Source organism: Lacerta agilis, chromosome 14 (genome assembly GCF_009819535.1).
Source record: "Lacerta agilis isolate rLacAgi1 chromosome 14, rLacAgi1.pri, whole genome shotgun sequence".
In the NCBI taxonomy this organism is placed as follows: domain Eukaryota; kingdom Metazoa; phylum Chordata; class Lepidosauria; order Squamata; family Lacertidae; genus Lacerta; species Lacerta agilis.
In genome coordinates, this window is record NC_046325.1 from 47,187,478 (window position 1) to 47,331,656 (window position 144,179).

A 144,179-nucleotide genomic window follows, 5' to 3' on the forward strand; every position below is an offset into this window, starting at 1 on the left:
TATCTCAACCAGGTGACATGAGAATCATCCCTCAGTCTGGTCCTGGGAAGCATAGCCCCAAGGAAGTGAACTGAGGGATCATCCACACTTCCGTTTGCCCTGATGCCTTCCCTCACTGAACTGGAACAAACAGCAACCAGATTTTCCATGGATTGCCATTTGTTCCAATTTAGTGCGAAAGAATGGGTTTTCCAAAGGAAACTGGCAGGAGAAAGGCAAAACAGCTTGGATCCATGCCTAGAATGAGGTGAGTAACTATATCTCCATTGTTGAAACAAAATAGAAAATTCTTTCCAGTAGCACCTTAGAGACCAACTGAGTTTGTTCTTGGTATGAGCTTTCGTGTGCATGCACACTTCTTCAGAGACCAACACAGCTACCCATCTGTAACTATATCTCCATTAGAAGACACCTGAAGGGAGTCCCATATTTGGAAGCTTTTTAATGTGTAATGTTTTATTATGTTTTTATATATGTTGGAACCCAGACTGATGGGGAAACCCAGACAGATGGGCAGGGTACAAATAAATAATAATAATAATAATAATAATAATAATAATAAGAAGAAGAAGAAGAAGAAGAAGAAGAAGAAGAAGAAGAAGAAGCATTAGCAGGGGACAAGTGGAAAACCACTTGGGCCTGTGCTTTCTAAGTGCGGATGAACCCCGAGTTGCGTTTCAATGCCAAAGTTCAGTTTAACCATATATCTCAAGAAACGTTTAGACTTCCTTTGAAGAACAATTATTCTTAACAATAAACTTAAAATGTTAAAGCTATTGGAAAAATGCTGGGGAGGTCATGTATAATAGTGTACAGATAACATTGATTTCAAGATTTGTTATCCTGTCATAAATGTACGATAACTACATAGTACGATGGGCCACATTTCTATGTTTAATGCTTGTGGAAATTGCTATGATGCCTCCAAGCCAAATGTGTGCGCTATAAATTTGTTTCGGTATTCCTCACCCATGTGAATGCTTGTGTGCATTCGCACACAGAGAAATGATTCCAAGGTGCAAGTCGTTCTGCAAAAAGGACTAATTATTCAATCCAGCACAACGTATTACATGATAAAAAAAAGTTCCAACACCTACAGCCTTTTCTGTGCATAATACAACTCTGGCTGTGAACATCATTTCAGCTCATAAAACACACGCTTAACCATTAGCTTGAGTAAAAAATACATGCCGATCAACATACATGATCAACCTTCGCTGTTTCCAAAACACCTGCAATTCTGTTAACTAAGAGCTGATTTTAAAAAAAAAAAACAACCCAGAAACCCCACATAAGAATGCAATACTCTTGAAGGGAATATAAAAACAAAATTGTGGAATCAGATTTACCATGACACAAACAGTGGTTTAAAATAATTTGATACATACTAAAAGGTATATAGTGTACTTATAGAATCACAACAAAATAGTTAAAGACAGCAATAGTATGAAAAGTAGAGAAAATATGAATGTTTTTAAATGTGCCTTCTGTATTCCTATTATGTCTGATAGACCCTTAAGAGTGCATACATGTCTAGTCAGAATAAAATATTCATTCTCAATGACCTATTCACTAGAAGCGTGTATGGCATTTCAATCCTTTGCACCCTTACCTGGGAGTAAGTATCATTACTTTTCATAGACATGTATAAAATTGCACTGCACGCTGCTTAGGGGGAAAGCAACAAAAAGCACCTTGTATTTTAACACCAAGTACACCTGTTTAGGCAGTTGTTACAGAGGAGTAAAGAAAATGTCCTGCATATTTAAAAAAGTGTTGTCCTACAAACCAGGGGTGAGGAACCTTCGGCCTGTGAGACAAATTTGGCACGCTAGGCCTCTCCATTTGGCCCACTGGCGTGACGTCAGATGAGGGCTTGTAGGAGTGGAGTTTGGTTGACGGCCTTTGCGGGTGCTGCCAACTGGCACTTCAATGTATCAAATCACATGATGGTGGTGGCAGGAGATGGACGGATGGGTGGCTCCACCCATCAGTCAAATTCAGCCTGCAAGCCCAGCCCTGCTAAAGATCTGGCCTGTGAAGCCAAAAAGTCTCCTCTGCTCTATAACTAAAATGGGTGGAAAATGAGGAGTTAAACCCAAAATAATGTGTTTTCAACAAAATATTGCATACAGTCATACCTCGGGTTGCGCTCACTGCGGATTGCGTTTGCTACAGGATACGAATGCACCGAACCCGGAAGTACTGAACAGGTTACTTCCGGGTTCGGCGCTTCGCGGATGCGCAGAAGCACCGAATCGCAACCCACGCGTGCGCAGATGCAGCGCTGCAGGTTATGGACGCTGGCAGGTTGCAAACGCGCCTCCCACACGGATCACGTTTGCAACCCGAGCGTCCGCTGTATATGAAAAAGTTTAACACCTCTATTGTGGATGAGGACTGTCTGGCTCTCCAGATGGCGTTGGACTCCATCTCCCATCAGCTTCGGACAGTGTGGTCAGGGATGGTGGGAGTTGTTGTCTAACAAGATCTGCAGGGCTAAGTGGTCCTCATCCCAAATCTAAACAAAACAAAATACTAGACTCAAAGAAGAAGAAGAGTTTGGATTTGATATCCCGCTTTTCACTACCCGAAGGAGTCTCAAAGCGGCTAACAATCTCCTTTCCCTTCTTCACCCCCAACAAACACTCTGTGAGGTGAGTGGGGCTGAGAGACTTCAAAGAAGTGTGACTAGCCCAAGGTCACCCAGCAGCTGCATGTGGAGGAGCGGAGACACGAACCCGGTTCCCCAGATTACGAGTCTACCGCTCTTAACCACTACACCACACTGGCTCTCAATACAATACAAATACTGGATTATTTTGAATCAACATAACATATTGAGCAAGTCGCAGAATTTCTTTTCACTACTGAAGAAACTTTATCTCGTAAAGGTGCAAGTGAAAACACTTTCTATTTGTTCGGTGAAGGAGGAGAAAAAGTCAGAAAGATGCCAATGAAGAAGGAGAAAAAGTCAGACAGATGCCATTCACACACATTTTTTTTCCTCAGTGTGGGAAAAGGGAACATAAAAAGAATGAAGGCAGAAAGGCAACGGGTTTCAGAGGTATGAAGATCATAGGAAGAGGCAAGCTGTGTCAGACGCGCTTGGTACGTGAAGGGAATGATGCACAACAATAAACTGTTGGGGGAGGGAAAACAAATAATATAATTAATGACTGAGCAAAATATTTTAGGCTGCAATCTTACCTGAAGTGAGTCCCATTAAGCTCAATGGGGCTTAGTTCTTAGTAGACATGTATAGGATTAAACATCCAACACATTCCTTTATGACTGCCGCCAGCATGAGTGAAATTAATGCAGTTTTTGTAAATGGAACTGAAACTGTTCTAACGTACAGATGGCCCACTTTGGTATTCTCAGTAGCCACCCTACTCTGTAGACCTCTGGTTTCGAAACTAAGACCACGGAACCCTATGCAGGGCTGAAATCACAGCCCTCAGATAAGAACTTTCAACTTGAATGGGAGAGAGAAATATTAACCTCAGGTCCCTGCAATAGGGAGTTATTTCAGAAACTGGGGTGGGTAATGAAATTCATTCCCAAGCTTGGGAGAGATCAGCAGTAAGGATGGTTCTTTACTAACTTAAAAAATATTGGCTGCCATCAACAGCAGAGAGATCCTTTCTCATCAGTCCAGCCACTTTTTCGTTTTCCCTCAGAATGACCTCGACACTAGGAACGCATAGATCAGTCTAGGTCTGGTCTCTATCACATTTGTGTGCATTCATTCATACATCTGTTCCATCCAGCTTCTGCATTTATTTGCCAATGTTTTAACAATTTGCACAAAATTTGTATTTGAATAATATTTAATCACAAAAATATAACTAAATATGTACACATTTCCAAACATATTTTATCCTGAAATACACCTCTTGGTAGAATCATTGAGGTGCATCACAAAATTTGGACAAGTTAAAAATGTGAAGGGTAAGCACATCTTCTGTAATGCTTCTGTTGTAAATTGCTTAGATTTTTAAAAATGAAGTTGTGGTAGACAAGTAAATGAAACAGTCTCCTTGATCCAACAGCTTCTAGGACAGTAGGCAAGGAAGCTTTTCAGAATTTGCTTGCCCTATATATTGTAAACCACCCTATCATCCTTGGATGAAGGGCAGCATAGAAATTTAATAAAGAAATAAAATAAATTCTAACCTGCAGAGTTTTCTGAAAGGTGCAGGCCACCCATGTCAGAATTCATAGAAATTAAATTCCTCAGGCACTGATACTGGACATAGTGTCGTTCTGGGGCAGTGTGGCAGGAATTAGGGGCTCCTATTTCCTCCCACAACACCCCAGAACACTACATCCAGAGCCGTTGTAGAGGAAATGAAATGGTGGCTTGGCTCCCAGTAGGAGCACTCTGCTGTTGTCATTGCCTGCAGCAGCATCAAAATACAGTTTTAAAAGTTAGAAAACATCACTGTTGTTACTAAATGTATGCCTCCCCACCGCCCTACCCAGTTTCTGAGATTGAATCCCCCTCTCAAATCACCACGTGCGAATCAAGCAGCAAATCTGGACTTGCAAATCTATGATTCTATGACATCTGGGAAGGTGGATTTCAATGCAATTTCGTACAATGCATTGCATTCAGCCACAGGGAAGTGAAGGATGTTTCTATTAAGCACTTAGTTCATGAACAGTGATAGCATTTTTTATTGCTCCCGCTATACAAAAAGCTCCCTGCATGTAGTAAAACAATGCATTAGATCAGGCATGACCAAACTTGGCCCTCCAGCTGTTTTGGGACTACAATTCCCATCATCCTTGACCACTGGTCCTGTTAGCTGGGGGTGATGGGAGTTGTAGTCCCAAAACAGCCGGAGGGCCAAGTTTGGCCATGCCTGCATTGGATGGTTGGGAATCTTTTGGGCTCGGGGCAGATTACCTCAGTGGAAAGCTATTGAAGGCTGCATTCCCAAAAACGGTCAGGGCCAGACATGCATACAATAATGCATGCAATTGCACACAACTCTTCCTATCTCCCTCTTATTCAGTGCCCTGGTTTATCAGCGGATCAGCATTCAGGGGAGGGTATTTTCATCCCCATTATGATGCTGGGCTCGGGATGCTTGCTGGGATGGGGACAAAAATCAGGCCCACTCTTCAGACGATCAGCATTCATCATCTGGAGAACAGGGACAGCACATTTCTATCTGGTGTGTGGTGGGCATGGCTGAGGAAGATGGCTGGATGTGGAGGACTGCCAGGCCACATTACGCCAGCAGCCTAGAAGTTCCCCATCCCTGCATTAGAGTGACATGTTTAGTATGAGTCCATCTGGTGAACCAAGAGCATATCACAGAGCATGCAAGCCTAAGGTCCACTCCCGATCTCACCCCGATGGCCAAGTACTATCTGAACAGGTTTATATTTCAAAACATTTCATGATGGCATAATATATTGTTATCTACACATATAAGCACCGCACAGAATTCAATGCAATCTTTTGACGACACTCCTACACACATTTGTGTTGAAGTAAGTTTCACTGATCTCAATTGGACTTACTGCTGAATAGATTATAGTATCGCAACCAGGAAAGTAATTCCCACACACAGTGGAAACTTACTCTCCAGTAAATATGTTCTGATGAGGATGTTAATTCATTAAAATTTCTGCAAACCATGCATGTAACAAATCATTCTTTTGAGGCCGACACAGAATGAGAGTTCAACCAATCTCAAAATAATATAATAGAGAAAAGCAGATTAATAACAGACAAAGACATCCATGGATCAGTAATGTTAGAAATGCACACAATGCATATATATGTATGCTTAGTGGTCCAAGAGGATAGATCATTTAAGGAGAATAAATAGGTGAAAGCACAAAATGGCAAGCAAGCACACTGCAACACCATAGGCTCCATTATAACAGAATTCAATAATGATCTATGTTCCACATAGTGGGAGAACAGCCATTATTTTGCGTTTCCAAATAAAAAATCTTTGGAAATGTGTCAATTTTGCTTTGGGATTTCCAAAGTAAGACACATGGTTGATGACCAGAAACAAAACAAAATCATGATAGGAAAGTTAAACTGAGCTTTGCAACACTGATTGAGCAGCAGTGGGTCTTGTCAGGACAGGGGCCAATCCTGATCTCCTTTTCCTCATATGCTGCCACTACCCCTAAGCCTGGTCTGAGGGGAAGACTGTTACCTTTACTAGAGATTTCTAGGTGAGCCAATACTTGCTCTTTACTCCCAGAAACCTCAGGCAGACAGTAGCCTCGGAAATAGGTCCCAATGAAATCAAGAACATTAACTAACCTGAGGCTACAATCCTATACTCACTTGCCGGGGAATAAATCAAGTAGACACACATAGGATTGCACTAATTGTTTTTCTGGAGTGGTGTCTGTATCTGTGTCAGAGAAAGAAAGGCTACTTAAAAGTATTTATTTATTTATTAAGGTATATACCCTGCTTGATTGCAAAACATCTCAAAGCAGTTTACAAAATAATAAAATGATAAAATCAAGAGAAATTCACAACCATACTTTTAAGTCATATTAAAATTATCTCATCTTTCTAAGCATCGGGGTAGGCTTGTCTAAACAGGAATGTTTTTAACAGACATCGAAAAGAGTACAGTGAAGATGCCTGCTTGATGTCAATAGGCAGGGAGTTCCAAAGTTCAGATGTTGCCACTCTAAACGATCAAGTTTTTACCAAGGCAGCATGGGTTTTATGTGGCACCTTTAACCAATCAAACTGGTCAAGTGGGCACACGTGGAGCAAGGACATCTCGTAAGGAAAACTGGTCCCAAGTTGTTATGGGCTTTATATACCAATGCAGTGGTACCTTGGTTCTCAAACTTAATTCGTTCTGGAAGTCCGGATGTCCAGAAGTCCGTTCCAAAAACAAAGCGTTCTAAAACCAAGGCACACTTTCCCATAGAAAGTAATGCAAAACGGATTAATCCGTTCCAGACTTTGAAAAACAACCCCTAAAACAGCAATTTAACCAGTGATCCATAAAATGAAAGCAATAATCAACGTACTGTACTATAAAATAAATAAGACAATATTGTAGATGATGAAAATTAAAATTAATTTTTTTCCTTGCTTGCTCTGATGATAGTCATTGTTTGGAGGGGAGACTTTTATCCATTTCCACAGTCACACAATCAATCAGCTGAACTGGGTTCCACACACTTACAAAAACAAAACCGAAAAAGCCTCAAAAACAAAAATGCAAAATACCGGTAAATAGGAAAACCAAAAGCCCCAAATACAGTGGTACAGTGGTACCCCATGTTCCGCACGCGATCCGTTATGGATCGCGCTACATAACATGGGCGTGCTTAACACAAACGCCCGGGAAAAAGAAAAAACCCAGAAGTTTGCGCATTTTTGCACTTCTGCGCATGCGCAAAGTGCGCAGAACGCTTCTGCACACTTGTGCGCATCGCGCACGCTCTGGGGAGGACTTCCGGGTCGCGGAGGTCCGTAAGTCGAACGTACACAACACGGAGCGTATGCAACTTGAGGTATGACTGTACCTTGGTTCTCGAAATTAATCCGTTCCGGAAGTCCGTTCGACTTCCGAAATGTTCGAAAACCAATGCGCAGCTTCTGATTGGTGCTGGTGCCCAGGAAACAACAGCTGACAGCCACATTGGATGTTCGGCTTCTGAAAAACGTTTGAAAGCCGGAACACTTAATTCTGGGTTTTTGGTGATTGGGAGCCAAGGCGTTTGAGAACCAAGGTACCACTGTAGTAACACCTTGAAATTGGCCCAGTAGGAAATTGACAACTAGTGCCAATGTGAGCACAGGTGTTACATGCTGACAAGGCCTCACTCCTGCCAGTAGTATTAAGACTGACAAAAGAAGAAAGCACCAAAATACATATAGAGTAGAGTAATAGTATGGGATTAAATGCAAACTGAATCAAACTTGTCCCCCATCCCTAACCTTTGTTGTTGTTGTTGTTCAGTCGTGTTCGACTCTTCGTGACCCCATGGACCAGAGCACGCCAGGCACGCCTATCCCTAACCTTAGCAAACAGTAGCTTTTCCTTGAACTTGCTCTCCGTATCTGGTTGGGTCCATTAGGCCACTGACTCTGGAACTTGGGTGTTAGGCTGGGGGAGAATCAGAGGTAGGCTCTTCAAACTCCCCACCCCCCTTAAGTGGCCTTGGATGGAAGGGCTCAGGTCCCAGTTTTGTTACTGTGACAGAAATGTGGCCCCCACCAGTGCTGTCTCAAGTCAGCCTTCCTTCTTGCCCTGTCAGCAGATGGGTAGTCAGTAATATGGGGGGGGGGGCTGTCCATGCAGTCCCAAACTGTCTGTAATAAAGAGGCAGGCTGCTTTAACCCAGACAATGGGTCTCTTTCCCCCTCCAATCTTGCTCCATCCCTGTCTGCAGATGCAAATACACTTATAAAACTTCTATTAAAAAAACAGTCAAAATTAACTGAAAAACTGTGAATTTTGTTCTTCATTATTACTTTTTTTAGCATTTAAAAATGCCGTCTCCCCTTCCCCCCCCCAACACATTTTTATACCTATTATAAGTCAGGTGCATTTGAAAAAGGCAGAGCTGTAGACTGCAAATACTAGACAGATACGAGAATAAATGTGGGCTATTTAATATTATAACTCAAAAAAGTATTTTTGTGGAAAATGGGCTACAATGTTCATTGAAAGCTATGTTGAAATGAGAGGAAACAACAAGAAAACCCAAAATAAATAAAAAACTTTATAAAAAAGAAACAAAAAAACAAATAATGGATTTCATTTTAGTATCCAAATGTATGAAGTAAGATCATGATTGTTATCAGTAAAGAGTTGACATTCTTGAAACAGATATATTAGTCAAATTAATATAATGCATTGTGCATTTTTTAAAAAGGAGACAAACTGGAGAGGAAAGCACATGTATGACTGGAAAGAGAACAGAGGAAAGTCTGGAAAAAGTCCCCGCCCCGGAAATAAAGAAAAAGAAATATGCAATTATTCAAACATACGTTTAGGTACCAGCTTGGGTGGGTCTGTAACATCGGCTTCACTGTACAATACGGTTGGATCCATAGTATCTCTGTCAGGAGGAGGGTATGGTGGGGGTGGGGGGATCACTAACTGGGGTGGGCCACGTGGGTTGCCTCTAGGAGGCTTTTGTGGCACATGCCGTCCATTACCTACAGGGGAATCAATTGGAATTTACTAGTTATTTTTATCATCAAGTCAGACGTCTACCTTCCTCCAAGGATGGTGGGGTGACAAATCCCCCCACATACTTTTTCTTGCAAATTAGCTGAGAGCAACAGGCCCAACAACACCAGTGAGCTGTTGGAGATTCATTCCCCGTGTCTGCAGTCATGGGATTGTTGTCTATCACATGACGGTGTATGTGTTTTCATTCCACAAAGTGGGAAGTGATGGAGACAGGATGTTTGAAGTGGGACTATTGTCCTTTGTTCTTTCTCTTTGCTGTCTGATGCTAGAGAGAGAGAGAGGCATGTTGCAGTGCTCCGTGTGTGTTTATATGTAAATAAAGTAGATTAGCCAAAATGCTGAGTTGCTGAGGTCTGTTTATGCATACTGCGAAGACTCTGCGAATCCCTGAGTGTGCTGATGCTTTTTGGCATTAGTTGCTGTGATGTTCAGGCAGAAGAAAGCTTTTGAAGCTCCCGAATGAACAACCAGGAGGGAGAGAACATGCCAGCCGGGCATGTGTCTCTGCCAGGGTCCTACACGAAAGTAGGAAGCTCCTGCTAACATGAGCTCCATGATTGAGAGGGGGTACTGGAATCAAGATCTCCTCAGGCTAAGCCTGACACTTTGCTCACTAAACCACATGACTGATTCTCTTTCATCCAACATGTTCTGTGCAGCGACATGCAATTATCAGGGTATTAATTCAAAAATTTCATTGTCACCAGTAAATATACAGAGGTTGAATGGGAATGGGTGGAACCCATAGGAGCCAACTCCTAGGGGCCAAGGTCCATTTGTCCCCCAAATAAAATATTTGAGGGGGCTGGAGACCCCCAAAGTTGATGGGCATTGCCATTGAAATGGTGTGTGTGTGTGTGCTGCATCCTGTGATTGATTGTGCAGGCCAGGGCTTACCTGGGCCCCCTCAATATATTATTCAAGATAGTACCCCTTGTGGGAACAGTAAGGTTATAACATCCAGAGAGATTAAAAATATGTACAATGTTCTAAAAATAGTCCTTCATAACAACATTATTTTTAGATATATAAACAAGCACATCAGTGATACCCAAGCTAATGGATTTCTATTGCTACTTAAAAATTGGAACACTAAATATGAGGTAATTTAGTGAAAATAAATATAGACATAAACCAAATGGTTTCTTCCAAAATGGGAGGCATATGTAATGTAAGCAATTAAGAGTGTTCATTTCTGCATGTACTGGTTGCTCTAGGGAACATGAGGCCATCAGATGGGATCTTAAATGCATCACAGAAGCTGTAACTTGATTTATTTAATGTACTGGTTGATTATTGCTGCTGTGTATGATCTCTCTCATGGGATTTAGCAATCCATCAAATGGCAGCTTGCTAAGGATGTGACTAAGTATAATACCAAATGATTGTGTAGAATTTTCAGCTGAACCAAATCCATTCAAAATTTTGAAAAGTATGCCTTTTTTGCCCTGGACTGATTTACAACTTATTATTTCTAGACATGGGACAATTTTGCCCATAATATCCAATATATACTCATGAAACAACAACCATTAAGTTGGGTTTTATTGTACTTGCACATATTCAATTTACACCACTTTTTCATAAGTAATCTCTGTAGCTAGATAAAGGTGGAGGAATGTTTTCTGAGTACCTAAGAAAGGAATGTTAAAAGCACCAGGAGAGTGCTGTTTAATATTCAACATTACAATGAAAACTGAAATATAACCAATTATTTAGCATACACTGTATGTTACACACTCTATCTGTCTGTCTATCTACTCCAGCAGAGTTCTTCAACCAATTCATAAAATATAGATTATCTCTTATTTCCAGACTTTCATTCTGTCATGTTAATAATTTTCCAATTACACTGTTTCTTGTCCAGGTGGGAATATGCTACTATTAGTACTAATATATCACACAACTTGCAGATCAGCATACAGCACATGCATCAGGTGCAATCATAACAAACGGTTCTTACCAACGGTGCTTTTCCTCTTGTCTTCCATTTCTTCTGTCCTGTTCTGGATTGGAGGAGTCGGTGGGGGAGGGGCACGCCGTTTTTTCTTCTGTAAATCATTTTGCGATTCGCTTGGGGACATCTGCCAAAGATGCAAGGGGAGGAAAACTGTACTAAGTATTTGAACTATTGCTTTCAGAGAACCATAATTATCTTCAACACTTTCAAGATGTGTGTGTGTGTGTGTGTGTTTCAAAGGGGCATTATGGGCCACAAAATGGCGTCTTGTAAATCTGCCAAAAATGTTGCCTGTTTTGGAAAAAAGGTATGTATTACAGCAAACAGAATAGCAGAGCTTCTTTTCCCCCCAATAACACAATCCACACTCCAAGTGTCTGCTGTCTCCTACCCTTTACAGAATGACCATGATAAAGACTTGGGGAGATTTCTTGGGGGACCCTAGTTGTGGGTGATTAAATCATCATGGACATGGTTAGCTGGGTGTGCAAAGGGTGTGCAGACCACATGGTGAGTTGCCTGCCTTGTGCAAAGGTTGTGGATGTTGCACGTTGTCTATGTAGCCTGGTGGGCAGTGCTGGGAATGTGTCAGTGGTGCCTATTTGGGTCAATAGAGAGCTATTTGCCACCAAATGTACACATTGCAGTTGTGCACTGCCATTCTAATAATGATGCCCATGCCTGCGGACACACATTTGTCACATCACATTCACACACTTAAATCACTTTAGAAGCATACACACATTTGTCACATCACATGCACACTTAAATCACCTTAGAAGCATACCTAGATATATGGCCTCAGTCCAGTATACCTGAAGGAGTATCTCCACCCCCATCGTTCAGCCCAGACATTGACATCCAGCTCCAAGGGCCTTCTGGCAGTTCCCTCCCTGCGAGAAGTGAGGTTACAGGGAACCAGGCAGAGGGCCTTCTCGGTAGTGGCGCCCGCCCTGTGGAACGCCCTCCCACCAGATGTCAAAGAGATAAAAAACTACCAGACTTTTAGAAGACATCTGAAGGCAGCCCTGTTTAGGGAAGCGTTTAATGTTTAATAGACTACTGTATTTTAATAATTTGTGGGAAGCCGCCCAGATGGGTGGGATATAAATAATAAAATTATTATTATTATTATTATTATTATTATTATTATTATTATTATTAATTTGCCATATATATATATGTACTAGTTTCTCAGTTTCTCAAGACCATTCACCCCCTTGTAAATTGGGAATTATTTCTTGAAACTTTGGGGGTATATTTCTTGCAGTGCAGATTTCTGACTGTTTTCCTGGGTACATGGGCTGCGATCCCAATAGCCCTTCCGTTCCAAGAAAGCAATTTCTCTACATGACAGATAAGGTGATGTCTGCCCTTAACAGCTGCAGTTTCCCAGCATTCTGGAGCTTGAGTGAACATGGGAAGCCTTTAAATGCAACATGTTAAACCAAAAGGGGTTTTGTGTGTGTGGTTACTTGAATGTAGTCCTTAGGTCTGGAGGTCATGGGTCTGGAGATCATTCTAGCTTACTGTGCACACACAGCTGGTGCAAGGATCATCGAGATGAAGCATGTGGAGCAGGGGCGTTCTTAGCCCCTTGGCTGCCTGGGGCGGGAAGCCAAGGGGCACCCCTGGGGGTGGGGGCATCACGGTGTGCGCATGCGTCATGACGTCATGACGCACGCAACGCCCTCCCCCGGGGGTGCCGCGCAGCAGCTTCGGGACAGTCCCGAAGCCGCCACTCGGCAGCGGCACCCCTTCGTGCCGCGGTTGCTTGTGCCTGCGTGAGCAGCCGCTGCACGAAGGGGTGCCCGGCGGCGGATTCGGGAGTCTCTGTGGGCTGCAAAGACTCCCGAATCCGCCGCCCAGGCTCCCTTGGCGGAGCGCAAGTCGGGGCAGGGAGAGGGACGGGCTAGCGAGGAGGGGCCCGCCCCTTGCCTCCATGCCGAGCTCCGCCACTTGAAGGGGGGGGCTATTTTTGGTGCTGCCGGTGCGGAGCCGCAGGGGCGGCCAGCAAGAGGGGTGACACCCCTCCTCGCTGGTGGCCCTGCAGCTCCACCCCGGCAGTGCCGAAAATAGCCTAAAAAGAAAGAATTTTTTTAAAAAAATTAAAATAAATAAAATAAAAGCCCAGGGGGCGGGGGCGTCCCCGATGTGTCACCCCCAGCAGGGGCGCTGCCCAGGGCCCCCCGCCCCCTCCCTTGCTACGCCACTGATGTGGAGTAGTTTGCAAAAGGGCTATGGAAATGCTATGCTATACTGCACGACAGAGTCTGCATACTTGTGTGTGACACCTCTAGGTAGAAGACTGAAAAGTCTAACTTATCTTATCAAGGTCACAAAGTCAAACCAGAAGTTTTTTTCCACATGACCATCACCTCCCTACAGCTTAACTCAATACTGTATGCAGAATGTAGTCTTGTTCCATTTCACACATGCAACTTAGTATATGACAAGTATACTATATAACTTAGTTCTGCATCATATATAGCCCAATGTAGGTGGTAGGAGATTTGCCTTCCTTAATTTGTTCTGCTCTTTTCTGTACATTTTCCTGTACAACCCCCAGGAATGGTGCTTTGCTCTCGAAATATTTCTTGCAACGTGCGCTTGTATTTTCGCCATATTCATGCTGGAGAGCCACCCATCCATCAGAGCAGACATTTACTGCTTAGCACCAGGCAGCTTCAAATGTTCACATCCCTCCCCCACTCTTTGCAACACTTAGTCCTGGGCTGAATGTGTCTGCCAGGAAATGATATTCATAAACAAATTCCCTATGTTCAATGACTAAAGTAGTTTTGATTTCCTCTCTCTTTTCACCCAAGGAAGTTACTTTGCAGCACCAAATATTTTCACATGCACTGAAATGCGTAGATTACACATGTCTGCGTACGTTTGTTTTGGCAAGGAAAAAAAATGTGGCTTCCTCCGTTTCCCTAAATAAAGTCCTTTTTGTCACCATCATTTAGAAAACAAGGAACAAACCTATGCAGAAACCTCCAAAACCCACTAGACTTTAATTTGGATTCAGGATTAAAATTTATTTCCAACAATGTTTGATGCTTTTGTGTAAAGAAAGGGAATAACTTTCAATTAACTTATTTCATTTATATCCTGCCTCTTTGTTTTTGGAACCGAAGGTGAGTTCCCAGGCACTTTTATCATTTAAAATAAATAAATTTTTATTAGAATTTTAAAAGAGAGCTACAAAGAATATTATCCAATATCTTTTTTTTATTCAAACTAAAGTGTTTTTTTGGGGGGACAGATCCAGTGGAAGAGAGAGAGAAGAAGAAGAAGAAGAAATAAAATAAAGAGAAAGAGGTAGAGATAGAGATAGAGAGACAGAAAAAGAATTAAAAAGGGGGGAAAAATAAAGTTAAGAAACTAAAGAACTTTAGACTTAGCCTGTCAGCTATATATACCGGTACGCATTATTCAACTCATCTACTCCAACATAACACCCAGCAAGACTACTTTCTATAAACCAACATGACCTTCAGCCTTCAAACCCAAATGTCATCATTTCATTTTCTTTTCCACACAAGAAGTCTATAACAGGTTTCCAATCTTTAGTAAGTGTTAACCATGACATGTGAATTTTGCCATCTCAGCCAAGTCCAAACCATTCCTCCATTGGCCAAGACCAAGTGTAGTAGCCAGACAGTCTCTTATCCAAGCACTGACTAGACCAAGAACAGCTCAGCTTCAGAAAAGCTTTTGCATGGTTCCCCTTCATCAGACACACACCCCAACAAGACGATGACAAAAATCTACCGACAGCATACAAATCAATATGGCTAACCTGACCAAAAACACTCACCCAGGAAACCAAAGACCACCACAGCCAATCACAAATGAACAATCACATCCTACACCAATCCATACCTCTCTCACCACCAAAGGAACATAAGTGAACAACAGAGAACCTGCACAAACAACGCTGACACCAAACCCTACATATATTAAGTAAAATAGAAACATCGTCACCCCACCCCACCCATCTCCCCATCCCGCTCACCTCTTCCCCCCCGTTCTTCCTAATGTCTCAACAAACGAAATTGACTTGTAAAAATGTTACATGGAAAAAAAATACGAGAGACATTGCACTACCTTTGTAAATCAAGAAAATCTTTAATAAAAAAAACTTTAAAAAAAATAAAGGGAAAGTGCTGCATTTAAAGAAAACCTTTTGCATCCTATGCCTTCAGACCAAGTCCTGGCACTGATAGATTCAACAGTGCAATGAGATCCAATGTAATGTTCGCACGAAAAGTGGGAGATTTGGCATTGTTCTGTAAGCTATTATTATTACACAAATGTAACAATAAAAAAACTGAATACAACAGGTAAACAATGCACAACACTTTTGCCCATGTAAGACACCCTTTGGATTTGGCCGCAAGAACAGGGTTCCTGCTCATGGAATGGCTGCTGTGCCAGGGGGCTGCCGCAACCAGATCACACCCCCTATGTTAGATTTCATTTGTCGTTATTTGCTAAGTTCTCCAAGGAGGTGAGTGTGTAAATTAATGAAACTTAATTCAATAAATGAGTATTACTATACTGATACACCCTAGATGCTCATGCATCCCTGTCAATTTGCAAGCACTTTTAAAATAGAGTATTAGGCACAGGTTTAGCAGCATGCTTCTTGAATAATGCAGGACATACAATGCAAAACTCAACAGCAGCATCCCTGTTAGATGCCCATCCAGCCTCTGCAAAAGTCCTGTTGCTTCAGTGGCAGCTAGTCTTCTTAAGGAGAAAAGCAGTATGTCAGCATCACAACAGCAACAGGGCACGTTTTTGCATTAGGAAACATTCTTGGAGTTCGAAGGGCAATTCACAGTTCAGTTTTTGGGACTCTGGTATAAACAGCACACCTGGATTTAAATGGCAAAACACACTGGTAACATTCATTAATTGTGAATGGTGCGTGCACATTTTAAGTTGGGTTTGGGAGAAAAGTATGTTCCTGCTAACACTTTTGTTGGTGAAAACCCCACCTTTTAAACATACGTGCCATTCACAATTGATGTGTGTTCTTCCATTTCAACTTAGGCACTTTTTGGGTGCATGTTCATGATGTTATCTCTTAATGATTTAACTTCTCCTCATCTCTAGGCATGACCATTTACTTCAGTTCTCTCCAAACCTACAGATGACAACTGATGGAGGGAAACCTCTGAAAGTCACCACAGAGCTCTTAAGTTTTTCAAAATCCTTTCTTTGTTCTTGAGAAGGCAGCTTATATCACCTTGTCTGGAACAGTCTGGGAAACCCTTACAAGGGATTCAATAACTTTTGTGTCTTCTGCTTGTCATACAATATTATCTGCTTTCAGAAAAGTGCAGGTCTTCTAAAATCTCATGATGGCCTACAGTTCTGACAAGCCTGGTGGACTTTGGTTTATTTACAGAACATTTCTATGCTGCCAAATTACAAAGCTGCACAGAACAGTATGTTCAGGTTCTGATCATCTTGCCAGCTCTGAATGAAGTGCTTGATGGGGACTGTATGTGGAGGTCAAACACTTGTATCTTGATCTCAGCCAGATGGTACTTTATGGTCTTATTCCCAAGAGAGATACCAAAGAGAGGTTTGATAAAAACACCTGACAGCCGCTCCATAAACTAACTACCATAAGTAACTGTACTATTGTAAAAGTCATAATACATTTCTGGCATTAGGGGGCAGGGGGGACTAAAATGGTTTTCTTACACGCATAGTGAATTCAAGGCAGTGACTTTGATGCTTTTGCCAACAGAAAAAATCTTAAATCTTTTTTGCATGAAAGTAAACATGTCTGAGAAAGGACGAACTTTTGTCTTTGCTACTGCCTTTTGCTTTTGAGTGGACATGCTATTGCCTAGGTACAAGTACACTAAAATCCCTCCTAAAAAAATCACAGAGGAAAAAACAGTCACATGCAAACCAAGGAAGGCCAAACACAGCTTCAAAATGAACCAGGAAGGACTTCCGGCGAGGTCGCCATCACGGGCGGTCGCTGGGTTGCCTCGGCAGCGAGGCGACCCAGTCCAGCCCGGGGGTTGGAGCCCTGCCACCGCTACGCGGGGCTCCGGTGAGGCGCGGGAAGAGCGTCCTGCGCCTCGGGCTCCCCGGCGGGCCCGCTAGGCTAAGCACCCTTCCCTCGTTCCCCCTGTAAAGGGGGAGTGGGGGTGAAGGGAGCGCGGAGCCGGGCCATTAGGGGAAATGCCCCAATCGGGCGGAAAAGCGGCGAGAAGTGGCCGTGACGAGCGACGACGTTCTCCCTGAGAGATGAAAGGAAAAGAAGCCCGGAGGTCGTGAGTACTTAATTGGATTAACTGCTGAGCTTAAAGACTTAACGACCCGGGAGGCTTTAGATAAAGGAAGTCTGCCTGTCTCCCTTCGGAGGCAAGAAAATAACGGATTGTGATACTGTTGCTACTGGATGGATACATTGTCAAGTTTTTTTTTATGAGTGAGACTTTATAGATCTCCCTTTGGGGAGGAAGAGGATGGAGAATATTCCATTTGAAAGTTTTGGTCTTTGCGCCCCGGTCTCAGAGAAAATGGCTGCGAAAACTCGGAACCGAAGTGGAAAATCACTGCTATATGACGGATAACATTGAAATAGAAACTGAAATTTGATACCTATGCCCGTCCTCACCATGTTGGGCTTTGTTTTTGAAATTGTTTTGAACTCTGGACTAACTGATGAAGAAAGGATTATTATACTGAAACTGGAACTGCTTAATCAGAAATTGAAGGTTTTGAGTGGGGATATGAAGAAAAATCTACTTCCCACAGAGGAGACCTTCCAGATATTCGATACTATGGAAGAAAGCCTTGGCAAAGAGCTGAAGGAGATTATTAAAAAATTGAGCGAGATGGCATGGCGATTCCCAGAAAAAGAAACGTCCTTCGGTGGTGGCAGCCCGAGGACGGCGAGGAATGTTATATCCAGCCCCCGAGGTGTGAGCTCGGGAGCGAAGGGCAAGAAATTAAGATATTTACAAATAGAAGAATGCAGCATTGAATGGGAGAAGCCAAGAGAAGATGAACAGTGTATCCTGATGCTCGATGCAAGGACTGTTGGGGACTGTGTCTGGTTCTGTGGACGTACAAGAAAAGAGGACAATTGGAGGAGTGGTTCCGGTGAAAGATGGAGAAGGACATTGGACAGAGGGGGGATAGGGTGAACTGTGTCAAGTATAGAATATTATTGCTTTGTTATGGTAATCTGAAATCGGAGGGTTAAGACATTAAGTTTTATTTTAATTTTTAACAAGAAAAGGGATATTTTGAATTTTTTGTTATTAGCAGCAGTTTAAGGGAAAGAAGAATATTTTAGATTTGATATAAGAATAATTTGTTAAGATTTAAAGAATTGTTATTAAGATTTATGTTTAAGGTTCGAACTTTTTTAAATGAATATAATTTTTTGAGAGATGATGTTATTAAAGTAGAATATGGATTTAAAACCGAAGGAGAGAAGGTAGGGGAAGTCAACTGTCAAGATTTGGAACTAGAACATTTTCTTAAGTGTGTAAACAAGAAGAATTGTATTTGTGTTTGTATTTGATTTATATATGTAGGTGTGGGTGTGGGTTTATGTCTTGTTATGAAAATGCCAATAAATTCTTATAAAAAAAATGAACCAGGAAGTCTCCATTATATTGTATGGAGAAAGGACTTCCTGGGTTATGTTGGTGCTGTTTTTGGTTCTTCTCCAATATGTGTATAACTCGGAATTCATGCACAGCACTCATAAGTGCTGTTTTTCTAGAAAAAGAGGTGCCAAAACTTACCGTGAACTCCTCCCTTGTTAGTGCCAGAGAGGTGCCAGAACTGAGTTCTGGTGAGCTCCCACTGAAAAAAGTCCTGGCACTCGTAAATCAGAGCTAAGACTTCACTTATTGGCTAAAACACTGAAAAGTGTTCATATCTCACAAAGCATTTGCTTCAGATGGTGTATGCCCATTTTGCTGCACAGCTTTCATTCTAAAAAAAGCTAGATACTTGATTATTTTCTTAATGAAAGCTCACAGCCTCTTACAGGTTCTGGGCCTCTTACAGCAGTACTTCTCTATTCCCTCTCCTGCTCCTATTCACTTGAGGAAGAAACATCTTTGATAAACTGAAGAAGAAAAAACAGCATAAAGAATTATCAGGGGAAGGGCTTGAATGAGTTGGAAAATATTATTTTAATATTTGCAACCATATAAATTGCCATTGGTGGTGCAACGATGATGAACCTCAGCATAGGCAGAAAGGATGTGTATGATTATGGATTAGACCTACAGAAAGAAGGCATCCATCCTAGAGAATTTAATGGTGTGTTAACCAGAACGTATCCTGAGCTGACACTCTTCAAATACACTCAGAAATCACTTCACAGTCGACAGGAGACAGAGAGGAGATAATGATAGCCATCTTCAAATATCTTAAGGGCTGTCACATGGAAGATGCAGCAAACTTGTTTTCTCCTGTTCTGGAGGGGAGGACCCAAACCAGTGGCTTCAAGTTAAAAGAAAAGAGATTCCGACTAAACATCAGTAAGAGTTGTTTGACAGTGGAACAGTCTCCCATGGGAGGTTGCGGACTCTCCTTCCTTGGAGGTTTTTAAGCAGAGGTTGGATAGCCATCTGTCATGGATGCTTTAGTTGAGATTCCTGCATTGCAGGAGGATGGACTAGATCCAGATGTTTTGGGACTACAACTCCCATCATCCCTAGCTAATAGGACCAGTGGTCAGGGATGATGGGAATTGTAGTCTCAAAACATCTGGAGGGCAAAATTTTCCTATGCCTGGACTAGATGACCCTTGGGGTGCTTTACAACTCTATATAATTCTATGACCACATGCTTAGCAGGAAAACGCTGACGGTTGTGAGCCTTGGTTTTACATATTTTGCTTTTTTTGTTCTGCTGTAACTTTTGACTTTGGATCAATGTTGTGAACACTTCACTGTCAGGGAACACTTTCCAGTGGAAATATTTTGTCAGCAAAAAGGATGGGCGGGTTAAGATTAGTTATCTCCTTGACACCTAAATCAGAAAACACGATCAGGAGGCTTGCGTTTGTTTTTGTCTTCCTTCAGAAAGGAAGGGAAGTTTCTTTTGATTGCAAGGCCTCGTGTGACATTTCATCTTAACCTTTCTCGCGTAACACATTTCCTTTGTTCCTTCAACGTTGAATGGCATCTCTTGTGCATCTAATACTCTCCTGTGAGTAAGAATAGGGGTTTTTTTCCTCCTTTCTGAGGCAGGATGCTGTGAATCAGTTTCTCCCATTTGGAGCAAGCTATGGCTCAGGATGCGCATTTCCTTCTGCAAAGTTTTCCAGTCTAGCTCCCATTTATTTTAAGCACCTTCAGGATAGTAAACCTGTCAGTTTCCACTGAAGAAGCAACATTGATGGCAGTGTAAAAATAATAATAATACGAACTGACATCTTGCAGTCAGTTGTAAAATGGGACTTATGAGTTCTTACTTGCTAATATACATAACGGAGGGACTGAGTGAGGCCACTGAAGAGAGGTTCACTAAGGAATTTGTTGCAGAGTAACACTTCAGGCACGTCTGTACTCTAAACCATTTGAAACTACTCCTAACTGTAATTTATTTGCTTTTATTCATTTATATACAAATTTCCAGCCTATGTGCTACTTAGGGTAGCTAACAATTAAAACCAACCATAATATTTTTTTAATTTTACTATAAAATAGTAAAAACACAGATAAGCTTTAGGTGCCAAAGCGGAATCAGATTTTTGCCATATGGTGAAACACCATAAGAGAAGGGACTGACCAATTCACTTGGGCCGAAGAATTTCAGAGTTTAGGTACTGTCACATAGAAGGCCCTGTCTCTAATCTCTACCATAGCTGAAACATGGAGAAGGGCCTCTCTGCCAGATCTTACGATATAGGCACCGTGCTATAGAAGGAGGTGGTCCATAAGTGCTGGTGCCGAAATTTAAAGCCCTGAACAGCCTTGGCCCTATATACCTGAAGGAGCGTCTCCACCCCCATCATTCAGCCCAGACACTGAGATCCAGCACCGAGGGCCTTCTGGTGGTTCCCTCACTGCAAGAAGCAAAGCTACAGGGAACCAGGCAGAGGGCCTTCTCGGTGGTGGTGCCCACCCTGTGGAATGCTCTCCTATTGGACGTCAAGGAGATGAGTAACTATATAACCTTTAGAAGACATCTGAAGGCAGCCCTGTATAGGGAAGCTTTTTAATGTGTAAGGTTTTATTATGTTTTTATGTTAGAAGCCGCCCAGAGTGGCTGGGGCAACCCAGTCAGATGGGCTGGGTACTAATACTACTACTACTAATACAGTAGCTTGAACCTAAGCCAATTAAGGCTTTAAAGGTCACCACAACAACTTTGAGCTGTGCCTTGAAACAAGTCCATAAGCAACGCAGCCCTTGAAGAGCAGGTGTAATATGACTTTCTACAACAAAAAATGAGAAGTATAGTTTTTGAAAAGAATGCTGGGACAGCTTTGTTAGTGATCCCTAGCTATCCTCTTCACAAAACTACCGTCTCACTGTTGCTTGGTTGACAATCAGAACGCAAACAGGTTTGAAGCTTGTTCAAATCTGTAGCCTAGACATGCTTGTGTGTGAGTTGTTTTACTGTAAGCTGCTCTGAGACTCATGCTTGAACAACAGCAAAGAAATAATATAAATCGCATCGATAAATCGAATCGAATGAATGAATATAAATCATAGAATCATAGAATTGTAGAGTTGGAAGGGACCACAGGAGTCTTCTAGCCTCAGCTTTCTATTTTGTAAAGAAAACTCACGTTTATCCATGTATAAAAGACACTTGCGCATAATAGAACCAAATTCATTGTCACAAAGGAAAGACAAGTCACAAGTGACAGCTGAAATTTACTGAATGTATATGAATACGTATAGAAGATGTTCCCTCTGCCAGTTGGGACTCTTCTGGTTTTGTCAAGGAAACAGAATGTGTTTCTTTATTAATCTAAAAAAGACAGCCTTAGCACAGTGGCTCATAGAATCCTATCCTCTCTAATTAATAGGAAAAGAGTGAAAGAAAGGAAAAACTCACTTCCAAATAAGTTCAATGGGACTGTATTTACGTCAAAGCATTACACTTTTATTTTATGTTTTAAGAAAAATCAAATCTCTACAGCACAGGTGGACAACCTGTGGCCCAGCAACCACAGGTGGCTCCCGATCTCATTGTATGCAGCCCCTCTGCTTCCTGAAACTGCTCTATTTTTACATGCCACCAGAGTTCCTTCCTTTCTCCTTCCCTTCCCTTCCTCTATGTATCCCTCCTAATTTTTTCTGGCATTTAAAAGTGTTTTTCCTCTTTCTATGGCTGGAATGTAGCCTGCTATATAAATGTAAGATTCACATAAGTTGCCCAACCCACTGTTTGCCATTGGCTTTGCCCATGAGGAAATACGGTCCTGAAGCGGCAGATGTTTTCCCAAACATCCAAGCACACCTTTGCTTTACTGCACTTTGCAGTTAGCGGTATTGTGTCTTTTTACAAACTGCAAGACTGGAGGAGCTCCTGCTGCTCCTTATGGAAATATTATGACTCACTGAAGGATCAAATTATTGTTAACATATTTTAGCCATAATGTATTTTTAAAATTATGGTATGTACATTGTATTTTAAAACATAATGCTACTGCACACTTAAAAGACTATAGCATAACCATAACTTGTATATGTACAGTAGTACCTCAGGTTACAAAATTAATTCGTTCCGGAAGTCCGTTCTTAACCCGAAACCGATCTTAACCTGAGGCGCGCTTTCACTAATGGCGCACAATTTCCATTCTCATCCTGGGGCAAAGTTCGCAACCTGAGGTACTACTTCCGGGTTAGCGGAGTTTGTAATCCAAAGCGTTTGTAACCCGAAGTATTTGTAACCCGAGGTACCACTGTACTGAGAAAGCAAATATATTGTGCGACTTGCTTCATTGTGTGATATTGACTCTACTGTGGTGGTCTGGAACTGAACGTACAGTATCTCTGAGGTATGCCTGAATACATCTATTAATTAAAGATATATTTCTTTAGTTAAAGCTATGGTTTAGTATAGTTTATAGTATGGTTTAGTATAGTTAAAGCTATGGTTCTCCCAGTAGTAATGTATGGAAGTGAGAGCTGGACCATAAAGAAGGCTGAGCGCCGAAGAATTGATGCTTTTGAATTATGGTGCTGGAGGAGACTCTTGATAGTCCCATGGACTGCAAAAAGATCAAACTTATCCATCCTTAAAGAAATCATCCCTGAGTGGTCACTGGAAGGAGAGATCCTGAAGTTGAGGTTCCAGTACTTTGGCCACCTCATGAGAAGAGAAGACTCCCTAGAAAAGACCCTGATGTTGGGAAAGATGGAGGGCACAAGGAGAAGGAGACGACAGAGGATGAGATGGTTGGACAGTGTTCTCAAAGCGACTAGCATGAGTTTGGCCAAACTGCGGGAGGCAGTGAAAGATAGGTGTGCCTGGCATGCTCTGGTCCATGGGGTCCTGAAGAGTCGGACATGACTGAACGACTGAACAACAACAAATATTTCTCTGTTAGCAGTTAACCAGTGAGATGGCTGGAATGGCTCCATCAATTCACCTGTGCAACTCCAGGCTCATAGGTGCCCTACCCCAGTCTTGTCCAGGTAAGCTGCAGCAACACGGAGCCTGGAGGGCAGCTCTGCAGTTCAACTCCACCCAACAGACTACCTCTGGTTATACTTGAAATGCATTAAGCACTTGGAATAGATTTTCAAATAAATAGTTATAACCTTTCTTTGATAACTGAGCTTATTTCAAAGTAAATGTGCGCACACTACTGCAGCCTCAGTCATGCCTAACTTTAGGATGATTAAGGGTCAAGATAAAGAGTTTCCTGATATGTGTACCGACCCTGTCAGAGAATATGTACAAAGCTTTATGAAGCCTATTATATTTTTCTTAAATTTCTATTCTGTATTTTTTTCTTGGCTCTTAAGAAAATGACTTCCACTGAGAAAGAATTTTCTGTCTCTCCCTTTTTAAAATATGAAATTCATTTTCCTTTTCCTATTAAAAAAAACCTGCAGTCTCGCTGAAAATAAACATGTTCTCCCATTGCAGGATATTCCTGTTAGTAACAGTTGTACACAAATAAACGTCTGTAAACAAACATCTTATCTTTTTATGGAAGGAAGTCAATTAATAAGGAACTGACGTTCTTCCTTGGGGATGGAATGCAAGTTCATCCCCATAAACTAAAGAAATAAATGAACACACTGGCATTTTCACAGACTGGATAACCTACACACCTTTAAGTTTTGTCTGTTGGTGTTTCCAAACAAACAGTACCCCTGTTGCTTCCTTCCTGTATAATGCAGCCTTTTCTTCCTTTCCCCCCGAGGGTTGATTTCCATGTTATGAGTTTCATTCAGGAGAGTTAGTCCAGAATTTATTCTGCTGTCTACATTAAGTCAAACAGGTAGGCCAAACCAGTTTCTGTGACTTAACTATACCTAAATACAAGCACCTCCAGTAATATTTTTGTCACAGAAGGAGCTTGCAAGTATACTCTCATAACTAAAAGCAAGGCAAATGTAGCTCCTGGTAGGGGAGGTGGGTAGAAAAATGCTCTGGCCTGTTTCGGGGGGGGGGGTAGTCTTAAGGAGTCTACAGCATTTAGCCTGACCTGTTGCATCCAGGCCTCAGCAATGAAAATTATTACAAAGAGAACTTCCTTTTCATAACTACATGCTCAGCTTTCATAACAATTCAGAGTTTCAGAAATACAAAAAACATCACAAAATCAGGCTAAAAGTATTGCTCAAATAGATTTTTGAACTTTTCTCATGGGCCAACAATAGAATCACATTGTTGTTAATTGCCCGCTTAGGATAACACTTCCTGTGTCTTATGAAATGGGTGCTAGTTCTTTGATATTTTTGCTTCAAAAATCTAACATGGATACCCCTCTGGAATTGTGACTGGTATAAACTATTTTTGGAATACAATTTACTTATCAGACACAATATTATAAAAACACTACTAGCTTTGATCATGCGACAATGCTCTGAAATTAACTTTATTTACGTCATTTCCCTAAGGATATTGTAATTTAGGGGCATTTAAGGGACGCGGGTGGCGCAAGGGACACGGGTGGTGTTGTGGGTTAAACCACAGAGCCTAGGGCTTGCCGATCAGAAGGTTGGCAGTTCCAATCCCTGCGATGGGGTGAGCTCCCGTTGCTCGGTCCCAGCTCCTGCCCACCTAGCAGTTCGAAAGCACGTCAAAGTGCAAGTAAATAAATAGGTACCGCTCCGACGGGAAGGTAAACGGTGTTTCCGTGTGCTGCTCTGGTTTGCCAGAAGCGGCTTAGTCATGCTGGCCACATGACCGGCTCCCTCGGCCAGTAAAGCGAGATGAGCGCCGCAACCCCAGAGTCGGACACAACTGGACCTCATAGTCAGGGGTCCCTTTACCTTTACCTTTAAAATACTTAACATGAAAGCAATGTCTTAAATTTTAAGAAGGTATGAGAAACTGGTACCCGGGTCTAATAAGAAACCTTACTTTTTTGGTTACAGGTAGGTAGCCGTGTTGGTCTGCCATAGTCAAAACAAAATAAGTGTGCATGCACATGAAAGCTCATACCAAGAACAAACTTAGTTGGTCTCTAAGGTGCTATTGTAAGGAATTTTTTTTTTGCTTACTTTTTGGGTTTGAAAAGTGACAATGCCTTCATGACACAATCTACTTGATGGCGGTCTTCCATTTGTGGAATGCCCTCTCCCTAGCGAGATGCATCTGACTCCCTCACTGTTGACATTCAGGAGAATTTTAAAAACACTCCTGTTTAACTCAGGCTTTTGATGGCATTCCTGTTTACCTAAGCATTTGATGGTTGAAAGTTCTGTTCCCGGAAACCCCGAGTTTGAGAGTAGGTGACTGCTTTTAAGACTTTTAATGTGTTTTTAGGAAATTGTTTTAACCTGTTCTTTAGAAGGTTGCTTTTAACTATTTTTAGCAGTTTTTATTGAATAATTTTAGAGTGTGGACATGTTTGCTGCCCAGGGCTCCTTTGGAGGAAGATGCAGGATATAAATTTTATCCAAGGATCTAACTCAACAATAAAAGGATCTGCTACCACTCTGCATCTCCTTCACCACCTATAATGTTTTCATGTAGCCTAGGAATATGTGTGTCACAGGAAAAGCATGGGAGACACACACACCCATAAAAGATCACAAGGTTCATTCAGATCTTCCTTTTCCTGTGAACCAGCTACTAAAAAATATGGACACAGGGGTTTGAATCTACCGTGGGAAGCCTAAATAACGTGCCATTTGGTCACTGTGTACTTCCCAGAGGAGGAAGGAACACAAAAGCATTCCAAGCCCAGGAGTTCCTTTCAGCATAGATATTTGACCATACTCCAGACATTTCTAATCTCAAGCATTTTCTAGGCCAGGCATAGGCAAACTCGGCCCTCCAGATGTTTTGGGACTACAACTCCCAGCATCCCTAGCTAACAGGACCAGCGGCCGGGGATGATGGGAGTTGTAGTCCCAAAACATCTGGAGGGCCGAGTTTGCCTATGCCTGTTCTAGGCTGAAGAATGATATGAAGACTAGCACTCGCTGCTCTAAATGCCCCTAGGCCAATGTTTGCAAACAGCTTCATTTATTTAAAACACTTATATACTTGCTCTTAATCCAATTCAGGGTCCAGGGTCCAGCAAGGTATACCAGTAGATTGTGCTGAGTTTTCATGATTCCGTTTGCACTTTGCTATACAGTCCTTACCTGACTCTGTGTTTTCTCTGGACTGCTCGTCTCCCCGCCTTGCACCTGAGGAATCACCACTGGGGGTGGAGGAGCTCTCCGCTTTTTCATTTCGGTGCTTCCAGTAATTCCCGAGATGTTCCCCAAAGACTGTGATGGACCCAAAGTAAAGGAACGTGAATCCAATGAAGAAGAATATGGGGCTGTTGCAACTCCCTGTAAGTAAATAAATTTACCACCTCATTAAAATCTCTTAAATATGACACTTCACAGTCAGTCCCTAAAATATATATCTTGGGAGAGGGGAAATGCCACCTCACACTAACCCATCTTGAATATTTTCCTCTTGTGTTTTTAGATGCATTAGATGTCGCTGCTAATACAATCTCCAGGAAGAGGGAAGTCACTTTGCCCACTTCCCTCACCTGCCTGGATCCCACCTCCTCCAAGGAAGGAGAGCAACAGGCCAAGGGGTGCTGTTTATGCGAGAGTGTGAGAGCTGGGCTGATGCTGGAAGCTGGATACACAGAGACATGTCTTGCTCTGTGCTGGACTTTGGGGCTCCCCTGGAAACCTGGTGGGAAAATCAAAGGCAGAAACTTTGTGCCTGAGCAGAATGGGGTGCTGTCCTGTGAAGGAGACAGGAGGAAGCTAATGGGAGCTGGTGGAGGCCTTTACAAAAACACAGCATTTACAGCTTCACTCCATCAGAGATGGGCCTTCATTGGTATGCTCTAAAAATGCCTCGCTATCATCTTACAGACATTAAAAATTCATGAAAAGTATGGATTCAGTCCCCGAGAACTCATCCACGTCCTTAAAAGGAGAAGGATAAATGTCTCTGAGCAAATACGTTAGAATTCTAAGAACAAAAATTTAATTCTAAATCATGCAAGAAGAACGTGTTTAATATTTAAAATGTAAACATGACATAAAAATGCATCTTGTGAATATCTTTGTTTTCTTCTTATATCCCATTCATACTAAATTTCCTTTCCTCATGACTGACACACAATGAAGAAAAGCTTGCTTTCCACAGTTAGACCCTGACCATTAGGTCCAGTCGTGTCCGACTCTGGGGTTGCGGTGCTCATCTCACGTTACTGGCCGAGGGAGCCGGCGTACAGCTTCCGGGTCATGTGGCCAGCATGACTAAGCCGCTTCTGGCGAACCAGAGCAGCGCGCAGAAACGACGTTTACCTTCCTGCCGGAGCGGTACCTATTTATCTACTTGCACTTTGACGTGCTTTCCAACTGCTAGGTGGGCAGGAGCTGGGACCGAGCAACGGGAGCTCACCCTGTCATGGGGATTCGAACTGCCGACCTTCTGATCAGCAAGTCCTAAGCACAGTGGTTTAAGCCACAGCGCCACCTTGGTCCACAGTTAACTAGCCACAAATCCCACAAGACAGGCCAGTGCAGATATAACACCCCAACCCTCTGACAATGATACAGACCAAGGCCACAATTAAGGCATGTGAAAAGTGGAGATGCAAAAAGTGAAAGTGGCAACATCGACTTCACTAGATAAAATGTGATATGAATGTCTACCCTTTAAAAACATGCGTAGTAGGATACAGAAATATTCAGGAGAGGGTTACCCTGATTGGACAGCTTTAAAGGGGAATCGAGCAAATTCATGGATGATACGGCTGTCTGTGACTGCGGCTTACAATGGCAGGATGATTTCCAGTATCAAGAGGAGTATGCTTCTGAATACCAGTGGAAGGGTCTCCCTCAGAAGGTGGTGGACTTTCCTTCACTGGAGGTTTTTAAGAAGAGGTTGGATGGCCATCTGTTGTGGATGCTGTAGTTGAGATTCCTGCACTGAAGGAGTTTGGACTAGATGACCTTTGGGGTCCCTTTCCAACCCTTCCAATTCAGTGAGTGCTACTGCACTCAAGTCTACAGGCATCTGGTTGACCACTGGGAGAACAGCATTCTGGACTATATATACTTTAGTCTCATCTAAGCAGGTACACTGGTAGTCTTGCGCTGAGAATCACGCACCATCGGAAAATATACAAGCCATAGTTTACTAACTCAGATGAAATAGCAAACTGTATCTTGCCACAAACTGGGATTGAAAATTGGTAATCTCTGCACACGAGGAGGAGGAAGTACAGTGGTACCTCTGGTTACGAACGGGATCTGTTCCGGAGCCCTGTTTGTAACCCGTGATGTGCGTAATCTGAAGCGCCGCGTCTGCACATGTGTGCGACACGATTCGGCGCTTCCGCACATGATGTCATTTGACGTGTCTGCGCATGCGTGAACCGCCAAACCCGAAGTAACGCGTTCCGTTATTTCTGGGTTCGGCGCGTTCGTAACCCGTGTTGTACACATCCTGAAGCATTCGTAACAAGAGGTACGACTGTATACAAGTCCAAATCTCATCTGAATGCAGTCTTTCTCTGGCAAACTGTTACGTTATCACAATTTCTGTTAGACAATTTGAACTCAGCTCAGACTCTCGACTAAACTTAGAAACAGACAAGACATGAAGTAGGAAATTCATTATTATTTTATTTTATTTTTAACATCAAAGTACCCAAGTGATGAGTTAGCAGTCTTTGTGCTCTAAACCTCTTGTACTTGAAAAAGGTCCTGATTTGGTTTTATTTAAATTTAGAATATTTAGACTATTACTCCTCTCCCATCCAAGGTTTGCTAATCTCTGTTGCCAGCTGCTCAAAATGTTTACATTTGAAGGACTCTATCTATATGCACTAAAAGAATCTCTACTCAGTATCTCATCTTAACAGATGCCAGACGGAAGGCAAAAAAAAATGTCTCCTTCTGGAAACTCTTGATTAATTGTCTTCAATGTGTTTTTAACCCCAGTTGGTCAAATATATTTCCATTAGGATTTTTAACAATGCAAACCACAGTTACTACAACCTGCAGGCTAGTTTCTAGTATTATCTGAAACTCTGTGGATCCAACATAAAAACCTGGAGTTGGAATTCAATTACACCAGAGTATGTCATTAGCAAACTGAGATTCTACTAAATTTTATTTGAACTGTGTAATGCATATATTAATTACAAAGCTGATGATCATCACCTCCCACTTTCACAGTTTGAATTTTAGGCATGCCTAAGGATTTGAGTGTGCCCAGTAGGATTTTTCCTATTTTTCTTTGACCATTTTAGGTTTTTAGCAAATCTTTGCCCTTGTCTACCATTCCTTTCCAAGCTTTTCTAACATTTTATACGTGACAATCCTGTGCCAAATTGTGTGTTCCTATGGAACTTGTTACCCCGACCCCAGTATTTCACAAACGTGAATTCATTGGGTAGGCAGCAGGGGCGTAGCAATGTGGTGGTGGGGCGCTCCCGGTTCCACCTCTCCCGGGGTGACAAGGCATGCGGTTTGCCAGTGCCACCACTCCAGCGCCATACGGATAGTGCCGGGATCCTCTGCTCGCAGCTGCACGGTGCATGTAGAGGATCCCGGCACCGTCCATACGGTGCTGGAGCGGTGCCGCCCGCAACCCGCTACGTAGCGCGCCTGCGTCGTTCGTCATGACGCCGCGCATGCGCACTATGTAGCGACGCTCCGGCCTCGGGTGCACATCATGTTTGCCGCTCCAGGTGCCCGAGCAGCTTCCTACACCTCTGGTAGGTGGGGTGGGTGTGTGTGTGGTACATCTGAGGGGGCAATAGAGGAGAGCCTCTTGACTCAAATGAGAAGAGTCCATGCCAACATATAGAGGACATAAATAAACAAACTTTGGAACACTGTTTTTTTAAAAATATATTTACCGTATATACGCGAGTATAAGCCGACGCAAATATAAGCCGAGGCACCTAATTTGACCACAAAAAACTGGGAAAACTTATTGACTTGCGCATAAGCCGAGGGTGGGAAATGCAGCAACTACTGGTAAATTTCAAAAATAAAAATAAATAAAATTACATTAATTGAGACATCAGTAGATTAAATGTTTTTGAATATTTATTTCAAAGAAAAACAGGGGCAAGGAGTTCCATAGGCTTGACTCTGCACCACAGGAATAAGCGTTTTCTTTTATTTGCCCCCTCCCCTCTTCCAACAGTTAGGCTTTCCTTTTTATTTCTTTGGTGTATTTTATGTCCAATATTTCCATCCCCCTACAACCTCTATCAATAAATGGGACTGATTCCTGAGTGTGAGGGGGTTTATTTTCAGGCCCTTTTCTTCCCTCCCCAAAGAACCCTCCCTTCCCAAACAGCCAAGCTGTGAATGGATCCAAAGGAAGATAAGAGTTGCAGAGCTCCTGTCACCTTGCCTCCTCCTGGGCTTTGCAGAGAGGAGGGGGGCAAGAGCCTCTGTTCCTTGACTTGGGGGTCCTCCCTGCACCCTCCCCTTCATCCCAGGGACCCCCTCTTCTCCCCAATGGACCCTTTGCAAGATGAGCAGAGACTCACTGGATTCAGGAGGCGCCAGGGATGCAGCACATGCAGAAGAGAGAGACAAAGGCCCCCTCCTCCTTTTGTAGGTGGGCTTGGTATTTCCTGACCTCTCTAGGAATCCCACTCAATCCTTTTTAACCCTTGGCAAGCCAGTGCCCCCAGCTTCTCTGATCCTGTCCTGTGCCTTTTGCAGGAAAGAGCTTCTCTCCACTTCTCTCCCCCCCCCCAACTGACAGAGGGGGAAGCATTGTGCAGTGCTTCTCCGATCCTCCATTCTGTGCCTTTCTGCTGGTGAGTGGAGGCAGAGGCGTCTTTACCCTTCCAGCTTGTGTCTGGAGGCGCTAGGACCTCGCAGACAGCTGCAAACGCACGGGATGGGATCCTGCGGGATCGGAGAAGAGCGTCTCAGATCTCCATCCTGCGCATTTCCTGGTGGGGTGGGGGGGGGGGAAGCGGAGAGAAACTCTTTCTCTCTGCTTTTCCTACCCAACCACCTCGCAGACAGCTGCAAACGCACAGGACGGGATCGGAGAAGATGCCCCCGTCCTGCACATTTCCCGGTGGGGTGGGGGGAGGGAGAGGGAAGCGGAGAGAAGCTCTTTCTCTCTGCTTTTCCTTCCCCACCGCCCGCCTCACTTGCGCATAAGCCGAGGGCGACTTTTTCAGCCCAAAAAATGGGCTGAAAAAGTCGGCTTATGCGCAAGTATATACGGTATGTTTCTATACCACTTGGTAAGTATATCCCAGGTCGATTTATTTTTACTGAATGCACTTTTCATGGTCTAATTTTAATTACATAAAGAAACTTGCTAACTTGGTTATTTGGATGTATTCCCTGTGGGGAGTATATAATATAACCGGGGGGGGGGGGGGTGGACCTTGTTAGTCTTCTGCAGCGAAGCCACCAAGGATCTAACACATTTACAAAGACTAACAAATTTAAATCATAAGGCTTTGTGAACAAAAAAGCCCCAAACAACTCTATGACATATTGAATACCCACCCTCCCCCTCTTCTTTGTTGTTGGTTAAACAGGACTGACTTTCATCAGAACAATGAAATAGAACATTGCACCTCAAATTGCTTGCACTTAGTGCTTGATTAATATTATACTGCATCAGCACCACCCAGAGGCCATGCTAGTACTTACATCAAGGTACGGCTCACTTTCCGTTGTGGACTTTAAAGGTTCTTCACTGCCATAATCCCCAACCGTCCTCATCGAACACTCTTCTGCCTAGAGAACAAATAAACACTCTATACAACCACTCCAAACGTGGTAAATACAGTACATGCTGCTAGCTAAAAGGGACAGACCATTAAAACACACTGTGGATGGGAAAACTAGGGGCCATTTGCCTAATATCTGGAAAAGCAGGCCATGATGGGAGTTGAAACCAGGACTGGAAAGGATTCCAGTTCATGCCCAGGGCCGTCTTAAGCATATCTGGCACTGTGGTGCAAAGATCCCTCTGGCCCCCAGAGTTGTTGACCTTTTTTTTAGGGCTGGAGGAGGCGGGCAGCGGGTGGAGGGTGGCCCCTCCGGCAGGGAAGAGGCGGAGGCTGGACGCGGCACCTCCAGCCTCAGCTGACTGCTTCATGCCATGGCGGCCACGGCAGGCAGCACACCGAGCGGACCTGTGCTGAGCGAGCGAGGGCGCATTGCGCCGCCAAACACGGCTCGGATTTTTCCCATTTAGCCTTCTGGCACCCCGCAGAATTTGGCGCCTGCAGGCTAAAAGTGAAAAAACCGAGCCAATGCTCGGCGGGACCAGCACACGCACCCTCACTCACTCAGCGCACTCGTTCAGTGTTCCCCGGACTCTTGCCTGGCGCCCTCCCACCTTGGTGCCCTGCCGCCCCGTGCCACTAGCCTCTATGGGTAAGACGGGCCTGTTCATGCCGCATGCTGGAGTGAACCTTCCCCTTTTGCTCCCCCCTCAGACCCATGCTAGGCTCAGAATGCTGATCTGTGGATTACGCCACATAATCAATGGAATGAACTGTGTGTGGGTCCACACAGCATTTACAAGGTGGTCAGAGGGCTGGCTCTTTACTTCTTCTTGACAGAAACCACAGGAGGGGAGAGAGTCATTTCTTTTGGAGCTGGTCCTCACCCAGAGGTAGGAACTGACTGATGAAGCAAAGGTTTCAAGGGTACCTTGGGAGGAAGTGATCATGTCCTCTTGGGTGTCATGATACAGAGGCAAGGGAAAGCTAAGTATAGTAAGTTATGCACTCGAGACTTGAAGAAGGCCGATTTTAAAAAGCTGAAGGAACGACTGAGTGAGATTCCACGGTCAGAAATACTCAAAGAGTGCAAGAAGGATGGGTGTTTCTTAAAAGGTAAAATATTGAATGCACAAAGGCAGACAATTTCAACATGAAAGAAAAGTGGGAGGCACCTAAAGAAACTGCCGTGACTGCATAACAAGCTTACGGATGAGCTGAGATGAAAGAAGGGTATGTATAAGAAATGGAAGAAAGCAGAAATCGTGAAGGAAGAGTATACAGAAGTATCCAACAGCTGCAGGGTGAAGGTCAGGTGGGTCAAAGCTCAGAATGAACTCAGGCTTGCAAGAGAACTTCAAAATAATAAAAAAGGTTTCTTTGGCTATGCTTGAAGCAAGAGGAAGTTCAAGCAAGTAGTAGGTCCCTTGCATGGAAAAGAAGGAGAAGTGTTATTGGGTGCCAGAAGGAAGGCAAAACCACTAACACCTACTTGCCTCTGCTGTCATTCAAAAGGAAAGAAGGCCCAACCTGGTGATAACAGAATCACAGAATTGTACTAGATGGCCCAAGTTCTTCCTGATGTTTAGTCAGAATCTACTTTCTTGTAACTTAAACTAATTGGGTTCAAGTCCTATCCTCCAGAGCAGGAGTAAACATGTTTGTTCCATCTTCCATGTGACATCCCTTAAGATATTTGAAGAAGGTATCATATCTCCTCTCAAATCTCCTCTTTTACAAGCTAAATATACCCAGCTCCTCCAACCGTTCCTTATCAGGCTTGGCTTCCAGACCCTTGATCATCTTGGTTGCTCTCCTCTGCACATGTTTCAGCTTGTCAATATTCTCCTTAAATTGTCGCTCCCAGAACTGGACATAGTATTCCAGGTGTGACCTGACCACAGCAGAACAGAGTGGCACTGTTACTTCCCTTGATCGGGACACTCGACTTTTGTTGATGCAGCCTAGAATAGCATTAGCTTTTTTTTGCTGCTGCATCACACTGTTGACTCATGTTCAGCTTGTGGTCCACTAAGACCCCTAGATCCTTTTCACATGTACTACTGGCAAGCCAGATGTCTCCCACCTTATACTGCTTTCCAACTGCTCTTGCACTATGCCTCTGCAGACTAGAGAGTGTCTGGAGTGGGGTGGCCAAGAAAACCATGGTTAAGCAAGGCTGTTAGGTTCATACATAGGGCCAAATGTAGCAATGGGAGCAATTAGTTTAATAAATTAAACTAACTGATAAGTGTCTGTATGGCCTTTGGCTAACAGGCATGGCCAAATTTGGCCCTCCAGATGTTTTGGGACTACAATTCCCATCATCCCTGACCACCGGTCCTGTTAGCTAGGGATGATGGGAGTTGTAGTCCCAAAACATCAGGAGGGCCAAGTTTGGCCATGCCTGGTACAATAAAGCTTATATACACCTACAATAAATGAGGGGAGACATTTACCTTAATGTTCATTTTATTAGTCTTGAAAAATCCCAGAAATCGTTTCTTTTCTTTTTCTGTTGTGTCACAGCTAGTTGAGTATCTTCTTGTTTCTGTAACACACACAATGTGTCAGAACTACTCCAGCATAAATGATCAATTGAAGAATTTAAAAACCAGCTTACTAACTTTGAGGGTAGAAATCAGTAGCTGGTAGGTAGTACAGCAACATACACAGGTTTAACATGTGCTATTTCAACTTTACGCATTTTATGTCCGGTCGGTTGAAATCACACTAATTCAAAGCATGGAGGAAGCTGAACAGCTTGAAAGCTTGTTTTGTACAGGGTTTCGCCAGCACAGAAGGAACTTTTAAGCTCTTTGCTTTGCTTATTGAGTTCAGGGATGCTCTCGCAAGATCTTGTGGAAACTAAGGCCAGCCACACAAGATCTTGTGAGGTATCCCAGAGTTCAGCAAGCAAGGCAGAGCTTAAATGCTCACCACAGAATGTAACCCCTGCACAGGAGGAGATCATACTGTACACAGATTTATACACAAATTAATTCTAATCAATGTTACCGCAGTATTAATTGCTCACAGGAGGGAGAGGTCATGCATTGTTTTTCCAAGATACTGATTTAGACCTAACTTTACTTACTTGCATGTTAGTCTTAAACTTCGTTATTAAGCATTCAGGATTAGAACCACTACTAATATTATCCTATACTCACTACTGTATTTACCCAACCAAATGTTTATGTAAGTTCGTGATAGGTCAATATCAAATGTTTCACCATGACACATTTGGTACTGAGGCCACAGAACTAACCTTGTATAACTGTTCATATTTCTCTAGAGAAGTTGGATGAGAGTTTGCTGAATTGCTAAACTGTGGGCCACATTATATGTGACACAAAATAGTCAGGTGTGCCTGTCACATTAAACTATAGGTAGAATAAACTATGCTTTAGTGTAAACAAGCCATGTTGCTGCATACTGCAGGAGTTTGGGACATTTCACTCCTTACCAGCTGCCACTACACTGCAAGGAAGCAAGCCATGGTCTAGGTCCGGAGTAGGCAACCTAAGGCCCGGGGGCCAGATGCAGCCCAATCGCCTTCTCAATCCAGCCCGTGGACGGTCCGGGAATCAGTGTGTTTCTACATGAGTAGAATGTGTCCTTTTTATTTAAAATGCATCTCTGGATTATTTGTGGGGCATAGGAATTTGTTCATTCCCCCCCCCCAAAATATAGTCCGGTCCACCACATGGTCTGAGGGATGGTGGACCAGCCCATGGCTGAAAAAATATCATCCGCATTGTGCATATATGATACATTCCACAACAAATTCACAAATGTGTTACTAACTTTTTAAACCCATGTTTCCATAGAATGCACCATTTCTTTTCCTTTTCTTTGTTTAGTATTTATTTATTCACTTTTTCAGTAACCACCACCAAAGAAAGAAAACACATATGGCACAACCCAAAGCATAATTGCACAGTCCAAGCATGACTTATTGGCTGATTAAGTCCTTCCAGAGTGCCATGCACGGTTGGTGGCGCCACAGGTCTGTCTTCCTTCACCACAGAGGTAGCAAAACAACACCACTATTCTCCAAAGTCACTGTCAAACCCACAATCTCCTTTAAATGGAATGGTATGATTCTCTAACACTGCAATTTGCCAAACACCCTGTCAAGAAGAGACCCTCTTCTGTTCTCTAATACCTACTAATTGTGCAACAACAACCTTAAAGAATGCTAGCATGTGTAAGTTCTTATTATTACCATCAAATATCAACAACGCTAATGAAGCGGTACAATGCAAACTGACCCAGGATTTTTTCACACTCTACAAATACCACCTTGCACAATATTTGTGGCAGGACCACCATGTGAAGTAATTGTGCCTATATTGTTACAACCCTTTAGTGAATAAGTGGTCAATGCAGCAATTTTTCAGCAGCATAAAATGCCAACTAATTTCAGAGAACATTTCTGCATCGCTGCTTATACTGACCTCAACAGCTTACTTTACCACAACCTGCTCTATTTTATTATTATTTCATTTACAAATTGCTTTCCATGGGGCATCTCAAAACGATTCACAATACAAAACACATAGAGAGAAAGCAAGTACATATTTAAGAACAGCTAAATCATTTGCATATATAAACACAAATTCACACACACACATTTTTTTTTAAAAAAAATTCAGTTCGAAAACAATACAAATCCAATGCGAATGTAACTAGAATAAAACTATCCACTTAGAAGGCTTCTTGAAAGGCGTACGTCTTCAATAGGTGCCAAAAAGTTGAAAGAGAAGACATCTGTCTGATATCTAATAGGAGGGAGTTCCAAAGAATAGGTTCCGCTGCACTAAATATCCAATTTCGGCATTGTGCAGAATGAGCCTCCTGATAGGATGGGGGTCAGAATGCCGTGATCAGCTGGGTATGCAGAGGATGAGACAATTTTAAGATATCCTGGACCCCAGCCCTATCAAGTAAAATTACAGTTGTACCTTGGTTTTTGAACAGCTTAGTTCTCGAACCTTTTAGCTCACAAAAGCTGCAACTGTTCCGGTTTGCGAACTATTTTTGGAAGCCGAAAGTTTGATGGGGCTTCTGCGGCTTCCGACTGGCTGCAGCCAATCAGAAGCTGTGCTTTGGTTTCCAAACATTTTGGAAGTCGAACTGACTTCCGGAATGGATTCCATTCAACTTCCAAGGTACAACTGTACTATATGCTGATGTATTAAAATGAATTCAACAGTAAATCAAGGCAGCGCAGAAGAAATAAAGACGAATATTTAAAGACGCACATTGACATACCCTTCCAAAACTTAGCTTAAAGGTGCACAGAAAAGTTAAAAGTCCCTCTTAAAAACTGCCACCAACCTGGACCACATAAGCTTGGCAGTTAATGGCAATACTCATGCCAGCTACTCTTTACACTTAATTATTACAGAATTTTACTAAGACATATGGCACCTGTGCCCAAAGAGCATAAGCCCAAGTGTATATTATTTTATTAGAAATAAAAGAGAGACAGTTTGAGGACTGAGAGATCAAAAACAAGGACAAGCATCGCTTATTTTCTGTGAATCTATTAAAGATCTGAAATGTTTGGTTTTCTTCCACACAGGTTTGTTTATAGACGTCAATGCTTGTCAGCTGACATTCATGCTGATGCAGAATTTCGATGAGTAACATCTGCCTTACAGCCCACTGTTGGTGCTATATGCTGGTCCATCCAGCTCATATCTAGGGCAAAGGTTGGTGGAAATGCAATGAGAGAAGCACCTGCTGCTGGCACCTTTTGCTTGACTTCCCCAGGGGTGCAATCATTTGGGGAACAAGTGTGAGTGCATACACAGGCGGGATTCCTTCTAAATGAAGGAACTGGGGGAGAAGGAAGTAAATGCCAATACTATCTGGAAGACTTTGGCCACCTACTTGATCATTGCAGCTTGGCTTGTTTACTCACAAGGCCATTTACATTGGACAGAAGGTTCTGTACTTTGCTGCTTCAGAGAAATTGACTAACTAATTAAAAACTATTCGAAGCCAATCCAGCCCAGTGGTACACTGGGGAAATTCATGTTACACATGAACAACATAGGTACATCCTTTCCAGGCTCATGTTCCTTCCAAAAAGTGGCGGAGGAAGGCTCCACGCTACCCGGAGCGGCGGAAAAAACGGCCCGGGGGCGGGGTGTTGTGACGTCACAATCGCCGGGCCACCGCCGCTTCCGCAGCCCCCTTTTAAGCTGCAGAGGGGAAAGGCGGCTTGTGGGGCTCCTGAGCGCTCCCGGGGTGACGGAGGGAGCGGCAGCCACTCCCACGCACCGCCGCTCCCTCCATCACCCCGGGAGCAGCAGCAGGGGTGATCGGCGGTGCGTGGGGAGTGGCAGGAGGGGCCGCCACTTGTCACCCCCACCCTCCCGTCATCCGGCCCTACCGCCCCCCCCCCCCAGCGATGCCCCTGCTTCCAAGTATCAGTTTATTTGATGGGATTTGTAATATTTTGTTTAACTAGAGTTCCTTTGAATGACATAACCTTCCTAGTTCTGGCAAATAATTATTGCTGTGAAAGAACATTTCCTTCATGTTTTCAATATTTTTTATAACCTTGCTGTTACAAGAGAAGCCTTGCTGGTACATCTTGCTGTTTAAGAGAATAAGAGAGAGAGAGAGAGAGAGAGAGAGAGAGAGAGAGAGAGAGAGAGAGAGAGCCAGAGAAATATATATGTTTCGCATTACTTGTAGTGCCAATGATATATGAAGATGTGAGTAGTAGGTCTTATGCTAGGTGTGGGGAACCTGAGGCCCTCCAGACGTTTTTGGGTGGCAAATGCCATCATCCCTGACCATTGGCCAGGCTGGCCGGGGCTAATGGATGCTGGGAGTCCAACGGCATCTGCAAGGCCACAGATTTCCCCACCCCAGTCTTACACAGTGAACCTCAATGCATTAATCATCCAAGCCATGCAGAAGAAGAAGAAATAAAAGGGAAATTCTCTCTCCAAGTCTCATTATACAGTACCTCTATTGTTCAGAGAAGGTTCAGACTGAGCTTTTGATGAAAGAACTGGAAAGGACAGGAACAAAAAGGATGAAAAAAAAGAATAATTAAAAGATGCAGAACATAAAGCCCGATTTGCTTTCATGCATGTTACGGGGGTGAGGCACTTTAGCTAAATGCAGGTGCTCATCAACAACCAGGAAACTGCAGTTAAAGATAAAAAGATTCAGAGAATGACCCCATCTCCCATCAGAAGGCCTTACAACTTCACTGAGGCTGAATTTTCCACCACCTTCCTCTTCTTCTTCCTCTGCCTTTCCTGAGAGCCCTGTACTGCCCAAGTCCCAACTGCCAGGTTTTGCCAGGGCAGTTTCTTTCACATGCTAGCTTCTGGAGGAACCACTTCTTCACGCAACAAAGCAGTGAAAGTATGGAGTTCGCGACAAGATGCAGTGATGGCCACCCATTTGCCCAGCATTGAAGGGGGTTGGACAAATCCATGGAAGATAAGGTGATCAATAGCTACTAACCAACCCCAAAGTCAGGAAGTATACCAGTTGCTGCTGATCACAAGGGCTCATGTCCTGCTTGTGGGCCAACTATTGGCATCTAACTGGCCACTATGAAAAAAGGATGCTAGACTAGGCAGGCCTTTGGAGTGGACTGACCTAGGAGGGCTCTTCTTACGTTTGTTGTTCCTGCCACCCCCCTTTCTTCTTGTTGTTTCCCTTGTAAAGCCTACTTTCTGCAGTTGTAGGCAAGTTCACAGACCTATTTCACAGTTAACTGCATAAATTCAGTCAGAAGACTCTAAAAGAGCAATCGGAGAGAAAACCACTGCAGTGTATAGCGGCTAAGAAACCCAGCTGTGAACCAGGAAATCCCTACATTGAACTCAAGACACATGAAGCCACTATCGGAGGCTGCAAGTTTAAGTGACAGAATTTGAGGGAGTTGAACTACTTGACCATTTTACTTCTGACCATTTACCCACTTGAAATGGTACCGTCAAATTATTATTTTTCTCCAGCTGTAGAGGGGAAGAGATGGGTACCTTCATCTTTCCCCTTCAGGGTGGAAAAGCAGGCAGGGAGTTACATTTTGGGAGGGGGGAAATGGCATTTAGGATTAAGATGGGGAAAGAGTGCATGACATGGCCCCTTAAATCTTCAGCCTCAACCACTCATCTGCAATATGGGGATAATTATACTGATCTCTTACACCCAGTGCTTTTTCTGGGGGGGGGGGGCGCAGGGGTACGCATACCCCAAAACATTTTGTGAATCTTTGTACTATTGTCCATTTACGGTATTTATTTTTTCCCGATTTGAAATATAAAATGGTGGTTTTCTTGGGTCAAAATGAGAGTACCCCAAAACATTTTTTGTTAGAAAAAAGCATTGCTTGTACCTATCCATCTTGTAAAAATTACTGAAGTAATGTATGTGCTTTCAACACTCTAAATGCTAAGTATTATTATCACCATATATTAAACAGAATGAAAAACCTGTTCCTAGGAAAGTTGGTTTCAAATCGAAGCCAAAGTCTGGGAGTAGTTTGAGAGCCTTCGGTTTTTAACAACAGCTATAGGAACCTGAATTACAGGACGTTGTTGTGAGGACAACATGAGACAAAGACTGCAAACCCCAAGGCTCACTGAAAAAGTGCTTCATAAATAGAATGGAATGGCAAGCCAGGGAGGGATTATATATCAGAAGAAAATATCACAAGAAAACGTCATTTTTTTCCAGTCTGCAGTTGTTATTTTTTCAGTATTACATCTCTCCCCATCTGAAATGAATGGTGTGTGATCACATAACAATAAGGTAATTAATTACATTATTAAATTTGACCACAACGAACCAAATAACATTTTTGTGGAATATGAACTGCAGCAGAATGTAAATGGATAGAGGACAGAATGAGGCAAAATGCCTTTTTACATTTGTAGTGATGCTCCAAACCAGACAAAGATTTGGTGTCACTCACATGAAAGACAGCTGTTTCCTTTCCTCCACTTTCCCTTTCCTGCCTCCTGTACCTAAAAGGGCAGATTTTATTTTTAAAACAGCAGTTTTATGCAAGAGTAAGTAAAGGTAAAGGGACCCCTGACCATTAGGTCCAGTCGTGAATGGTTGCAGTGCTCATCTCGCTTTACTGGCCGAGGGAGCCAGCGTACAGCTTCCGGGTCATGTGGCCAGCATGACTAAGCCACTTCTGGCGAACAAGAGCAGCGCACGGAAACGCCGTTTACCTTCCCGCCGGAGCGGTACCTATTTATCTACTTGCACTTTGACATGCTTTTGAATTGCTAGGTTGGCAGGAGCAGGGACCGAGCAACGGGAGCTCACCCCGTTGCGGGGATTCGAACCACTGACCTTCTGCTCGGCAAGCCCTAGGCTCTGTGGTTTAGATCACAGTGCAAGAGTAGTTCTTCGCAAAAGAGCTGTTTTAAAAATAAACATATCATGAATGTTCCTTCAGCAACAATCAGTGGAAAACAACTGGTGCTTTCTTTTCTTTGGGTTATGGAAACCAAACAGAAGTAGGGCATGTGGCAATAGACAACACCCAGCAAAACGTCATCACACGTGTAAAAACAACAACAAACACAATGTGCTTCACAGTTGGGTAACCTTATTTTACATTGGATATTTCATCCCTTATTGGACTGCCCACCGAGAGGGAAAATCCAAATTTAGTGGAGGGCAGGCTTGGATGAGGACGTCATGTTGATGAGGAGAGACAAACAGCTTCAAATCCACATTAAACTATCCACATTAAACTCTAGTGCAGATGCACCCTGTGCATTAAAGGTAAAGGGACCCCTGACCGTTAGGTCCAGCCGTGTCCGACTCTGGGGTTGTGGCGCTCATCTCGCTCTATAGGCCGAGGGAGCCGGCGTTTGTCCGCAGACAGCTTCCGGGTCATGTGGCCAGCATGACAAAGCCGCTTCTGGCAAACCAGAGCAGCGCACGGAAACACCGTTTACCTTTCCGCTGGAGCGGTCCCTATTTATCTACTTGCACTTTGACGTGCTTTCGAACTGCTAGGTTGGCAGGAGCTGGGACCGAGCAACGGGAGCTCACCCCGTGGCAGGGATTCGAACTGCCGACCTTCTGATCAGCAAGCCCTAGGCTCTGTGGTTTAACCCACAGCGCCACCTGGGTCCCTTACCCTGTGCATTAAGGGATTTCAATTTCTATTCACATGCATGTTGTTTAGGCAATATGGTATGATATAGCATCCTATATCCCATAGTTAGTTCCAGCTTCACCACAACCTCAGAGTTTAATGTCTGCCAGGGATAATGTAAAGAATCAAAGTCCTTGAATTGTCTGTTCACATGGAGTCTATGCAACGGAAGCTACCATTCCATGTTCCAAACACCCAACTGGCAAGCATTACCATTCATGTAGAATGACAGAGCTGGAAGAGACATTGGAGATCGTCTAGTCCAGGCATCCCCAACCTGCGGCCATCCAGATGTTTTGGCCTACAACTCCCATGATCCCTAGCTAACAGGACCAGTGGTCAGGGATGATGGGAACTGTAGTCCAAAACATCTGGAGGGCCGAAGGTTGGGGGGTGCCTGGTCTAGTCCAACTCCCTGCAACAGGTAAAGCATTTCAAGATACATTAAGCAAGACAATGGGCAGGGCAAAGACTAACTCTGCATTGGTTACTGCACAATACTGAAAATGGAGGCAATGTGCCATTGTGCACTACAGATGTGGAGCAGCCTTGTGCCAGGGCCCAGCTCTGAACAAAAATTACCAGTGGCACTCACTCTGTTTGAAGGAGGAACTGCTAAGAGCAACTACTATTGGGCCAAGGCCTTCACCTATAGAGTTCCATACCATCAAATCTGAAGGTCCCTGACAGTTCAACAATGGGCTTGGATACCGTTTTGGGAAGACTGCAAAAGATAGTAGTATGAATAAAAAGCCGTCTCTGCACCAATGGCAGGGAATCTTATTTTGATTGCCATATTTCCTTGAGCATAGCCTTTTGGAGATATCACAGTGGTGGGTAGAGATGAACCACTCTGAGATCTATGGATGTAGGGCACTGGGCAGTATACTACTACTACTACTGATAATAATAATAATAATAATAATAATAATAATAATAATGCCACAGCCCAAAATGGATGAGACACCCCCTCTTCTCTCTCTCTTTCTGCCACCTCTTTTTCTTTTCCCTGCTCTCTTTCTTTCTGCGCATTCCCCACCACTGCTCTACATATCTTACAAGTGGGACCCTATGCCTTTCCAACCCCCAGCCTCACACCCACCAAAAAACCCCATTAGGGCCATCTGCAAATATTAGTACATCGTTTTCTCCGTGTACATTAATAAATGTATTGACTTACCTCTTTTCCTATCCCACGCATAGAGCTCCTTTATTCCCAGTTCATTCAATGACTTTGTAAGTTCCAGTTCCTCCCCAGTGAAGGTATCTCTCAAGAGGACAAGGCATTCCTGACTGACCTCACATTTCTCACAAATCACTGGGATTATACTTTGGAGGGGCACCTCGGGGCTCACTCGAACCACTGCCTTTTGTGTCTTGAGATAGTTTACGACCAGCCTCACTGTTTTCTAGGGAAGCAAAATAGAAAAGGGAAAGACTCTTGTGAGCCACAGCACCTCAGCGGCAGTGCTTTTGCACTGCAATTGCAAAATAGATTATTCATACTGGCAAGAGGGTTAAAGAAAGATCAAGGAGTGTCAGATTCATTGCACAGGAATGGCATTACAGAGGCAAAACAGGATTCCTTACAGCCTTCTTTGTGTAGGTATGCAGCAACACATTTTAATCACTTATGAAATACCTGTATATGCAATGCAATTATTGTGAGGCAGATAGCAGTTATTCTAATATTAGATTGAGAGAGAATATATGAGCAATAATAGCCCTTGGACTCTAAGCAACTTGTTCTACAAGGCAGTCGCAAGACCTGTAGATGAGAACTGTCCAGTTTGTTTCTATTATGGAATAAAGGAATTAAAAGGTTGGAAGGGACCTAGGAGGTTTTGTCAACCCCTTCATTGCAGGATCTGCAATGTTCAGATGCAGCTATTGTATTCCTTCAGTCTTTGCTTAAATGCCTCCAGCATAGAGGGGTCCACCATTTTCATGGCAGTTGACTACTGTCAAGCAGTAAGCTCCTCCTAATGCTTAGCTCAAATGAGCTCCCTTGCAATTTCTACCCATTGGTCCCAAAGCAACAGGGGACAAGTCTGCTGGTTCTTCTGATTAACACCTCTGATTATTTTTGTACCTTAATACCAGGCTTTACATTATCTCTACCGAATTTCACACGCTGGCTTCGGCCTGCAGCTCCAGCCTGTAAAGATCATTCTGAATCTCGAGTCTATCTTCTGTGCTGTCAACGATCGCTCCCAGCATTGTGTCATCTGCAGTTTCAGTTCCTGCACTAACCATACTTCCTCTTAGAACACTTAACTCTTAATCTCCTCCAGGTGGCATAATTTTTTCATTATGTTGCAACTTAGTCCATTTTACCTGCCTCCTTCCAAAATTTAGAATATGGTTATAGAGATCAAATTGAAGTTCTACAGTTTTCTGTTAGAAAGACCTAAAAGCCAATGTTGCTGGCATCCGTCTGTCTCTCTCTCTCGAGAGAGAGAGTGAGTATGCCTCCAAGGGTGGAGTCAAACCACTTCATTAGCAGTGACCTTCCCGGGGCACAAGCCTGGGCAGTGTGGATGGAGGTCCTGAGCTGCCCAGATGACAAGACTTGGTCTTGCTGATGTGATCCAAAGGAAAGCAGAGCAGTATGTTTGGCACCAGCTTGGCTGCAGGAGTTGCCGGAAGGAGGCATACAAGACACCATCCAACATCTTAGGGACTGCAATCCGGATATGTGTAGGGTTTACTCCTTAGCCTTTCTTCTCCTGAAGTTGTCCAGTGAGGCAGCAGAGGTTTAGGATCAGTTTCCCTTCTCTTAGAAGGGCTACTTTCCCAGGTGAATGAGCCCCATCTGCCCCTTACGTCCATCTACAGCATATGCAGAAACAGCCTTCTTGACTGTTAGACCCACTATTGGTCTTGTCTGCTCAATCCACCTTTGCATGCAGGGGAAGTCCCTAACTCACCGGGGGTTTGAGACCCATCGGCTATCCTCACTTGGTTTAGCTGGCCAGTCGAAGCTGTTTCCCAGAGGGTGGCCACTGTCACATGCTGACAGCTTCTAGGAGCCACAGGTGAGAGCTGAATGCAGGGTGGGGACCAAGGTGGACAAACTACCCCAGGAGCATGATGTGCCCCCACCAGAATTACTACCCCTCCCCTAATACCCTAAGACCCCTTACAATACAAACAACAAAACACAGTCCTGTTGTCAAACCAAGGCCTAACACAGCCTTGAACAACTTATCCTCCAACGAGAACCCAGACTTCTAGGAAACCAGGAGACCAGAAAGAACACACACACACCCTGTCCATAAGATGTAGGGAGAGCTCTCACCAGGCCCACATCCAGGGAATGCCCAGGAGGGACCCTCAGGGTGAATCTCTGCCTTGTTTGTGGCAAAGAAGCCCCTGTCTAAGCTGTATGGGGAGGCTAAACCACCCGTTAGTCCTTGAGCGAATCAGCATCAGAAACTGCAGGCTCAGACAGCTGGCCAGTAAAGGGGCATGGACTTGAGACCACAATGTCACCATGCTAGTCAACAGTAAAGGGTTCCTTAAGCATCTGGGTTTGGACAGGGTCTGGAAGGCTACTCTTTATAAAACTTCAGTTGAAGTCAGCTAGTAGCTGGAACAACACATGCCTTTTAACCTCTTACTCATGCAACCAGACTTCCCTGCAGTTGTCCTGCCCTGACTGAGTGGTGTACACACTCCTCCCCCTCTTAATTTTATCCTCACAACATTTCTGTGTTGTAGGATTGGTTGAGAGCCAGTGACAGGCCCAAAGTCACCAGTGACTGAGTGGGAATCTGAACCCTGGTCTCCCAGGTCCTAGTCCAGCACCCTAACCACTACTCCACCTTGGCTCTGGTTAGAAACCGCATGGCCTTACAGACGTTGCTGGACTCCAACAACACCTGGAAGGCCACAGTTCCTCAACCTTACTTACAAATTGACAATTCAACTCAGAAAAGGCCATAGTCAATTCAAAATAAACCTGCAGTAACTACTTATGGCCATATACCCAGTCTCTACACTGGCTGTCAGTTAATATTATCATTACATCGCAATAGTAAGCTCCAAGCCAAGTTCAATAATCCACACATGGAGGGTGGGAGACTGTTATCAACATTTCTTGACATCTGGCAAAACAGTTATGCAGCAGAAAGTTCCAACCTCAGGAATTTTGGGCGGAGGAGGCCTCTTCGCCTTTCCTTCAGGAACCTTCTCCTTCAGAAGTATCTTCCATACATCCAGTGCCCCTATCAAAGTATTTGGCTTATAACTCAAAGTCTGCTGGGTCCCTGAAGACTGCAGCTCCAGGGTGTGATAGGCTGGATTTAAGTGGTACCGACTGCACAAGTCAACTAAGAGGTCCATCACGGCTTTACTGGAAGGGAAAACAGAAAAGGCTACTTAGAACCAGGTTTAATAGAACACAGAAGGGTCTTCATGCAGGTAGAGAGAGCAGATTGAAACAATATCCAGATAGTACACATACACATATATAAAAATCAACCTGGACTATTTCAAAATAGCCATGTTCTTCAAAACATCCACTGGGAAACTTTGTGCCTCTTTTTGATGACATGGACATATCCAGTGCTGAGCTCAATGCAAGAAGCCCTGCACCTTTTCCTCATGGCCAGTTCGTCCTCATACCAGAACCACATCCACAGATCAGCTACTATGTGGGTTGTAGGGATGGAGAGACAAGCTTGACTGCTCTCATCCATCAGCTATGTAACGGCTCTTGCTCATTAGCTATGAACAGGGATGGGCAAATCTACCAATTTCAGTTTTCCAATCTTAAATTCAGTTATCCACATTTCCATATTACATGGTTTATTTTGTTTTTTAAAATATCCTCATGAAAATTCATCAACATTTAGTACAAATTTCTCATAATTATATGTATTTTTGCATGCAATTCTGCTTATATATTTTTTACAAAGCAGTTTTCTGTAACACAATGCATTTTTGTATGTTATTGCCACCAATACACAGATTTTTAATGTACACTTTATCCCAGTACGTGCATGTTTGTACACACTACTCTGCTGCAGAACTTCATTGCAAAATTCAGAGAACTGCAAACTTTTAAGGATGCACTGAAGGATTGTATTGTGTCAGAAAGTGTGATAATTAGGGAGGTTTGCCTTTAAATGAATCAAATTTCTCTCCCATCCCTAGAATGGAGGAGAACCCACCAAGCCTCAAGCCCTTCAGCCACTAAAGGAGGAGTCTGAGAGCAGCCCACACAATGGGAGATTTTGCTTCAAAACACCAAGTGAATTGCAACTCAGCTACAAACCAAACCCCAAAGAGGAAGAAAGCCAATGTGAAGGAAAGAGCCTCATGAAGCCTTGCTAGAATGTGGAAAATGTAGAAAGCAGAGGGCCAAAATGTCCCCACCCACAAAGCCTCCACAGCACCACTTATGGTCATCTGGGTGGTGGAGATGCTTTCACATGCCCTCCGCAGTGGCAAACCCACCTTACCTAGGGGTTGGGGGGAGTGGAGAGCACAAATGGGAAAGTCCTCTGTGTGACCTCTGGGCAACGGCTAAGAGGCAATGAGAGGCCTCAACATAACCTCCTTAATTCTTGGACATGTACTGGATTGCTCAACACCAATCATATAAAATGCTGGACAACAATTTGTTGTTCTCCCAACCTTTACTAGATTTCATCCAGTCTGAGTCTATCTGCTTTTCCTCAAGATGTTTGTTTGTGTGGAAATATCCTTTCCTGGTCTTTTAAATTCTCCTCATGTGTGCTTCGCTTCAGGAAAGGATGGCTCTCTTCAGATACATACACAATTCTTCAGAGGCAAAATGGTGTCCTATACTATGGACTGCACATAATTAAAATTAACACATATAGTAGAGAAAAAATTGATTAAATGCATATAAATTAGCCTCTCTGGATGCTGGATGAAATACACATGCACTAAAAACAGTTGAAGAATCACAGCAGGTGTTATTAACCTTACAGGTTATAAGGAGCAAGGGGGACGGGACACCTGAAAATTATTGCATTGTCTCCATCTCTCCTCCTAAAAATAACACCAATGGGTAGATACAAATTGCCGGTGATCTAAATGCCAGAATCGGCCTCTCTGATGATGTCCTATATGCCCACTTCCATGAATTGCCGCCTGTCCTAGATGAATCCCACTTCATTCCAACTAGGTATTCAAAGGACAAAGGCTGCAATTTCCCTGGGCTGTGCCTGATGCATCTATCAAACAAGTTGGATCTGATCATATTAAATGGCCGCTCTAAAGGGGAGAGTGTTGGGGAATTTACGTTTATATCCAGCGTTGGAGCCTCTACAATCGATTATATCATGGTGTCTTACAATCTAATGAATAGAGCCATTGAATGTAAGGTAGAGGAGCGTATGGACAGTGATCATTTACCGCTCTACCTTCTTCTTGATGTGAGAGAGGCCCCACTCTGCCTTGATAAACTTGAATCTTCCAGGCCCACTGATGTGGAGCTGAGATTCTCTCGTATAAGATGGACAGCCGGTCGGGATAAGGAAGTTTCAGGGAGGTTATGCTCAGATACATTTCTTAAAAAGAGGGATAGCCTTTTAAATTCCCCATGCCCCAGTACCAGAATAAATCTGTTTCAAGACCTGATTCTACTTTTACAAACTACCCTGACCCCTCAAAAAGAAAAGTGTCGGCCATGGTATTCAAATAAATCTAAGACCTGGTTCGACCAGGAGTGCCTTGCTATGAAGCGCTCTCTGCTTGGGAAATACAGAAAGTACAAATTGGACAATTTACCTTCACTCCCCCCAGATTGGTTCGAAGCTAAAAAAAGCTATAAAGCTCTGATTAGAAATAAGAAACTTCAGACCCAGAGGGAAGAGTGGCAATGTCTAATTGAGGCCTCTCGAAGGAGGGACTCAGCCACCTTCTGGAAGGTAGTCGCTAAAGGATGGCAAGACTCCCCCCTTGAAGTGGAATATAACATCTCTGCTGGGGTATGGGAGACATATTTCCAATCTCTGTATTTAACCAATCAACAGCAACAGGCCTTGCCCTCAACAATGAGTGATGTTGGGGATGAGTGGCCGCCAGTGTCTACTGAAGAGGTCCACAGGCTCATTCAATCTCTTAAATATGGCAAAGCTCCTGGAGTCGATAACATATCTCCCGAGATACTCAAAGCTAATGTGGAGTGGTGGGCCCCAGTCCTTGCAGCCTTGTTTACCAGCATAGACAAATCGGCCATCATCCCAGAGGACTGGGGTCTGGCTATTATTATTCCAATACACAAGAAAGGGAGCAGATCAGACCCTGCTAACTACAGACCAATCAGCCTTTTAAGTATCACCAGCAAACTATACGCTGCCCACTTACGTAATAAATTCGAGAGCTGGCTGGAGCGTGAGCATGTTCTCTCGGAGGCACAAGCAGGTTTTAGAGCGAAACGGTCAATTTTAGACCAAGGTCTAGTGCTTCAGCACCTTGTTGAAAAATATTCGTCAAGAAAAGGAGGATCTCTTTATGCAGCCTTTATAGATTTTAAATCAGCATTTGACCTAATATCACGAGATAGGCTTTGGGAAAAACTTGGCGCCTCTAATATAGACAGGCGCCTGCTGTGCCTCATCCGTAGATTATATGAAAATACCCGTGCCCGAGTAAGGTGCGACCGGCAGGGTCACCTATCCAGGGAAATTCAAATCCACCATGGTGTTAAACAAGGATGTGTCCTTGCGCCCATTTTATTTAACTATTATATCAACTCCCTAGTAGAAAAGATGGAAAGAGAAAACGCCCATCCTCCAAAGTTGGCTGATAGACCTCTTCCAGTTCTTCTATATGCAGACGATGCTGTTTTAATTTCCTTCTCCGGGGTAGGCCTAAAGAAACTCTTGAGAGCACTTACTGCCTACTGTAAAGCTGAACAACTAACAGTTAATTACACTAAGTCTAAAATTATGGTGTTCTCTAAGAAAAGAAAGAGACACAGATGGAGAATTGACAATCACCCTATTGAACAAGTAGCAACTTTCAAATACCTGGGTATAACCTTCCAGGAAAGGGGGTCATGGATTTATCATGTTAAAAACACCATTGCAAATGTCCAAAGATCTACTAAAGCTACCATAAGATTTTTCTATGGGAGAGGAGGACAATATATTCCAGCAGCCTCTCAGGTGTTTGCTGCAAAAATATTAGCACAACTGACCTTTGGCTCACAGATTTGCAGCTTTTCAAACTATGATCCCCTGGAATCATTTCAAACTAAGTTCTACCACTGTTTGCTAGGGATCCCTTCTTGTGTGTCCAATATAGCGGTTCGCTTGGAGGTAGGGCAAATTCCTGTCAGCTCCCGCATATGGATTCTGAAGATTCATTACTGGCTGAAACTTATTTTCTTTCCTGTTGGATTGGCACCCTTAACTCTTTTGGATGTTTTCCAATCCAAATGGAAAGTCACTCTGTATGGAAAGCTAAGAGACTTGGGATTCTCGCCTCAGGTCTTGTTGGCTGCGGGATACGAGAAAGCAAGAGCAACCATTCGCCAACGAGTCTGGGATGTGGAACTCCAACGTCATACGAGTGAGATGAGCAAACATCTAGCTATAGGGGACAATGGGAGAGGATTTTCTCCAGCGAGGTATTTGACAAAATTACAAATACCCAAATATAGACGGGCGTTTACCCTTGCTAGATTTAATGTATTACCATCTGCCTTACTGCAGGGAAGATTTGCAGGTAAACCATATGCGGAACGACTCTGCTCCTGTGGCCTGCCGGAGGTAGAATCTGTTACTCATGTTTTATTACGTTGCCGCTTTTACAATGACATACGCCGTGTTTTTATTTCCCCAGTCATGCAAAATCCTTTAAATGAATTCCTATGCCTTAAATGCCTTGTGGAGGACAGGGACCCTGAGATTACCCTGAAAGTAGTGAAATACTGTGTAGCAGCCATGAGGCTCAGAGAACAAGCGGTGTTATCGCTATGAACAGAACCCTAAATGGCAATTTTTAGGCAATATTTTAAATGCCCCGATTCTAATCTATATATTTTAGATGCTGCTGTATACGTGCATATACGTGTATGGTATTTGCTGTGCAAATTTTAATGTATCACTTTTGTATTGTTGATTTAGTGAGTTGGTCTGTGACCGTAAAATAAATTCATTCATTCACATGCACTAAAAACAGTTGAAGAATCACAGCAGGTGTTATTAACCTTACAGGTTATAAGGAGCAAGGGGGACGGGACACCTGAAAATTATTGCATTGTCTCCATCTCTCCTCCTAAAAATAACACCAATGGGTAGATACAAATTGTTTCAAATGTCTGAAAGCCTTACCTGCCATGCACAGTAGTTTTCTGTTCTTCTCCATCTGGAAAAACGACTGTAAAGTCCACCGTCCTGTTAATCAGATTTTCTTTCATGTTTATCACACCCTGATCAGGCAGCGTTCCCAGGTCTGTAGGTAATTTGTGTTCATTATTAACTGTACAGGTGGCAGGAGTTTGGTTTGGTGGAGGTGGAGCACGAGCCTTCATTCTTCGCCTGAAAATGAAAAGAAAACAGTAGGAAGTTGGTTTGTTACATGTACATGCTCCAAAAGAGCAGCCGATACCATCTGCCCAGGTGAGAAACACCTGCTTCCTTTGGACAGGGTTACTTAGATTTTAGTGCTTAATAGCACACTTCCAGGACAGAGTAGTTAGTACCCTGTATGCCAAGGCAGTCACCCATCCAGGCCGTCACCAGACCTGGACCTGCAGTAAGCGGCCAGAGGCATACACCCAGCATCCCTCTCCCACCCCCTAGCAAAGGGGTGTATTGGCAACCCACTCCGAAAACATCACTTTACCACAATAACCACAATAAAAATTACTACATTTTAAGCAACCCAAGTACTCAAAGCGTCTGGAGCCAATTTCAACAGGGAAACTGGAGGGGGCCAGTTTCATCAAGCCTTAGGTACACCTCTGCAAGAGGCCTAATAAGTCTTTGGATCATACCTTTCTAGCTTCATGCCATCTACGAGTCTTTTATAAAATGCTGAAAGCACAGAGTCGAGGACAGAGCCCTATGACTCAAGTCCTCCCTCTGGGCTGACACAGAACCATTAACAAACCTTCCCTGGGTGTGGTTGTTCAACCAGCTGTAGTATCAACCTTACAAGTGGTATCGTCGAGCCCACATTCCAAAAATGCAATATAGTAAAAACTCAGACAGATGCAGCAGATAAAGCAGAGACTTCAGAGTTTGTCCTAGGCCTTGCTGAAGTCCAGATATACCATGTTTGTGGCATTCCTATGATCTACCAAACAAATAACTCTCATCAAAAAAAGGAGGTAAGGTTGCCTGGGATGACTTCTCCTTCATAAACCTTGTAACCAAAGCTTTCTTTTCTGGATGATCATAAGGTACTGAATGATCCGCTCAAGAAATGTGGCTGATGTTGACATCAAGCAGAGTTGACCTGTAATCTGCCAGAGCCATTTCCCACCCTTTGATGACAGGGGACAACATCTGCGCATCTCCAGGCTTCTGGCACCTCCTCTGTTCTCAAATATTCTCAAATATTACACAAATATTCAGAATTTGAAAACATTACAAACAGCATCTCTAAAGTAACACCTTTTAAGCTCATTCAGCTCCCATGGGCTTAATTCATCTGACCCTAGAAGTGTGAATTTACTGAAAGTGGCTTGGTGTTCACTAACCATCTTCTTACCTATCCAGGGTGCAAATCCCTCCTCACATTGTTTGCTCTTGTTGTTTTAAATATTATTTTATTTTTCACTATTCATCCAAGAACAAAACAAAACATCAAATAATACATGTCGGGGTTTGGGTGCTGGAGCTCCTCGTGCACAGCCTTGGACTGGTTATGCACGAGGTACCAGTTGCGGGGAAAGCGGCCAGCGTTCCGTGTGCTTTTGAGCACGGTCGCCGGCCAAGTCTCACAATCTGAAGGAAGTTGAGTAAGCCAATTGATGACTCCGAAGGTGTGTGAGTTCCTAATTGCCTTCTTAAGGAAAAGTTGCCTCGTGAAATAAAATATATATATCCTGACTCTGAATAGATGGACCAACTTAAAGAAATTAAAAAAATTCTACTTTACTCCCCCTTTTTTCCCCAAAGGAAGACAGACACCGGTTGTATCTTTAGTGGCTTCGGCAGAACCCGCATAGGCTCGTCCCCTAAGCTAAGCTCTCCTAAGCTTAAAGTCCCTGCGCGCCCAATCTTCCGCGAGGCTAGCTAAATAAAACTAAAACCGAAATATCTTCCGCAATTCTAGCCCTAGGCTAAACCTAAAAGAAAACCTAACTAAGGCTAAACCGAATGATCTTCCGCGATCTAACTCTAACTAAAAGAAAAACCCATCCAACCCATCCAGCCCGCTCCTAATCCCTTAAACTAAACTTGACTTCAACTAAAACCCAACTAAAGCAAAATGGAAAGAATGCACGAACGTGCCTAACCCAAAACTGAACGTGCCTAAGCGGGGGTGCCTCTGCCTTTTATTAGGGAACAAACGTGACATCATCATCAATGCCTCAACCAATAAAATCACTGTTGCTGCCCTCCAAAAAGGCGGGAAGCAAGTTTAACGCTCATTAACAACTTTGAACATGACCGGAACTATAAAATAAAGGCGGATTAATCTCCTAAGTGAACCACACTATTCATTCATGCTTTCACTTTCGCTTTTGCGCGTAGTTATACCAAAAGTAGATCTTGAAAACCTCATTAAATAACTAAATAAATATGAATCCATGGCGGATCCGTGAAACGTATTCCGACATATCATCTTTCTTTTTTTGTTTTAAATTAAATTAATTTTGTTTTAGTTATATAAAAAAGAAGGTTAAAGATATCAAAAGCATTTATCCTGACATAAGCATTACCATTTGTTATGATATAGACTTAGATATAAACACTACCAACATTATCAACATTCACCTTTTCATAGGAGGAAATACTTGTACAATAATGTAGCAATAAAATCATGAAAATAACAAACCACTGGCTGAACATAAAAAATGATCGATCCGATACACTATAAACCTTTTAGGCATATATATTATGCAGCATAAAACAACAAATCACCTCATAAGCATATATACTTTCGCGTGCAGCGTAAAACAACAAATTACTCCCCAAACACAAGAGAGGACCTGATACAGGTCCAAAATTAAAAATAACGGATAACGACTGCCCAAACATAAGAGAGGTCCCGATCCGGGACCCAAAATAAAATATAACTAGAGCTGGGGCTTATTGCCTACCCAGACCCCTCCCCCATTTTTTTTTTTTAATTTGGAAAACTGAGGAAAAATGGATAAGGTAACAGAAAAGGGTTGTGGCTCTGAGGCTACAGAATCGAGGGAACTTTAGATTCTGGACTTACCACAGCGACCACAGGTAACGGGGAACTAGGGTCCGATTCCAGAGAGGGGATTTAAGCCACCTAAGTAAAGGTCTTCCAGCCATGAGAAAGGATTTAAGCCATCTACGCAAGGGTTTCCAGCAAAAACGAGATGGGATTTAAACTACCTGCATAAGGGTCTCCCATCAACAGCAGGAAACAGAGTGAAGGGAAAAGCTGGGAACCTGGTTTACTGCCAAAGGTAGCATATAGAGGGGGTTTTTTCAAAAGAAAAAAGGGGTACCAAGAGGGTAGGATGCCACCAGACTTGACATATATACTTTGAACAAATCCGAGAATGACCAATTCTTTGACCAAAGGAAAGCATTTCAAATAAGGTATACAAATATCAAAACACACAGTTTAGACTACAACTCTTGTAAGCACAACGTGGAGATTCAGGATTCTTGAAATTGAACATATATGCATGAATATGTCTATGACTAGAACTGCACAAAGACGATGTTTTGACCTTACATAAACATTTCCATATCATCAAAATTGTGACGCTCTAAATGGAAACCATTTCAGAAAAGCTTTGTAAATATAAACATCCATATCATTAATTACCAAGCTATATTGAAAACACATGTAACATGCGAGGCGGATATTTCAAGAAGCATACAAAATTGAATATGCAATTTTTGTAAATACAACAAAGTACAGGACAGTTTTAGAACTGCAAAATACACTGGAGAGGAAAATGAAGACGATGAATGAGTTGCCGGTCGTCTTCTACTCAGGTTTATACGATCCTGGAGGTCAGGAAAAGTTCATGGAACACAGGAAAAGTTCCTGAATAAAGTTCTGCATACGAGGGATACAGGAACACCTGTAGAGGAAAGAAGGTTAAGCAAGCAAATCATAGCGATCTGCTAGTGAGTGTGAGAAAGAGTGAAACTGGAACAAATCCAGGTAGCCAGGAACCAGAGGCCGCCCAGAAGCAAACAAAAGGCCTAGGCAGTAGGAGGGTAAAGCAAACTGCCCAGAACTCAACTGGTGCTGTTTGTTGAGCACTTTTGAAAAGTTGCTGCACTAGCTTTATCCATGAGGTACTGACGGAGAGTAAAGGGTTGCACATGATCCTGGTGTAGCAGCTCTTTGATTAGGGCCTCTGCTGCAGCGAGCTTTTCTGACGTCAGCGCCCATTGGTCGACCCATACAGGGGGTCCTTCCTTCCACGTGAGTGGAAGAGCATGTACTGGCGCTGATGCAAAGGCCCACATCAAAAATGTGTATGGACAACAGTTCTTGCTTTAGACAATAAGTCTCTACCCCAAAGGGTGATAGGCACATCCATAACAAGTGGACGGAGCTGCACCATGGAGCCTGAGTCTGACTGGAAGGTAATCGGATGCACGCTCTGGTGGGCGGGTTCGAAACCTCCGACTCCGAAGACTTCCTGGGTGACAGTCGTTGCCCACTGGTCAGGCCAATCCTTTCTGGCGATCACTGTGACATCTGCGCCTGTATCAAGAAGACCCTTGATCTTTCGTCCACCCATTTCTAAGACGAGATGAGGGCGTTCTTCTGTAATCTTGATTAGCGCCATTGCTGCCTGAGGAGGCAAAGAGTCTACAGGAGCTGTAGGCGTAGAAGTAAGCAAATAGAGTCTGGCAATTTCCAAACCTTTTGTTAGGACACAAGGAACTGTTGAGAATCCTGGAATCAGCAACTGCGATGAATCTGTAATTCGAACTAGGCCTGCAGTCAGTGTGACTGTGGCAGGGAGGCGATCCATCCTAGGCAGAATAAGGCAAATCGAAGTGTCTGGGAATGGACCACGAATAGATGTTGGCAATTGCTGAGCAAACCATGGATTTGAAAAGTAACAGTCCTCTGTTAAGAAGAGTGGTATACCTGGGACAGAAGAAGCTTCTTGTTCCTCATTGGCAGTGTCTGAAGACATCTTTTTGGCTTCGGGTTTTTTGCACTGCTGAAGTTGGCAACTTTGAAGCTGCTTGGCATTGAGTTGGCAAACTTGAGGTTCTTCCGTTGGCAAGAGTTGCTGATGCTGTTGAACCTGCTGGCATTCAGTCAGTTGTGCATCAAACTGGTAGGATGGAACTTCTTCTTTGACACAAGGCAGTCGAAGTTGTTGTTCATGATAATTGTTTGGTTGTGGCGGGCTGAGCTTAAAAGCTGGAGGTGACACAAAGGTGTGGACATTGTTAACTGGAGTGATGTTTAAGCTTCCACAAGAGGGAGCTGGCTCACTCACTTGTATTCTTTGGCCACATGGAAAGTGATCATCAGCTGGGTTGCAACTTGAACACTGCTGTTTCACCAAGGGCAAATGTTCTTCAACGATAGGTTGACCTTGATTTAAAGGTGAATAAAGCTCAGGTGCTGCAAGGTTGACTTCAGTAGGATGTCTTCTCAACGTTGAAGGCAATTCTGCGATCAGAGACTTGACTGTGATTGCTTGCTGTGAAGCGGGGGTAACATCAGTAGGAACTGAAAGGCGATTAGCAGGAGGTGAACTGAATGCTATGTTCTCTACTGGAACCCTTTGAATAGGTAAGGCAGACGATGAAACCTCTGGAACCTGAATGTCTGATGAGGTCACATCTTTTCTCTGGACATCTGAAGAGTAGACATCTCTCTGGATCACTCTCTTTTCCTGATGACCTGGATAAGGAGTAGCGTTGTTCATCTTTCTGGGATGGTTGACCTTCATGATGTTCTTGAGCTTGCACCCTATTGTTTTACCGGGGCCGGGGCGCGGCCCGCAGAACCGTTTCCCTGAACTGGAGATGAGGTAGGTGATGTATTTTGTGGATTCAAACGACAATCATTCGCCCAATGAAATCCTTTTTGACAGATGGGACATCTCTCTGGCGGCTTGGCAGAAGGCCTTGGTGTTGCCGTGCACTGCGACCTGAAATGCCCATCGCCTCCACACCCATAGCACTTCTTGACTGGCATAGAGCTGTCTTGACGTGGCATCTGTACCGCAGCTGCCAAGAGTTGTGCTTTGTAGGAGTGGGTACCAACATTCTGGCAGACGCGTAGCATCTCAGTCAATGTGGCATCTGGACGAGCTGCAACTGCTGTTAGGGCATTTTTGCAGTCATCGTTGGCATTTTCAAAGGCAAGTTGTTTTGTCAGCATGTTTCTGGCATGACGATCTTCTATCTGGCGTTCCACTGCAACAATCAGGCGATCCACGAAGTCCCCATAAGGCTCTTTTGGACCTTGCCTAACTGCAGCGAATCCTGATACTGAGCTGGCATCTGTGCGGTTGGGTAATCTGCGCCAAGCTTTGACCACGATGTCTGCTATGGTGACGAGTGCAGCATCAGGTATGGCTAGCTGTTGATTGAGATTGGAGTAATGTCCTGATCCTGTGAGCATATCTTCTGTGGCGAGTGGTGTTGCACGTCTGGCTGCTACTTCTTTCCACTCTTGCAGGCACAGAAGAACATCTGTAGGCGACAGGAAGGTGCGAAGTATCAACTTCCAATCAGATGGCAGAAGTCTACTAGTGGACAGTCCTTCAAGTAAACTTCTAGTGTAAGGAGCTTGAAGTCCATTTTCGCGTATGGCTTTTCGCAGTTCACGTAGTGTTTCAAAAGGGATGGCTTGATATCTTGCAGGTTGTCCTCCATTGGCACGAATCACTGGAAAGATGTGCATTGGATCAGCACTAAAGTCTATTTGTCCCAAAGCTGCTTCCAAAGCTTGAGTTCTGCAGATGGGTTGCATTGCTATTGGATCTGTAGGTGGCATCAGTGAGTTTAAATCTTCTTGATGCTTTCCAAATGATGAGCCACTAGATGGTGCTAAAGAGTCTTTGACATCTGGATGCCTTGAAGATGGCTGACTATGAAGACAAGATGGCTGACTTGAAGTTGGATGAAGACAAGATGGCTGACTTGAAGTTGGATGAAGACAAGATGGCTGACTTGAAGTTGGAGCATAAGGTTGTTGGCTCTGTACTGCAAGTCCTGGCATCTGGATCATCATTGTTTGGCTTTGTTCTTGTCTTGGAATCTGCATTGGCATCGGAGGTGCTGAAGGGTTGGTAAATTGCTGTTGTGCTGCTTGCATTGAAGCTTGGATTGCTGTTGATTGGAAATCAGCTTGCTGCAAAACTGGAGCTGCTGGCTTGAGCGCGGCCTGCAGGGCAGCAGGGTTTGCTGGCAAAAAAGCTACTTGCTGCTGCTGCTGCTGGATCGCTGGCAAAAGCGCGGCTTGCGATGGAGGAAGCGGGACCGTTGCTTGGAGCGAGGTCCGCGGCTGCTGCTGACTTGAGATCGCTGGCTGGTAAAAGGCCTGCGATGACTGCTGAGCGACTGGCGGTGGGGCAGTCCGCGGCGGGGCTTGAAAGGCCGACGGCGTCTGCTGCACCGGCACAGGCGGCAATGAATCTGGCAATGACAAATTGGACAAGGGCGAGTGCGTGTACGACAACGGGGCCTGAACTGGCTGCTGCGAGGGGGCCGAAAATGGCACAACCGCAAGCGGCAGCACAGGGGCACTATTAAGAGCAGTATTTCCTAAATTCACTGTTCCATTAAGCAAAACATTTCTTGGAGCGATTTGTTGAAAGCAGTTTCTTACTTTGCTCCATACCAATTGTACAGGAATTCCGATTTTCGGGTTGGCCATAAATTCTAACCCGATCCTTTCCCATGAAGCTAGATCTTTCGTTCCCTCCTTAGGGACCCAAGGGCAAACTTCCCCAATAGTTTTAACTAAAAGCTCTACTTCTGATTCAGAGACAGGGTGACCATTTCTTTTCAAGAGGTACAATAAATCTTCACAAAATTTAACTTGAGCAGTTGAGAGTGAGGAGCCCATTTTTAACACTTTTTCCAAAACTTTTCCTCCCCCACCCGTAGGCTTCTACTAGGGGACACCGGTCCTACCCGTAGGCTTTAACCGAAAAACCTGGCACCCGTAGGCTTTAGCCAGAAAACCTCCACCCCCACCCGTGGGCTTCTACTAGGGGCTACCGGCCCTACCCGTAGGCTTTGACCGAAAAACCTGGCACCCGTAGGCTTTTGCCAGAAAACCTTTCCCTCCCACCCGTAGGCTTTTTCGGGAGACACCGGCCCTACCCGTAGGCTTTGACCGAAAAACCCTGGCACCCGTAGGCTTTTGCCAGAAACCCTTCCCACCCGTAGGCTTTTTCGGGAAGACCTTACCCTGCCCGTAGGCTTACACTAAACTCCTTGCCGCTCTACCCGGGGACCCCTTGGGGCAAATTTTACTCTATTTTTGGGCAAGCGGTGGATTCGCGCTACTGCAGCGAAATCCTGGAAAAACCGGGCCATTATACCTCACCTCTCAACGTCTGTTTCCGAGCCACTTCCGATATGTTGCCTTTAACCGGAGTCTTCGTGGAAGCGATTTTCGACTACGCTTCGCCTCAGAGAGGGGCACCACTTGTCGGGGTTTGGGTGCTGGAGCTCCTTGTGCACAGCCTTGGACTGGTTATGCACGAGGTACCAGTTGCGGGGAAAGCGGCCAGCGTTCCGTGTGCTTTTGAGCACGGTCGCCGGCCAAGTCTCACAATCTGAAGGAAGTTGAGTAAGCCAATTGATGACTCCGAAGGTGTGTGAGTTCCTAATTGCCTTCTTAAGGAAAAGTTGCCTCGTGAAATAAAATATATATATCCTGACTCTGAATAGATGGACCAACTTAAAGAAATTAAAAAAATTCTACTTTACTCCCCCTTTTTTCCCCAAAGGAAGACAGACACCGGTTGTATCTTTAGTGGCTTCGGCAGAACCCGCATAGGCTCGTCCCCTAAGCTAAGCTCTCCTAAGCTTAAAGTCCCTGCGCGCCCAATCTTCCGCGAGGCTAGCTAAATAAAACTAAAACCGAAATATCTTCCGCAATTCTAGCCCTAGGCTAAACCTAAAAGAAAACCTAACTAAGGCTAAACCGAATGATCTTCCGCGATCTAACTCTAACTAAAAGAAAAACCCATCCAACCCATCCAGCCCGCTCCTAATCCCTTAAACTAAACTTGACTTCAACTAAAACCCAACTAAAGCAAAATGGAAAGAATGCACGAACGTGCCTAACCCAAAACTGAACGTGCCTAAGCGGGGGTGCCTCTGCCTTTTATTAGGGAACAAACGTGACATCATCATCAATGCCTCAACCAATAAAATCACTGTTGCTGCCCTCCAAAAAGGCGGGAAGCAAGTTTAACGCTCATTAACAACTTTGAACATGACCGGAACTATAAAATAAAGGCGGATTAATCTCCTAAGTGAACCACACTATTCATTCATGCTTTCACTTTCGCTTTTGCGCGTAGTTATACCAAAAGTAGATCTTGAAAACCTCATTAAATAACTAAATAAATATGAATCCATGGCGGATCCGTGAAACGTATTCCGACAAATACACAGTGCAGTTCAGATTTAGTCTGCACCCCATAATTACCCCCTTGTTAACCCAACAGGTGCTTCTCCAGGGTGCCAAGCATTGATGGTGGCAGTAAACGTCATACAGTATTATTCAGGCAGGGTGCCAGATTTCCACAAAATCACTCTCCAGTCCTTTATTACTTAAAGGGACCCCTGACCATTAGGTCCAGTCGTATCCGACTCTGGGTTGCGGTGCTCATCTCGCATTACTGGCCGAGGGAGCCGGCATACAGCTTCCGGGTCATGTGGCCAGCATGACTAAGCCGCTTCTGGCAAACCAGAGGAGCGCACGGAAACGCCGTGCTTTAGCCTCTCCTATTTGTTCTGAAAGTTTTTCTGTTACAGCTGCACTTCTATTACAGAAATACATATCCTTCAATATCCCTTCCAACTCTGCAGTGACCCTTTATTTCTTCCCAGAGCCTACTCCATTTCATAGATCCTCCATTTGCCCTCTCTGCAAATAAGTCCTCTAATTATATCCTCAATCTGCCTTTTTGCCCGTAGCCTAATTCACAGACATGGAAAAACTCAAGAGAAGTACATTTTCTATCTTTAATTCCATCTGCAAACTAGCCTGCCTGAAATCCACACCTCTCTCATTAATTTGCAACACCTCCTGAAGTGTTTTCCTAAGAAACAAATTGACCCCATAATCCCTAAACAAAACTATATAAAAGTCACTTGCTACTATAGTATTACCTTACCTCTCAGAATAAGCTGCTTGGCAGAAAATGCAAGAATTGTTCCCCAAAACAAAAATAGCATGAATACAATCCCTAAGATTTATGAATGCCGAGATCCTGGAATGCAAACAGAGCCATACCCTTTGGACCAATAAGTATCTTAGTTATTTATTAATAAAGATCACTAACAATGTAACCTTGGCATACCAAAGCCTAACTAACAGACGGCAAGGCATGCTCATAGCCTTCATTTCCTCACATCGACTCTGTAAAATGACATTTACAGTTTTGGTGAAAAGTGCAAGCCTGGGATTTTCACCTTCAGCTTGTAAGCTGTACAAGGCACATCAGAAAGCTTCCCAGTGAGGTACTAAAGAACCTGGGTAGAGGTTCTCAATGTGACCTTAGATAAGGTCTCTGGAAAGTAGTGCTACGCTATATGTAAGCTTATTTGTCTGAACAGTATGAACATTCAAGAAATGCATGCATTCGGCAATTTAATAAACAGGAACGCTGCTTATACAGTACGGAGTTCCACTAGCATGAAAATATACAAAAGGAGTTTTCATATTGTATCTAAGCCCAGTTGCTCAGATAGCCAACCAGTTCAAGAAGCCCACTGCCCCAACTCCTTGCTTGTCCTGTGCCTGTCTCAAGCACAAGTGAGCCACACCTGCTATGTCCTGCCATGATCCACAGGGAGGTGTGGCAGGTGAGAGTTCTGCTCCCATGCACTTCTGGTGTTAAAATTAAACCACATTATGTCTGCATTTTTGCCATGATCATCTATAGCAGGCATGTCCAACAGGTAGATTGTGATCTACTGGTAGATCACTGGACGTCTGTGGTAGATCGCTGGTAGATCAGTGGCTCCCCCCCCAAAGAAGCTAAAAAACTTTGGCTCCCCTAAAAAAACTCAACATCTTTGTCCTCCACCCCGAAAATGACCCGACCCACCAAAAACAGGGCTTTCCTTCCTAACACAAGCTCAATGTCGCTTTCCTCCTCAACAACTTTGACCTGAACCCCCAAAAAGGGGGTTGATCACTGCCAGTTTTTAACTCTGTGAGTAGATCGCAGTCTCTTGGAAGTTGGCCATCCCTGATCTATAGTTTTGGCCTCCAAATAGTATTTGGCTTAAAATTAGTCTGGGATGTGAATGGCAAGTTTCACTAGATACACCCATTTCAGCTCCTTCCCCCCACTACCAAAATTGAGATGGCGGAATTAATGCAAAAAGGGCTCAGAAATGCTAGTTCTGGGCTTCCTGTCTGAAAACGTCTACTGCCACGTGGCAGAACTAGTCTTGGAAGTTTGAAAATCAGAGTTGTGCTGCTTTCAGCAGTGCATAAAACCATATTATTAAGTGGAACAGTCACATGAATTAAGCGGTGCAAGTGAAACATTCATATATGAATCCAATGACACACCTTTTAAAAAAAATGTCATCACTTTTCTATCATCACCAGCTATCAAAATCTGTACAATGAATGATAATCTCACCTGAAAAATCTTATCTGAATTGTACTAAAGTGGAGCTGGGTAGAGAGTAAATTCCACTTAACTTGATTTTGTAAACTGTTTTTGTTATCAAACCTTGTCCTGCAATGTCCCTTCTGTTCCCTGCCTAGTAAGCTCGGGCAATTGCTCAACGGCGCTCTGTGCCACACACACTACCAACTTGAGGCAGGACTGATCAGAGTCTCCCCTTTTGCATTTTCGCTCAGCACCCCCCCCCCCCAATATATTTCGAGCGGATTATTGTTAATGCCCAGTTCCTGCCACTCTCCCAACATGTTCCTTTTTCCTCACACACTCTTAGCAGTCTTTGTGTGGGTGCGGAGATCATATAAATCTCAGTTCATTTCAAACTGCTAATGAACCAAACATGCATCGCCAGTGAGGTAATGAAGTGTCCTGCTTTCGCACAATAACCGTGTTGTTACTGGAACATTATAATGAATAGATGCCTCGGCTGCTATTATTAGGAAATTCCAGAGTTTGAATTCTAATGGGATTTGGGTTTCTTGTATTAAACGTCCGAGTGGCAGCTTTCATTTCAGGTTATATTTCCCTCAAACTCTTAAAAAGATGTTTGCTGGAAGAAAAACACTGCCATGCCTAGCCCTGACCTAGCACCAGGCATGGAGTCCTTAAGAGGACAGACTGGGCACCACACAGGTTGAGGGTCTTGAAGAAGAGAAGAAGAGTTTGGATTTGATATCCCGCTTTTCACTACCCGAAGGAGTCTCAAAGCGGCTAACATTCTCCTTTCCCTTCCTCCCGCACAACAAACACTCTGTGAGGTGAGTGGGGCTGAGAGACTTCAAAGAAGTGTGACTAGCCCAAGGTCACCCAACAGCTGCATGTGGAGGAGTGGAGACACGAACCCGGTTCCCCAGATTACGAGTCTACCGCTCTTAACCACTACACCACACTGGCTCTCCAGAGGAGCAGACAGGGCCCCGAGCCCAACGCTGATGATCCCCCGGAGGGGCCGTTTGCGTAGATACCTAGTGAGGAACCCCTGCAGCTCCCATTGCTGGAAACAACATAGGTCCCTAGCTTCAAGGTCCTGATTCTACTCACTCTCCCTTGCTGTGTTGTACCTTACCACACGCACACACACAAAACATACGGTACATGCATACATGTAACTTCTGTAACTGGGATCCCTGCCTCTGAGGGCATCTCCTGGAGTGTTACAAACATTCCCAGAGAGAACAAGCATTATACATGCACACATTCACACTTACTTACATACACTGCAATTGTAACATCAGTGTACAAATATCTGACATTTCCTTATTAAACTAATGAAATAGAAACTGCCATGGAATCTGGGGCGTCTTACCCATAGAGGCTAATGGTGCAGGGCGCCAAGTTCTGGAGGGCGCCAGGGAAGAGGCAGGGGCTGGACACGGCGCCACCCCGCATCAGCTCGCCGCCCTCCGCCATGCCACACCGAAGCAGCACCACGCCCGGAGCCTCCGACTGCCATGGCCACCACGGCACGAAGCGGCCAGCTGAGCCAGGAGGCGCCACATCCAGCCTCCGCCTCTTCCCCGCTGGAGGAGCTGCCCTCCAGCCGCTGCCCGCCTCCGCCAGCCCCGCAAAGCTGGGCGCGTCGCTGGCAGCACCGTCCTCCCTAAAAAAGGTCGGCAACTCTGGGAAACCGGGGGTGGGGGGTGGGTGATTTTTGCACTACAGCGCCGGATATGCCTAAGACGGCCCTGCATGGAATGCACACCATCACAGCAGTTGTTATCCATTATTTTGCTAATGCTTATACTGAACCATTTCTGAACAATTGTGCTCATACAATTTCTGAAGGAATGAATAAACGTTTTGCAGTGCTGAAAGCTAACATGTTAAACCTTCTGCACCTACAGACACTGGGGCTACCCAAGTGAACAGCAGCAGCAGCAGCAGCAGCTTACTCACAAGCCTGTTTGTCTCTTTTATTATCATCCCCATCCTGCAACTAATACACTGCTCATTTGGTTACCCTGTGTGCCCCCTTCTCTGGCACAAAGCAGCCCCAGTTTGTGCTTCCTTGACTGTGCCCAAGTGATTTGTTTAAAGTCAACCCATTCCTATTACACATAGGTCCCGCTATAGGAACCTAATTACCTCCTAAGAAATGGTTCATAAGACAAGTGTTCTTATAGAGATGTGAACATTTCCATTATTTCTTATCAGGAAAATTCCAATGCACTCCTGACCCAGAAAGATTCACCCTGAAATGATTTATATATTAAAAAAAAAACACCTGAACATAATTATGATGAATAAAATCACAAACACCATTACCATTATGCCATATACCTGTATTTATTCAACAAACAAGTCAAACAAACAATGGAAAACAAATGCTTCACCTGACATCATGGTGATGTCAAGTGATGGACAGGGGGGCAGCCCCACCCACCTGTCAAAGTGGGCCCCAAGGTGTGGGAGACCATAGGATCTTGGCTGCCAGCTGGATCCAGTTTCTAATCCCACTCCAACCAGTCTTTGAAGCAATCTAAAATGTGTGAAAAGTGGATGGAGCAATTTTTGTTATTCCCTATTAGGCTCACAAAGATGAGGCATCTGATGTCGAAATTTTCGCTCCATCGTTGGGAGTGAGATCTGATAGATCCTATGGCCCCTGAAATGCTCCAACGGGGACTCAAAGGACTGCAGCTCAGTTGTTTTTAAGCTAGGAAAAATATGTGGGTTGGGCTTAAATTCTGCACATGCTTCTCCTTTTATATTTAGTCTGTATAACTAAATATACAAACACTAACATAATTAAATCCTCCACAGCCCTTGTGACTTCAGGGATGACATATATATTTAGTAATTATATCTATTTATACATAGCTGAATATTAATCTTGAAGATTAGTTCAAGATATCATTTATACTGGGCTCTTCCAGAAAAAAGTTTCTTTGGGGCAGGGTAATCACTATATTTCAGGGGTGGTTTGAGGCGCCCCGGCCTGCCTGGTTCTTTTAAAGGAGCTTGACTCACCTGTAGCCGTCCAGAGGTTTTTGAAGTCGAACTCTCATGTGGTTTAGCCAGCTTGGCCAATATTCATGCAAAACGTAGAGGTTAACAAACCACCCTTACTTTAAAGTTATTATCATCTTAGAATAATAATAATAATTTAATAATAATTTATTATTTATACCCTGCCCATCTGGCCGGGTCTCCCCAGCCACTCTGGGCGGCCTCCAACAAATACCAAAATACAATACAAAGTCACAAATTAGAAACTTCCCTAAATAAATAATAATAATTTATTATTTAATAGCAGCATTTAATCTTTTACTTTTTTCAGGTAAACAGAAAACAACAGAAGTACTTATAAAATTAACTTCCCATTCCAAAATGTATTTTATATAATTGACTTTTTATTTTTATTCTTTGTATATCATATTGTTGTTTTATTGCTATGGCCGATGCAAATATTCATTCATTCATTCATAACTTCCCATTGCTTTTTGACACACATACTATTACATTCTTTAATCAAATAGTTTTTTTATTCACACGCTATTACTATGGCAGGCTCCAGAATGCTTCAAATTATTTTTGGTCATATGATTATTTGACTTGCCTTTTATTTGGTGCAATCTGATGCAAACTGTTGGTGGCCTCATATCATCTGTGGAGCCCACAGTTCAACCCCTACTATGTATATTTTAATGCACAATATAGAAGCTTTGAAAATATAGAAAGCACCTTTTTATTAGCTAATCTACCACTATGAAAGAGGGACGTGGGTGGCGCTGTGGTCTAAACCACTGAGCCTAGGGCTTGTCAATCAAAAGGTCAGCGGTTCAAATCCCCGCGATGCTCCTGTTGCTCAGTCCCAGCTCCTGCCAACCTAGCAGTTCGAAAGCACGTCAAAGTGCAAGTAGATAAATAGGTACCACTCCGACGGGAAGGTAAACGGCGTTTCCGTGCGCTGCTCTGGTTCGCCAGAAACAGCTTAGTCATGCTGGCCACATGACCCAGAAGCTGTACGCCGGCTCCCTCGGCCAGTAAAGCGAGATGAGCGTCGCAACACCAGAGTTGTCCACGACTGGACCTTACGGTCAGGGGTCCCTTTACCTTTACTGCTATTAAAAACCCAGAAAAAATGGCCCCAAACTATAACGGTTTATTTATGTAAAAAAAGATATTTGTATACTACCATTTCATTTAAAGAAACCCAAAGGGATTTACCACAATTATATATACACCAAAAAAAGCTCTCATAAATTTAAAACACATCACTCTATTAAGTCTGGTGGCAAAGAAATATTTCAGCAAAAGTTTAAAGATGAATCTAGAAGACACCTGGTGAATCTCTACGTGAAGAGCATTCCACAGGTCTGGGATAATGACCCGCTGAGCATTTCTGACTAGAAGAAGTGTGTGTTTCACCACCGGTACACCAACAGGACACAGCACAACCTCCACTATCCTGAGAAAACTCCTTAATCCCAATTTTATTTTATTCTTTGGTAGATTTGCAAAAAGAAAAACACACACCAATAAATGCATTTTAGAAAGGGGCAAGATTAAACATGGACACACAAAACATTAATAATAATAATAATAATAATAATAATAATAATAATAATAATAGACTCCTTGCGCTCTGCTCCCTCTTTCTTCCCACCCAGGGCGGTCTGGCCCTCTGCCTGCCCCTCAGAGCCAGCGCATCACGTGGGGCTGGGGCTCGGCGGTGGCAGCCTCTCCTCTTCCTCCTCCTCACCCTAGAAATCTAATGGGGAATCAAGATCTGCTGGGAGTGCTAATGCTGTGAGCCCTTCCATCTTATTCTCATGTTGTAGATTTGTGTAAGTAAGACCATATATCCTAAAGACATTACAGTCTCCAGTGACCTTAATTCCAAGGAACTCAAACCCTGGGTAAGCGCCTGGAACCACTCAAATCTCTTGCTGCTCAGAGACTGGGGTGTACGCAATAATATTTTGGTTTAATTAAGGGGAAGGACAAGAAATTATTAAATCAGGGGCTTTCTGAGATGCAGGAATCTTGATTTATTTATTTTAACAGCAAATTAGACTTGCAATTCATTAGTCCTTGAAATGACCTCTTACGAGTGTGTGTTTCTATTTTGACTGTTGAGACTGAACACTGTAAAACAAATATACAAACATTTGTCCCCCATTGAGTTATCCAATGCATGCGGCTACGCCCATGTCCTGAAGGAGTGATCCAAAATAACTGTGGCATTAATATTACACAACTATAATTTTAGATACTGCTAGAGAAGCAGGAAGAGCTTTCAGGAGTATGACTGAAAAGGAATGCTGCAGTTTTATAGCATCTGTATACCTCAGGAATTATCTAGATACAGCATAGATATTTAAAATGCTTGTGGGAGAGCCACAGCTACCGGGGTGGCGAGTTTAGCCAGGTTTTTTGCTCTGGGTGAAGCCTCCAGAGGGGCGCCATTGAGGCTCTCAGCCTGTGTGTGTGTGTTCGCAAATGCGCCTGGGGGGGGGGGTACCAAACCCGGCTTTTGACCTGGGTGAAATAAAGCCTAGTTTTGCTCCTGCTTGTTGTTATTACTCTTAAGCATATTGCAGCAAAAAATGCAACCTAAAATGCCTCCTACACAAGGAACAACTCACTAACTGAAAACTATTTAGTTTTTTCATTTGAACATTCATTTGCATCTCATTGTCTGTAAATCATCCACCCAATAGTTGCATAGGAAAAATAATATTTATAAATGAACTCAGGTAGGTTGACTGTGGCTTTCTCCCACTAGGCAATCCAGAGCTCACCCACAACCAACAACATGAAAGTTCCAAGAACTTCGCTGGCCTTCACATTTTGTACTTTTAGCTCTAGCAGCTGCTGCCTAGCATTCAGAAATTAAATGAATAAACCTCCCAGACCAGGGAAAGCTTGCCCTAATAGATTTCTGAACCTCAGGCTGCCAAGAACGTTGAGAAGCCTACCTGAAACATGTTTATACATCAGTAAGACTCACTAAGCTCACTGAGACAACCTCAAGTATATGAAAGATAGTACAGTGGTAACTCTGGTTACGAACTTAATTCGTTCCGGAGGTCCGTTCTTAACCTGAAACCGTTCTTAACCTAAGGTACCACTTTAGCTAATGGGGGGTATCAAGTGTCATATCTCAGGAAAAAAACGGGATCTTGTATGTTTGTCTTCCCCATTGTAGAAGATAAGTCCTCCATGTGACCTCTGGGCAACAGTTAATTTAAACAAAAAGCTTTTTTTACTGAAGTCATCATCAATCATCAATTTATTTATTGCATTAGCCATATGGCCATAGCACATAGTAAAAGACCAGGCAGTGGCCTGGCACAATTATACAAAAAATACAACAGATACAGTTAAAACATTGGAGGTAAAATCGTGCTGGAAAAGACAAATAAATTATAAATTATATTCTCATTATCTTCTAACTTTAATGGTTCTTTTGATTGCTATTATAACATTGATTAGTTATGCCATGCATCAAGCAAAAAAAATTTATTTGACGCATTTTTGTTACATAAAATATGAGATTGAATTTTTCTGTATCAATCTGCCCCAGTCCCCCCTACACTGTTGTACTACAACTGTTACTAAGGGCAGAAGGGCACACAGGTAACTCAGTTTTGGGCCTCTAAATTATAAGTTATGGGCGTTAGACTAGATGACTCCCAGGGGTCCCTTCCAACTGTGCAAGAGCGCCGGCCACCTCATATAGACAGGGAGCGGACCTGAGTGAAGACTGCTGCCCTCAGGTCCACTCCCGAAGCCCCACCCCCAGGCTGCCACAGAATGGGCACATTTCAAAATTGGGTCAGGCAGGACCCCAAGACGTTCCATGGCGGCCAGGGAAGAAGCCAACAGCTGCAAGCATGATGGCACTGCTCCGGAGAGTAACAGAGCCACAGCGACGGATGTCAATCGCCACCCACCCTGGACCCGGTAAGCAGCCATTATGGGGAATTTACAACTCATGACTGTAATACTTATAGTTACAGGTGGGTAGCCGTGTTGGTCTGCCATAGTCAAAACAAAATAAAATAAAAAATTCTTTCCAGTAGCACCTTAGAGACCAACTAAGTTCAACTAAGGAAATCGGCCCTGAATGCTCACTAGAAGGACAGATCCTGAAGTTGAGGCTCCAGTACTTTGGCCACCTCATGAGAAGAGAAGACTCCCTGGAAAAGACCCTGGTGTTGGGAAAGATGGAGGGCACAAGGAGAAGGGGACGACGACAGAGGATGAGATGGTTGGACAGTGTTCTCGAAGCTACTAACATGAGTTTGGCCAAACTGCGGGAGGCAGTGAAGGATAGGCGTGCCTGGCGTGCTCTGGTCCATGGGGTCACGAAGAGTCGGACACGACTGAACGACTGAACAACAACAACAAAGTTTGTTCTTGGTATGGGCTTTCGTGTGCATGCACACTTCTTCAGATACACTGAAACGGACACGAAAGCTCATACCAAGAACAAACTTAGTTGGTCTCTAAGGTGCTACTGGAAAGAATTTTTTATTTTATTTTGTAATACTTATGTAACTGTTATAATTATGTTATTTGTATGTAGATGGTACAATATTTTTTAAGGTTTAAAGAACTATGAAGTCAATTAGACCCCATACATATTTTTTGTAGGTATTCTGCACTTTACAGAATCTTGGATTGTTATAATTGTTTTGCTTGGAGATAACCGAACTACGAGCATTGGTTTGCACAAAATGCTAAGCTAGTACTCTGGTTTGTGTCCTCCCAACATAGCTAAAAGAGGGGATCAGTGTGCCTGACGGTGCTTGCTAGTTCCAGGTAAACTGTAATTTGTTTAGCTTACCATTATGTACAAACTAGGCCTTCTATTGAAATATAATCAGAATTCGTATTTTCCTTTAAAGAAAGAAGGCTTTTTAAATGTGGCATTTATTGATAATTTGGGGCGTGTGTGTGTGTGTGTCCTTTTTCACTGATCCAAGCTTTGGATGGGATTACTTAAAACAAGTTGCCATGCAAAATCAGGTTCCTGTGCAAAAGGCTGCTGTATGTGAATTGAGAACTAGCACCTGGGTCTGGGCATTCAAATGTGCACACACCAACTAAACAGATGCTGAGTTTCACTGCCACCAATTGCCTATTTTGAGCTGAGTGTGGGGAATGGCTGCCTCCACCAACAGTACCAGGAGATTAGAATGATCAAAGTTGGCAGCAGTGACCCAATCTTCACCAGTTGCATGTATTCAGATCCTAAAATGCAATGCACTCAGGCCAGTACTGTAAGCATCTATGGACAAATTCAATCTTGCATAACGAGAATAAGATGCAGATGCTGGACTTTCAGAGAGAACTAAAATTGTTAGGTCTCAAATGGCACACCATTTCTGAGATAAGGAAGCGTCACAACAAAATAATAATTACCATGTATAATTAGCAGCTCACTACACGAAGTTTCACTCATTTAACTAGCAGCTCGAGGCAAAACATTACACATTTTTGCAGCAAAGGAAACTTTTGCTAAAAAGCACTACGGCAAGTGCTGATACAGCTCCTGAGAAAATCCGTACGTTTGAACATTCCAAATTAAACAACCAGTACTTCCAGTCATTTCTTTAGCATTTCATTATTGTACCAGGCTCAAGTACAAAAATACTGCAATAACTTTATAATTAGGAGAAAGCACACTCTTAAAAAGCAAACACATCTGAATAATGCAAGCCATTCTTCCATCATTGACTGCTTTTCTTCTATCTAGGAAAAAGGATTCATTCATTCACTTACTCATTCGCAAAGACACAGCACTTCCTGACGACTTTAATTTCAACATCAAACAATTCAAAGAAATTTAATCCAGGGAAGCCCAGGATGCTGAATGAAGTAGCTTGTGATTTTCTGTTTAAATATAAACTCATAAAAGATGTACAACTATCAAAGTACCATAGCACATGTCCAGCCTGGTGATATACATAGTGCAAGGTTCTGCTGCAATCTGAGCTTAAACAGTTTAACTAAATGATCCTAACACAGCATTTATATTCGGAATAAAAGCACATTCTGATAAAACTGCAACCAACCTGCTTACTGTATGCTAGTGAACTCTATTCCAAAATACAGAGCTTATAGCACTGGTTTTCAAACCTTTATACTTTCAAGGAGGTATTTCCACATGAACCTCTCTGCCAAGAAACCCCTATGCATCTGACACAAAACCCCAAAATGTTGTAGGATTCTTTGAAGGTGTTTCCTGCTTGGCAGGGGGGTTGGACTGGATGGCGCTTGTGGTCTCTTCCAACTCTAGGATTCTATGATTCTAATTATAAATATTCTACATGAAAATCACTGCCATGTAGGCGATTGCTCACAGTATTACTTATAGGCAATTTCACAGCGGTTTAACAAGTTTAAACTAACATCAAAAACATTATGACAAAAACAAGGCACGAAACTACCAGTTTCAGTAACGGCAATACCCAAAGCATAAAAGGAGCTTGTCACCCACCATAAAAGGAAGGCAGCCACCCATCTTTTCCAAAGGCTTTCAAAGAAAAAGAAAAACCACACACACTTTGCCCCTTACCTCCAAAACGACACCAGGGAGGAAATTATGCAAACCTCTCATGAAATGGTGTTGCAGAACATCAGAACTGCTCCTGAGAAAGCCTATTCCGGCTGGCCACTAATAATCCAGCCTACCCCATGGCTTAATTCTGGCATCTCGCACACCAGTAGGGTACATATAGGAAGAGGTATTTCCTGAAATAATCAGGACCCAAGCAACCTATGGTGGTTGCTGTTGTTGCTGTTTAAAAAAGTACGAACCACCACCTGGATCCCAAATCAAATCGGCTTCTGCACCTATTAGCAGCTAGGCTGCTGTATTCTGCACTGACATTTCCACACCATTTTCAAAGGCAGCCCCAGGTGGAATGCATTACAGCAGTCTAGTATAAAAGTCACCAAACCATTGAACCATAAGCCTCAGAAAACTAGTGTTGTGTGAAATAGCCCCATAATCCTGGAGATGGTGTTGGAATTTGCCATAATGTCCAATTATCTGCACCACTTTTATATCTCCAGATGAAATATGGCTAGGCACATGACAGAAGATAAAATTCTGTTTATGTGATCCTTATAGATGCCTCCCGCCAAAGACAGGGAGCAACAATCACATGGATTGGGCATAAGCACGTTGGGATACAGTCCCCTATTCGAACATTATGTAAAATGGGTGGATTTTTAAGGCAGAGCCAGATATAAACAACTGCACTGGGGCGGAGCCTCACAACTCTCTGAGTAGGGATTGGATCGTGTCTATTTAATTTTGCTGTGAATATTATCTTCAGTATTAATTGCTCTCTCTTTCATTCCCCCTCCCCAAGTAGTCTTGTGTTAAATTGCTTAATAAAAAATCAGGCAATGCAAAGCACACTGGAAATTTTATTTTGTACCAAACTACTTGCTTTATGGAAATCACAACTGGGAAAGCCTGCATTTCCCCCCCCTAGCAGGAAAACCAGGCCCTTTTTACACTGGGGTATCCTCTTTTAGTATGGCACGGCTCAATAATTTCTATTTCTAAAAACTCAGCCCTCAACTATTGGAGGACAAGGAGTGACATTGCTTTTTGAAAACTACCACAGCTAACTTGAGAACATTTTTTAATCAACAGAGACGGAACTGGATGAAGTTTATGTATTGTTTTTAACACTCGATTGGGAGCCACCCAGAGTGGCTGGGGAAACTCAGCCAGATGGACAGGGTATAAATAATAATAATAATAATAATAAAATTATTATTATTATTATTATTATTATTTATTTGATTGTCGGGAAGGCAAAACACAGCAGTACTTACGACTCAGAGCCTTTCAAAACAGGATTTCTACTATCTTTCCCAAGTACAGGGTGGTGGCAGCAGTCAAACGAATCATGATCCAAGGGGCCCAGCACTGGCCTGAGACGGACCCTTATGCGCCAGGCACTCCTGCACCCGGCCCCCACTCCTCCCAGACAGGCCCCTGCCTTGGATGCTCTGGGTGGACAGCACAATACCTGGGGGCTTTCGGTTCGGAGTCGCTCAGTTGCTCTGTGCTCTGGTCATGCGTGCTTCCCAGGCATTGCACACACACTGGGTAATTTGATAGCAGGCACAAATGTCCACAGCAGTGCAACTAAGGAAGAGAGACAGCAGTGGGTGTGGCGCTGCCTAATTTTGTGCTTTGAGGTGGGGGGGGGGGAAGAGAACATATGATCAGGTGTCCCTCACTTAATCCTGTATAGGGTAATGTAATGCCTCATGATTTGGCACTGCCACTGTTTTGCACCAACGAAAACAACAGAAGGCATGCTTTCTTTGCTCCCCCGGCAATAAAATAAGAATAAAACAAAACCTTGAAGGGGCCAGCTGCCTCTTCTGTGGAGGGCGGTAGGGATGGCCGGTGCGAGTGTGAGAGAGAAATGATGAGGAATGATTCATAAGCAGTAAACAGCTGTCATGGACTGGCTGGATGCTGAGGTGGGGTGAGAGGCACCTGCTAGGGAACGCCGAAAGGAACCCCCAAGGGAAGAAGACTCGGAGCCCAGCGATTGGAAGTGGGGCGACAAGGAGTGGTCAGAGGGAGAGCAGACAGGGAGGAGGAGGTGTCATTAGCCATGGGTAGGCAAACTAAGGCCGGGGGGGCAGATCCGGCCCAATCGCCTTCTAAATCCACCCCACATGTTTTCACATGAGTAGAATGTGTCCTTTTATTTAAAACTAGTGCTTTAAACCCGTTAAATTAACGGGCGCTAGAACATTCCTTCCGGCATCCGTTCCGTCACTCTCTCTCCTCCGCCGCTTCGCTTCCGCCCGTGCTCCCTCAGCTACCTTCCAGTCTTCCGCCCGGCCGTGCTCACTCCCACCATGGGTCCCCCCCCCCCCGGCTCCCTCGCCGCGCGGCCTTTCCGTTCCGCCCGCTGGCTCCCTCTCTGCCTTGCCTGCCATGCTTCGTGGCTGGGCTGCCCCCAGGAAAGAGCCACCTGGGGGTTTTTGCTCGATCCCTCGGAGATCGCGGGGCCCCTGCGCTCCCTTGCTCCCACCTGGTAGGCGCCGTAGTTGTTCTCGGGGTCGCTGAGTGGCACGCGGCGCCCGAAGTCTCTGCGTTCCAAGTCCCAACAGCTGTCCGTGGGGCACATGCGCAGTAGCGCGATCCCACGGACAGAGGGACTGAACGCAGAGACACTTGCACTTTATTAGTGTAGATGCATCTCCGGGTTATTTGTGGGGCCTGCCTGGTGTTTTTACATAAGTAGAATGTGTGCTTTTATTTCAAATGCATCTCTGGGTTATTTGTGGGGCATAGGAATTTGTTCATACATTTTTTTCCCAAAATATAGTCCGGCCCTCCGCAAGGTCTGAGGGACAGTGGACCGGCCCCCTGCTGAAAAAGTTTGCTGACCCCTGTCATAAGCTGAAGAGGCAACAGGATTTAGTGAGCTGGAAGAGGCTGGAGCAGAGAACAGTCCAGAAGCAGAGGCTGGAGGGGGGGGCAACAGGTGATGAGATATGCTGAAGAAGCCAGGGGGCCTTTCCCTCCTACTGTGACCAGCTCCCCAATCCCAACCCCGGTCTCTCAGAACCTGCAGAGGTAAGAAGAGGGCATTGCAGAGCTGGACAAGGTGCCAGTGTCTTCAATTGCTTGTTAAGGAGCCAGGGGAGGAGGAGACTTAAGAGAGCTGTGGAAAAGTGGGGACCTTCAACTGCCTCATTGGGGCAAGGTCTACTAGGAATAGTTGTTGTGCTCACGAGGCCTGAGCTGTTTTGTTTCTTTGAATAAAGAGTTAACTTCACGGACACCTTATAAGTTATTGCTGGCCTGCTTTCAACACCAGCCCTGACAATAGCATTTCCTTTTGCAAATAAGACAAGAGCAGAGAGCCAAGAAGTCAATAAACCAGAAATAAACAATATTGTCTTTAAAGGGGGTGGGAATCCCTTTGAATAGAAGAGTGATTGTGCTGGATCCATCCAGGTGCTTCAGGAAATGCACAAGCAGACTTTGAGGCAAATAGCCCCTTTTCGGTTGCTTGTCTCCCCTCCTTCAGCATATTCAGGGACAGACAGCCTCTGAACCAGGAGGATGAAATATGTCTTATCAAATGATATTCAGCGAATTGATATTTTAAAGTTCTCTAAGCCAGTAGCTAAAACCATATGATGTGTTGTGTGGAAAAGTCAGTTATCTTCTGCTGCACTTCAATTCCACGGAGGGATCTCAAGTTCTAGTTTTACAGAAATGATGAAAACCTATTGAGTACCAGGCAAACAAAGCAGTGCTTGTTAAAAATATCTAAACTACAACTTGTAATTTCTTATCTACTTTCTCAGATCTGTACCATGCAATTCTCTGTATGTTTACTCAGAATTAAGTCCCACTATGTTTGCTGATCAGAAGGTCGGCTGTTCGAATCCCCGCGACGGGGTGAGCTCCCGTTGCTCGGTCCCTGCTCCTGCCCACCTAGCAGTTCGAAAGCACGTCAAAGCGCAAGTAACTAAATAGGTACCACTCCGGCGGGAAGGTAAACGGTGTTTCCGTGCGCTGCTCTGGTTCACCAGAAGCAGCTTACTCATGCTGGCCACAGGACCCGGAAGCTGTACGCATGCTCCCTCAGCCAGTAAAGCGAGATGATCACAGCTACCCCAGAGTCTTAATGGACTGAATGGTCAGGGGTCCCTTTACCTTTACCTTTTATGCTCAGTGTGTGAGGTTTGCTCCCTAGGAAGCATGTTTGGGAGGTTCCGTGATTTAATTTGGATAGCTTTAAGAGTATAAACACCATGAACACAAAGGCAGCACAGCACAATCGATGGAAGGGGGGAAAAAATAAAACTTTTGCCTCCGTTTTGGTTCAGGACCTTAGACCATCAAGGGACTGCACAAAAGACAATCCACTGATAGTTGTTTGTCCAAGGGCCTCAAAAACCCTGCAAAACTATCCAACAGCTGTTTAAAGAAACAGTAGTAACAGCAAACATGTGCATTTATAAACAACAATTCTTAACTTACATATATTTTACATTGCCAAGACCCATAACTGAGTCATAGTACAAACATGGTGTTTTCTTAAAAAACAAAAAACAGTAATAATAAGGAATTGGTCCCGTAACTCATGTCTAGCCTTCTGGAGCTGAAAAGGTTTCAGAATGTCTCATTCAGTTCTTATGGGGTAGGAAGAGGAAGGTCCCTCCTTTGAAACACAACAATCTTGTCATTTCACCAGTGCCCAGCAAAATCAGAGGTGGCATTATCTAGAGGCTCCAGATTCAGGTTAACAGAAAGTAAGTCAGAGTATCACAAAGTTCAAGGTGTCAGTGGCCAGACCCAAGGTCTACGTTCCTGTCTAAGGAGGCAAGGGAAGCGGGTGGCACTGTGGGTTAAACCACAGAGCCTAGGGCTTGCCGATCGGAAGGTCGGCGGTTCAAATCCCCACAACGGGGTGAGCTACCATTGTTCAGTCCCTGCTCCTGCCCACCTAGCAGTTAGAAAGCACGTGAAGTACAATTAGATAAATAGGTACCGCTGTGGCGGGAAGGTAAAGGGTGTTTCCATGTGCTGCTCTAGTTCGCCAGAAGCGGCTTAATCATGCTGGCCACATGACCCGGAGGCTGTACGCCGGCTCCCTCGGCCAGTAACGCAAGATGAGCGCCACAACCCCAGAGTCGCCCGCGACTCGACCTAATGGTCAGGGGTCCCTTTACCTTTAAGGAGGCAAAGGTGACCCCAGAACAGACTCCAGCACTGGCTTTGGTAAACACACAACCTAGAGACATTTTTAAAGGAGTTATATAATATGTATGTGGTATGCACTTCATGTGGATTTCTGCAATAATTATCTTTTTTAAAGACTGTATTCAGTCATGCTGGACACATGACCCGGAAGCCATACGCCAGCTCCCTCGGCCTCTAAATTGAGATGAGCGCCGCAACCCCAGAGTCGTCCGCGACTGCACCTAACGGGCATGGGTCCCTTTACTTTTACAACATTTTTAGTCCTATTTGAATGCATGTTTTTTTCCACACACAAAAAATCCCTATAATTTCTTTGGATTAGAACTCAGTTTGTTCCTATAAAAAACAATGTAAATGCAAATGAACTCAAAATAGCCCATCTTTTGATCCTCTCAAAATATCAGAATCCATGAAAACCTACTTCATCAAGAATATGTAGCTCCTCTCAGAAGAGGAACTCAGAAGTGGTATGCACATGAAGCAGATTCAATGGAAGTATTCCAAATGTTTCAGTGCACTCTTTTAGAAGGCAGATACAAAACACATAAAAGCTTTGTGCAAAATGAAAATCTCCCACATTAAGGAGAAAGGTTCTATCCCATCCATCTCCATGATTTTCCTTTATTAGAGGATATTCCTTGACTATCATCATGGAGATATGTCTATGCAGTTTTGGCACGTAGAAACGATGCAAGCTTCCTAATGCAAAGAATTGTATAAACAGAAAGAAAGAAGTGATCTGTACCCATGGGAGCATTATCATGAATCAGACTTAATGAAAATATAGATTAGCTGTCCATTATTTAGGATATGGAAATTTAAGCCTTACTGTTAACTCCACTTATATTCCTTGTCATTGTTGTTAAAGAGAGTATTATTTTTGTAAATTGTTTATACTGAATTGTGTATACTGAATTTTATTCATAAGTTTCTGAAGACTGTTATGCTTTGGAGCTTTAATATAGAACTGTACACAAAATATTAAGCATTTGCAAAATAAAGCCCAGTTGTAATATTGCAAATTCCCGCATGGTGTGATTCCAAAACGCCTTTTGTGTAAACAGTTGTAAACATGGATCTAAAGCAGCAATATGCTATATATTATTTGAGGGCAAATTGTAGTTGGTGAGGAATAAATATTTTTGATATTTGTTTTTTTTAAGAAAGCTTTTTTAGTCTGTTCTACTGCTTTTAAGATTTGTATTTAAGGGGGGGTCTGGAAACTGCACTTTCTAAGAGCATGTTTTCAATCTAGTTGTTTCATCTCACAAATAAAGTGAGCCACAGTTTTATTCAATGAAAAAATGTTGGTAAATTTATATTCAGATGATGCCCCAATGGGACCTTGCACAAGGAAACTATATTCTTGTATGTCACAGAAGACGACTATGCAAGTCAAAATGTGTTTGCTGCAGTCATAATCTTCAGAACACATCTGATATCACCTCCTGGATAAAACTGATCTGTGCAATTATATACATTCAATGTATCTTATTTATGTGAAGCTCTATACCGTTTGTTAACATTATCGTTCATAACTGTATCTCTCATTGAAGTTTTTTTAGCCTTCCATATTGTGTTAACTGAGTATCTTGACTTTTTTTTTTTGTACTGATAAATGCAAGTGGTGAGCGAATAACTCATTTACCTGAGCTGGAAGTCAGGAAAACAGCAGTTAATAAAACCAATAAATACTGTAAAACAGCAAGATTGATTTGGAACAAAGTTAGCACAAACAATACACGATTAAAGGTTAACTCCTCTACGAAACTGGCAGTAACAAGTCACACATTCTAAACGTCTGACAAAGATGGCAAGATTCCAAATGGCTGTCTCTCTGACTCGTTTTAAAATAAAGACTGGCTTCAAATTGCTGTTGCAGCACACCATGCAACGCTTTACAACAGCCTTCAGCAATCTAGAGCAGCTTTGGACTACATTTCCCATCAGCCTCAGCCAGCATAGCCTGCTGGGAGGGACTGGTGTTCTGTTTTGGACTACAACACCCATCTGTAGGGCACCAGATTGACAAGAGAGCAGCATTAATGATTTAGCTAGAAACAATAGTTTGCATTCCATTTCTGTGGAAAAGTGCAGAAGGACCCTGAATCTTGCTTATAAGTCTTAAAAGTGAGCACTTTTATATGTAGAGTAATAAGCATGCTTAATTTTATTTTGGTCTAGCTCTTGCCTCTTTGAAAGACCAATATTCTCAAAGACATGGTAATAATTTGTGTATCAAAATACTACCAATTAAATGCAAGATACGTGCCAGTAAAAAAAATCCAAAAGGTTTTCATCCACTGTCTAGATTTAGTAGTAGTAAGAAACAAATTCCCACCAGTATCTGATGTTAAAATTAGAAATTCAATACTGGTTCAATTAGGACTGAAGGGGGAGTGAAGAGAAGAGACCACACCACAGATCACAAGTTCCCCATGAAAATCTGTGGCGCCTCTTAGTATTCCCACAAGAGAGGGTGGCCTATGCACCTGCTACAGTTTAAAATACACTAAAAAGTAAATTTAGTTGAAGGACAATTACACTGAATTGAATACGTTGGTAGGATTGCGAGAAGTTTTGTAGACTAAAGAAGGAAGGTCACTGTAATACGAAATTTTAGTGATAAGTTTAAGTGTGACAATTTTAAGCAGTGATTAATTTGTGAAGTATAGATAATAGTGATGAATGTTAGGATATCCTAAGGAGGGTTTGAAGGAAGTCATGGCCTTAAAAAGCCAAAATGATAAGAGTTGAAAAGATAATGTGATGGATTTTATTATTGTATTGTTATAAAAACCAATAAAAATGATATGGCAAAAAATACACTAAAAAGTATACCTTTCGACTGATTTCTTTAAAAGTGAATTCTGACTACATAGCTAAGTGACTGGAAGACACCTTCAAAACTGTTTTTACTAATCAGCAGTCACGTGATATTCTCAAGAGTGCTTCCACACAGGAGCATTGTCTTGTTCAATATTTTCCGTGTGCACAATTCTTGTTTCTTCAGTCGCAACATGCATATTGCTTCCTACCATACGCAGCAGTGGTGGAGCCTGACAAAAATGAATCAGCTGCAAGTTTCTGTCCCTCCCTTCAACTCCTCCTCCTCTGAACACCTTTTCCCCATTCTGGTCCTGCATGCAGGTATTTCAGTACCTGTGCATGGACGCCTATAAAAAATTAACGTTTGCTTTTGTGCTGTTGCACAGTAGCTGCTATCAGCCTTGGTTATCCTGTTTCACAATGGGCAAAATGGAGGCTTGTACTTGCGGGAGAGGCAATTCCATTTGTGTTGTCTACATTTTAAAGACTGTGATATGCCTAAAACTTGCACAAGTGATAAAAAGTGCTAGTGAGCTTTGATACTACCGCTGACAGCAGAAGTATATATAAATTGTAACTTATTTGCTATTCTGTGGAACGGAAAAATCCAGATTAAATCAAAAAAATCTATGTGGGTTGGCATTTTGTTTATATCCCACTCTTCCCCCCACAAAATGTTGGTAGACGCAGGTAAAGTTGGCGCAACCAGCTGGCAATGACGGACATCACTTTCTCCATCTTTGGAATTTGCTAAATTCTTTGTCACAGCATTTCACTGTGGCAAGGAGTTCCAAAGCTCAGCTTTCCTAAAGCTATCGGTAAGTACGGAGATTTGCTCTGGAGTCACTAGGTTTGTCCACACAGCCAACTTAATCTGAAAAACCACTGTTTTCCGATTTGAAATTGGCAGCTCACATTCATGCACATTTGAAGTTGAATGCTTCGGTTCGAATTTGGACTTCTAGTTGAACTTAGAGAAACTCTGAAAATGTTTCTGTCACTCATGTCTCTGCAGTACTCAGCCAATCCTAATCCAAAAATATAGCTATGGCAAAGAGTTCCCTCCCATGTGTGCCTGGGCAGAAGACACATGTGACTGGCAGGGGCTCCTACTCCATCTGTTGTTATGAGGACTGACCAGCGTTCTCAATACTGTATTGGGCTAAGGCAGCCTGAGAATGCTCAGATCTCTTCACAAGTCATGCCTCAAAGCAAATTCTTCACAGCTGGCCAGGAGAAAGGTACAGTCGCTAATTTGAATAGCTCCAGCTTTTTTATTGATATTTGCTAATAACAACAGTGGTGAACAAAGTGTGCACCTATATTTTATTTTGCTTAATAATCTATATTAATTTTGTGAATGGAGAAGGAGTCTTGGGAAGAGAAACGGTGGGTGGCATCTGTGTGTTATGAAAACTTTTTTAGTATATGTGCTGCCAAAGCGAGCACGTTATGAAAACTTCCCGCGGGGGCAGGTTGAGAGACTGACCCCCCAAGGCGGACGAAGCTTCCGTGCCCTCTGGGTTCTGGAGTCCAGGGGCACAAGGGTAATATGCGATTGTTTCCCAGCTTGAAAAACAACACGCATCAGCCAGTGAGGCTAAAAACCTACTTTATTGTAGATAAGTGCAGAATATATATATCTGCGTAGCAGCTCATAATTCAGAGCTGTCTGTAAAAGCGTCTGCATCTCCTATTGCAGAACTGAAAGTAAAATACATCCGTACATTACAATGACATCACATGTGTGGGAAAGCTGGTAGGGCTGCTGTGATTCCCACAGGGTGAATACATGACTGCTTCATCGTCTTCGTAGCTCGGCTTGTACTGATATCACAACACTGTGTGTGTGAAGCAGGTGTACTCAGTGCATGCTCATGCCATTTATTTCTGAGGCTTATAGTTCCTAATTGTGCCTCCCTGGACCAAGGCTATGGGAGGAGGTTGCAGGTTGTGAGGAGTTGGTGGTGCGAACAGTTTAGACCCCTTAGGTTGCATCACACTTTGTGTAGAATATTGCCTGCACATTTTCCTTACCGGTAAGCCAATTGGCAATAGCCTCCTTGTATTTGTATATTTTAAAAAATAAACACACCAGAGGATCAGGAGACTGAATTTAAAAATCCTCCTCTGTGGTATCATTTCAATCAAAGGGGTAGCCAGCGAGCCAGGGCTCATAGCAGAAATAAAAATAGTCAAACTACCGGTAGCTTTAGAAGCTAGCAAAATAGATTAGCAGGAATGATACATCCGATGAAGTGGACATAGGCCATAACAGATGTGCTTATTTCAAGGTACTAGTACTGTTATTTTGCTAAAATTGCACTATAATCTACTTTACAGGGTTGTTGTGGGGATAAAAACACTTTGACAAACATTAAATGCTTTTACAATAGTAGGATGATGCAGAGGATGATTCAGGTGAGAACTCAATGGGCAAAACCTTTATGTATTTTGGGATCAAAAATTGTAAACTGCCTGCACAGCCCACCCAAGCAAGCTAGTCTTAAGAGACAGCCGCACACAGGATTTGCCAAGGACCCAAATATAAAGTCCAGTGTTTGTAGGCCAGAATGTCTTGGCTGTCTCACAAAGATTCTTTTTTCTTTGATTTTTAGATAAGCTTTCTTATGATTCCAATCCTTAAAAACTGGGAGCAGGCTTATTATTATTATTCCTTATTCATTGGTATAATTTTTATATCCACTCCACCATTCCTTCAAGGAGGCTCAAGGTGGCATTCATTAGTTCCTTTTTCCCAATGTTACCCTCATAACCACCCTGTGAGGTAGGACAGGCCAAGAGACAAGGACTGGCCCAAGTGAGTTTCATGGTTGATTTTAACCTTGGTCTCCCAGGCCCTAGTCAATTTAATATCCCTCCACCTCACTCCATATTCTGAAAAAAAAGATGTACAAATTAATAAGCCAGGAAAGGGAGAATCATCTTTCCCCATTGGTCTGAAAAATTATGGCGTCCCTTGCTAACACTCCTGTGTGACACATTTAAGATTAACCCATTCAGGCTCCACTCCTGTACAGGGAGTAATCCCCATGGAATTCAGGGGAGCTTACTTCTGAGTACCTACCATTTCTTTGGTATGAACCCACACTAGCAATTGTGAAGCAGCGACCCCTTCTGAATCAAGGGAAGGCACTCAAATTCTAAGAATTAACAAAACTGCATTATTTAAGTGCCCACTGTTTCTTTGCAAAGGTGGAGAGATTCAGAATAGGTGAGGGCCACACAACTTTCCTCCCAGTCTGAACAAGCGCCAACTTGATGAATATCCACTTTATGAAATCATGTTTCTCTTCTGAATATATGAGATTTGGCAGGAATTGGATCTATGGCTTCTTTACCACATACCCACCTCACAAACCCTTACCCAAACCACGTTTTTCCCTTCTGACTTTTCCTATACCGTAATGCTGCAAACCAAACTGTGGGAACCCCTGAAACTGAGCCTTTAAGGCCCACAGATATGCAGCAGACAATGTATTCTCACCCAGTTATCTAGAGCTTTGGGGTGACCCCAAATCAAGGTACACAGCAGCCAAATCCAGCCAGTTTCTTCTAGCACCAGAGGGAGGAAATCCAAAAAGCACCTCCCCTGCTTCTTGTGCATAAAAACACCCTAATGATTAATTAAAACCATTAACCAATTGCTGCCCCTTTCATGACATGCAGAACCAGCTGTCTGAGGCAACTCTCTCACTCTGCCTAATGGTATATAGCCAGCTCTGCTATTATCCCAACTTGCTTGCCCAGTTTCATATGAAAACAACCCAATTTTCCAAACCCGCTACATTTATTGCGCCATTTAAAATACCTTTAGGAGACTTAATGGTGCTGAGCAGCTAATTGCCCACATCTCACTTTCTCCTCTTTTCAATTGCAGCCCCCCTTCGGCCACAGCGGGGTATCCCCTTGCCGGGGAATCCCCAGAATGCCTCACCCAAGCTGCTACACACTCCGTTGCGAACCGCACAGAGGATACTCCTCGCCATCATCCTGCACACCTCCTTGCAAATCCAACTGTTGCCCCATCGTCCCTTCCATTTCAAGCGCTGCTTTCCCTCGGGAGCAGCAGCCTCCCGCCAGCGTCGCCCCGCCTCCTCCGGCAGCCTCCATCCCCCTTGAAGAGCGGCCTCTTCTTCTCCCCCTCCGGCCGGCGGAGCCTCCTCTTGGCAACGAGCCGCGCCCCGGAGCCTGCCCTTTCGCGGCTCGTCTTTCCCACCCGGCCGCCCTGTTCCCCGCTGCCTGCCAGGCTCGGCTCCTCCCCGCGCTCTGGGCAGCTGAATGGGGGGAAGCGAGCGGGCGCCAAATCCCCCGACGACGCTCCCGGGGTCCGAGGCGCCTCGCTCGCAAGGTGGCCGCCCTGGGCTGGGCGCGCAAAGCAGCAGCAGTTGCCCAGAGGGGAGAAGCCGGCGCTAAAATCTTGGCCGGTGTTAAACCTTCCGCGCGGCGCGCACCCGACGGAGCAGCAGGCGCAACAGGCAGCTGCCCCGCCGCCGCCCCCCGACCAAACAAACAGTCCCGCTCGTGGCTGCCAGGCTCCTTACCCGCTGGGGGGCTTGCAGTTCCCCGGCTGCAGCGCCGCCGTCTCCATGGGGGGAGCCTCCTCCGCTGCCTTCTGGACGGAGCTGCTGCGGCCGGAGCTCGGTCGGGTGCCGGTTGTTGGTTACAGGGAGGGGGATACAAATGAAATAAAATGGCCAGGGACTCCGCCGAGCCGATTTCTTCGTCGCCTGCGTTGCCCTCCCTGCTCACATGTTGCCCTCCCCGTCTCCAGCAAGGCGCCTAAAAGGGAGGCAGAGAAAGGGAAGGAGGAAAGATAAGGCTGGTGGCCGTCGGGCACCCAAGCAGCGAGCCTCCGCGGGCGGGCGGCTCGCGAAAGCCCGTCCAGGGACACGGAGCGCCCGCTCGCTTCGGTCCCGCGGCACCTTAAGACTTTGACGACGACTCCGCCGTCAGACGCTGGGCAGGACTCAGGGCGGGGGGTTGGGGTGGAGAGCCATGCAATATGCATGCATGCGTCTGTCCAACAGGTATTTTCTTTCTCGGGCCGAGCAAACACCGGCTTGGCCTTCAACAACAAGGTGGAACAGGCTGGAGCAAAAGCGCAACTTCTCTCGCGAAGGTGTAACAGAAGCGCGTGCAACAACAACCGTAAGCGGAGAGCCGAAATCCGAGCGCAAGGCTGCTGCAACGCGCGGGGGGTCAAGCAAATGCCTTGGCTCGGGGCTGCAGCGCCGCAATGCTCCCTGAAGATGGGCATGGCGCCTAGTCAGCTCGGCGAGGCTTACCTTCTCAACAAGCGTGCATTGAGCAGGACTGGTCAGTGGAGCAGCAGGCGACTGGGTGGGAAACGGGACGACCAGCCTTCATAACCCGGGATTTCGAAAAGGAGGTTGGGTTGGAGCCGCGGGAAACTAAGCTGCGCAGCGACGATGAGCGCCATTGCTGCCCATCTGCTTACCTCGCGGCTCCCCGCGCGCCGCACCTCTTGCAGCCGGTCAGAGAGCCGTCGCGCCGCGATGCCCGCCCGGCAGCCTGCGCCGGCCGAGCCCGAAAGTTCAGGCGAGCGGCAGGGGGAGGAGGCGCGAGCGGCGCGTTTCCATGTGACTGCGCGGGACAAATACAAACAGCAGCGGCCCCAGGAATCTCCCGAGCCGAGGGCAGCAAGTGGCGCGCCCACAGGCGGCAGCACGCCCCCGCCCCGGGTCGCGCCCACGAGCAGAAGGCGCCCGAGCAAACCGGGCGGGGGCGAGAAGGACACGCTTTGCTTGCATAATCCGGACTCGAAAGGGAACATTACTCGCCCTGGAGAGTACAAAGGGAATTAACATAGGTTGCGCCCGACCGTGTGGTGTTAAATTAAGTTAGGCAGCAGATCTGGGTGTTTCCTTATTACAGACACTATAAGGCTGCATAACTGGCGTAGCCTTTGAAATAGGCAGGGGTCTTTTTTCACCTTGGGCTTTTGCACATTGCAGTTATGCAGGATAAGGCCATCTAAAGCAGCAGCTGCTATCCGTAAAGCCGGGCATGTTGTCAAAACGGGTGTGTTCCCTCTGTCTGTCTGTCTCTCAGGCTATAAACTGGTATGTTAATATACTGATATACAGAGGATATAATATATTGGCATTCAGAGGTGACTAAGTTATTGTACTACTTCCTGTTTTGCCTATTTCATTCATAAGTAAGTTGAACATGGTGAGGGAGAGTGGCATAGCCCTGGGGAAAGAAAGATTGACACTGGGATCTGCTACCCTAGAGTGGATTCTGTTGCCTGAGACAGTCCCCCCTCAGGGATGGGCTGGCCCTGGGTTTGCCCCAATAGGAAGTGACCTGAAAAGCTCTCTGTGTATGCAAGTAGTGCTTGAGAAATGCATTCCTGGCACAAAACAGATTACAACCATTCCAGCAAAATGCACTTCAGACTGACATGAGGATGGTGTGTGTACAGCACCTCCACAAGGCACCTACATCTAGCACTGGATGCCCATTATCTCACAGGGTGTACATTCCCTAAGGCTGCAATCCTTAACTGCACATACTTGGAAGCAAGTAAGGTAAAGGGACCCCTGACAGTTAGTTCCATGTCATGTGGCCAGCATGACTAAGCCGCTTCTGGCGAACCAGAGCAGCACACAGAAACACTGTTTACCTTCCCGCCGGAGTGGTACCTATTTATCTACTTGCACTTTGACGTGCTTTCGAACTGCTAGGTGGGCAGCAGCAGGGACCGAGCAATGGGAGCTCACCCCGTCGTGGGGATTCAAACCACCAACCACCTGATCGGCATGCCCTAGGCTCTGTGGTTTAGACCACCTGATCGGCATGCCCTAGGCTCTGTGGTTTAGACCAGCAAGTAGCATTGGACTAAATAGGACTTACTTCTACATAGACATGGGTAGAAAATGGAAAATGGAAGCTTATTCTTTACCATATTTATTGATTTTCTGATATAACATAACTAAAAATATATCCAGATCAACTGGTCAACCCACAGGAAATCTAATTATATTAAGATAGGTTTTGTTCAAATATAACATTTACACAAACACAATGTAGGTTCAATTCTGAGTGCTAGTTTTGTCCTTCTAGGGTTGAGGCCAGATTGTGAACCTATCCAGACATTAAAGATCTGCTTGGCTATTTTTGTAGACTCTGTCTATAAGATCAATTTGGTTAGCAGGCATGAGAAACAGTTTAGATGAAGTAGTGCTCAGGTTGTGGAAATCCTTCCCTACTGAGCTGCTTTTGGTCCCATAATCACAAGCCTTTCAATAGGCTTTAAAACCATGTTTCATATAGCTTTCTCTTAAAGTATCATGTTACACTTACTGCTTTAAATTGTGGAGCACATGAAATTTTATTTGTTTATTTATTTGCTTCCAGGGCAGTTCACAGTATTCACACTAAAATAACAATAAAACCAGTAATAGGACAATGATAACATCAATTAAAATGCCATACAATGAGGTAACTGTATTTCTGCAACTAGGTTGTTTGCAAACTACACAGAAGACAAACCTTCTGTTGGTAGCAAGGATAAATAAAACAGGAATAAAAGGAGAATTCCTGGAAGCTAAGATCCAAGCTTCGGAGAAGTACTCTTTGGCTCAGTACCATGTACGTTTATTTCCAGTATTCCCTACTTTTAAAATGTTTTGATCTAAGCCCTGATGTTTCTTACATAGTTTCATTTACAGTCACGCTGTGTCCTGCACCTTCAAACAGAATTATTATACGGGTAACTCCCCATTTGCGGATGCTCTATTTGTGCAAGACTGCACACACTCATGGTGCCGAGATCCCGGAAGTGGATCCTGGAAATAGAGAGCACCCCAGAGAGTCCTCCTGGCTCATGAGGACACCCTCCCCAGCCAGAGGGGCAGCAGAGCTTCTTCAGCTGAAACATCAGCTGTTAGGTGGGGAGGCTGAGCAGCTCCAGAAACCCTCTGGCTTGCAAGGAGACTTCCCTGGAGCCTGAAGAGCTCCTTGCAAGCTTCGGGGAGGGTCTCCTCGTGAGCCACTAGGACTCTAGGGTGCTCCCCACTATATGCGATTTCGCATATGCGCACAGGACCCCAGAATGGAACCCACACATAAATGGGGAATCTCCTGTACGTGCATATTTTTTTCTCATTGCTTTTCTGCGTTTGGGGGGGAGTGTATATTCTAGACAGAATGAACATTGTTTCTCATTAACATTTTTTACAGGCAGATCATTTCCCTCAATGCAAATGTTGTGTTAAAACCAGGCAGCATTTTATGCCAGGCAAACAAAGCACAATTCTTCACCTTCGCTCCAGCTGCCTTTCAGTACCTCCCCCTCAACTGCACATCCCTTTGTTTTAATTTGAACCTATGCTAGATGGACATGACCATAGGACAGAGGAGGGCAGAAGGTAGATTGGTATCTCTTAGTATGTGTCTGGGTTATTTTGAAGCACATTCCCAAGGATTTCTGGACTGTCAATTATTTAAGAATAGCAACAACAAAATGGCACCCCACAGGTTTAGCTCCTTGGGCATCTGCCAAGACACACACTGCAATAGGGTTCTCTGTCCCTGCTCCTCTTCCTCCTTGATGTGCCCTTTCCTGCTGTGCAGCGGTGAATACAGGGCCTACAGTGAACCAGTAATGGAATGTGTAGTAGTGACCGGGGGCAGGGGGAACTGAAAAACCTGGATGCAGCATCTTATGAGATGCTACCAGGGCATTTTCCAAAACTTATAACATCTCATATTACTGATTATGTCGTGCAACAGATGAAATAGCTTACTCCACTTGACAGAGAAATTTCTGTTGTATAAGTGCTAAAACTGAGTCTCACACTCAAATACTTTAGTTGCTGCTACTGTACAACAGAACATGAGACTAGTCTCAGTTTATAAAATGCTATACATTCCTTATCTCCATCACTTCAGATGAATGACGGCTCACAGAACGGACAAAGTCTTTTAACACCTCTCTAAGTAAGTAAGGGACGCGGGTGGCGCTGTGGGTTAAACCACAGAGCCTAGGGCTTGCTGATCAGAAGGTCAGCGGTTCGAATCCCCGCCATGGGGTGAGCTGCCATTTCTCGGTCCCAGCTCCTGCCCACCTAGCAGTTTGAAAGTATGTCAAAAGTGCAAGTAGATAAATAGGTACTGCTCTGGCAGGAAGGTAAACAGCGTTTCCGTGCGCTGCTCTGGTTCGCCAGAAGCAACTTTGTCTTGCTGGCCACATAACCTGGAAGGTGTACGCGGGCTCCCGCGGCCAGTAACGCGAGATGAGCGCCGCAACCCTAGAGTCGGACACGACTGGACCTAATGGTCAGGGGTCCCTTTACCTTTAAGTAATGGGTGCTTGGTACACAACTTAATCACATTCTGAGTGAGCAAGCTCAGGCAGTTTTGTGTTTGCATGTGTACATTTTCTATGGATGTCAAATAATCCAAGTTTACACTTGAAGCAATGAAATGCCATGTGTAGAAATGGGTTACAATAGAGTTAAACACCACCTCCAATTATTATGGGTTGGAGTTAATACTTCTTAGCTTGCTCTTATAATTACTTTAATTTTTCTATCCAGCTGTGTGTTAACTTGTTAATAAATAAACAGTCTTTTCTTCTGGGCCTACAAAGCAAGTAACTCTGTATTATACTAAGTAAGAACATAATACTATGGAAATTCCATTATGGTATCTCATTTCATTATGGTAAGATTCAGTTCTAGAGTAATGCTATGGCTGACAGCTTTTAAGCATGAAGATGGAAATTCTGAAAGTTCATGGTAACAAAGAAACATTCCTTTTACTGTTTGGCCCTGGTGTCATACTACTTGGAATGTGTAGATATGTATATGTGATTACAAAACAGGTAGAACTATTTATGGGTGTGCCTCTGAGAGCCAGAACATGTAAAATAGTAATAACAATACATGTGACACTAATATTTCCTAAGCAACATACTAAACCTCAGACTCCCATCTCAGGCTGCCATTTAGGCTTTTAACCAGATGAGGAATATGATTCTCAGCTTGTTTTGAAAGTCTAAGTAGGCTTAACCCCTATGTCTCCCTTGGCTCAGAGCAGGGGAGTTGAGGGCAGACAAACATCGGCTACTGGTATTCCCTCTCTGGCCATGCTCAGTGGGGCTTAGGGGAAAAAAGGCATCTGACAGGGGAGCAAGGACAATGCCCCCAATCTCTGTGGAGGAAGCTTATTTATATGTCCACTTTAAGTGTAACTGTGACTATACCTTTAAGTGCACTTCCCATATCTATTTTAAGAGGTTAGTCCGTGTTACATATAGTCCTTTAATAAAACTCACTCTTGAGCAACTCATCTGACCTGCTTATCGTTAAACAGATATCATTACCATCCAGTCTGCTCCCTGTGTCCCACTAAGCTCCTTCCTTCATTTTGGGACTTTTTATACAACTCCCTGTCCCTCATCCTGCATTCTGCCTAAGGCACAGCAACTACCTCCTTCCTTCTCATCAAAGACTGAGAATGCCCCACCTGTCTTCTCTCACAAGTCCAAAAGTGGGCCCACCCTTAAAGGACCAGGCACCAGCAAAATATTAGAATGTTAACTTAAGTTTGGAGCTTGCTATACAAAAATAATCACATTTCATTTATTTGTTTGCTTAGAACTATCCAGTTTTTCTACCAAAATTCTCAAGGCAGCTTACAACGTTATAAACTGCCATGAGAACCACATAATCAAAACAAAACACAAACTAGCCCCGAAGGAGCTGGCATCTGATGTTCTTTCCTACAGGAATAGCCCTGTATGCCAACCCTAACATCATTAGGGAGAGTTGCCTCATGCGCGAGAGAGAAAGGATGTGAAGCACTCACATATTCCATAGTACTTTCCCACAACGTATTTCACCTCTGGTACTATGTGTTGTCTTCCACATGAAGTTCCAGATTCAATGTAGTAATTCAGAAGGAATACTTTACTAATAAGCAAACACCCATATAGGTGCACTAACTATCCACCAGCTGAACTTAACCTTCTCTAACTGAGCAAACTGACTTGTTATTCTCTTCCTTTTAAAGCCACAGTAACATATCGGCATGGGGGGTGTGCACAAAGGGGGTGCTGCAAGATAGGAGAGAAAGGAAGGTGTGGAAATGGGGGGTGATCTGTGTGCAAAGGAGAGTTGAGGAAAGGGGGAGAGTGGAGCAGAAATGGGGTGAAGGTGAAAAGGGGGCGCTAAATGGGCTGCAAAACGGAGGGAGCAGAAGGCATGGGAATGGGAGTGAAAATGAAAGCAGGGGCATGAAAGGAACCACAGCATACCCTATAGTGATGCTATAGGCCATTTAGGCTAAAGTAGTAAAGCGTAGGAGATCCATGACTAGCTCCCTCAAAACAGTTTTTTTAAAAAAATAAAAATTTAAACATAGCCAGGGTTGTAGCATGGGTTGGTGGTGCCCAGGGCGGAGATTAACAGTCTCATGCTCTACCAACTGAGCTATCCCTCAACCTATCCGCCCCTGTTCCACAGCAGCTTCAGATTTAACTCTCCCTCCCCACTGCTGCAGCCCCAATCTAAATCACCCCCACACCTGCTTTTAACCAAAGAAAAATAGTTCAGATCAAGCCATGGATCTTCCAACACTTACTTTAGCAAGATCATAGAACTATAGTGTTGAAAGGGGGTAGTCTAATCCAACCCCCTGCAATGCAGGAATCTCAAGTAGATCATGACAGATGGCCATCCAACCTCTTCTTTAAAACCTCAAAGGAACTGGAGGTTTAAGTCCAATTCATAAATCAATAAAATTTAAAGCTTTTCCTGGAATGAACCACTTTGGACAGCTGGAAGGGGAATAGCTCTCCAATAGAAAAATTAACTGCATGTAGACCATTGGCTAGCATGAGTTTGGCCAAACTGCGAGAGGCAGTGAAGGATAGGGGTGCCTGGCGTGCTCTGGTCCATGGGGTCACGAAGAGTCGGACACGACTGAACGACTGAACAACAACAACAGACCATTGGCATACTATGCAGGAAGTTTTAACAAAGCCATTTCCTTAATATGTTGCTTTTCTATGTACAGTAAATGTGTGTGTGTGTGTGTGTGTGTGTGTCTGTCTGTCTGTCTGAGACAGACAGAGAACCTGAAGGAACCAACAAAACACAAACGTACGCCTGTGGCCTTAAAGTTAATTCATTTGACTGTATTGACAATGATCCCATGGCTCTCATGATTACTCATATTTTTCTAATGCTGAGCACCAGGCATTTGAATGTACAGTCACACCTATATATCTGCCCAAATCCCCAACAAGTAAAGCCAAGGTTTACACAGAACTATGCTGATTTATAAAAGTTGATTTTCCCAAGCTGTAGGAAAATGTCACCAAACAAGAATTTCTACTTAATGTCCGGCCACACAGATACAATGCACTCAATGGAAATAATTCAGCTTCCATAGCAATATGTAGGCACATGGTGCCACCTAATGAGGGCTGGCGCATACAAATGGGGCAACCACCTGACAGAATCCACAGGTGCGGCAGATCCCAAAGTCGATCTTTATTTCCCCCTCCTTGTTCTTGATGCAGATCTTCACTCACCCCTTCTTCCCTGGCAGGGAGCACGGTGCCATTTGTGGTTCCTTGAGGTGCCAAAATGAATTGGGCTGGCCTTGCATCTAATATTATGTATGCTTATCCAGACGTCTTTGTTAAGTACAGCTGTGTTTACTCCCAGGTATACGTGCACAGAATTGTAATCTTAAGATGGCGACTAATTCAATAAGGCTAATTTTATGTAGGATATTAACAATAGATGAGGGAGCCACTGCTTTTTAAAATATACCTGAGAACAACAGACCCCAAACTATACTTGGTATCGGTAGCCTTTACAACGCTCATCATAGTCCTTGTTCCTGTATTATCTCATCTCACTGGATGGAGTAATAAATGTACAATTAAACAAATAACTCATCACAGGCCTCCGTTATCAATACTCATTTATTTATTGACATTTATATATACTGCCCATCATGCCAGCATCATAGGGTGGCCTTCCACAGAACCGCAAAAATACATAACATAATAGCAAACACAACGCACAGCCCGCCACTGCTCTTCCATGTATGTTTTAAAGCAATTATTTTCCAATACAGTTTCATAAATCAGCGCGTCAGGATGAGGAGGGCTCTGTTCCCGAGCCTGCTCTTCTCTGGCTCCACTTGCGACCTGGCACTTGCGCCCATTCCTAGAACATGACTGATCCTTCTCTGAGGGCGGTTTTCTTTCCCCCTTTACTTTTTTTTCGGCCTGAAGCTCGGAAGCCCCGAGGAGAAAGGAGAGGAGAGGAGAGCCTTCGCCTGCCGCGGCTGCGCTGGGCCTTAAATCTCTCTTAACTCCAGGCGGATTGGCTCGCCTCCAGGCTGCGCTCTGGAAGAAACACGGCACTGCTGCCATGTTCTAGACCACGAAGCAGGGATGCCGGCAAGTGCCCGTTAGCAATAAGGCTTGGCGAACGCGAAGCTCGGAGCTGCCTATTGCCATGATGTGCCAAGCGACATACAGCATAAGGGCGACGCGGATTTATTGGCTTTATTTCATTTCTTTATACAGCGTCAGGGTGTTTTACTGGGAGAAACGAGCCACACCATAACCATTATTCCTTTCCTTGAAGTGAAACTCGGCTCAAAGCTTTGCAGGTGGCAGCACTTGCTGCCTACTGACCCAAAGGAATCAGGGCGGAGCAGGTTTATTATTATTTTTGGCGCCTTATTCCACCCCCGCCACGCCACGCCTTTTTTAAAAAAAACTGACACCAGAAAGAAGGAAGGCGGGTCCAACGGCTGAAAGAAGAAGCCTTTAGCAACGGTCGCGGTTAACCTTTCGCGCACGCGCAGCTCGTTACGGGACAGGGGCCCGCGAGCCGGCCGACACTGCGCACGCGTGCTGCGCGCCTGAGTGCTGTCGGGGGTGGGGGTGGTGCTTATATAGTGTTGATGCAATGTGGCGCAGGCGCACTTCAAGCCTGTCTGTCAGAAGCTTCCGGGAAGATAGAAGCAGCCGCAGCTGCCCAGGTGAGCGGGAGGCGAGCGGCTGAGGGGGAAAGGGACGTGCTCGCCTCGCCCGCCTCCGGTCCTGAGGGAGAGGAAGGCGCAGCTCCTCTCGGGGATAACTGGTAGGTGGGCTAGTTCCGAGTTCTGGCTTTTTGCGGGGAACGGACGGCTGCTATTATTATTTTTATTAGAATTCGTTAGTCCCTCTGTCTTGCCCACGCCAATCCCAAGCGCCTTACAAACCAACCAAACAGACCAACCCTTCCCTCATATATACCATTGCAACCAAGTGGGTGGAGGGGAAAAAAGAAAAGAAAATGCATTTAAAATAATCATACTTCAAACCAAACAAACAGACTAACCCCTTCAAACACATAGGTAAATTAAAACCAAGTGGGAGAAGAAAGAAAATTTATTTAAAATAATTGTAGCAATGTAAGTTATGCCCATATACTTTCTTGATGAAAAAAAATACAGAATCAAGATAAAAGATGGACTGATAACTTGAAACTGCACTGTTCAGTGATATCCCATATAATTGTGTGATTTTGTTCTGCATAGTCACCTGTAGAAGAAAGCATAAACAAAACAAGCTGATACAAGTAACATAAGGTATGAAACAGCTCTTCCACTGTTATATCCACATATATATAGGATTGTAACAGTCTGGCTGGGAAAACACCTTACATGCATGCAGGTAAATAATTTTTAGGCAATTCTGTTCCAGGTTGGTCAAAGGGAGGCGGTTTCCCCCTTGGTGGTGTGTATGTGTTTTGTCTCTTAGTTGCTAGATAATGTAGGGAAGTGAGCAGTACTGACACTTTGGAACTCCCTGCTTATTGATATTAGACAGGTGTCTTGAGTGCATTATTTCCAGTGCCTGCTGGCATTCTTTTTTAGACAAGCCTTACTCAGATGTTTATGAAGTTTGTATGAGTGTTATTGTGGTTTTCACTTTTTGGTATGTTTCCTCAACAATGGTTGTGAATTTTCAAAGTGATTTTATTTTTCTGTTTTTTGTAAACTGCTTTGAGGATTTTTCTATAACCAAGCAGTATATAATTTTAAATAAAATAAATACCACCAATATTTTGCAATGTAGGGCTTTATCATATGTAGGTGAAAGGTGAAAAAAGGTAAAGGACCCCTGGATGGTTAAGTCTAGTCAAAGGCAACTGTGGGGTGTGGTACGCATCTTGCTTCAGGCCCAGGGAGCTGGTGTTTGTCCACAGACAGCTTTCTGGGTCATGTGGCCAACATGATTAAATCGCTTCTGGTGCAATGGAATACCTCGACAGAAACCAAAGCATACAGAAACACTGTTTACTTTCCCACTGCAGCAGTACCTATTTATCTACTTGCACTGGTGTGCTTTCTGCCCGGACACTGAGGTCCAGCACCGAGTGCCTTTTGGCGGTTCCCTCGCTGCGAGAAGCCGGCAGAGGGCCTTCTTGGTAATGGCACCCACCCTGTGGAACGCCCTCCCACCAGATGTCAAAGAGAAAAACAACTACCAGACTTTTAGAAGACATCTGAAGGCAGCCCTGTTTAGGGAAGCTTTTAATGTTTGATGGACTATTGTATTTTAATATTTAATATTTTGTTGGAAGTCACCCAGAGTGGCTGGGGAAACCCAGCCAGATGGGTGGGGTATAAATAAATTATTATTATTATTATTATTCGAACTGCTGGGTTGGCAGGAGCTGGGACAGAGCAATGGGAGCTCACCCCTTTGCGCAGATTTGAACCACCGACCTTCTGATCGGCAAAACAAAGAGGCTCAGTGGTTTAGACCACAGCGCCACCTGCATCCCTACTATCATATATAGGACATGCATAGTTACTAATGAGTTACCACTTTTTTAAGGAAGCTGTGTGTAACAACCAGAGGAGAAAAATGGGTCTTACTTTGCTGCCTGTGGTGCTGTATGCATGCACACAGCAAAATGGTCTTCACACTGCATGATGCTATCTAATTTCTACACAGAAGTAGTAAATCCATATATGAAACTCCTCATGTGGGAAGCAGGCTGCAGTCAATTTCTGTTGTCTGTTTTATACCCCTGTTGCCTGCATAGTATGTTCTGGAGTCCTGTCTCCTCTCCTGCAGGAAAAACCCAAGATGCAATGAAGGTAGTGTATCTTTGGTGAAAACAGGCACAACAGTTTGAGAGTAGTGGGGCCATTCTGGATTGAATGTAGTATATTTATACTGTAGACCTGAGCTCTGAAAAAAAACAAAACAGTCCTGCAAGTTTGAACAAGCCATGCACATTTCATAGAGCAAGGGAGAGAAATGAGCAGCACGTGGTGTAGGGAGAACTTGGCTATGCAGACAAGTGCTAATTATCTTCTCTACCTCCCATGGCTTCACCAATTCAACATCTAGGAGTGAAATGTTGCACATGTTAAAATCTTTATAATGTTTATAAAATGTATGATAGGCTTCATGTGAAAGAAAAGTGTATAGCCCATCTGAAGCATGGGAGGGCGGCTGCTGGCTTCGCTGCGTGTTTATTTGCTGGCATGTGCACCTGTCATTTCAGTTGCGAAGCTGGGAAGAAGCATTCCTCCCCGCCCCAACTCCACACAAACATTTTGAAGCATTTTAATATTGCTTATTTCCCCCATTTTAAGTATTATTAACAGGACATCAAATTGCCGAAATCCCATACAGTAAAATTATTTTGTATGATAGAAATATATTACTATTAAATATATTATTATTTCTATCACAACAACAGGAATGCAGGTGCTGCCACTTTTGAGGCATTTGAAATCATTACAGCCTGATTTTATGCAGAGTCAAATGTGCTTAAGCTTGTAAATTTCAGTATGTTAAGCATTAGTTTGCTTTCTTACTGTCTTTTGATTTTCCCTCTGTTTTGATGTCCTTCCAAGTTGTTTTGTGGTCATCAATCCTCCTTGCGCCCTGAATTGGGCTTCTTCCCTCCACTCCTCATGAGCTTTCATGCATGCTGTGCTGGGAGTCCTGCTGCCCTATGCAGAGTCTGTCTGGCAGTGGCTGTTTGCTTTTGTGTGAGTGTAGAGACACACAAACCTCAGTCCTGGCTGGACTGCACTTCCCAGGATGCTGAGCAGTGTGTGCTTGCTGCAGGGAATGCTGGGAATTGTGGTCCAGCAGAATCTGATGGCCACATTGGGGAGTTCCAAAGTTATCAATCAGGAAACCCACAGTGAATGGATAGTCAACCTCACATGACTTATCTGGCATCAGAAAAAAAAATCTGTCAGTATGAGCCTGTGAAGATGAATAATCAATGAGTAGATATAAAATGGAGCAATTAAACTGGGTGATTGATCTTTTATTCATAATTTGCCTGTCTCTTTCACTGTTGTGTTGCAGGCATTTACTATGCAGCTATCAAGGTTCATGTGTTCTTATTTGCTTAACTTGTCTTTGTCACTGGCAACTGTGTTGGGTCCATTGCTTTTTATAAGAGATGTGTAAAGTCTCTCAATATTTAATTGCCCTGTTTCTTCAGTGTCCCTTGAGATAGAAACACATCTTCATTTTAAGACTTTGCTCCACAATGGAGGAGACTGGCCGAGAGGCAGTTGCAACAGCTGTGCAGAGAGTCGCTGGGATGCTGCAGCGGCCAGATCAACTGGATAAAGTGGAACAATATCGTCGGAGGGAAGCACGGAAGAAGGCTTCAGTGGAAGCTAGACTGAAGGTATGAAACCTCAGTCCTAACCCTGTATTACAGCTGAGGATGTAATAGTCTAGGTTATCTTTGTAAAGTCTTTATGTGTAGAACTATAGTGCTATAGTGCTATAGTGTCCTCCTCCCCTCCTCCCCTCTTTCCCCCTTCACTGTGTTGATCTTAGTTTCTGAAGTGAGGAGCATCTGATTTACCATTGGAGGAAAGCAACACTCCTGTGGCATCTTAATGACTTAACCACACAGTCCTATGATGTCTACTCAGAAGTAAGTCCCACTGAGTTCCACAGAGCTTACTCCCAGGTTACTGGGTACACTATAGGATTGCAGCTAAAGAAGTGTATTTTGAGGCCCAATGTTTCACCAACCAGAGCCCACTTCATCAGATGCATGTGGGCTCTAGCTCATGAAAGCTTATATTCCAAATATTTTATTCTTTAAGATGTCACAGGTCCTTTTTTGTTTTTGGAATAGCAAACGAACCAAAGCTACCACTATGGAATTTGGCATTCCCCCACTCTCTTCTCTACTTCTAATTATTTTAAAATTAGTTCATTAAAGTTGGCTCCCTTGTATGTCACTATCTGTGTTTCCTTCATCCCACAACAGATAGGTTCTTAACTAATGTAGTAATTTAATTTTAAGTTTTTCTTTTCAGGCGGCAATCCAGTCACAGCTAGATGGCGTCCGAACTGGCTTAAGCCAACTGCACAATGCACTGAATGATGTAAAAGATATTCAGCGTTCTTTGATTGATGTCAATAAAGACTGGCGGCAAAGTATAAACACCATAGAAAGCCTCAAGGATGTTAAAGATGCTGTAGTTCAGCACAGCCAACTAGCAGCTGCTGTAGAGAACCTCAAAAATATATTCTCAGGTATGAGTCTATAATGAGTGGCCTCACTCTGTGGGTAGAATAGAAATGTAATGCTATAGTGCCATTTTCAGAGGTACCATTAAAGTCTGCTTGAAGCTACCATTTTTCATGCAGCTATGGTTCTGAAACCAGGTTTGTGTGACATAATGTGATTACATTTCTTTCTGATTTTGCTTTTCAGTGCCAGAGATAGTACAGGAGACACAAGACTTGATTGATCAGGGGGAATTACTGCAAGCCCACCGAAAGCTAATGGACTTGGAGTGCTCTCGAGATGATCTGATGTATGAACAATATCGTATGGACAGCAAGAACACCCGTGATATGAACCTCATTGACAACTATTTTGGAGATATGCAAAAACTTTCTGAAGAGCTGGCCAAGCAACTCTGGATGGTCATTCAGAGGTCTCTAGTCACTGTCCGCCGAGATCCCACCTTGCTGGTTTCAGTTGTCAGAATAATTGAGAGGGAAGAGAAAATAGACAGGCGCATGCTAGACAGGAAAAAGCAAACTGGATTTATCCCCCCTGGCAGACCTAAAAAATGGAAGGAGAAAATGTTCAATGTATTGGATCGAACAGTCACCACCAGGATTGAAGGCACTCAAGCAGACACCCGAGAATCTGACAAAATGTGGCTTGTCCGTCATCTGGAAATAATTCGCAAATACGTCCTTGATGATCTGCTGGTGGCTAAGAACCTTTTGGATCAATGTTTCCCCCCACACTATGAAATTTTCAAAAGATTACTAAGCATGTACCATCAGGCACTGTCTTTACGCATGCAGGATCTGGCTTCTGAAGATCTGGAAGCAAATGAAATTGTTAGCCTTTTGACATGGGTTTTAAATACTTACAAAAGGTAAGGGTACTGTCTTTTGGGTGTAGTAGCAAGTAAACATAAAGGAAAGATGGATAGATAGATGCATACAGAGGTGGAAAGGTGGATTATATTTTTATATACTGCTGAGCCACAAGCTATTATTATACATAAAGCCTTTTTATAGCAGGATGGAACTTTGGTCCATATAGCCCATTACTAATAAATCAATCCATCAATTACAGTGAGCAGATCAAAAGTACAATAAAAGCATATAGTACACCAGAATAACTGAGCATAACAGATTCAAAAGTGAAACATGAAAACAATTATATAGAGCTACAGTAATCCTGAGTGTGCTCCTGAAGATGGTCCTTCCAGTTTCAGATGATGAGTTGTTCTCTTCTTCTCACTGACACTGACAGAAATTTTGGGTTTTATCATCTATCGGATATTTAATATAAAATTGAAGGGCCAACCATGTGCTTCCCAATTCCAGCATAAAACTTACAAAACAGAAGGACATGTTTTTTAGATTCTACTCCCTGATTATTACCCATGAGGAAAGAGAGTTGCCAGAATCTTGCCAGAATAAAAACTTTGCAGCACCAAGCAGATTTCTATATTAGGCATCTAACTGGGCAGGATAATAATAATTTATTGCAGTTGCACATGGATTCTGTCTGTTCTCTCCAATTCAGCATAGAGATGATGGGAAATCCAGAACTTGCACCAGAGGTGGATGTGAATACCCTGCAGCCATTGCTTTCTCAGGAAGTGGTGGATGAGCTTCTTAGCACATATATGTCAACTCTTACAGTAAGCAATAACAGTAATTTTGCTCACTCCTTCATATGGGGTTGGAATATTCATTATTCTTACTTGGCTGTTCTTCCACCCCAACCCTGCACAATTCAGATTTTACTACGCATGTTTGCAAATCAGTTGTACAACTTGCAATTTGTGTCCTTGGCAAAGAGTTTTCATTCCACTAGAAACTTTCCTAATATGGGTTGAGTGGCAGCAGGCAAAAATGAGTTCTGCTTCATGGGCATTAGTGAAGTGCATGGGCCATTTTAATTTAGTACCCAGATTTAATATATTTGCCTTTCTTTCTTTTGAATTTTAATCTTCCTATAGTCCAACATCATTGGCTGGCTACGAAAAGCATTGGAGACAGATAAAAAAGACTGGCTAAAAGAAAATGAGCCAGAATCCGATCAAGATGGATACTATCAGACTACACTCCCTGCTATTGTGTTCCAGGTATAAGCAATTGCCTTCAGCATACTGATTGGGGCAGAAGGAAGGAGCAAAGCTCTGAAAATGTGGAAATGAATAAAATGATTGTTGAGTGCATGCTATTCAGCTTTGTGTTTGTTTTATAGATTGAATTGATTTCACTTGGCCACTTAAAGCTGCAATCCTATGCACACTTTACAATGAGTAAGCCCCATTGAACACAGTGGAACTAACATCTGGGTAAACATTAAACAAGTGTGGTTGAAATATTATTAAAATCTATAATTTTGGCACTTAATTCTTTAAAGGCATGGTATCCCATCCCAGGGCGCACCACTACATTTGGTCACATTGGACTTGTGCGTTTTGGATCTGCTCTGCCACCACATAAGCTCTTTCTAGTGTAGCAACAAAAGTGTGGGGCTATGGCTGACACCTGTGTGGCATCCACAAAATGCCCATGAATATGGACAGAATAAGTTAATAGATGCGCTCGCTGTACAGTGCCATGACTGGGGCTTGGGAGGGGGCAAAATGTGTTGTTCTATTTGCCTCATAGCTTCAGTCTGCAAAAGGAACAGGGTTACTAGCAGGCTGCTGCATTCTTATTAACTGCAATATTGCCTTATTGGTTTGTGTTTTTAGATGTTTGAACAGAATCTTCAAGTAGCTACACAGATAAGTGAAGATTTGAAAATAAAGGTACTCTATTTGTGCCTTCAACAAATGAGTTCATTCCTCAGCAGGTAAAATTAAATGTTAGCTTTCACTCACTGTTTCTCTATTATTTAGGAGGGGTGTTTTCTCTGCACATATACTGCCTAGCAGCTAGAACCCCCTACCTGTTGTTCCCCTCAGCTACTCTGTTCCTTAAAAGTAAGACATGAGGAGTAGTGTTTAGCTTCCTGTTCCCCCTTATGACCAAAAATGAAAGCTTTGTACCATTCTTACTTACTTTGGTCACAGGGTGCTTCCAGATACGGATTATTTAGCAGCACACAGTCATTGAGCAGCTTGCAGCTCATGCTAAGAGTTTCCCAGAGAGGAACTCACAACTGCTTTGCTGCTCCCTTGTCCTTTTTGCTGCTGCAACATGCTGAGCCTGGCTAAGCTTTGGTTTAGCATGATGTCTGAACCAGGGCAACAAGCAGGTAAACTCCCCCATTAACCACAAGCTGCAACCAAGGTTCAGACAACACACTGAGCCAAACCTTGACTTACTTCAGTGCAGAACAGAAGCAAAGAGAACCAGGAAGGAGCAAATCAGCTGTGAGCTGCTTTCCAGGAGCACTAGTGAAGTCTTGCTAAGCAATGATTAGACTTGGTGTGATGTGCAAACTAGTCCTTTGTGTCTCTAAACCAAATTTTAAAGTGCTGATGATGACTACTAAAGGCCCAAATGGTTTAAGACTAGATTATTTGATGGACTACATGTACCCATATTGGCCTGTCCAGACCTAAAAGATCAGCTTCAGAAGCTCTGCTACCCTGCCTGACTTCAAGATCTATCAAGTTAGGTATTTTTTCACTTCATTCCAAATTATATGGCTCTAACAGTTTTTTAATCTGTTTTTAAAATAGACCTTAAGGCATTTTTATTTCAGTCCAGTTTAATTAGGATGGTCGCTCTCTTATTTTTATCAGCTGCCATATTGGTGTAATTGTTATATATATTAGTTAAATTGTTGCTGTATGTTTTGTTTTATGTGAGCTGCCTTGGGCATTTTCCCCCTTGAAAGGCTGTATACAAATAATGAAATAAACAAATACTTGGTGGCTCATTCTAAAAGAGAAGTAGCGGTACTTCCTCTTCCCTTCTGCAGGCCAGGAGCTGAATTGTTTCTTTTTTTCCATTCTTGGGTTTTGCCCCATTCTCCATTACACAGGTACAAAGAGGAAGCAAATTTATATAAAGAAGAGCATCTAAGAAATCGTCAGTACCATCTGTGCTATGTTCAGTACATGGTTGCCATCATCAACAATTGCCAGACCTTTAAGTAAGTTCTGCGCAGAGGTTGTGCTATGATTTGTGTGGCAAATGCAGTTTTGCTGCTTTAAAAAAGAAACGCACTTTCTATTTGAAATGCAGTGTGCATGTTTTAGTGAGGTAGACCTTGAATAGGAAAGATCCAACTATTAGCTAGTCTACATGATAAAAATAAAACTCTGACCTGGTCCCTGAAGTAGGTTTGCAACTCTTTATTAAAATCTTTGCAGTTTTAGTTTTGTTTTCTTTATGCAGAAAGATTAAAGTATAAATGAAGAAACTTATTTTATACACTAAACAAAAAGTGGATAGCCTGTCTGAAGCATGGTGGCAGGTTATGACTAGATGGTTGAGCCTGCATCTGATTCACTGTTACCTACATCTGCCATGCAAACTGTAAAGCTGGAAGGAAGTTGGGCCATATAAGAAGAACATGCTCTATATCTTCTTTTATGGGGGTGCTCCATAGTTAGGGCAAGTAGCAAAAACAACATCCCACCAATATAACCCGGGGGGGGGGGAGAGAAATGTAGCTTATAAAAATGGCAGTTGTTGAGCTAATAATTTGAAACTTGGCATGGATGATCTTATCTGATGAGGTCTGCAACTAGGCCACATTTCCAGTCCAATAAAAAGATCCCACAGGAGCAGCAAGGGTTAAGTATGCTGCTCCTTTAGAGCTGAGAAGAGATAAGAAAACACTCTGATAAGAGTGAAAGCCTTAAGCAAAAGGAGAGAATGGGGGTTTGACAGGAACATTTTTTCAAAGTCTCAAAGTTGTCTTTTAAAAGTTGCTGCTCTGGCTGGCTGTCCTTCGCTCTCCTAATTATCAACTCCTTCCCCCATTTTAAAATATTTTATTGCATGGGTTCCAGTGAAGTTTTGTTTAAAGTGGAGGGTTCAGTCACAGCAAAAGGTCTGAGAGCCACTGCTCTAGAATGGACTTCATATACCTTCAAATTGCAGGGGAAGGATTGCTGGTGGTAGGCAAAGACACCTGCCCACTGTTACTTGTTTTCTTGGTAAGGAGCCATCAGTCAGTGTCCAACAAATCTTAAGGTTCCATGTAACACATTTTGGGAACCACTGGCCTAAGCCAGTTATTGGTTCTCCAAACGTGTATGTCACTCAAGGTGCATTTGCACAGTCATTTTTCTCAATTGGTAATATTGGGCAAGAGGAACTACTATTAATTCTCGAGCAATTGTACTTAAGTTATCACAGCTTTGTTGTAGCCTCTTGTGACATCACAACATCTCACCTTAACTGATTGGTTGAACTGGCTCTTGTATGCACCCTATTGGGATGCTAAAGGATCTTGTCTTGTTTGTCAAAGGGAATCTATCATCAGTTTGAAAAAGAAATACTTGACTCCTGTGATGGAAGAGCTTATGACAAGCAGTCATGCATGCATTGATGCAGTTCTGGATGAAGTTGCCAAGGAAGGATGTGCAAGCCTACTTGATGAAGTCTTCATGGATTTAGAGGTTAACTTTCATTTCATTTGGCATCCTCTTTTTAAAAATGTTGAAATAGTATCTGTCTAGAGTGGCAAACAGACAGAAATGCCCAGATATGGCCGCTGAGATCCATCTTTGTAGCTACTTAATAGGTAAAACGTCAACACATTCAGGTTTTCTAGAACAGCGCTGGGATGTACAACGATAGATCTAAAGTTGAAGGATGTTGTCCAAAAGTGATTCTATCTAATATTCCCTGTGTTTGCACTACTTCTCTTTCAGCCACATCTCAGTGAACTGATGACAAGGAAATGGCTGGCAGGATCCAATGCAGTAGATACAATTTGTGTAACGGTAGAGGATTATTTCAATGATTTTGCAAGAATAAAGAAGCCCTGTAAGAAGGTACGGAATTTGCAAAGTTTTATCTAAGATTCTTAAATAGTGTAGCCTAATGGGGTGAAATACTGCTTTGCCATTCCTGAGCATTTATTATTATTTTGACTTTGAATTCAATTAAAGTAATAAAAAGCAAGATGCTCTGAAAAAAATCTTAATAACCTGTTTCTGTAGTAATGTAATATCTCTTGTCTGTAAATGAGCAGGATATGCAAAGTTAATTCCTATGATCCATTCTACTCACATGCTCTTCAGATTCCCCCCCCCCTCTTTAACAAGTACTACCTGTACAAACTGAAATACCTTACAGAACAAACCAATGTTTTTTGGCGATTTCCAAGTTCTGAAACTCCAATGAATTTTCCTCCTGAATTTTGCACAATAGATCTTCAATGAGTTTCTCTTTCTGAGAACTATTGCAAAGTAGCTCACTGGTCTGGTTTGTGTGAGATATTAATGATCCGTTTGACCACATACACAGCCTCCTTGCCCTTCATGGCTTGAGTAATTTCTATTTACCTGTAGTTTTACATTTTGTTTAAAATGTCAAATAATTACCATGTTCAACACAAACCAAGATATTAAAACAATTTCTGGTTTAATACTGTTACAAAAGCAGGGTGCCACCCCCACTCTCAGCTTTGCAGTAGCAAGATTCCAGGGGGTTCCAGGCACTCACCCGGGGTTTGTGCTTCTTTGGAAATATGATTTGTTCACATATTTACACCTTTAGTCTTCATGGAGGGAATCCATATCTTACAGCATGGTCATCTCAAGCAGGGCTTGCACTGGAGTCAAAAGCATCTCTCCCAGCATGCCTGCAGCCAGCCTATCTAAGATGGATCCCTTATCTTTCTTCTCCCCATTCTTCTTCCCAGCATACCTTGCTAAAAAGCACTTTCCCTCTCACCTCACACCCAGTTACCTTGGCAGTCTTCCAAATATTCCAAATCTCTGTTCACACCTCAGGGCAAGAGGAAAGGACATTTCTCTTGTATTGCCAAGGGCTCTCAATGGCTCTGTATTGTTTCTTAATGTTCCTAGCTTGGCCAGGTCATTTTGCATAGGCTAGCTCAGGAATTCCTCTGCAGCTTTTATTTTTCCTTTTGCATCCCAAATAATCTAAATCCTACCATTTATTAATTTCTAGGGTTTAGCTGGGGGGGGGGGGAGGTTTCCTCCCAGATCTATAACAAAATCCTGGCTTATTCCAAAGCAGGTAACCATGGTTTGCCAGTTTTCTAAACTAGGGAACTACAGCTAATTAGAAAGTTCCTGGTTTCATTGCTCATGCCATAATGGAATAAAAGGGGCTGGATGCATAGGCAAAAAGGTTGTTTATACCTTTGCTTAGTAAGCTAAGAAATGATTGTTCAAACTCAGCTATTATCTAGAAGTTTTTGCCACTGTGCAAGCTTTTGCTGGGACAATTTCACAAGCCTCCCACAATTTTACTCATGTCTTTCCCCTCGAGGTTTGATCACAGTACCCTGTTCATTATTACAGCCCTTTTATTGCTAACTGCACTTCCTACCGTATGTTTCAAATCTGAAAATGTGACTTGGGGAATTGGGGGAAGGCAGCTGCTATATTGGTCGAAATCAGCATATCATTTATTGGTTATTGCCACTATAAAGGTCATAATACGTACTGGTTGCCAGCTGTATAATTTGAATGTTTCTTTCAGAAAATGACTATTGAGTGCCATCGTAGAGTTGTTGTAGAGTACATCAAGGCTATTATGTTAAAACGTATTACTTTCAAGAATGCAGAAGAAAGAAAAGAAGGTGCTGAAAGAATGAACAGAGAAGCTGAACAGTTCAGATTTCTGTTCAAGAAACTTACTGCTGTAAGTATAAGAAAACCACAATGTCAAAAGAAGAAATTTTTAGAAAATTATAAATTAGCATCCCCACAACCTATTCTAAAATTAGTGCATTAATCCATCTGCTTTGAAACTGCAATGTTAAGCTCTGTGTGTGTGTGTCCGTGTGTCCACTTACCATATATTAGGAGTGAGGAACTTCTGGCCCACGAGCCAAACTTAGTCTGCCAGGCCTCCCTATTTGACCTGTTTGGGGCAAGTTGCGCCCACTTGCCTTTCTGGGCCATCATATCTTATCTCCAGTTCAATGGTGTCTCTTAGCGCACACCCAGGAAATTCAGAGACAACTCAAATGGATAACAGAAGAGCGTTAGCTAACCAGCCACTCAGTGGAAATAGATAAGTGAATCGGCCTCTGTCTCTCTCAAAAAAGGAAGACTCCAAAATCGACTGAAGACTAAGTGTATAGTGAGACTATGATAGGCCATTTACTTTCAAACAACATATTTGTTTAGAAATTGTGACATAAGTAAAATATACTAGTCATACAATAATCCTGTATGTGCAGGATTGCTGAAATGTTTTTAGAGTGGTTTTGATGAAAAAGTCAAGTTGAATAAACACTGTAGCCACAGTCCAGCACAGTTAGACACATTTACTCTCACTGTAAACGAGCAACATGTTACCAGGTGCTAGAATGTGGCCTACATTTTTAAACAATAAAACCAGAAACCTGACAAGGTGTTGCTGTTGCTCTGCCAGTTTGTTCTCATGTTCTGTCTTGCATATTAAAGGTGATTTGAGATTAGATGTCCGAAAATGATTATCCATTTTATACTGTTCAATAGGGATCTGGAGAGGAAACAGCAGGACTTTGTGACGTCATTGAAGCCATTGCAGAAGTATTTAAGTTGACAGATCCATCACTACTTTACCTAGAAGTCTCAACTTTAGTTAGCAAACACCCAGATATCAGGTAATACTAGTAATTTCTAAAGTTTGTTACAACGCTTTCTTCCATTCAAGGTCACGAGAAGCCTTGACAAAAACTGTTGAAATGTAGTTTTATGCCAATCCCTTGATTCCACAATTTAAGGTTACATATACAAGAAAGGTAAGCATACAAAGTCAGTATCTGAACACACACAATTGAGTCCCCAATTACAGTGGACCCTCCGGATACGAACTTAATTTGTTCCGGGGGTCCATACGTACCCCCAAAAGTCTGCAACATGAGGCACTGCTTCTGCGCACACGGGCGGCGTGCAGAGCGTTTCTGTGCATGGACACCCGGCGAAACCCGGAAGTATACACTTCCGGGTTTGCCACGTTTGCAACCCAAAAGTTACGTTGCCCGAAGGGTCCACTATACAAGAATATGTTCTTTTTAGTGGTATTTGGAGTAAAGGTAAAGGGACGCCTAACTGTTAAGTCCAGTTGCGGACGAACTTGCAGTTCTCCACAAGTGCCCTCCTCCATCTCTGCATTCAGATTCTTGGCAAATGTGGGTTTAGGAATGTGCCCTCAATCCTAAAACCCTGTAGAACCACATGAGATTGGATTAGTGGAGCAACCATAGTTCTTTTTGACTTTAAGGCTGTGGTTCCCAACATGGGGCACATGCCCCACAGGGGGGCAATTTGATTTTTAGGGGGGGCAAATCAAGAATTAGTTAGACCAAGTTAATTGCCTATTAGGCTTCCTCCACGTGAATAGTTCACTTTTTGAATAATAAGAATTATATGTTGGCGGGGAGGGAATCGGGATAATCCAGAATGTGGCAACTAGACTAGTGACTGGGAGCTGCCGCCGAGACCACATAACACCGGTCTTGAAAGACCTACATTGGCTCCCAGTACGTTTCCGAGCACAATTCAAAGTGTTGGTGCTGACCTTTAAAGCCCTAAATAGCCTCAGCCCAGTATACCTGAAGGAGTGTCCCTGTGGCACAGCCTCCAATCGAATGTCAAGGAAATAAACAACTATCTGACTTTTAGAAGACATCTGAAGGCAGCCCTGTTTAGGGAGGTTTTTAGTGACTGATGGGTATAAACATTTTTGGGAACACTGGACATTGTTCTTCAATGTTATTCAGCCATATATTTTCTTGTTGAAAAATTCAGTTATTTTGAGACATACTGGTTTTTATCTGTTTTCTTATACCTGAGAAACATGCAGTTTCTAGCAGTTTGAAAGCATACCAGCTTGAGTAGATAGATACCGCTGCAGTGGGAAGGTAAACAGTGTTTGTGTGTGCTCTGGCTTCTATCACGGTGTCCCGTTGCACCAGAAGCGGTTTAGTCATGCTGGCCACATGACCCAAAAAAGCTGTTTGCAGACAAATGCCGGCTCCCTCAGCCTGAAAGCAGAGAAGGAGAAGAAGAAGAAGAAGAAGAAGAAGAAGAAGAAGAAGAAGAAGAAGAAGAAGAAGAAGGAGGAGGAGAAGAAGAAGGAGGAGGAGGAGAAGAAGAAGAAGAAGAAGAAGAAAAGAGTTTGGATTTGATATCCCGCTTTTCACTACCTGAAGGAGTCTCAAAGCGGCTAACATTCTCCTTTCCCTTCCTCCCCACAACAAACACTTTGTGAGGTGAGTGGGGCTGAGAGACTTCAAAGAAGTGTGACTAGCCCAAGGTCACCCAGCAGCTGCATGTGGAGGAGTGGAGACACGAACCTGGTTCCCCAGATTACGAGTCTAACACTCTTAACCACTACACCACACTGGCTCTGACATGAGCACCACACCCCATAGTCAAATTCGACTGGACTTAACCCTCCTCTGGTCCTTTACCTTTACCCTTTACGTATAAGCAGAACACATAAGTAAACCAGGAGCTTCACTCCTGCATGATTCAAAATTAGTTTCTCAAACCATCACATGCTACTAAAGAATGCATATCCCCACTATGTTTACCTGCAAGCAATTTAAGTTACAATAAAATTGCTTTCCAAACATAAATGGGACAGTCAGCTCCTAAGCACTGAAGCAAAACCCATCCATAATGCAGCTGTGCTTCTCCAGAGAAGCACATGGTCCCTCTGCTACATCCATCCCACCCAGTTGTGAAAATGTAAAAAGGTAAAAGTAAAGGACCGTTACCAGTAAGCCCAGTTGCGAACGACTCTGGGGTTATGGCGCTCAACTCTTTACTCGGCGAGGGAACTGACGTTTGTCCACAGACAGTTTTTCCAGGTCATGTGGCCAACATGACTAAGCCGCTTCAGAGCAGCGCATGGAAACGCCGTTTACCTTCCCGCCGGAGCGGTACCTATTTATCTACTTTCACTGATGTGCTTTCAAACTGCTAGGTTGGCAGGAGCTGGGACCGAGCAACGGGAGCTCACCCCATCGCGGCGATTCGAACCGCTGACCTTCCGATCGGCAAGCCCAAGGCTCAGTGGTTTAGACCACAGCGCCACCTACATAACAAGGCAGTAGGAAGGAAACTATAAATCATAGAAACGCCTTAGAACAGATTAATATAGAAATGTAATTACAACATAAAGATGGAGAGCAAGGAACCAAGTGTGCCTGAGCAGATATGGTGAGTAGACAATGGTAATCATGATGGCGTGTGGACCCATATTGTACAATATATGTCTTGTATATGGTTTGATGAAGGATTCTCATAACAAAGATAATTGCAAAAATTGGCCTGTAAGCACTCTAAAATTTAGTGTGTCTAGAAGATAAGTTGGTACACAGGTGTTTAGTGTAGAATGTGTAGTCTGTGAATTTCCTGTTGCCAATATTACTCCCAATAATGGCTTTTGTACTAATGCTGTTCTTCTTTCATTGGTAGGGATGATCATATTGCAGCTTTACTGACAATGCGAGGAGATGCCAGCAGAGAGATGAAGCAGACCATAATTGAAACTCTGGACAAAGGCCCAACCCTGCCAAATCCAAACTATGTGCCCATTTTTAAAGAAATTACAGTTCCAACATTAACTGTGCCAAAGCTTCTTAAGTAATAGCAACATATTTCGGTATGGATCACTTTGGTGTAGTGTTAATATATTGTAGCCTAATCTGGCTTTGCACTTAGAAAACACATGAGTTTCATGCTGGACTTTTAGTTTTTGTGTCTGATGTTAGCTTAGTCACTTGAAGAATATGTTGTATTCTGATGGCCAGAATGCTTTAAATTGACATCTTCGCCATCAGTTGTTTTGACAAAGTCTGTCTTGAACTTTTTGTGTGTACTCTGATGACTAACTGAATAGGTTTTAGAAAATGTATTGGGGGTGGATTTATGCTTTATTCATGAAAAAATGAAAACTTGAAATTGTTGAGGTACATCGGTTATTTGTTCCCCCACCCCAATTTAACATACTTACTGGGTTTGAAAGCAGATGTGTATAAAAGATTGCTAAATGCGCAATGCCATTTGCATTGGGAATGGAGACTGTTCAAAGCTTCCCTCTCTCTTCAGGAACCTTTAACACAAACTTTATACATGCTCTCTATTTATTTTCAGTATTGCATGCCATTCCACAACAAAATTCTCTAGGTGGCTTACACCGAAAAACACTGTCAGCATAAAATGAATAATTAAAGCATGATATTAAAAAAACATGGCATACAAAACCACCAAGATTCAAATACAGATTTCATAATTTGTTTAATAGGCATGAGGAAGGTCTATACTTGGTGCCCCAAAACAAAACACATAGGAGCTGCCTGACACTGAATCAGACTGTCATTGATCCAGGAATTTTGCTAGTGGTCCAAGAACCATCAGTGGCATAGCATCTTTCACCACCTAAGCCTGGTACATCACCTGCAACACACCCTGAATAGAGAGCCTCACTACATTTATCTATGCTCTGGTAACCTCAGTTATATTGGTTCATATGTGAGGACTGACTTTTGAAGACTGCCCAGAAACTGCAGTTAGTACAAAGCAAAGGAATGGAGAGACACAGCTGTGTGTCGTACCCCATGTTTTTGATGTCATGTGGATGACTGAATACAAGACATATAATCTGTACATGTATTTATCTTGGAAGTCATCACTTTGTGTTTGGTAATCGTTTTTAATTTTTTCCATAAACTTTGTAATGGAAAAAAAGAGGGACCACACCACTTCCAGTTTCACGGCAAGCTGGCATAACACCCTCCCTAATGGGGCATTACAACTCTCTGGACTCTCCCACTCAACCCTGCTCCTTTTTCACTAGCCACAATAGGCAGGGACTGAGGGAGCTGTAAGTACCCTATCCATGTCCTCGGGCTCCAGCAACTGACATGCATCCACATAGGCTCAAACTAGGGACCTCCAGTGGGCCTGTACTTGTGAACTGTTTTACAAGTTACCATAAGCTGCCCTGGAAATCTTGAATTATAGAAACAGAGAACTTTTTAAAAATGGCTTCTGAGACCCCATTCATTTTCCAACTCAACAGCATTGAAACTTGTGTTTACATTTATAATACAGTATAATTTTTATTAAGAATAATATAAACAATACAAATAATAGAAATTGGTCACCAGATACAAAGCAAAATGCAGTGCTTATGTATGCAAGAAAGGAAATTGTAGTAGCAGGTTAAGTTAAATAACCAAGTCAGACGGATGTATGAGTTACAGGTCTGTGTACTTCCAAGTGGCAGTTAATGAAAGAAAAAAACATAAACCAATCAGCATCAAAAGTATCCCTGCCTGAAACTCCAGCTGGCCCCCTGCCAACCGGTGTCTACAATACTGAGCTGGATGGACTTGGCATAAGGCTTCTTAGGTGGCTATGAATTGGGAAGGATATAAACTGCACAGCCTTCACAGCTGCCTGCCCTGCTGGTCTATTTGAGTGCAGATTCATCTCCTTGCTGCCCAGTCGCAGCTATGCTAAAATGCTAAATAAGAACAGCCTGCTGTATCAGGCCAGTGGCCAATCTAGTCCAGCATCCCATTCCCAGTGTGGCCAACCAAATGCCTGTGAGAAACCAGTGAGCAGAACATGAGCACAAGAGCAACACACACTCTGTGTGGTTTATAGCAATGTATTCAGAAGCATTGGTGCCTCCGACTGCAGAGGAAGAGCACAGCCAGCATGGCTAGTAACCATCGATGGCCCTCTCCTCCTCCATGAATTTCTCTGGTCCTCTTTTAAAAGGCATCCAAGCCAGTGGCCATCACTGCCTCCTGCAGGACAGAGTTCCAGTTTATGTGATGCAAGAGGAAGTCCTTTCTTTTATCCGTCCCGAATCTTCTCACATTCAGCTGCACTGCATGTCCCCACGTTATGAAAGAGGAATGCTTTCCTCTGTGCTTCCTCCATTTCATAAACCTTTCTCATGCCACCCCCTCTCACTTGCCTTTTCTATAAACTAAGAAGCCCCAAACACCCAGCCTTCCCTCGAGGGGAAGTTGCTCCATCATTTTGGTGGGACAACAAACTTATTATAAAAGAACGGAAATGGTTTATTGAATATTTACAAATAAACTGTAAACAGATAAGAACATTGGCAGGATTATTGTAATAACCTGCAGTTTTATACGAGTATATATGGTAGATGAATAAATGAGTAAAATAACAGGTAGGTAGCTGTGTTGGTCTTCCGTAGTCGAGGGGAAAAAATGTTATTGGTATGAGCTTTTGTGTGCATGCACACTTATCTGAAGAAGTGTGCATGCACACGAAAGCTCATACCAAGAACAAATTTAATTGGTCTCCAAGGTGCTACTGGAAGGATTTTTTTTATTGAGTAAAATAAGTTAATTTGGAATACGCAGAAAATATAAAAAATTTAAGGAACTGCATAAAGAGGGGGAAGGAAGTCGAGCTCTGAAATGTCAAAACGATTGTAAAGCTATTGAAATGTATAAAACTGAAAATCATAAAATAACAATAACAATAAAAGATCAGTTACAGGTAGGTAGCCGTGTTAGTCTGCCATAGTCAAAACAAAATAAAATAAAAAATTCCTTCCAGTAGCACCTTAGAGACCAACTAAGTTTGTTCTTGGTATGAGCTTTCGTGTGCATGCACACTTCTTCAGAAGGTCCTTTTCGAGGTGAGGCGACGACCAGCACCGAGCTGCCCTCGGGATGTGGCTTCTCATTCTGAGCACCTCCGCGGCTGCCTCTCCTCTCCCACGGCGAGAGGGGCGTCTCGCGGCGGCTGCCCACTCGCAGCTCCGCCACGACCCTGCACGCGTCCGTCCCCACAAGCAGATGCCACGCGGGCGCCGCGGGACCGCCGTCCGCGCGCAGCGAGACGAGCGCGCGCGAAGAACCTCCCGCGCCTTGAGGCGGCGCCTGCCCCCCGCCGAGGAAAGGCGGCGCTCCCTCCCTCCCTCCCTCCCTCCTCGCCGCCCTGAGGAGGAGCTGAGGCGCCGAGGCGTTTCCTTCTCGCGGCCAGAGGAGGAGGAAGAAGCGGATCCTGTTCGCCGCTCTTCGCGACGCAGACCCGGAACCCGAGGTCCCCGAGGCAGCGGCCGCTTTCCTTCGCCCCCGTCCAGCCTGGGCGATGGCGGCGATGGGGAGAGCCGACGTGAACTTCCTGTGGGGCGTCTTCCAAAGGTGAGCGAGGGGCTGAGGGAGGAGGCCTGGCCCGGCGGGGACTCGCGTGGGCCGGGTCGGCCCTTCCGCGGGCGCCTTGCTCTCCCTCGGCCGGCAGCGCCCGTAGTGACCGCTGCTTGTTGTGTTTTGCCTCAGGGTCGACAAGGACCGAAGCGGCGTCATCTCGGACGTGGAGCTCCAGCAAGCGCTCTCCAACGGTGGGTGAAGAGGCCTCCCGCGCGGCCTACCTGGCTGGCCGACGCCTCCCCGCGCTCCTCGGGCCATTTGTACTCCGCCTTTTCCCCTGCCGGGGACACGGGGCGGCCTACCGATAAAAACGGGAACAGCTGGAAGCAGGGCGGTGGGTGGGTGGCGGGCGAAACAAGCATTTTTTTTTATAAAAGGTTTAATCCAAACTGTAGAGAGATAAACTACGGGGGTTATAAATTATTCTTATTAGTTTATATTAATAATATTAAATATAATATAGATTATTTATATTAATTATAATTATATAATTATATTAATTTATTTATATCCAGCCCCCCCCCCCCCACGTGGACTCAGGGCGGTTTACAGATGAGAAGAGCTAAGCCTAAAAGCATAGAGAGGAAGCATTGAAAACCCAAATAGTGAAAGGGCAGCCAGAGAAACAGCAAAACTGAAAGTAAAATTGGCCAGCCCTGAGGAAAGTCATCTCACGTAACTGAGGCTTATAAATGGTCTTGAAAGGTGGGCATTCCCAGGGCAAGGGCATTCCAAAGAGATGCTGCAATTGGTGAGAATGTCCTGTTTCATATCCCCAACAACAGGCACAGTGGCGGAGTAAGGCTCCGCGGTACCCGGGGCGGCAAAGGAAACGCCCCGGGGGGGGGGCGTCGTGACATCACATTGTGACGTCATGACGCTCCGCCCCCAGGGCGTTTCCGGGGGTGCCGGCGCCGCTTCTGCAGCCCTCTTTTAAGCCGAAGAGCTCGCTTTTAAGCTCTCCGGCTCAAAAGGAGGCTGTGGAAGCGGCGATCCGATGACAGAGTGCGCCTGCGCGTGCAGGTGCACTCCGTCGTCGGGCCGTGTGCTGCCGCTCCCAGGGTGACGGAGGGAGCGGCAGCGCGTGGGAATGGTGGGAGGGGCTGCCTCTTGTCACCCCCACGTGCCGCCGTTCGCTCCGTTGTCCCAGGAGCAGCAGCACCGCACACACCGTGCGCTGCTGCTCCCGGGGGGACGGAGCCAGCGGCAGCGCGTGGGGCTGACAAGCGCCGGCCCCTCCTACCACTCCCCACGCTGCCGGTCACCCCGGGAGCAGCAGCGCTGCACGGACGGGGTGCTCCCTCGGCCGTGCGCTGTTGCTCCTGGGGTGACGGAGGGAGCGGCAGCGCTTGGGAATGGCGGGAGGGGCTGCCGCTTGTCACCCCCATGCGCCGCCGCTCGCTCCGGTCGCCCCGGGAGCAACAGCGCACGGCCGAGGGAGCACCCCATCCGTGCAGCGCTGCTGCTCCCGGGGTGACCGGCGTTGCCTGGGGAGTGGCGGGAGGGGCGCCGCTTGTCGCCCCCACCCGCCGCTTGTGGCCCCTGTCGCCTGGGGGCATACCGCCCCCACCGCACCCCCCTAGCGACGCCCCTGAACAGGCATATGCAAACTGCCCTCCAGATGTTTTAGGACTACAGTTCCCATCATCCCTGACCACAGGTCCTGTTAGCTAGGGATGATGTAGTCCCAAAACATCTAGAGGGCCAAGTTTGCCTATGCCTGCCCAACAAATCTCAAAGTGGACAGAGCAGAGTGCGTCCCAAGCCTTGGAGGCCAGGGGAGAGTAAGTAGCTACTTAAAGAGTTTTAAAGGCAAAAAAGGAGGTTGGGCTTTGATTAGAGAGACTGGGGCCCAGTTCTTTGCTTAACCCTAAAGCTTTGTGTTTTGTGAGGGTGGGGTGGGTCAATCTTACAGCATAGTCAACTTTGCACAGTTATTGAGAGAACAAAAAAAGTACACTGTTCTGAAACACAAATGTTAGAAATAATACAGTAATATAATAAGTTTATTATTGACACCCTGTCCATCTGTATTTTTTTCCTTGAAATTTTCTAACCACCTCGCCATAGGAAAGTTCACAAAAACATGTAGATTTGTTATGTTGCTGTCATATGCATCTCTGTGCCAGTTGTGGCTTTCCATTGTGTGTGTGTGCTCATGATAGAAAATTGTAATAAGGGGAATATTGGAGTAGGAAAATGCTGCACCGTAACCACTGAAGGTTATGTAATCAATGTAAGGCAGAAAAAGCATCGGGTCTCTGAAGTGCAAAGGGTCCTTCATGTTAAGTATTAATGTCAGGAAAGTCCAGCATAACTAACCCTTTTGATTATAAACCTATGGGTACAGGACAGTACAGTGGTACCCCGCAAGACGAATGCCTCGCACAACGAAAAACTCGCAAAACGAAAGGGTTTTGCGATTTTTTAGTTGACTCGTGAGACGAATTTGTCTATGGCCGTGCTTTGCAAGACGAATTCGTCCTGCGCAGTACCACTGTAAGCCGGCTGGAGCCGCGCCGTGTTTTAAAGCTGCAGCGAGCGAACAGCAGCGCTGCTGTTCGCCCACTGCAGCCTTAAAACGCGGCGCAGTCCGGTGCCGGTCGGAAGGGGCACTGGCCGATCGCGCCCGCCATCTTGGGTGGACATGCGCAGTCGACCCAAGATGGCGGGTGCGATCTGGCAGCGCCCCCGGACTTTTTTCCCATAGGAACACATTAATTAAATTTTAACGCGTTCCTATGGGAAACCGTGCCTCGCAAGACGAAATTACTGCAAGACAAAAAGTCTTGCGGAACGAATTAATTACGTCTTGCGAGGCACCACTGTATACAAATGTAATAAGTAATAATATTTTTTTTAAAAAAACCTCACAAATAATAAGACTGGTTAAAATGAATTTGCTCCTACTTGAATATCCCTTGAAAGCATGGGGCAAAATTGTTGCCCCTGATTATTCTTTGGATTATTACAAGTCTAGAGGTAACTCAGCATGTATTAAGGGGCATTCTTGTCTCTAGGGGATAGCTGGCAAGATATGAGGACACAGAGTCGTACCTTGGAGTAGTGTGTGAAAAGGGAGGCTTTTGAAAGTAACAAGTTGGAGAAAAGCAACCTCCTGGTCATTATTCTCAGATGCTTGGAATCCCATTACATTGATATATTGAAAGCAGTTGAGTTTAAAGGAGCTAACATGATCATGAAGGGTTGATTCAGACCTGCTGTTACTCAACACAAGACATTGACCAATTATGCATGGGCTTGTTAGCCAGGTGTTTCGATAGTTGTGCAGTCCAGTCTCAGCTTATCCATATATTAACAGAGATGTGCAATACTATGGGTTACTGCACCTGCTCTCTCCACTCTCAAACACTGCCTTCCTGTTTATCCCTCCCCTCCCTTTGCATCTTCTTGCTCCATAGTTTGTGCCAAGCCCTACCCCACAACTTGGGAGGAGCTTCACAGAGCAGAGCGCCTTGCTAAACTGCTGTGTGAATGGCCTCCCTCACTTCTGTTAAAACCACTTGCCTGGGATTGCCGGTTGTTCCTTATGCCTTAATTGGTGTTGCTCCCTATTGGGGGGGGGGAGCGAGACCCCCAAAGGCTTTTGCAAGCATATGTGTATCTCCCTTTAAGAATGCATCACGATTGGGCAGGTGCGTAGCAAGGGGGGTGGGCCACCCCGGTTGGCGCCCTGGGGGGGGGGACACTCGGAGCAGAGCCCCGCCCTCCGCGGTCAGCGCCTCCAGCTGCGGGGAAAAAAGCCACTGAAAGGGGGCTTTCCCCCTTTCAGTGGCTATTTTCGCTGCTGGCTGGGCTCCCTGAGCGGAGCCGGGACATGGAGACAGGCGGGCCAGCGAGGAGGGGTGGCACCCCTCCTTGCTGGCCCGCCCCTCCTCTCCATGCCCCGGCAGCCAGCAGCGAAAGAAGCTTCTTTCGCCGCTGGCTGCTGGGACATGGAGAGGGGCGGGCCAGCGAAGCACCCCTCCTCGCTGGCCCACCACTCTCCTCTCCATGCGAGGAGGGGTGACACTACGCCCCTGCGATTGGGCTTACCAGGGAAGGCAACATAAGCCTCTGGGAGTTTCTACTTCCCTCAAAGATTGCAAGAAGATCAGGCTTAAAAGGGAAGCTAGCTAGCTGATGTATCGTTTTGCTTTCCTTTGGCCAGTGCTAAGCAGGATCACCCCCTCTCCTTAGTGCACCAGTGAGCTCCTTGCCTGAACTCAGCAGAATCGCTTTCTGTATTGGCTGGTGTGAAGGGGCAGCAATCCTGCTTAGTGCTGGCTCCTCGGTTTGTGCAGCAGTTGCAACGGATCCTGAGAAGCAGCTGGCCTTAATGACTTAAGGAGCTGCACAAAGCAGTGTTGGGAAAGCATTGTATTCCTTGATTCATTACTTTTTGAATTGGGATGAAGCAGTCTTTTAACACTGTAAGAATGATAGAATGTAGAATCATAGAATTGTAGGCTTGGAAGGGACTCCAAAGGGTCATCTAGTCCAACCCCCTGTAATCTTTTTAAAATGGTATAAATATTTTGTAAATTATTAGTAAAGGAGTATTTGTATCATATAAAGCTGTAAAAAATGGTGGTGGAGAGAGGAGAATCAGTATTGATTCTGTCTTAACGGTTCTTATCCTCTAATCTTCAAGAGTCCATAACACAGCTTTTCCTGTATGCATATTTTAACTATTTGCTTCCATTCTCTTTTTAGGAACATGGACTCCATTCAATCCAGCAACTGTTAGATCTATCATATGTAAGTGATTCATAACATCATACTTTTAACATTTTGGGGGGGGGGGTTGTACTCACAAGCAGCATTTTTAGGTGGTTCATAGTATGTCAATAAGATAGTTAAACAAAATTGTTTCAGTGGTGAGAACTGGAAGAATATTTTGTTTGAAATTACTTCCAGTTGTATTGCCCTCTTAACCCATTACTATTTACATAGATTAATATCTGCAACGGGGACCAAAATACTCCTTGTTTAAAATGCATTGCTTTTTTACTGAGTTGCTTTTGAGTAGTCATGTGTGTAGTTTTTCACATGGATTCTGCGGTTGCATAGAGCACAATTTTGAAACTTCTAGAGCTAGATGGCAGATTTTTGAATGGGATGTCTGCCCTCAGGGCAGTGTGACCCCCAACTTTCCACTCTTCCTTTACTGACTGCTGCAGTGGAGGAGTCTGGTTATGCGATGGTACAAATCACCAGTTGAAGAACCAGTTATAGGTAAGCATTCGTGGGTTGGGTTTTTCATGGTCTATGTGTGTGCAGAACCATATGGGTAATAGCAACCCACGTTATCCAGAGGTGAAGCAAGTGGGCAGGCAACCACTGACCTTGGCCTAGCTCTGAAAGGTGTATCCTCTCAAGCTGAAACAGTCGTACTACAGGATTGACATTGAGGACTACAAACAGAGAGCAGTATAATAAACTTCAAGAACAGAGAAGCCCCACGGAACAATGTGGATGAAACAACCGTCCTTGTTGAGTGTATACAGATTCCTAAGAAAATCTGAAGCCGAGCTATCTTGAAGCATGGGTTAATTGTGGATGGAGACCACACCTTCCTGAACACCTTGTCAACACTGCTTGCTCCTTCCAACGACTCATAGAAAGTGAAGAGACAAAAGCTGAGACTGAACCTATCTGTTTTTATTGATAAAATCACTTGTTTACTATACAACCAGTGCATGCAGGGAACACTGCAGGTTTGATAAAGGGCTTTGGGCAGAACACTGGAAGAACTGCCTTCAGTAGAAAGAACAAGGCAGGCAGGCTTGAGGACTCCATTATCCTAATTCAAAATGATAAATTTAAGTATCAGCTTGTTGGTGGTTGTTGGCATTTGTCTGTCTCGAGACAGTGCCTTTATCCAAACCAAAATTGCTTGGAGAAATCTGTTTAGTGTTTCCACCACCTCCTTGGGATTAAGAGTATAGAAGTTAAAAGCTTTGTGCCATCTGCATATTGATGGCATTTCTGCCCAAACCTCCAGGTGACTATACCCATGATTTTGTTGCTGGGGCTGATGGGAGTTGGACATCTGGGGCACTCAAGGTTTCCTACCTGTAATGTAGATATTGAAGAGAATACAACCTTGTGGCACCCCAAAGGTCATGAAGTAAAACAGAAGTCCTCTAACAGCATCCTCTGGATCCTACCCTCAAGGTAGGACCAAAGCCACTGCAAAAGAATGCTCCTAGGGTGATGTCACATAAGGATTCTATGGTTGAAGTGGAAAACTTGTGAAAAGTTAAGATGAACCATCAGGTTTGCACTTTTCTCTCCCATCTGTTCTTCAGTGCTGGTCATCCAGGGAGATGACCAAAGCAGTTTCTGTTTCATACCAGGCTGGAAGGGAGCAAATAAGGGTGTGTTGCAAAGTGTTGCTTTAAAATGGCAGATTATAAATTTTCCAAAGGTTTAAGATCCAGATTTAGATTTTATTTTTTTATATTTTAAAATGCTGTCTCCTTTAAAAATAAAAGAGGACATCGCCATTCCACAGCTGATATTCACTGAAGGTGAGTCAAGTTTTCAGAAGCCGAGATAGGCAAGGAACCTAGAAGTGCATGGTTGGTTTCACTCCTCATCCACTTCCTCAGACAATAGTAGCTGAAAGGCAACCAGATGGTATCTTTGCTGCCTTCGCTTCTAATTATATTGAAATTGTGGCATCTTAAGTTGGAGTGAATATGAGCAATTGAATCTGCCAAATGTAATGCAAACTGATCACAATGGGACTTCATTGGTTTCATCTGATGTTCTCTACCAGACCTTTATTAACCAGATTGCTAAGCACCTGACAAGGCACCTTTGAGCTACGTTAAGACATATTGGTGTAGAAATATGATTTTCCTTTGGCTGCAGTAACTGCCATAGAGTAGGCCCTAAAACCGGATCTAACCTGTTTGGTCATATTCATCCTGTGTTCTCCACCAAGAAAACTTTTTAAGAGCACTTTGTCATGGGCTCATGGTTTGCCTGTGAGAGTAGTATTATTTTAGATTCCATTTTGGGAATCTGTGGACTTCTGGTGCATTGAGAAGAGCCACCCTTTAAGAAATCTTTATTCAAGGAAAAGTGTTGACTATACTGAATTCTTTTTAGAACCCCTATCTGTTTACATAATAGCTGCTTCTACCACTGTTCCTTGTTTTTCTTTACATTAAAAGGTAAAAATCCACATAGTAAACTTTTAAATGAGGTATTTCAGCTATTCCTGTCTCCTAATCTTAACAGAAATGTAATAAGAGAATGATTGGTGTCTCATTCTGTAACTTAAATGAATTAATATTCTGAATGTTTGTTTCAGCCATGTTTGACAGAGAGAACAAAGGTGGTGTGAACTTCAATGAATTCACAGGAGTCTGGAAATACGTATCTGACTGGCAGAATGTCTTTCGCACGTATGATAGAGACAATTCAGGAATGATTGACAAAAATGAACTAAAGCAAGCATTAACAGGTTTTGGTAATTCATTTGTAATAATATTGACCATGTATCACAATCATCATTTTAAACCATGGGTTGTCAACCTGGTCCCTACTGCCCACTAGTGGGCGTTTCAGGATTCTAGGTGGGTGGTAGGGGGTTCTGTGGTACAAGCTGAATCCTCCTTCCATCGAGCGCTGGTAGGTGGTAAGGAAATTTTACCATCAAGAAATACGCATTAGTGGGCGGTAGGTATAAAAAGGTTGAGTACCCCTGATCTAGACTGAGGATTACATCATATCACATTGAAATATTCCAAAGAGGAAATGAGCTTGTTTTGGTTGTGGTCCTTCTAGAAGCAGTCTGAAACTGCTACCCCAGCATTACTATTTTAGAGTAATAGTTTAACTGAGGAAAAACTACAAGACTGAAATATATAAATTTCCTCCTAGTTTTTACAAATAGATACAGTTTGGGAAAATAGCTTCATTATCACCTTTACTAGTTTATTTAAAGGTCTAAGAACTTGGTTAAGTTATTACCAAGGAACTGCTGGAGAGAAAGTATTTATAGCTACAATCCGCTATTCACTTACCTCGGCATAAGCTCCACTGAACTTTGGAAGATTTCCAATAAGTAGGCATTCATAGAATTGCACTGTTAGAATTAGTATTTCAAGAATTATCAAGGATATTGCACCCTGTACACTAAAAGTTGTGAGCTGGAAGGACATCACGGATTACACAGCTGACAAGTGGGGAAGCAGCGGCAGCTGCTACTCTACTCCACATGTCAGCTTTTAGGCAGAAGGCCTCTGCAAGGCCCTGCTGTGCCTCCTGCCTCACAAGGAAGCCCTCCCCAAAGGATATACTCTGGGCTCTGAAGAGGGTCTCCTTGTAAGCCAAGAGGACTCTCCAGGGTACTCCACATTTCTGGGATCTACTTCTGGAATCCTGGCACTGTGCGTGTGCATGGCCATGTGCAAATAGAGTGTTCATAAATGAGGAGTTAGTCCACAGGACTGTAGTTCCTCACCCCTGCCGTACAGTTGAAGACCTTCAAAAAGACTGGGCAAAGCTGAAGGATTTTTAATTTCTGCCAAAGGCTCCATCGTTGCTTATTAGACAGTATGTTGTTCATTCCATCAATGATATTAATTTGGTTTTCCCTAATTTTAATAAACTTTTGCCTTCATATTTGGAAAGTAAGGTGATCACACTATGTGTGCAGCATAGCATCTGCTTGTTTTCATTACCAACACATTTTTGCTATTGGATTTAAATGGTCCTCTGAGTTTGCATGAATCTCCTGTAGTTTTTATGACTTTGTTGTATTGTTTTGTGGTGTTTTGTGTGATTTTGGTTGCAGTGTCATATCATTGCCTAATTAATCCATAACACAAAAGACTCTTAGACGTTTCATTTTTTATTTATTTTGCTCCTGAATACCTTCAATTTTTTCAAGGTTATCGACTATCTGACCAATTCTACGATCTCCTTATTCAGAAGTTTGACAGACAAAGAAGAGGACAAGTGGCTTTTGATGACTTCATCCAGTGTTGTGTTGTCATACAGGTAACAAACTGGGCTGTTGAATAGTTACAATTTAGAACGACCAAGTAACAGTAAGTTTAGCATGTATGTCAGGTAATTAGAAAATCCATTGCTGCACCATCAGCATTTTTGAGCAGCAAGCAGTGAATAATTTTTCCAGGGCTAGCTATAAGTAGAAATAAGGAATTTATAAGTAGACTCCTCTAGATTATATACGGTACTCCTTTAGATTATGTACTCTAGTAATTCAGCTGAAGTTTTGCTCAACTTCAATTCCTGTTTCACAAATGGAAGCTATGTTTCAGTAGAAGAACTCAGTAGTTTCATCTATAGGTAAACCTATTTTAATATGTTCTTTTCAGAAATGGACAGATGTCTTCAGACGCTATGATACTGACCAGGATGGCTGGATCCAAGTGTCTTATGAACAGTATCTCTCCATGGTCTTCAGTGTTGTATGACAGCAAAAACTGTTGCTCTAGAATGTGGACCAGAGTTGCCAGCTGCCTGATTCCAAGACATAAATGGATAGCTTCTCACTCTCTCAAATGTTGTAGAGAGGATGTTTAGAAGTATATCATTTTTCTCTATAATAATTACTAATAATCATGTCCAATATCACCTACTGCTTCAAAACTCGGCATTGCATTATGTACATTAATGTTTTGGAACTTTTTGAAATGCCAAACAGTAGTAGCAATGCATGTGCCTTGTTTACCTTTTTATAGAGATTAAAAAAGCCTGAATTGTATCCTGTGTCCATATCAAGGATGATTTAAAATTCATAGGCATTTTAGCTGTGTAGCTGTGAATTACTTGGAGGAATGCATGCTTCTGTTTGTTTAGGGGCAACATCATGCATATACATTTGGTTGCTTTGGTTACACTTTAGCGGGTGCAGCTCATCCTCCCTGCATTTGTCTGCATACAGCAAGTTAGTAGAAGCAGGGGGAGATCCCATGGTTGTGGAAGGGCCACATTTGTCATTTTGGTAGTGGACTTTTGCAGTACTTAGTTTGCCTTGGTATCACAGTGGCCAAAAAAAGAATCCCAATATCCACCAAAGCCCAGAAGAATGGTGAGGTTAGGAACAGGGGACAGGACCCATCAGGAAAAGTCACTTTGAAAATAAGAGGAAGTACAGAAGATGAACAGAGTGAATGGCTAAGACAAATTCAAGTGAGGGTCAATAACTTACTTATTTAGAATGTTATGAACGTCAATTTGTGTGTCTGTTCATGAACTTGATAACGTTTTAAGTGTAATGGAGACCAAGCACTTCCAATTCTGAATACACTATATATAGTATACGTATACAGTAAACCAGGCCTCTAGTATAGCTAATGTTATTGAGATTTTTGTTCCTGGTGCTATAGAAGTGCTGTTTATTATTTAACCATGCTGTGAAAAGTGGCATTCTCTTTCACATTAGAAGAATGGCAAAACTTTAGCTCCACTCTAAAATATATTGTCTCACATTTAAGCAGGTGATGGAATTTATGGTTTCCATAGCTGGAGACTGTCACATGAAGTCCAATGAAGAATGAGGGACAATGCTATACTGGGGTGTATCTTTAAGATTAGTCAGTATACAAGAACAGTGCCTGCAGACTAGGAGCAGAAGAGGATAAAAATAAGAGGAAACAGCAATGCCACACACACAGACTCTGGGAAAGCTTTTTTTATTTAATTTTTAATTGTCAGAGAAGACATAACATTAAGCATAGTTTACCGTAATAGTAAACAGAAAAGCAATTGCTGAAATTTTAAAGGCTTTACCAGAATGTACTTTTGTTAATTATATGAACAGCTACCCACAGTGCAGGAATGCATAAGAAACACTTTAATATTTACCTAGAACAGGCTTCAGATGCTGTACAGATTTGAGCCAAGTCTTCCCTTTCTCTCTACCCCTTAAGATCTAATGCTGATTAGCTTTCTGCTATGGTGAAACAATTTTTGCCAGTTCAGTTGATTGCGAATTCATTTCACTCAGAGCTTGAGCTAATGCATGAATATCAGTTTCTAGGATAGAAGAAAAATTGTCAGTTTAATGTAGCTTTAAACACTACAACCACTTCAATTTTTGCCTAGGATAGAACATAGCAGCCATGTTCACATGCCATTCATGTTTGGACCTCTAACCACATTGAAATTTTACAAAAGTGTTGGGCGCATAAATCAGTCAATGATGGGACTGGCAGCACTGCCCCCCCCCCAAGAAAGAGAAACAAAACAAAAAGGGGGAGGAGGACAAGGGTCATTTAAGTCCAGCAGTGGAGGCAAATCCCACCAAAACATTAATTGGGGCAATTCTCTTTTCTGTTCAGCACTGTAAACAGAAGAACTTCAAGTATATTATACTAAGCCATGGTAATATGTGACCAGTTTCTCCTCCCCCATCTCTGTTTTTTCACTGCTGAATCCAACTGCCAGCCACCTCCCATTAAGACCACCCATTTCCCGCCCCCCCCAAAATCTACATTCTTGCAACCAGATCTATGATTGTGTTGTTTTCTGTCACTGCACACACACTAAAGAGCTCCAAGCATACAGATACATACTTTGACATTCAAAACTCTTGGTTCTCGTCTTACGGCACAGGTCTTCTCTAAGGGAGATAATACCCAGCCTCAATAGCCAGCTTCCTTTGTGTTAACCCAATAAAGTTACAATATGGCAATATACTTCATGCACTTACTTTGAAGGTCTGGATAATGGGGGACCACTTGTAGAAGCATGCTTGTCAATGTAGCTGTATCCTTTCCTTGAAGCCGACTCATAATGTTGGCAGTAAGGTCACTGCCACATTCACCCATTACATTATTCAGGTGTGTATTTGGCTGTTGATAATTACTGTATGAGCTACCACCACCGAATGATGGATAAGGCCTCAGATCACCTTCAAAGTTTGATTGCTGGAAGCCCAACTGTTGTGGCCAGCCACGTCCACCACTTTCTGAAGAAAAGGAAGGTACAGACATCTGATTACCACTCCCAGACCCATCACCATACCAAGAGGGAAAATTCACTTGGTGGGTTATTGAAGGAAGCTGTGAGATGATGCTATCCGGATATGTTCTAGACGAGTCACAAGAGTCTTGCACACTATCCCAATGTCTTGCTTCACTACATGCCATTCTGTTACCAAGTACTGTGAATTTGTGCACATTGAATACAAAAAGCTGCTATCTCATAGCAAGACAAGGTGGTTGTCATTCACATGTTTCCAGCTATCAAGGCATTTTTTCTCTCACACAATAAACCACCAACAGTGATAAAAAAAAACTTTTTGGAACATGAGTTTAGTGAGGTTTATTTATTGCACCTGAAGTCTCTCATGAGTATGTTTGACTCATATATTTTAGAACTCAAAAGGGAAAATAATTCAGTTGTAGGGGTTCTGAAGGTTCTGCTATGTGTTCAGAACATGCTCACCGAATGTAAGAGCAACGACTTTATGTCCAGCAAAGTTAAGAGCCTTCTAGAAGAGAAGCGTGCAGAGTGTGACAAATTCTGTGCAGAAGTAAATAGCTTATATGACAGCTGCAGAGAATATCTGGAAAAATGGATGGAGCCCATGAAAGTGTTTTCATGCTTCATGTGAATGTCTCTTAGTGAGTCACTTAAGTGGGACAAGGTAGAACCTTCCAAAAAATTTCTCCTGGACAGGGATGTGCCCCTTGATGATGTGAAGTGCTTTGATCAATTCTGCAGCCTCAAGATTCAATACAAAGATGACGATGAGTTCATTAATCTTCAGGCACATCAGAAGTGGACCAAGTACTTTGAGTCTTCTAAAAATATTAGGCACCACTCAGAACTTTTGAAGGTGGTACAGGGTTGTTGTTTTTTTGCTATTGCATCACATAATGCAAATGTGGAACACGTTTTCTCTTTCATGCAAAGTCAGTGGAACAAAGAAAGGCAACATCACTGCGAAGTATATTACTAGTACAGTACAATATAATTATAAGCACTTTACTTACCTATCTCTTAAGTAATAAGCATTTGTTGAACAAGGTAAGATCTACAGAGAAATATGCTTGGGCCAGACAGCATCAGAAAGAATAACCAAGTGCATCTGAAAGTTAACAGTTTATCATCATCATATTTATATCTTGGTGATGAGGAGAGCCCAGTGCCAACTGTTTTGAGAATCTTAAAATGCCACAAGTGAAAGGCGTTTTGTATACAGTTGTACCTTAGTTCTCAAACTTAATCCGTTCTGGAAGTCTGTTCCAAAACCAAAGCGTTCCAAAAGCAAGGCGCGCTTTCCCATAGAAAGTAATGTAAAACGGATTAATCTGTTCCAGACTTTTAAAAACAAGCCCTAAAACAGCAATTTAACATGAATTTTCCTATCTAACGAGACCATAGATCCATAAAATGAAAGCTATAATCAGTGTACTGTACTATAAAATAAATAAAACAGGACTGTAGATGACAAAAATTCATATTATTTTTTTTCCTTACCTGCACTGGTGATAGTCATTGTTTGGATGGGGGGCTTTTTTATCCGTTTCCTCAGTCACACAATCATTCAAACAGTAACTGAACTAGGATCCACAAAGTCACAAAAAAACAAATTAACTGAAAAAGCCTCAAAACAAAAAATGCTAATTATCTGCAAAAACAAAAGCAGGAAATATTAGCTCCAAATATCACATTAGAACACTGCAATCAGAAACGGAAGGCTTGAATCACAATGGGGGGGGGGGGCGGACGCAAATTAGCAGCACAACAGGAAACGGGGACTCAAAACGGAGCACGTTCGGCTTTGGGGGAAAAGTTCAAAAACCAGAACGCCTGATTCTGCCAAGTGAAATTAAAGCAGAAGGCTGCTTCTGTGAGGAAAGGGATGGGGAGGGAGACGAATTTGAAAAAGTGAAATCCCAACACTTATGAAGAATTCTTCAAAGAGAGAACAACAAAATAAGAGACGGGCTTGATGCAAATGCAGCATGTTGCACTTTGGATGTTTTTGAAGCACCACACCTAGCAGGCACATTAGGATTTTGAAACGGCCTGCCTTGCTCTAACCGTACACATCTTAAATAAAAATTTTTTGAAAAGACAAATTTCTAGTCCCAACGTGAAAATATGGTAAATTTTGAGCTGCAATACAAGATTGCAGAGTTCCATCCCCCCACAAGAGCCAGTCTTCGCCTCACTCTCTGTGCCATCTCTAGGATGCATGTGATTAGGCTGTGGGCCTTGGGTTGTTCATCCCAGCTGTCAACTACCTGGCCATGGTTCTCCAAAGGGTGGCAGGTAGCAATTGCTCCCAGCTTTCCCTATATATACCAAGGCTGGACCCACCCAGGGGCCCTTTTAGGCCATAGCTCAGCACCTGTGGAAGGCCACAGGGTCAGTCCTCAGCATCTCCAGGCGAGGCTTGGGAAACTGATCTGAACCCCTAGTGAGCTGCTGCCAGCCGGGCCAGAGGAAGACAGTCTGGAGCTCCCGGGAGCAGTGATTGGCTCCTGAGGAAGCTGTCTATGCAGCTTTATTTCTCCTGCCCACCCATTCCTGCATCCACACAGCTGCAAGGATGTCTAGGAATCAGCATCCCAGAAGCTGGCTGCTTCTTGCACTGCTTCCCAATCAGCAGCCCTCCCTTTACACATGAGGTGTCCACTGCAGCAGGCAAGGGCAGCCCTTCCCTGGACATGCAGCAGTGAGCCATCTTAGTTGCGTTGATGGGGGGGAGGGAGAGATACTTTTCCCAGCCAGCAGGGGAAAAGCAGTGAAAAGTGGGACAAAAAATATAATTTTTTTAAAGGTGCTGGAATGGAGGCCCAGAAGAAGAAAAGCACTGCTGCTCCCTGTAATCATCCTGTTAGAAGAAGCACTTCAGCTTCCCGTTCCTGGTTCCTAGGAAATGGGCGTGAGCAAGCTGCAGGTTCCTCATCCCTATTCTAAAAAGCAGGTGTCTTCCCCCCAATGAGCCTGGGAACTGTAGTTTGTTAGGCATTTTGGGAATAGTTCCCATTAGCAGAGATCCATGGAGTCCTAGGAACTCAGTCATGAGGAGGAACCAGGAAGGTAGGAGGAGCTCAGATGCAAGGTTCTTGAGTTGGGAAAGGACCCCGTGAGTTGGAAATGGAAAACCGTTGGGTGTTGAGTGTCCCAGGATTGTGCCTTGTCTTCAAGGGAGATGGGTTTCAGTCCTGCTCAAGCTCTAACAGATGACCAAACGGATTATCACATATATTGGAGGACAGGAAGGGATTCCCCACACATCAGATTGGCTCATGCATATCTGAGAGAAGCTAGCAGATGTAGCGACAGCTAGACTGGGGACTGGGAGCAGCTGCTGGGACCAGAGAACACTGGTCCTAAAGGATGTACGATGGCTCCCAGTACGTTTGCGAGCACCATTCAAAGTGTGGGTCCTGTATACCTTAAGTAGGGTTGGAAGTGTTGGACCAACTGGATGTTGGGGGAGCATGGACATGCAAGGCATCTTCCCAGGAATGTTCCATGAAGTCCATGTCCATGAAATTGGCTGTAGACCCCAAATCTATCATCTTCTTTGGCGACCACACGTAGCCGAGTACGATTGTCTTCCATGAACACAGTCTTAACAGTGAGCCCATAAGTGACTGTGGAGGCCAATTCTGGATCCGCATGTCCTTCCACAGTGGGGATATAGGTTTCCAAGTGGAAGTTGATCTCGGTGAGGATTTGCCAAACATGCTTCCTCTTAGCTTGTTTCTCCCTTTTGTCCTGAGTTTTGAGTGTCTTCAAAGTCCATGACACCATTGGTAAAGGCTGTTCTCCAATTGGAGCGTTCGCAGGCCAGCGTTTCTGGGTTGTTTATACTACATTTCTTTTAGATTTGCCTTGAGAGAGTCTTTAAACCTCTTTCATTGACCACAGAGCCGTCTCATCCATTGGGGCTGGTGGCGCGGCGCGCCAGGGCGCAATGGCCTGGAGGGCGCCTCCGTCCTCCAGCCCCGCTGGCAGCGCCTGCTGGCAGCGCCCTCTGACTCCCGGCAAGGGAGCTGGCCGGCCACGCCACGCCCTCTGGCTGCCCAGCAGAGCACAGGAGCACAGCTCTGCGCGCCCTTCCAGCGCTTCTGGGACGGGAGGCGAGGGCGGCCGGCCCGCGCTCCCGTGCGCAGCCGGGTGGCGCGGTGCAGCCGGGCAGCTCGCGCTCCGCACGCAGCCGGCCGCCTACCCGATGGGGCACAAGCTGCCCAGCCGCGCCGCCCGGCTGCGCCGCGCCATCCGGATGCGCGCGGGAGCGCGAGCCGGCCGCCCTCGCCTCCCATCCCGGAAGCGCTGGAAGGGCGCGCAGAGCCCCGCGCCGCTCCAGCGCCACGCCCCTCATCCCCCCGCTCGCCCACCCCCCTCCCAAGGGGCGGCAAGCGCGGGAGGGAGGCGGCGGAGAGGCGGCATGGCGGGGGCGCCGGAGGGATAGCCGCGCCAGGGCGGCAGATCCCCTTAAGACGGCTCTGATTGACCACCAGCATTACATTTTTAAGTTGCTTAGGAAGACGATAATCAGGCATAGTCCAGATCTGTAAAGCTGCGTTCCAGGCGCTTGGAGAGGGTGGTGTGAGGCAACTGGGCATTAGCATTGCTAGCCAAGCTCTGGCTCAGCACCCCTCCTAAATAGGGAAATTCTGTTCCTGGGCAGCTGGCAGAGCCCCTCTTCGCTGACCATGGGACAGCCACATTCCCCGCCCTCCACAGGAGACTCACAGTCCCTCTCTGCGTCTCTGTACATTTTTGGCCACCGTCAAAAGAGGGTGATGGTGACTGGACCTAAGCTGAAGAGCTGCCCAGCCCAGCTTCAGGTCCCCCACCAAGTGCCCCCTTCTAGAACCCACCACTCTCAACTGCCTCCCCCCCCCCCCCAACATTCAAACTCACTTTCCAAGCCTCCTCCAATTGTCACTATCCACCAGAATTCTGGAATCCACCTTCGGAATGCTGGCTGCCCTGCTGCGGAGAAGTCCCTCTTGCAAAGGACTGTTGTACTCTTTCTTGAAGCTACAACAGTCCCAACTTTGGGAGCAATATTTTATACATCCTATTAGAGTAATCCTATTAGAAGCACATAAGCTTCTAGTTCCTGCTTCTTAGGAAATTGGGAAAGTGAGCTGCAGGTTCTCCTCCCTGTTCTAAAAAGCAGGTGTCTTCCACCAAACGATTCTGGGAATTGTAGTTTCTTTGGGGTTCTGGGAATTGTAGGTCTGTGAGAGGAAATCCGCAATGCCCAGGATCATTTGGGCAATGTCATGTGCTTTAAATGCTCATTGGATGCACTTTACATCATAGGATCATGGAATTGTAGAGTTGGGAGGGACCCTGGGGGTCATTTAGTCCAACCCCCTGCAAAGCGGGAATCTCAGATAAAGCATCCATGGCAGATGGCCATCCAACCTCTGCTGAAAAACCTCCAAGGAAGGAGAGTCTACTACCTCCTGAGGGATTCCTTCCCACTGTCAAACAGCTCTTGTCTGCAGAAAGTTCTTCCTGAGGTTTAGTCGGAGTCTCCTTTCTTGTAGCTTGAAGACATGGCTTCAGGTCCTAAGGGCTTCCGGAGTAGGAGAAAACAAGCTTCTTCCTTCCTCCCTGTGATCACCCTTGAGATATTGAGAGGGCTGCATGGTGTGGCTCTCATATCAATGTCCTGAGAGACAGAGAGCAAAATGGTTCTCTCTCCCCTTTCTCCACCCCATGGAGAATTGCATAGGGTCAGCGCATCTGGCTGGTAAGATGGTAGGAATTTGGAGCCCAGCCAGGGCTGGCTGTGGGCAGGATCCTGGAATTGCCGGGGGGTTGACTAGATGACACTTCGGATCCTTTCCAACTCCACCCTGCTATGATTCCATCAAGCAGCTAAAGGAACGGGCAGGAGAGCAAGATGCAGAACAAGGGGAGGCACAACCACGGACCCCACCAGCACCCTCTGGCCTGACCCACTGAGGCCTCATCCCACCATACTTTGACACCCCCCCCCATTTTATTTGTATTAATTCAGCTGCCTGACAACCCAGTAGCCTGGCCCCTGTGTGGCAGCTGATGTCACAAAGTGCTGCTTTGCAAGCAAGCCTTATAGTGGCTGCAAGAGGGATGCCTGTCAGATGATGGGGAGAGACTTGCTGAGACAAGTGATAATGAGAAGGAACTCTGAAGGTAGGAGGCCCAGAGGAGATGAGTGGCAAAGAATTACTACTACTACTACTACTACTACTACTACTACTACCTGTTACAGGTACATGTGGCTTGGCTCCCTGGCCTGACTTGTCCACAGATGTCGACAGCTTGGCAGGTCCTCAGCTGTGGTCCCCAGATTATATTTTCTGTTGTGAATATCTACTTGCTTACAAGGTTGAACCACGTGGCCTTTCCCTGCCGCTATTTTCTTAACTCTAAGGCTGCATACTCATCACGGGGTGATTCCATTCAAATGTCAACCTACAGAATCATCGTTCCTACATATGTTGCAGACCATTTAAAAGAGAATTTCCCAAAGTTTCAGGCTCTTGCCTCTGTGTGGGATGGGTATAACAGGAAGGAGAGTATACGGTAATTGAAATTTATGCCTCCAGATACCCACAAATGTGAGATGAACAGAGATTTAATATCCCTTCTTTGACAGCAAAACTAAAAACTTAGGAGCAGCTGCCAGGACCATATAACCCCGGTCCTAAAGGATCTACGATGGCTCCCATTACGTTTGCGAGCACTGTTCAAAGTGTGGGTCCTTGTATTCCTGATGTAGGGTTGCCACCTGGTTCTTAAAAAAGAGAGTTTTAAAATCCAATCTTTGACAGAAAACTTAAAAGGATGGGAACTAGGCTGCGGAACCTGGTTTGGAGCAATTCCAACCATGAAGCTAGCTGCCTTCCCTGTTCCCTCCCTTTGCCTCACTTAAGAAAGAATCAGGCATCAACCTGGGAACTTTAAAAATAAGCTTTACTTACTTTATAATCATGCATCAGTTCACAACAATACAGGCATTAAAAACTGCACAGGAAAAATCATAATAATAATAATAATAATAATAATAATAATAATAATAATAATAATAATATTTATACCCCGCCCATCTGGCTGGGTTTCCCCAGCCACTCTGGGCGGATTCCAACAGATCATTAAAATACAATAATCTCTTAAACATTAAAAGCCTCCCTAAACAGGGCTGCCTTCAGATGTCTTCTAAAGTTCTGGTAGTTGTAAATGTGTGCTTGTTCAAAACCTCAAATCTCCGAAAGTTCTGCACCGATGGCTTTGAAATTTTGACACAACATTGGGTTCCATTCCTGGAATGTTTTCATGCAAGAATATTACATAGAAGTCACACCAGTGATGGGTAAAAAGGAAAAAAACATACTTTTTTAGATCTTAACCAATCACATAGTGAGCAGCATGACATCACAATACTACATAGCCACATAGCCACCACCATTGTCAATGTAGTGACATCACATCACATACAGGCTATGCAAGGTCAGACAGCCCAGGAGGAGAGAGGAGAGGGAGATGGGGGGGATTGGGAGAGCGATGGTCTGAGGGGGATCTTGGAGGCGAGATCCTACCCACGTTGTCAGAGGGAGGCGAGCACAAACTACAGAGAGAGAGAGTCAGTGAGTGGGGTTTTTTTTACCGGGACGTCCATTCTTGGGGAGCATTTTACCGGGACGTCCATTCTTGGGGAGGGGATTCCGCCCCCACCCCTGTGTGCAGGGCGGGGCGGAGCCAGCAGTTTTGGCAGAAAAATGAAAGAAGCCGTTTGGGAGGGAGGGAGGAAGTTGGGGTGTAACAGAGGCAGGTAGGGGACTTCCGGTTGGGCACCATTCTGCGCGGTCGAGAGGAGAGGGAGATGGAGGGGATTGGGAGAGCGATGGTCTGAGGGGGATCTTGGAGGCGAGATCCTACCCACGTTGTCAGAGGGAAGGCGCGCACAAACTACACAGAGAGAGAGTCAGTGAGTGGGGTCGTGTGTGCGGGGATGGGTGGGGGTGGAGCCAGCACTTTTACCGGGACGTCCATTCTTGGGGAGGGGATTCCGCCCCCCCCCGTGTGCGCGGGGGCCGGAGCCAGCAGTTTTGGCGGAAAAATGAAAGAAGCCGTTTGGGAGGGAGGGAGGAAGTTGGGGTGTAACAGAGGCAGGTAGGGGACTTCTGGTTGGGCACCATTCTGCGCGGTCGGGGGAAACCTCGGCTCCGAGGTTTCCCCGTCGCTGTGAGGGAGGGGGGAGTCGAAACTGTGCTTTGACCCCCAAAAAACTCCAGGAGGTGAGTCCTGGAGCCATGGGATCCGGCGGGTCCCCCAGGGGCGCCTCCCTTGCTCTCCGGTAAGCCCTAGTAAGGGCTGCCGTGACGACTGAGGTTGAGGCGTGGGGGCTGTGGATCCACCGCTAGCCTCGCAGCGAGAAGTAGCTGCATCCGCCAGAGAGAGCGCCCAATTCTTCTTAGATTCGGCTAATTCGACTTTGTAACTATTGATTTAAAATTTAAAAAAAGAAAAGAAAAGCGATTTTAAATTCGGGTGTTCTGGGAACCTGAGCTTTGAATGAAAAGGAAACAGTGTAACTTTCGATTCCGAAGCAACTTACTAACTTTGTGACAAGGAAGTTTCTGAAGCCTATACCATACTATTACCCCTTTTTTTGAGGAAATATAGAACGGTTGTTCTACCAACGAAAGACAATATTTGGACTGCATAAGCTTTATGGATTTTATGGACTTCGAGGATGCCTAAAGGGAAACGGATGAAGGACTTCAAAACAAAGGTCTTGGAACTTTTGTATAATTTAACAGAGGGAGTCAACCAGCCAAACCAGCTAACGGGGACAGTGGTACCTGCGGACTTGGCTGTGCAGGAGAATGGATTTAGGATTTTTTGTGAAAGCTATGAGGATATTCATACAGAAGAGGAGAAGATCCAGGGAAATATCGGTGGACTCAGCCCGCCAGAAAAAGACAGGAAAATCAGGAGGAAAAGGAAATTCAAAACAGTGAGACGTAAGACTGGGAAAGCTGCAGGAAAGAAGAGTTCAACGGAAGGCGGTACAGTCTTTGGACATTGTTGAAAAACTCTCAAGGACATATAAGATAAGAATGGAGCAGAGGCCAGTTTCCCAGGACAGTGGAATTGTGAGATTTGAAAGGGTGGGGGTGGGCTGAAAAAATGATGGTTTTATGGAAACTCTCCTTGTATTACGGTATAGACATACGGTTTGGTAATGGACAATGGATAATGTGTTTAAATGAATGGTGAATAGGAGGGGAAAGGGGGCGAAAGAGATAAAGTAAAATTAATTTTAATTTAGTTGTTGAAAAGGATTGGGGATTTGATAATGGAGGTTTAGAAATACAGTGAATGCGGAGGATAGTTTAAAAGGACAAAGTAGATTTGTAAGCTGGAAAAGTATTTAGAAAAAGATACATGGAAAATGTAAGAAGGAGAAAAAGTAATATGGGGATTAAATTGGCAATAACTGTGAATTAGGGTTAATTAGGGATTCAAGGGGGGGGGGAATCGGGGAAGTCCGTGAAAGTAAATAATGATTTGTGTAATGTAAGTGGTTAAATTGGGAAAGTATTATTGATCACCCCAGTGAGAGGGGGGTTTGTTTGGTATGCTCCTCTTGGTGAGAGAAAGGGGGGTTAGAAAAATTTAATCATGTATTGTAATTTGGATTTAATTGGAAAACCTTTAATAAATATTATTATTTTTTTAAAGTAACAGAGGCAGGTAGGAGTTCAACGGAAGAAGCTGTGGGGAGGCAGGCAAAAACGGGATCTCCTTCCACTATGGGGGGAGGGGGAAGACAGAGAGGAGCCAGGAGAGAGTTCAACGGGAGAAGCTGTGGGGAGGCAGGCGAAAAGCAGGCGGGAGCTCAACGGGAGAAGATGGACCTAAAAAGCTTTCTCTTTTCTATCTTCCAAATGAGCCACAGCAACACGTGGCCGGGAACAGCTAGTACTGTTATACATTTGCAGGAGACCCAAGAAATTGATAAATGGTAGGATTAGGATTAATTGGGATTTCAATGAAAGTACAGGTTTGCAGAACTGCGCCAGGCAAGGAATCCCTGGGCTGACTTTTGCAAACCAGGCCAGCCGGTCTAGTAAAGAGCAAATCTGTTAACACACCTGAGCTTGCTGGGCACACGACCCAAGGGGAAGTGGGGATGAGCCCCAAAGGTATGGTGGGTACACGGCCTATGGTTTTAAGGCCTCTAGCGGGCTTGAGCTTGCACGAGGCAGTAACGTGAGATTTATTTGGTATTATTTGTTTACAGCATCACTGCGTGTGACCCTTTACAAAGAGGTTCCTTAAACTCCTTTAATTTGACACAAGGAGGCAACAGCGAAAGGTTTAAGGTCCAGGGTGGTCCCCGAGTCCTGCTGAAAGCCAGAAGCCTGAATCCGACACTTTAGACTTCTGAGTTCCCTGGCATTTCCCATATGTAACCTCTGTGACAACACAGGGCCTCTGTTTTTATTTTCCTTTCTGTGTCCCAGGTCCTCAGACATGCAGGACACAGCGGCTTGCATAGCGCTGTAAAAATGAGGAAGCTACACTGGAAATTGTGGTATGTTAATTCCATGGAGAATCCATTGCTCACATGTGTGACCCTTGATAAAAAGGTCCCTGCCCCGAGGGGCTTACAATCTTTAATATGACACAGGGAGGGAACAGAGAAAGGTTGAGGTCCAGTGTGCATCCTGAGTCCTCCTGCGAGACATAAGCCAGGGGCTCTGAGTTTAGACTTTGGCATTCCCAGACATTTCCCACCTGTAACCTCTTCCTTTGTTTTTATTTTCCTTTCTATCTCCTAGGGCATGAGAGAGTTTTTCACCGGCCACAGGAGGCACCCCTGACCATTGTGGTAGGTTAATTCCATAGGGAATCTGTCCCCCACATGTGCAGGGAGGTCGTGGCGCTGATTTGAGTGGTTGGGGGGTTGCAGGCCCATCTTGCCCCAGCCCCTCGCCCCCTTCCTTCCAAGCCAGGGGTCAGGCCAGGCAGAAGCAGTGACCATTGGCAGCCAATGGTGACGTGGGCATGGGCAGCATGGCAGGGGGGCTTGTTCTGTCCTCATCGGCGCTCAGGCTTTCTCTACAAAAGTTTGGGGGCTTCTCCCCGCGGGGGCCCTATGTGTCCACCGCAGGAGGGCCCTGCCTCCACTGGCTTGCCTGCCCATGGGCTGAAGCTTGTCTGCTCTTTGCCATGCAGAAGGAGGGATGTGGTTGGGGGGGAGGCAGCAGAGGGAGGAAGCTGGGGAAGCAGACAGGAGGAAGGGGGAGGAGAAAATATTGAGGGTGATGTGCCCCAGAAGAAAATAGTTGAGGACGGTCCACGGGGCCCTGTCCCCTAGAGAGTACAATGTCCTTCTTCCCTCATAGGGCCGTAGTTTGAAGAAAAGCAAAACACCCCAGCAGTAGTAGCCCAGCGGTGCAGCGAAAACAACTAACAAGCGGAGGTATGCTGTGCCCTTCCGTGGCAGGAGAATTGTTTCCCAGGGATCTTGCTAGGTGTAGGAGGAAGGCCTGGTTTAGATATCCCTATGGTTTTATGGAGAGGGTTTCTCTGTGGTCCATCTGGCCAGGACAGGGATCGTGATCCTCTCCCAAGGCTGGGCTGGGGCAGTTTTAGGATGGCACGGCTGGTGCGCTCACACTGGGCACCACGCTCCTCCAACCAATCAGACTAACTGAGCTTGTTTCTTCCTTAGGTGAGAGGCCGGCCAGAACGAGGGGGGAAAGGCTCCCCCTTCAGGTAAGTGGAAATGCCAATTGAGTGCCCCATATTATAGGAATGCTTCCTTCCCGTGTCCCCCCTCCCTCATGAGCCAGACTGCTGCTAGCATGGCTGGGAGCCAGGCACTTGCTGATTCCTCCGTTTTCTTTGCAGAGAGGGAGCCTTTCCCCAACGTGTACTTCATTCTGGCCAAATCCCTGGAGCGACGTGGCGAACATCAGGTACTTGGATAGAACAAAGCAAGGGGCCCTTGTGAAACTTCTTATGGGGGTCATAGGAACACTCTCCCCACCTGTGGCTTCCAGGAAGTGCTTTTCAGAAGCATTGTTCCCTCCAACCGGGTTGCCTTGCATAACCCTCTGCACCATGCAATTCTCTCACCCTCTTTGAAAGCCACCTCATCCAAGATGCTCTTGTGGGGCATCTGATTGTCCTTGGCTTCCCTATTCCCCAAGGAGGTGACTCTGGCAAGATCAGCAGTGCGATCTTGTTCACTCTCCTTACAGTGTTGAAGCGCTGCGAGGGATCTTACAGAGACTTTGGCTGCTGCTTCTGAGCTAGGCCGGCTGGGACACAATCAAAATGTTGGCCAAAGAAGCCATAGTGGGGAGCACTTATAAGATCAGGTAGGAGGAAATGCCCCCTTCCCAGGACCCCACCCTCCTGCCCCGGACTGCTGCTAGCATGACTGGGAGCCAGGCACTTGCAGATTCCTCCGTTTTCTTTGCAGAGAGGGAGCCTTTCCCCAACGTGTACTTTGTTCTGGCCAAATCCCTGGAGCTACGTGGCGAACATCAGGTACTTGGATAGAACGCAGCAAAGGGTCCTTGTGAAACTTCTTATGGGGGTGTGTCATAGGAACACTCTCCCCACCTGTAGCTTCCAGGAAGTGCTTTTCAGAAGCATTGTTCCCTCCAACCAGGTTTCCTTGCATGACCCTCTGCACCATGCAATTCTCTTTGAAAGCCACCTCATCCAAGATGCTCTTGTGCGGCATCTGATTGTCCTTGGCTTCCCTATTCCTGCAAGGAGGCGACTCTGCAAGATCAGCAGTGCGATCTTGTTCACTCTCCTTACAAAGTTCCCCCTGTTTTGCAATTGCATGTGTCCATTTTTCCTTGACGATTACAGAAAGCCCGCAACTTTGGTGCATCTAACTTGCATGCATTTAGCTCTATGTTCCTGGCCCAAAAATAAAAAGGGGGCATTAAGCAGGCGGGTGTCTGGGAAAAGAGGCGTGGGCAATCCCGCCCAGCCCTGGACCCCATGTGTTTTGACCCTATGAGATTTTGGCGTGAGATGTCCCGCTTCCTCCACAGGGCCACGCCCCCAGGGATGAGGCTCCAGCTCCCGGGATGAAGGGCGAGAGAACATCCCGGAGGTTCCCGAGTGCAATCCCTCGCAATGCTTCCCCACTGCCCCTTCTCCGTGCGGGCATGGCTCCTTCCTGGCCCTGTTTGGCGCAGAAGCAGCAGCCAAAGATTCCTCCCATTAAAACAGCTTCTCGTGTTATTTCAGAGAAGGAGGAAACTTTGGCTGCTGCTTCTGAGTTAGGCCGGCTGGAACTCCATAAAAATGTTGGCAAAAGAAGCTGTAGTGAGGAGCACTTATAAGATCAGGTAGGAGGAAATGCCCCTTCCCAGGTCCTCACCCCCCGCCCCAGACTGCTGCTAGCGTGGCTGGGAGCCAGGCGCCGGCTGATGTCTCAGTTTTCTTTGCAGCGAGGGAACCTTTCCCCAACGTTTACCTCGTTCTGGCCAAATCCCTGGAGAGACGTGAGGACCCTCAGGTACTGGGGCCGAAGGAAGGAAGGGGTCCTTCTGAAACATGTTTGGGGAGTCGAAGGAACACTGTCCCCTGTGGCTGTTGCCCAAGTCACCCTTATAATACAAACCGGTAAGAGGAAGGAAAGATTTGCACCCACATCTCTTTTATCCTTGAAACGAGCAGGAGAGATCAGAGGAGGACAAGTCTAACCGCAGACCCCTCTTTGCATCTCAATCCCTTGGCGTAAGGGACCTGCTCATGCATTTGGGGTGGCCCTCCCTTCTCTCTCTGGGCGCTTGTAAGCCTGACGTGTAGCCGTGATGGCTCAGCCCTCCCCCAAGAGATAGGCTTCATTTGGACATGGAGGTTCTGCTTAGGTAGTCAACAGAGAATGGGAGAAGAACCTTCCTGCATGAGAGCAGAAAGGAGATGCTCTCGCCCTGAAGTGGGTCGGCCAACTTTCTTCGGGAGCAATGTCAGGGCAGGGCATTGGGCATCCATCCCCCACGTCTGCCAGGAGGATACCAAGTCCTTCTTCCTTCACTGGGCCACACTTCCAGAGAATGGTCTGCATCGCCAGCACACAAGCAGATGGACACAGAGCGAAACTCCGTCTGCCGTGGTGTTCCAGTCTTGCATTTCTGGATCGACTGCGAGCACGAAAGAGCAATGAGGAGTACAGCTTCCTGCTCAAGCGCATCTCGGAGCATTTGATCTTCTTCTTCAATGTGAGTAAGAGGCAGGTCTCAAGGTGATTTCTGGACCAAGGCTTAATGCTGCAAATTCATATTTTTTTGCACAGGGCCACGCTTCCAGAGAATGGTCTGCGCTGCCAGCACACAAGGTGATGGACAGAGATGTGAGGCATCTTCCCTGGAGGATTTTACATGAAGTCCATGCCCATGAACTTGGCCGTAGACCCCAAATCTATCATCTTCTTCTTTGGCTATCACACGTATCTGAGTAAGATTGTCTTCCATGAACACGGTCTTAACAGTGAGTCCATAAGTGACTGTGGAGGCCAATTCTGGATCCACACATCCTTCCACAGTGGGGATATAGGTTTTTGCATGGGAGTTGATCATGGTGAGGGTTTGCCAAACATGCCTCCTCTTATCTCGTTTCTCTCTTTCGTCCCGAGTTTGAGCGTCTTAAAAGTCCATGACACCGTTGCTAAAGGCTGTTCTCCAATTGGAGCTCTCGCAGGCCAGCGTTTCCCAATTGTTTATACTACATTTCTTTAGATTTGCCTTGAGGGGTTTTTTAAACCCTATTTCGTTGACCACCAGCATTACGCTTCCCATTTTTAAGTTTCTTGGGAAGACAATAATCAGGCATAGCCCAGGTCTCTAAGGCTGCTTCCCAGGTGCTTGGAGGGGGTGGTGCGAGGCATCTGGGCCTTAGCAGTATGAGCGAAGCCCTGGCTTTGTGGCTCATCTAAACTGAGGGAATTCTGTTTCTGGGCAGCTGGCAGAGCCCCTCTTCGCTGGGCATGGGACTGCCACGTTCCCCAGCCTCCACAGGAGACTCACAGTCCCTCTCTGTGTCTCCGTTCCTTTTTGGCCACCGTCAAACGAGGGCGAGGGCGATTGTCATACTGATCCTAATCTGAATAGCTGCCCAGCCCATCTTCAGGTCCCCCACCAAGTGCCCCCTTCCAGAACCCACTGCTCTCAACCGACTCTCAACTGCCTCCCCCCCCCCAACATTCAAACTCGCTTTCCAAGCCTCCTCCAACTGTCACTCTCCACCAGAATTCCCCCTCTCTCTTCCCCCCTCCCTCCCTGCTTGACATTCCCTTGGGAATCCTGATAGAGGCTTAGCTTAGTTACACTAATGATATCATTACCTCAATTACCCTATTACGCATAATACTGTTATAGATTGAGGGGGGAATCCCACTAAACCCTAGAAATTAATAAATGGTAGGATTTGGGATTATTTGGGATGTGAAGGGAGAAATACAAGCTACAGAGGAATCCCTGGTTCTGGCCTACGCAAAAGGACCTGGCCAAGCAAGGGCCTTTAGGAAACAAATTCAAGGCCTTGGGCCTATGTTATGTATGGGAACCAATGGGAGCTGTTCAACCACCTTACAGGGTCCGCCTCCTGACACGGCCTAGCCAATTACAGAAGAGCTAGGAGGGCGAACACTCCTATCAGAAACAAGCTAACAAAGGGCTCTTCTTTCTCTGAACACAGTTTTAGGCGGGAGCAGGGCAGGCTCACACTTAGCATGGGTTGTTCTTGAGTTCTAGTTCCGTTGTTAATAATAAAGGACATTTGGAACCAACACTGACTCTGCCTCTTATCCTAGCTGAGTACTTAACACCCTATTACACACAATGTTGTTACAGATTGAGGGGGAATCCCACTAAACCCTAGAAATTAATAAATGGTAGGATTTGGGATTATTTGGGATGTGAAGGGAGAAATACAAGCTACAGAGGAATTCCTGGTTCTGGCCTATGCAAAAGGACCCGGCCAAGCAAGGGCCTTTAGGAAACAATTCAAGGCCATGGGAAGCCTAACTGGAAATGCAAAAGAAGTCCTTCTCCCTTGCCCTGCTGTGTGAACAGAGATGGGGGATTTGAAAGGGGGCCAGGATAATGGTGTGTGGTGAGGAAAACTGAGGCTTTGAACAAGGGGTGCTGGGGAGGAGGAGGAGAGTCTGGAATCCAACTTGGGGAGGCTGGCTGCCCTGCTGTGGGGGACAAGTCCCGCTTGAAAGGGCTCTGCTGTAAGATCTGGACTCCCTCCATGCAAACTGAAGGTGTAAACAAGTGAATAAACTGTATTTCGTAAACGTATGACAGTCCCTGCCAAGTCTCAATTCTCCAAAGGTGAGAGCCTGGAACCTCATGGACTCTTGCCATCGCTCTGTAGAGAGAGGGGAGGCACTCTGACAAGTCATCCTATTAGAAGCACTTGAGCTTCCCATTCCTGGTTCCTAGGAAACTGGGGGAAGTGAGCTGCGGGCTCCTCACCCCTGTTCTAAAAAGCAGGTGTCTTCCCCTAAATGATCCTGGGAATTGTAGTTTGTCAGGGGTTCTGGGAATTGTAGTTCTGCAAGAGGAAATCCGCAATGCCCAGGATCATTTGGGCAACTTCATGTGCTTTAAATGCTCATTGGGTGCACTTTTAATCATAGGATCATCGAACTGTAGAGTTGGGAGGGACCTCCAGGTTCATCTAGTCCAACCCCCTGCAATGCAGGAATCTCAGCTAAAGCATCCATGACAGATGGCCATTCAACCTCTGCTGAAAAACCTCCAAGGAAGGAGAGTCTACTACCTCCCGAGGGATTCCTTCCCACTGTCAAACAGCTCTTGTCTGCAGAAAGTTCTTCCTGAGGGTTAGTCGGAGTCTCCTTTCTTGTACCTTGAAGACATGGCTTCAGGTCCTAAGGGCTGCTGGAGTAGGAGAAAACAAGCTTCCTCCTTCCTCCCTGTGATGGCCCTTGAGATATTGAGAGGGCTGCATGGTGTGGC

At 44.4% G+C, this 144,179-nt stretch overlaps 3 protein-coding genes across 8 annotated transcripts; 2 read left to right on the top strand and 1 right to left on the bottom strand.

Moving 5' to 3' along the window:
• Positions 1-2,807: 2,807 nt before the first annotated feature.
• Positions 2,808-86,104, bottom strand: LOC117058040 (protein cordon-bleu-like). 2 transcript variants are annotated; one of them, XM_033168922.1, is made up of 10 exons: positions 85,885-86,102; positions 52,064-52,270; positions 46,890-47,103; positions 43,927-44,155; positions 39,573-39,617; positions 35,041-35,132; positions 32,502-32,588; positions 26,976-27,170; positions 11,179-11,299; positions 2,808-3,142 (listed from the first exon to the last, which is right to left on the bottom strand). In XM_033168922.1, exons 1-10 carry the CDS (start codon positions 85,929-85,931, stop codon positions 3,099-3,101), a joined length of 1,281 nt encoding a protein of 426 aa, XP_033024813.1. In that variant the 5' UTR covers positions 85,932-86,102; the 3' UTR covers positions 2,808-3,098. The 2 variants fall into 2 exon arrangements, with proteins under 2 accessions (XP_033024813.1, XP_033024814.1); XM_033168923.1 differs by lacking the exon at positions 39,573-39,617 and having other exon boundaries at positions 85,885-86,104.
• A 9,260-nt stretch (positions 86,105-95,364) lies between these two features.
• On the top strand, positions 95,365-111,953 carry EXOC3 (exocyst complex component 3). Of its 3 annotated transcripts, none has more exons than XM_033169421.1 (13): positions 95,365-95,383; positions 98,869-99,060; positions 99,707-99,926; positions 100,108-100,789; positions 101,449-101,566; positions 101,888-102,013; positions 102,635-102,735; positions 103,876-103,986; positions 105,313-105,463; positions 105,719-105,841; positions 107,523-107,684; positions 108,509-108,636; positions 111,461-111,953. In XM_033169421.1, exons 2-13 carry the CDS (start codon positions 98,917-98,919, stop codon positions 111,630-111,632), a joined length of 2,238 nt encoding a protein of 745 aa, XP_033025312.1. In that variant the 5' UTR covers positions 95,365-95,383; positions 98,869-98,916; the 3' UTR covers positions 111,633-111,953. The 3 variants fall into 3 exon arrangements, with proteins under 3 accessions (XP_033025312.1, XP_033025311.1, XP_033025313.1); XM_033169420.1 differs by lacking the exon at positions 95,365-95,383 and adding an exon at positions 95,390-95,484; XM_033169422.1 differs by lacking the exon at positions 95,365-95,383 and adding an exon at positions 95,407-95,484 and having other exon boundaries at positions 98,904-99,060.
• A 3,093-nt stretch (positions 111,954-115,046) lies between these two features.
• PDCD6 (programmed cell death 6) lies at positions 115,047-124,939 on the top strand. 3 transcript variants are annotated; one of them, XM_033169548.1, is made up of 6 exons: positions 115,047-115,182; positions 115,318-115,379; positions 119,905-119,949; positions 122,516-122,674; positions 124,100-124,209; positions 124,551-124,939. In XM_033169548.1, exons 1-6 carry the CDS (start codon positions 115,130-115,132, stop codon positions 124,647-124,649), a joined length of 528 nt encoding a protein of 175 aa, XP_033025439.1. In that variant the 5' UTR covers positions 115,047-115,129; the 3' UTR covers positions 124,650-124,939. The 3 variants fall into 3 exon arrangements, with proteins under 3 accessions (XP_033025439.1, XP_033025440.1, XP_033025441.1); XM_033169549.1 differs by having other exon boundaries at positions 122,516-122,668; XM_033169550.1 differs by lacking the exons at positions 115,047-115,182; positions 115,318-115,379; positions 119,905-119,949 and adding an exon at positions 120,408-120,426.
• Positions 124,940-144,179: the final 19,240 nt, after the last annotated feature.

What these genes read in the sequence shown, in the direction of transcription:
- EXOC3 (XM_033169421.1), top strand. Translation starts at nt 98,917, where the DNA reads ATGGAGGAGACTGGCCGAGAGGCAGTTGCAACAGCTGTGCAGAGAGTC. An exon ending in CCTCAAAAATATATTCTCAG is followed by an intron (nt 99,927 to 100,107) that starts GTATGAGTCTAT and finishes TTTGCTTTTCAG; the next exon opens with TGCCAGAGATAGTACAGGAG. An exon ending in TGTTCAAGAAACTTACTGCT is followed by an intron (nt 107,685 to 108,508) that starts GTAAGTATAAGA and finishes ACTGTTCAATAG; the next exon opens with GGATCTGGAGAGGAAACAGC.
- LOC117058040 (XM_033168922.1), bottom strand. Translation starts at nt 85,931, where the DNA reads ATGGAGACGGCGGCGCTGCAGCCGGGGAACTGCAAGCCCCCCAGCGG. An exon ending in ACCTTCTCTGAACAATAGAG is followed by an intron (nt 35,133 to 39,572) that starts GTACTGTATAAT and finishes TGTGTGTTACAG; the next exon opens with AAACAAGAAGATACTCAACT. An exon ending in CAAGAGGAAAAGCACCGTTG is followed by an intron (nt 3,143 to 11,178) that starts GTAAGAACCGTT and finishes CTCCCCCAACAG; the next exon opens with TTTATTGTTGTGCATCATTC.
- PDCD6 (XM_033169548.1), top strand. Translation starts at nt 115,130, where the DNA reads ATGGCGGCGATGGGGAGAGCCGACGTGAACTTCCTGTGGGGCGTCTTC. An exon ending in CTGTGGGGCGTCTTCCAAAG is followed by an intron (nt 115,183 to 115,317) that starts GTGAGCGAGGGG and finishes GTTTTGCCTCAG; the next exon opens with GGTCGACAAGGACCGAAGCG. An exon ending in CCAGCAAGCGCTCTCCAACG is followed by an intron (nt 115,380 to 119,904) that starts GTGGGTGAAGAG and finishes TTCTCTTTTTAG; the next exon opens with GAACATGGACTCCATTCAAT.